The following is a 133769-nucleotide window of genomic DNA, read 5'->3' on the forward strand; positions in this document are numbered from 1 at the left end:
AGAAAAAAAGGTGGCTGATGTTTTTTGGTTAATTACTAACACTTATCTCCTGTTTTCTCTTTATTGCTTAAAAAATTAATGTTGAAAAAAATAATAAAGAAAGAAAGAAAAAAGAAAAAAAATTAATGTTGACTTAAATATTTTCACTGCCTCTCCTTTTAAAGGTTTTTCATCTCCTCACTGACTGTCTGGCGAGACGGAGCAGCAGTTTTAAATTTTTTTCTTTTTCATCCCCATTTAACAGACAAAGAAGCTGGGGACCCTGCAGAAGATGTGATTTGCAAAGACTACCCATCTTGTGAAAGGCAGGGTTTCAACTAAAGGCTATCATCTCTGGTTCGCAGGGTTGGGGTCTGAGTGGTGAGGGGCTGGGAGTTCTAGCAGACAGGACACCAGGGTGAGAGCCCTCCCCAGGGCGCCCCGGCGACTCCTTGGGCGCCCCCTCCTGGTGGTCGGAGTATGAGCAGGATATCTTCTCCAAAGGGGGCGGCCCTCTCAGGGCAGAAAGCTATGGACAGCACCTCTGATGCCAGAGAAAACCAGAGGCCTGCCAAGCTCAGCCTCTGCTTAGACGGCACCAGGCCAGAACAGAACTTGGCTTTCACTGAGCCATGAGCAAAGAGCCAAAGAAAACAGAGAGGGGACCCACAGCCCCTAGAAGCCAGCCCCCTGCCCCCAGCCCCTCTGCAGACAAGCTCTAGTGACTCACTCCTCCACAGGGAGCAGCCTGGGAGGAAACAGTCCAGGAGCGCATGGGAGAAACTCTATGGATGGACGTCAAGCAGGTCCTGGTCTCCAGGAAGGAAAAACACCACTGAAATCACCACAGTTGGCAACAGTGCTGCTCTCCAGGGTCCCGGGGTGTCTGGTGAGTGGCATACAGGAAGGAGAGGGAGAGAGTGGGGCCCAGCTCAGCCACACCCAGGAGCCAGCTTCCTGGCCATGGCTGGACAAAGGGTCTGCTGCGACAAGCCTGGGATCGTGGACCGCCAGCCACCACAGGGCCGGGCGTGATTAAGATGCTATGGAGAGAATCGTTTAGATTTTTAAGGACCATTATTTTGAACTTCTTACCAAAAGAAGAGTCCGAGGCCTGATTCTCCCCTGTATGAAATGCCATCTTTGCAGCAAATAACAACAACAAAAAAAGATAATGAATCAAACAAGGAAACAATGCGGATATTCAAACCCACGCTTTCTTATTGCTAGAACCCACCGAGCTTCAACCCCTGATGCTCAGAATGTTATCTAAACACATGCTTTTGCTTCTCGGTGTTGGCACAGTTAGGAAAGGAGAATGACCGTGCTGGCAGGCCAGGCTCCCTCGAAGCTCCCAGGTGGTCAGCGTCCGGCTTGAGAGAGGGGCGTCCAGGGATGGAGTTCTTGGGATGCAGGGCACTTGGCTCTGCTTTTACTGGGGCACCCGGGGACCTACTCTCTACAGTGTCCAGCACAGGTCCAGAAATTCACTCTTCACTTCCTTGGTCCATGCATTCATTCACCTGCCATCCTACAGGCATGTGCCAATGGCCCTCTTGCGCCTGATACAGAGTTGGGCTCCTGGGTGGATTCAGAGAGCAAAGAGATGGTCTCCGCATTGAGTAACTGCAACGTGATGCAAAACAGCTGCAGAGCTGTGCTGTGGGGACACACGCGCATCTCGAGCTCCTGGCCTCTGGCTCCTCTGCCGGGACACCTGCTACCTCACTTCCTTCGAGTCTCTGCTCACACTCCTCTGTCCCGGAGGTCTTCCCCATCACACACCATCACTCCCTGTCTCCTGACCCAGCCTTATCGTGGCACTTACTCCTCCTGACCGAGCATGTATTGATGGTCTTGCCCAGAGTGTCAGCTTCATCGAGGCAGAGACCTTGTTCTGCTCTCTTTCGAGTTCTCAGCTCCTATACAGGGCTTCTCACCGACACTGAGAAGTAAATGTTGTGAGAAGAAAGAGCAGGAGGGACGGACACTGCTGTGACTCACCAACCATGGCACATGTGAGAGGGCTTCCAGGTGGAGGTGTCCTAGGGCCGGGACTTACAGTAGGATTTGCCTGGGGTGGAAAAGAGAGGACCAGACAGCCAAGCAAAGGAAGTGGTACCTACAGGACTAAGGAAGTTGGAAGGAGGCGAGGCTGGGGGCAGGTGGGAATACGGCTGAAGGCTCTTGAGGCCAAAAAGGGGTCACGGCCTCGTCTCTGAGCTGTTGGGAATGATCCAGAGTGATTAAGCAGAGGACAAGAAAGGGATGGGTGTGCTGGGGTGGGGAGAGACGGAAGGAGGCCTGTTGGCCAGGAAGCACTTCATTTCGCAGTTTTCAGGTGGTGCCAGCAGGGAGGCAAGTTCTGGGGAGGGGACAGGGGTCCCCAAGTGCAGCCCAGGTGGGGCCTGGAGGGCTTCATGGAGGAGGTAAGCCCGGTACAGGGCTCTGGAGCCCACACCAGATGGTAGGGCGGCTGGAAGGGGGAAGAGAGCAGGGCAGGGCACCAGGCCAGCTCCCCACGGCTGACATGCCCACTCCTCCCACCTCTGCCTCCCCATGATCACCAGCATGTTCACCCCAAACAGTCAGCATGGACTGAGGCTAACTATTCAGCCAGGAAACGCCTGCGTGGACAAGGCCATGCCTCCCGACAGCCCCGGGCGGCCTTGAGTGTTCCCTACCCGCTCTCCTCGTCTGGTGCCAGCCCAAGGCCAGGGACTCGCCCCAGACACAACTCGGCCCTCACCCTGCTCTGGACCTTCTTAGCTCCACCCTGACCCTCCGCAACCCTGGCCCCCTCCCCATGACTGACCCTCCCCACCCTCAGAGGAGGCTTGCGGTTTCAGTCTCTCTGGGACCAGCAGGGCCTGAGCAAGAAGGGATGCAGGGCTGGGCCCCTCCTGCTTCTGCCCTTCAAAGGCCTCCCTTGGCTCCATCTCCCTCTCTGCCCTTCCTTCCACCTGCACACAGGGAAGGAGGGCAAGGGACACCCACACAGGGCCCCCTGGTGACCCACCAACAAGCCCACGCCCGGCCTTGAGGAGGGAGACGAAGTCCGAAAATTAGCACGTCCAGAGACGCCACCCACCTCGCTCGGGGCCGGGGGAGACACTTCATACTTACACAGCACTGCTCCTTATAGCTCCAAAGTCACTTTTTGGTGCAAAAACATAAAAAATGTATTATGTATGACTTGGTATCACATTTGATATATTTAGATAATTTTTCAGAAATGAAAACTAGCAAAACCTCTCTGGGAAAAGAAATTCCCATTCCCGCCCCCACCCCCAACCACCACCACCACCAAGTTTCCAGGTTATTTTTGGGCCTTCCTGGCTCTGCTCTGGGGAGGGGAGGAGTTGGAGACACCACCACCACCACCCCCCACAACCCGGGAGCCCACCCCTGGGAAAGAGGAGCGTGCAGCTAGCTCTTCCCGGGTGTGTGGCCCCACCAGGGATGTCAAATTGATTAACTTCATCATGGTAGTGAGCTCCCTAATGTTTTTCTTTGCAGTATCTCGGCTCTAAACGATCGTGACCCAAGGCAATTTACAGTTACTTCCATTTTTTTTAATGAAGTCTGATTTAATAGTCGGAATGGTTAATGGCCTCGTCTGTCACACATAATAAAACAGAGCCTAATTGTATTTTAAAAAGGCCCTTTTGGTATGAACAGAAGCAACAACTTGATTGCCTTGTGAGAGAGGGCTTTGCTGTGCGCTAAGATGGCTTCCCAAGGGCGCCACTTTCTCCCTGGGTCACCATTTCACCCTCCCCCACAGTTCTTTCTTCTAAAAAGGAATTCCTAATTCCCCAGCCAGTTAAAACCCTTGGCCATCCTGCCAGCTTCCTCAGGCTGCCCCATCCTCAGGCTTCCAGGGTTTTATACACCCCTGCATAATTACAGCCCTTCAGGCCCTCCCCTTAGAAGCAGATGGCCCAACACCCATTTTACAGCTGGGAAAACTGAGACTGGCTCGCCCTACTATCCCAGAGCCCCAGGGCAGTGAGTCAGGGCCTCTCTGGTCTGTCACCAGCTCCCACCACTGACCCTCCCCATTCAGACAGATAGCCCATGCCTGCTCCTCCCCCGTGACCGAACAAGGCCCCTCTGTGCAGGCCAGAGCCCTAGCCTCTCAGAGTCACCGTGCCCAGTGGGGAAACTGAGGCAGGGATGAGTGATTCACCCAAGAGCCCAAGGCTTATTCAAAGGGACCTGAGATCAAATTTTGGTCCTTGAGCAAATAACACGCTTGCCTCCTATAAAATAAGAAAGCTTGGGAAATCCTGCAGAAACCTGGCCGTGGCCACTCCACCACCCCTGGCCCCCAAGTCTCCTGGTCTTCTGTCCTCAGCAGCCTGCGTTCAGGGCCCTGCCTCCCTCAGCCTCAGCACTCCCTGAGCGAGCCAACGCCGGAGCCTTTGGCGAGGTTTACCAGTTGGCCCAGCAGGTGTCCCAGGGATGCCAGGCAGCTCAGCTGACACCATATTGAATGCACAGTAACCCTCCCCCTGGGAGTGAGGGATAGCTAAGACAGGACCGTGGACTTGGTGCTGTGAGCCATGTGACCGTGAATGTGAACTCCCTCTGTGAAACACAGTCACACCTGTCTCGCCCTCTCCTTGACAACCTCTGGCTCTGGGGCAGCTCCACAGCCCTGCCTTCAGTGGGCTCTTTGTTGAGGGCAGGTGGGGGGCCAGTTAGGCCCATAGCCACCCCTGTGGGCTGGGGAGAGGCCAGAGTCCCATAGATGAAGTGTCTGGCGAGGGGAGCGGCTTGAACCACTCAGAGTGTGCACCCTGCAGGCATGGGAAACAAGGCCTGTCTGGACACTCCTGCCCTCATCCTGGAGCTTCTTTCAAGTGCCCAAGGCTGAGCAGAGGCCAAGGATCAAAGAGCCTGTGGGCTCTTGTCTTGGGCTGGAGGCGGGATGGGTAACCTGGGAGATGTAACTGCCACTGCCCCTCTGAGCAGGGCGCGGGCTGGGGCCTGTCTGGCTTCTCTGAGAAGGGGAAGGAAGTTGTGGGAATGGGGACCCTTCTAGCCCCTCTCGGTAAAATATGGGGAGAGGTGGGCTTAGAGTCAAAGGACCAGGCTCCAGCCTGCCCAGCCTCCAAACTGTATGGTTTGGACCCTGCTCCTGTCTGGAATGGACAGGCGGTGATTGTCAGGACCTGAGGCTGTGGGCAGACCACGCAGGACCATCCTCACCCACCCACATGGAGAATCTGCGGAAAGCAGAAGTCCTCCCCTCCCAAAGGACAAAATGCAAAAGGAACCTGTGTTCTTATTCTCGCTGTCTCCCTCCTGTCAGCTTCAATCTGAAAAGGACAAAACAAAAGTCGGTACCTAGACTAGCCGTGGCAGAGGCTCTGCTAGAATGAAAAATGAAAATTAGCCCTCGCGGAGAGGAAGCTCAGGGCTCCCACTGTTGCCAAAGCTGCACCTGGGCACGGGGCACCTCCTCCTCAGGGATGTGAGGAGGGGCTCTGGCCACTCTCTCACAAATATCAGGGAGGAGCCTTGGGGTGAATCTAGCATCTCTCTTATCTCCCTTGTCATCCAGCTCAGGCTCCATTAAACACACCCTCAACATCCTGCCTTCCCTCTCTCAGGCCTCCCTAGCAAAACCCCAAGGCTGGTTAAACCGAGTCTGTCCTCCTTGGACCTGCACTCAGGTAAGATAATACAGTTGGAGAAAAGCAAGCTGTATCAGCCAGCATAGGTCGTTTGTTGATCAACTGCCAAGTCATGTCTGACTCTTGGCGATCCCATGGACTGCAGCACGCCAGGCTTCCCTGTCCCTCACCATTCCCAGAGCTTGCTCAAATTCATGTCCACTGAGTCAGTAATGCCATCCAACCATCTCATCCTCTGTTACCCCTTCTCCTCTTGCCCTCAGCGTAAGTTATGCCCCAATAACAACAACCCCAGGTCTCAGGGCCGACAGAGAGCAGCTTCACTGCAAGTCGATGTGGCTCTGATCGCTAGCAGGAGGTGACACCATCATTCCCATTCCATGCCCCCTGAAATTTGTTCGCAAGGACAACACTTTTCCTTTGTTCTCCTCCTACTTCACTGGTCATTTCCTGTTAATCCCTTGTCTGTGCTGGCTAAGTTGCTTCAGTAGTGTCCGACTCTTTGCAACCTTATGGACTGTACTCCACCAGACTCCTCTGCCTCTGGGATTCTCCAGGGGGGTGAAGAATACTGGAGTGGGTTGTCATGCCCTTCTCCAGGGGATCTTCTCGACCCAGGGAGCAAACCCATGTCTCTTACGTCTCCTGCATTGGCAGGCGGGTTCTTTACCCCTAACCGGAAGTTTAAGGTGATTTGAATCTCCTTACTAGGAGGTTTGCTGTGGGTGTCTTTAACTCATCTTTCCGACCCTTAAACTTTGGAGAATCCAAGGATTAATCCTCATACTCCCTTACTGCCCACACCCACTTCCTCAGTGGGCTCGTCAGGCACAAGCATTTAGCATCACCTTTGCCAATATCTCCTCCACTTACCTCTTTGCCCAGTCATCACCACTAAATTTCAGATTTGTACATCCAGCTGCCAAATCAACAGCTCCACTTGGACAAGTGAAAGACGTTCAAAACTAAACTCTTGATTTTAACCCCTGAACCTACTACTCCTGACCCCTGGTTTCCCATCCTAGTTATTGGCAACTCCATTCTTCAAGTCATTCAAGTCAAAAACCTCCAGGATGTTTTGACTCCACATCCAACTCATCAGCAAACTGTTCGCCCTGTCTTCAAAATACACACAGCATCTGAAATTTTCTCATCACTTCTACCACCCTGATTCAAAACAACCAACCTCTCTCTCCTGGACCGGTTACTGCAAGAGCCCTTTAACTGAGTTCTCTGCGCCTGGCCTTGCCCTTCTTCAGGATAGAGTGATTCTTTAAGTTAAATCAGGGCACTCCTCTTCTCAAAATCCTCCAAGGGCGTCCATTGCAGAGTGAAATCTGGTGTGCTCACCACAGCCTGTAAAGACCTATGTGACCCGGCCCATTGCAGCTACCTCCGTGTCGTCACCTCCCACCGTGCCTGTGTCCCCAGACTCACCAAGCAACTTCCACATCCCTTTGTACTGGCTCTTCCCTCCTCCTGGAATGTACTTCTCCTAGAGACCCACATGGCTTGCTTCCAGGGGTCTCTCCTTAAATGTGACTTTATTAGGGAGGTCTTCCCTTACCTTCTATACAAAATAGGATCCTCACAATTTCAGACACTTTATATTCCCCTGTCCAGCTTGATCGATTTTCATATTATTTGTCATCATGGCCCTTTTCTGTCTCTCTCCCCAAAATAGAATGTAAATACCAAAGAGAAGTGATTTTATTTGCTTTGTTCATTGGTGTAGCTCCAACCCCTACAGCAGTGCCCGGCATGAAGCAGGCACCCAATAAATATTGTTATTTGTTAAATGAATGAGTGTGTGAATGAATTAATGGGGGAGAGAGCAGAGTGCAGTGGCAGGAAGTCACTTACTCCCTTGCAACACAGGGCTATTTCAGGCGTCTATTTTGTGAGACATTGAGCTTCTTCACTATTTAGTCTAGTTTCAATTGAGTTTCTGTTCTTTTCAGCCAAGGATATCCTAGATGAATCACTGCCATTCAAGCCAATTGGCAGGGAGCAAGAGTGCACGGGCCCCAGCAGGAGACTGCTGCCAGCCATCCTTCTGCGGCAGCATGGGGTCAGGGAACTGCCCCTTCTAATACGCTTCCTGGGCCTCGCCCCTAGCTTCTCATCTGATGTGGTGGGACAGTGCCTTAGAACATGCCACCAAGCTGGCTGTGCACCACAAAACCTATAGCCACCCAGCACTCTGGGTCCCTGGGTAAGAAGCGTGCAGATAGGGGAAAGGTTATAGTAGAACTCTGGTACTTTTCCTTGCACACCTATGAACAGCCTCCTCAGCCCTTGCCCATGCTATTACAGGGACCAGGTCAGTGCCAGTCTCCCCTGGAGAAAGATGGAAGCACCAGGCTGCAGCAGGCCACTGCTGTGAGCCAAGAATGCTACGTGCTTCTTACCTAGAAAGGAGTCTGCCGCAGTGTGCTGGCTGTCTCCTAACACCTACCCCTCTTTTTTTATCTGTTGTTAAACTTCAACTCACCCTGATTAGGCTTCACCCCCATCGCTTCATCAATTAGCTCCTGTCACCATCACCAGTGACCTCCAGGATGCAAACCTGGGGATGACTTCTTGGTCCTTGTTCACCTTGACCTCTCAGCATCAGCAGTGCGCAATGGTCTGACCCTTCCTCAAAGCACTGCCCCCACTTGGTTTTCTTTTTCCTCTAGCTGTTCACCCTCCGTCTGGCTGTTGGCTCCTCCTCACTTTTCTGATCTCTTGATATAGGAGTATTGAGAAGTACTGCTGTCTCTTCATAACCACTTCCTTGAAGCTCTCATCCCATGACTTCGTATTAACTCACTGCTATGGATTGAATGCCAACCTAGATAGCATATTCAAAAGCAGAGACATTACTTTGCCGACTAAGGTCCGTCTAGTCAAGGCTATGGTTTTTCCTGCGGTCATGTATGGATGTGAGAGTTGGACTGTGAAGAACTGATGCTTTTGAACTGTGGGGTTGGAGAAGACTCTTGAGAGTCCCTTGGACTGCAAGGAGATCCAACCAGTCCATTCTGAAAGAGATCAACCCTGGGATTTCTTTGGAGGGAATGATGCTGAAGCTGAAACTCCAGTACTTTGGCCACCTCATGTGAAGAGCTGACTCATTGGAAAAGATTCTGATGCTGGGAGGGATTGGGGGCAGTAGGAGAAAGGGACGACCGAGGATGAGATGGCTGGATGGCATCATGGACTCGATGGACATGAATCTGAGTGAACTCCGGCAGATGGTGATGAACAGGGAGGCCTGGCGTGCTGCGATTCATGGGGTTGCAGAGTCGGACACGACTGAGTGACTGAACTGAACTGAACTGATGGATTGAATGTATGTGTTCTCCCCAAATTCACATGTTGAAACCCCCAATGTGATGGTATCTGGAGGCTGGGCCTTTGGGAGGTGATTAGGTGGAGCCCTCATGATGGGATTAGTGCCTTATAAGAGGATGAAGAGACCAGAGCCAGCTTTCACTCTGCCTTTTAAGGACAGGACAAGAAGGTGGCCATCTGCAGGCCAGGAAGAGAGCCCTCACTAGATCCTAACCCTGCTGGCACCTTGACCTTGGAGTTTCCAGCCTCTGGAACTGTGCCAAATAAATTTCCGTTGTTTAAACCACCCCCACTATGGCATTTTGTTATTGCAGCTCAAGCTGACTAAGACACTCATATATTTACCACTTCCAATCCTTTTCTACTGGTATCATTTCCCTTCAGCCTGAAGAGCTTCCTTGAACATCTTTTCTGGTATGGGTCTGCAGAAACAAATTCTCTAGGTTTTGTTTTTCTGAAAATGCCTTTATTTCACTTTCATTTGTTTTTGAGATATATTTTTGTACGATATAGAATTCCATGTTGACATATCTTTTATCTTTCAACGACACTTCAAAGATTTATTCATTGTCTTTTAACTTTTATTTTTTTGATGAGTCTGCCATCATTCTCACTGTTTTGCCCCTATGTGTAACATGTCTTTTTCCTCTTGCTGTTTTTAATACTTTTTTCGTTATCTTTGATATGTTGTTTTAACAGTTAAACTATGTGTAATTAATATTGGTTTTCTTTGTATCCATCTGGCTTAGGATTCACTGATATTTCTAGATCTGTGAGTTGCTGTTTTTGAGGAAACTTGGAAAGCTTTGGCTAATATTTCTTCAAATAAATATTTTTTCTGTTCCATTCTTTCTCTTTTCCTTCTAGAATTTCAGTTACATGCAGCCCACACTTTTTTATACAAGTCACTGAGGCTCTGTCCTTTTCTTCCCCCAGTAGCTTTTCTTCTGGGTGTTTTGTTTAGATGATGATTTGTCTTCAAGTTCACTGATAACAGTCTTTGGTTGTAACCAATCCTCTGAATTTTTTATTGCTTATATTGTACAATCCAGTTCTCTGGTTACAACGTAATTCTTTTTTAGTGTTTCCATATTTCTCCTGAAATTTCTTATCTCTTTACCAGTTAATTCATTACTCCTATTGACTCTTCAAAAGACTTATCAAATTTATTTTAGAGTTCCTGTCTGCTGATGGCAACATATCTGTTATCTGTGTCTGCTTCTGTTGACTGATTTCTCTTTGACTGTGGGCTACATCAGCCCTGGGATTTCTTTGGAAGGAATGATGCTAAAGCTGAAACTCCAGTACTTTGGCCACCTCATGCAAAGAGCTGACTCATTGGAAAAGACTCTGATGCTAGGAGGGATTGGGGGCAGGAGGAGAAGGGGACGACAGAGGATGAGATGGCTGGATGGCATCACGGACTCGATGGACGTGAGTCTGAGTGAACTCCGGGAGATGGTGATGGACAAGGAGGCCTGGCGTGCTGCCATTCATGGGGTCGGAAAGAGTTGGAGATGACTGAGCGACTGAACTGAACTGATCTGATGGGCTACATCTTCTTGTTTATTTGAATTTTTTGTAATTTTGGCCTATATATAGGCTATTGTAGGTGATTTTTTATAGACCCTAAATTCTGTTATCTTCCTCTGAAGAGTATTATGTGCTGTTCTAACTATTAAATAACTGATAGATCATCTTTATCCTGAGATGGCTTAATTTTAAGTTCTGTTATGGTGAGTCTCTTTCAGTTTTGCCCTTAATCGTAGAGTGAATCCCTTAGTCTTGGGGTATACCTTAACTACTGGAGTCTGGGCTCTCTGGAATTTCAAAGGGAACCCTGAGATCAAGCCCCTCTACATTTGGTGGGAAGCTGCAACCTCTGCTGAGTTCTATCAGTTTTCCAGTCATCGTTTTCCTCTGGGCATCTTGGAGTTTTGACCCCTGCATGCTTACCTAAGGAGTCAGGCAGGGATTTGAGAAGAGCTCGTACACAGATTATGGGACTCCCTGCTCTGTGACTTCTTTCCACCTCAATTGCCAGCTTCTCTAGAAACTTCAGCCCAGTATGACTGCTAATTGCTGCTTTAGTTCTTTTCACTATATAGTGCATGGGCCAGGGAGTACCCTCAGGAAAATAACCTGTATAAACATGGTTCTCATGAAGCATGATTCCCTTCTCTCAAGGGCTGAATCTCCTCTAGTATCTGTCTGTTTTAGGTCACTCTCCCATGCCCCCAGAGTTTATAATTATTGTCAGCAAAAGAGTTAGTCTGATGCAAGCTACTCTGTGGTTATCAGAGGCTGAAGCTTTATTCTTTTGGTTTTAGGCACTCCATCATCATACAACTCCTGAATTTATGGCTATAGGCTCAGTCTCTCCCTGGTATCCAGACTTGTATATCCAATATCTTCTGAATTGGCAAGTAGGCCTTTCGAACTATGCATAAGCAGAAGTAATCCTTTGATCATTTCCCCTGCAAGATTTCGCCCCTGCAGTCACCCCCATCTCAGTAAATGGTACCTCTGTCCTTCACGCAAGCTTGGAACACATCCTTGGCCCTCCTTTTCCCTTACATCTCACAGCTAATCCATCAGCAAAGCCTTACGCATATCCAGAATGAAGTAATACCTCTGATATTTGCATAAAAGTAAAATGATAGGAGTGTAATGAAACAAGATCAGCCATGAGGTGATAATTGTAGCAGCTGGGTGCAGGTAATGATTATTTGTTATCTTGTTCTCTCTGTTTTTATAAATATTTGAAAAGAATACACACAGACACAAAATCAAACCGCTTCTCACCACTTCCATTATTACCATCCTGTTCCAAGTCATCACCACTACCTGGATTATTGCACACGGTTTCTATTCCTTACCTCTGTACAGGGATACTACTCTCACCTCAAAATCTATTAACCCACTAATTGCTTTCCAGTGTATTCACTGAAGACCAGCTTAAAACCCTAAGACCTCAGGATAGTCAACAAGGCTCATTGTTATATCCATCTTCATCTTACTCAATTCTCTACCATTTGATCATAATTACTTTGTAGAATGTCCTCAATTTTGCTTTTTCTGAAACTTCATCATGATTTGATTCCGGTTATATATTTGGTAGGAAACCCACTCAAATCAACAATCACTTTTTAAAAATCTTTTTTTAAATTTTTAACGTTTTTGGCTGTGCTGGTTTTTGTTTTTTTTTTTTTTTCATTATGGCTAGCAGGCTTCTCTTGTTATAGTATTCAAGCTAGTTGCCCTGCAGCATGTGGGATCTTATTTCCCCATCCAGGGATCAAACCTGTGTCCCCTCCGTTGGAAGGCGAATTCTTAACCGCTAGACCATGAGGGAAGTCCCCACCAACCACTTTTAAAGAAGGCTTCCACCAAGCCTCTCCACTGTAAAGATACCATTTTCCTTCCTGTAACTGATAAATAATCTGTGCAAATATGCCAACCCCTGAGTAACTTTTGCTCAATGGTTTTAGTGCCCAGTGATGGTCCTTATGATTTAGTCATTACTCTGATGGTTATATAATGGTGATTTTCAGCATTTACTGACTGGTATTGTCTGTAAGTAAATGCTCTCCCCTCTCAGGGTGGGTACTTTCCTAGCTGCTGCCGTTAGCGCTGGCTTCCATGAAGTCTGAGGTGGTTAAGTTTTGGTCAGAAACTGAAACAATGTAAGAAAAGTGAACTAGCAACTCCAGGGATAAGAACACGGTCAGCAAAGGAACAGAGAGCACCTCCAGCGGGAGGTGCCCCATGCCTGGTGCACCTGAGAAAGAGTGAGAGGGTCTGCAAGACTAGAGCAGAGTGGATGGGAGGAGACAGGTGGGAGATAAAGTCAGAGCAGTAGCACGGCCAAAGCTTGAGCCCCACTGGGCCATGCTCCAGGAGATGGGATTCTAAGACCCAAGGAAAAACAGTGATCATCGGGAGCATAGGAGGGCCATAATCTGATTGACCTTTTTAGAAGATCAAGTCCTCTTACTATTTTTTTCACCTTTCAGATGGAAAAGGCTGAACAAGTTTGATTAATACATTGGGTTGATAAGGGCATGTGGCAAAAGAAATATTCTCATTCATAACCTGTGGTAGTACACACTGATAAAAATTTCATGGAAGGTAAGTGCAATAACTCAAAATTATAAATGGAATTTGATTCAGCAAGTCTACCACTGAGAATGTGTCCTACAGATATACTTGTGGGTGTATAAAATGACATAGGTTACTCATTGTAACATAGTACATAGTAGTAAAACACTGGCAACAATCTAAGAATCACCAGCGGCCATTAAATATGGTACAGTATTCATAAGAGTAGATGCAAAAACAGAAATGAGAGTGTACTTTGCTGCCTAACATGGAATATTTCCAAGCAAGTATAACTGACAAGATTAAGTTACAAAACATTTAAAATGTAAACTCTAGATGGTCATGAACTATATCTTGGAAGGATATAAAAGAAGCTGATAACGTTGATTACTTCTTAGGAAGAAGAAAGTAACTTTCACGTCCACCCTGTTAGGCTTCTTCAATTTTATACTTTATCAGTTCTGCTTCCTGTTCAACGAGAAGATAAAACTAAGAAGACCACTCCAGTTTCTATGTGGAGAAGCGCAGAAACTGATAGGCCAGCTGGGGCTGGGGGCCATGTGGTCCTTCACAGAGAACTGATGGTGCCTGAGCCCATCGGGTCATGGGTGAACTGGTGTGCCTTTCACAGCCATTAGAGCCCCTTCTTCCCTGGAAACTCCGGGTGATACTGTCTCTCAGAGACTGTTTCTGAAAAAAGGAATCATCCCAATAGAATCTCCTTGTTGGGCCCAGAGGAGAGAAGGGCCTTGCCCAGACCACAGAACTAGCTGGTGATGCGTCGATAGGAGATCTTAGGTCTTTTGAATCCCCACCCAGTGCTGACTCATTTCTAATTACTAGAGTCTTGAAACCAAAGCCCACTTGCCTCCTGTCCCACTTCCCAAGCCTCCGCCTTTTCCACACCCTCCCTGCGAACCCACAGGCATCACAGGTCCTATGGCTTCTGCAGTCTCTTCTCTCTCTAGCCTTCCTTCTTGCCGACTGCCCACCCCTGCCTTGGACCTCAGTTATCCTCCCCTCCTCCTCTCCAGGAGACCTTCCACTACACACACACACATGCACCTGCACACAGGGCTGAACTCTTTTAAAGACCACCACTGAAGTTTCTACACCCAAGAGACCTCCCAGGATGAGCCATCAGACCCCTGGCTTCTCTCCCATGCACCCACCAGCCTCCTCTTCCTCCCATCAGGCTCCAAACTGGCCCATCCTATATTCCCACCTCTTTGAGTCCTTTTGGCTAACCAATGTAAGTAATTTCAATTCTACCTTCCACTCGCAATAGAGCGTTTCTCCTATCAGTGCCCTGAGTCAGAGGCATAAGGGGCAGACGTTTCAGGGGGCTTGCATTCAGATCCACCAACCACAGAGCTAGGGCACGCCCTATCACACCCCCATGCCACTCCACCCCCCACCCCCCCCCCACATGTCAGAATGGGACCCAGGCCCCTAAACCCTGTGCCGGCTTTATATTCCTCATTCTACTCATTTAGTCTAACATTTAAAGTCAGAAGTCAATGGATTAATCCCACCCTGGTTTATAAATATCTGCCTGTGGACTAGAGACTCTGGGAGCCACTGAAGAGAATAACTAATTCTTCAGTTAGGGAATGACAGTCACTTGGCAGCAGACTGGGGTGTTTTTCCGGAATAGGCTTTCACCTAATTCCAAAGATATTAAACAGAAGGTCTCTCCATTCTTTTCCTGGAATGTGGTTGGGCTTGAGGGGTCTATGGCTTGGGTACAGTTTTGTACTCTGGAAGCCTTTCTGTACAGACCCTGTCTTGCTCATGCATGGTGACACTTTGGCCCTGTGACACCACATGCAACCATGAAGAAAATGGAGAAAACAGGCTTCAGCGTAAGCAAGTAAAAAGCAAGTAAAAGCCACAAACCTCAAGGTGGAAATAAGTTTCCCATGGGCTCAGAGGGACCCTGCCCTGGGCGCTAATGCCATCCTCCCTTGTCCGGTGTGTTTACACAGCACGGCCACAGTGATGTAACAAATGCTTTATTGACGATTCAACACACACACTGTGCCATTCCCTGATCTGTTTAATGTGCTGTCCCTCATTAGCAACGTGTGTTTCAGGGTGCTGTGCAAAATCACAACCAGCTCGGGGCACTAACGTGACATTTCCATCCAGCTGTCACCACGCAGCTGGGGTAAGTGGGCTCACACAGTCTGTCTCTCTGGCTTTCAGTGGGTCAGTATGTGACTACAGCATGTGCAGAAGAGGTCATCTCAAGGGGGCCCAATCAGGACAAGCAAATAAATGAATGAATTTATCTACATTTTAACCTTTACAGCCCCTCCCTAGCTTGCCAAGTGCTTTTGCAGTTTGTTACCCTTGGCGATCCTCTCCTGTCAGTTACAGCCTGGCAAGAGGACCTAAGATGCACACAGACAGGGCCCTGAAGACATGGAAGAGCGTCAGGGATCCCAAAGGGCTCCTCTTTTTATTTATTTGGCTGCACCAGGTCCTAGTTGTGGCATGAGGGATCTAGTTCCCTGACCAGTGATTGAACCCAAGCTCCCTGTATTGGGAGTCTTAGCCATTGGCTCATCAGAGAAGTCCCCCAAAGGGCTCTTTTGTCTGAAAAGACTAGGAACCATGAGGGTATGTGCTACACTCCCCTTCTACATCTGAGGGCACATCTCTATAGAGACATGAATTAGAAGACAGAGCCCGTGCCCTCATGGAGCCCTGGGGATATGACTGTAAAATACAGAAGTCTGCCTTTATCCATGGGGGATTCTTTCCAAGAGTCCTACTGGGTGCCTGAACAATGAATAGTGCCAAATCCTACATACAAACATACCCATGATGAAGTTTGATTTACGAATTAGGTACAGTAAGAGAGTTGCTAGCATCACTACTCTTGTACCTTGGGACCAATAACTAAAATAAGTGTTACTTGAACTGCTATATAGCCCTGCTTTTTGAAGCAATTCACCTAATAGCCTGGCTTAAAATTCAACATTCAAAAAAATCAGATCATGTCATCTGGTCCCATCACTTCCCTTTGGTCTCAAACAATGGAAAGTGACAGACTGTATTTTCTTGGGCTCCAAAATCCCTGCAGATGGTGACTGCTGCCATGGAACTGAAAGATGCTTGATCCTTGGGAGAAAAGCTATGACAAACCTAGATAGCCTATTAAAAAGCAGAGACATTATTTTACCAACAAAGGTCTATATAGTCAAAGCTATGGTTTTTCCAGTAGTCATGTACGTAAGTAAGAGCTGGACCATAAAGAAAGCTGAGCACTGAAGAATTGATGCTTTTGAGCTGTGGTGTTGGAGAAGACTCTTGAGAGTCCCTTGGACTGCAAGGTGAGCAGCAAACCAGTCCATCCCAAAGGAAATCAGTCCTGACTATTCATTGGCAGGACTGATGCTGAAGCTGAAGCTCCAATACTTTGGCCACCTGATGCGAAGAGCTGGCTCATTGGAAAAGACCCTGATGCTCGGACAGATAGAAGGCAGGAGGAGAAGAGAACGACAGGGGATGAGATGGTTGGATGGCATCACCGACTAGATGGACATAAGTTTGAGCAAGCTCCAGGAGTTGGTGATGGACAGGGAAGCCTGGTGTGCTGCAGTCCATGGGGTCACAAAGAATCAGACACGGCTGAGCGACTGAACTGAACATTAGACAAAGGAATGGTTTCATATCCCAGGTAGGATGGAGTAGAATGGTGTGAGATTTCATCAAGCTACTCAAAACATGCGCAATTTAAAACTTCTGAATTGCTTATTTCCAGATTTTCCATTTAATATTTTTGGACCACCGTTGATACGGTTAGCTGAAATCATAGTAAGTGAAACTGCACAAAAGGGAGGATGACTGTACCACAAGCATTCTTAAATCAGTGGGTCTATTATTTTCCAATGAGAGATGCCCTTCAAAGTCAAGAGGGGCACGGCAGTGTCAGGGCTTAGAGCTCAAGCTCTGCTCCTCAAGCCCTGAACTCAAATCCCACCCCACCACTCATCAGTCAAGGAGCCTGGGCAAGATCCCAACCTGTGTGGTTTTCAGTTTCCCCATCTGTGAAGTAAGGATGTTACCAGGAGTGTCGCAAGGATTCAGGGAGATAATGTACATAGAGCCTTTAGTGCAGTTCCTGACACACCAGCTGCACACCTAAGACAATACGCCTCTGTGAGCCTGGCTTTGCTGGAAATATTTCTGGACTCTAAGAATTTATATCAGGGCTTCCCTGATGGCTCAGTGGTGAAGAATCCACCTGCTCATGCAGGAGACATGGCCTTGACCTCTGGTCCAGGAGGATCCCACATGCTGAGGAGCAACAAAGCCCGTGGGCCATAACTGCTGAGTCTGTGCTCTAGGACCCACGTTCCACAACAAGAGGAGCCCCTGGGATGAGAATCCTGCCCGCCACAGCGAGAGTAAGGAAACTCCACTCGCTGCAACTAGAGAAAAGCCTGCTCGGCGACGAAAATACATAGATAAAACAAAGCTCTGACAAAAATAAATTAATTAATTAATTAACAAAAATAATTGATATTGGGGTAATTTACAAATGACGGAGAAAAGAAGGCCTATGGCTTTAGCTCTACTGCTGCCTTTATTGCTAACAACGAACAGCCCCTTACGTGGTCATCAACTGCGTCATTTGGGCTGTTTCCAACAATGAGCCCTCTCCTAGTCAAGTACTACTGAAGGTGTCACAGGCAGAGCTCAAGGGTGGATTCTCAGTCAAGCCTTCAGCAACAGCATCACAGGAGTCAGTCTGTCCTCTGGATCTTTGTCGTTGGTGGTGGCCAGCAGGGAGGGAGAAGCTCTGTGTTGCCATGGAAACAGGCAGTCTCTACACTGCAGGTCAGGCCTGCAGATCCTCTAGTCACCCCCACCCCCTTCCTTTTATTCAGTTCCCTAAAGCACGTGGTGGATGTCAGTGGGTGGTAAAGGGAAGTCAGTTATCCTGGCTAGAAGCAGGCAGGGTCAGGGGATAGGGGTAGGGGGACGACACCCTTCAGTCTGGAAACTGAACCAGGGAGGAGGTTCAAGAAACCCGCAGGGGGCGGTTAAAGTAGGCGAGTCAGTCTAGACACGTGCTGTCATGAAGAACAGCCCACCCCTCGCCCCGCTTCTCGGGGGCTAAAGAGGAGCCAGAACCAGAAAGACAATTAAGTACTCTTTTGACTGTGTGCCAGGTCTCCCAGACCTCCAGGTCCAGGTCAGAGCTCAAAAACAGGGCCGTGACTCCAGTCTTTTAAGAGCTTTGTTGGATGACATCCAAGGTTCAGCCTCGTCTGTCTGCAACTCTCTTTAAATCTTCTGAGGCTTCCTCACACACAGCACTCCCCCGCCCCCTCCTCACCTGATGACTAAGTAGTGAGGGAGAGGTCATGTGTTCCTACCACGTACCTGTTATTTGGGTGGAGAGTTCTTCTTCATTCTCAGCCCTGAAGAACAAGCTACCTACTTCCTTTCACTTCTTGGTCTGAGACATATTTGGATATGGAGTGCTGTGGACTTGCTACAGAAAACATTTTAAGAGGAGACTAGGTACAATTTTGGGGTTTTTTTTTAGGTATAATGTTTTTAATCAATTCTTTTTTTTATTGAAGGATAGTTGATTTACAGCGTTGTGTTAATTTCCACGGTACAGAAGAGTGACTCAGTTATACACATACATACATTCTTTGTCATTCTTTTCCATTATCATTTAACCCAGGATACTGAATATAATTCCCTGTGCTATACAGTAGGACCTTGGTGCTTATCCATTCTATATGTAATCATTTGCATCTACTAACCCCAAACTCTCAGTCCGCTCTCTCCCTACTCCTCCCCTTGGCAACCACAAGTCTGCTCTCTATGTCTGAGTCTAATGATTTAAATGCATGATAGATTTCTTCCCCATTTGCCAAAAGCCATCCTAAAGAGGGCTGATAAAAGTCTGCTAAATGCTGGTAATTATATAGTGGAAACACGTACCCTTGCAGACATGAAGTCAGAGGGCTCCTACCATCCTGGCTGCCTAGACCAGTTCATCAGAGCACAGTCACTGAGGAGCCCCTGCCAAATACCACAGCCAGATATTGCAGGGCCTTGGAATGGCTTCTCATCCTAGGAAGAAGTAACCTGATGCCGGAATTCGAGGAACCCAGCAAATTCCAAATTGTGCACATGTGAAAAGAAACGAAACGGCCACCATCAAGTCATTTCCCAGTTCTAGGCCCTCCTGGGTTTTCTCTTTGCCCACTCCTGCTCTCTACCACTCACCCCCTGCTCCTCCTTCCTCCACGCTCGCCATCCCCACTGCGCCTCTGCTCAGGCTTTATTCTCAAAGGCAGTGGGGCCCGCCCTCCCCTCCCCACCTTGGCCCTCCCTCAGCGCTCCTCCTAGGATCCCGAGGCATTTTGTGCCTCAGACTGCTTTTGATCTGATCCCACACTGCTTTATGATCGGAGCAGGCTACATCCACGACAGCATCTCAAGTTCTCCCAAACGGGTAGAGTGGTTCTGCAATATCCGCAGAAACCAGTGTTTCAAAAGACTGGTTGATCAAGTACCGCGTGTGATGTAGAAATGTAAATAGAAATAGCCCCAGGCATCCTCAGGCGCAACTAACTGGCTGAATCCTCCCTCTGGCACCACCTTCTCGATTCAGCATCCTCCTCCTTCCCTTCATTCGAGGGGTGCTGCTCCTGGTTTTCTCATGTCGAAACAACTTCTATGTTCTCCAAAGACATAATTATCGACCTGGAGGTTTTTCTGTGGGAGTGAGCACCACTGTCCCCTCAAGGTTTGGAGTGCCCTGGGACGTTCCTTAGGACCACACTGCAATATCTGCAGCTTCCACTGAGAGCAATCTAACTCCTATTCCCCAGCCCTGAATAGAAGGTAAGGACTAAGCCAGGTTCACTTGGTTTCCAGGGGAAGGATGAGAACCACAAGGCTCATGGCCCCTGTTGCTTTGTAAAAGGCTGCCCTGGAACCCAGAGACGCGCCTTAGCACCTGCAGGCACCATTCACTTCCATGAACTGGGTTGGACTGACCCTCAATCCCACCTCTCACCCTGCTCCTACCCCAAACTCACTCTCATTTCAGGGCTTGCCAGAACCTGGAGTCACCAAGAAGAAGATGAGAACAGCTGATCAAGAGGGAACCCCATGGAAGGCAAAAAACAAAAAACAAAAAACAAAAAAAAGTGGTGGAGGAAAGAAGCATACTAAGCATTTTGAGGAAAACAACTTAAAAATTAACAAGCTCTCAAGAAAGAAAGGCATCACGAGAGGATCAATCAGGAGAGTTTTTGTGAGCCCCTGTCAGTTGATCAAGAAACATTTATTGCATGCCCACTAGGCATAAAGGCACTGCTGGAAATGTTGACGCGGACACAATGATGTAAGATAGATCTTTTAAAAATGTTTGGGAAAAACTGATTTTAGCCTCTGACCTCAAGGAGCTTACAACCTAAGTGGTGCTGATCGAATCTAAACCATTCTTCCCAAAGGCCCTGGTCCTGTTAAACTGTCGAGGTTCCTTTCACGTGCAGCCATGTCACCCCATAGGCTCCCATGTGAGTTCTCGGGCATCTACATTCCCATGAGGTTCCAAGCGCTGCTGCCAGTTGTTGCCATGGTGGGAGGGAATTTTCAGTCACGGTGGTTAGGGAAGACTTCACACAGGAGAGCGAATTTAAACTGGGTCAAGAAGAGTGGATAAATTTGGAAGCGCAGAGAGAAGGCTGGAGAGCTTTCCAAGGCAGAAAGGAGCTCACGATTTAGCAAGGAAGTTAAGTGTACCTAGGCCTAATTATAACATGATAAATGCTCTCCTACCAGTAGTCACACATGACAAGGGGAATGCTTAGAAGGACAAGGAAGTTTGTCCTTTTAAGGACAAATGAATAAAGAGAGGCCCATGGTGGAGGAGAGATGTGAACTAGACTTTGAGGGATGACTAGTGTTATATCAGATTGAAAAGGGAAGGACATTCAAGATACTAGGACCAGAACAGGCAAACACGGAAGCCAGGAAGAGCAAGCCTGGGGTGAGAATGTCTATGTAGAGCCAACACTTTGCTGATATTAAAGAATCCATCTTCCTCCTACAGTCTTCCACTAAAGCTGGGCCTTGATGCTTAATAATGGCAGGACAGAAAAGGATATATACTAGATTAGTAGCAGCATAACTATGACATTTAGTCCTTTTTATTATTTTACTATTCTCCACCGTCTCTAGGATGAAGATAAGGAGTCTTGAATGTCAGGTTTTATTGAGAATGAAAAAGGAGATCTTAATTCCAAGAGTTCCATTCACATACCAAAAGCAAAGCTTGGACAACTGAACGCAGAGATTTCTCTAGAACAGAGATAGGGGGAACTTGGGATATGCAGTGAGGAGAGTCATTTCATTAGGGAGAAAGTGGAATGACTCCTAGGCAGGGACAGAGGAGTAGTCAGAAAGGAAGAGTAGGTTGTAAAGAAATAAGAATGTCCGGAACTTCATCTTCCTTCCTTTCAGAGTCAAAACTGGTGTATGTGTGGAGGACGCAGGGTGAGGATGGAGAGTGAGACAGAAATAGCATGATGGGTAAGAGGACTGCTTTCCTAGGCATAACCTGGTGAGCCACTCAGAGAAGTCCTTCTTATGACTCAGAGGCACATATGCAACACAGCACAGCTTGGAGGCACTAGCTCGGGACTGGCAGAGAGAACTGACCAGATAGTCTGATAATAGTCTGTTGGCTCCCCAAACTTGAGCAAGATGTTCAGGACATCCCAAAGTTCCAATCTCCTCCTTTCCCAAGAGTCAACCAGATGAATCATCCTAAAGCTGGAAAATGAAGGCTGCTGAACAATGAAGACCTTGAAACCAAAAGCAATGGCAGACTGCAGTTATCAGCAGGATATACCAACATGTGAACAAAAGCCACGGAGTCACTCACATGCACCAGCAGAGTCAGGAAGGGCAGCAGGATGGATCACCGGCAGCAAGCCTGCCCAAGGAGCTGAGCACACGCACTGGAGGGCCGCTTCCCCTGTCACCCAGAGGACTTCTACTCCCCCACCTGCTAAAGCCAACTCCAGGAGGAAAATTGGAAGATGCCTTGAAAAACGGAGCATTTATTCCGAAGAGGCAATTAGATGCTCGAGAATGAGAGAATGAGTTATCTTTGATTGGCAAGTGTAAGGTCATTTTCCACTTCCCACACCCTCCTAAATAAAGCTAGATGGGGCTCATGAGGAATTTTAAATTAATGATATGAAATAAGAAAGTGCAACTTTCTTTTGCACGGTCTGAGATAGTGTGTGGGAGGTGGGAAAAGAGCATAGCATGGACAGGGCAAGTCTGAAAGCCCACAGGGAACGCGCTCTAAAGCCGGGGTTTGCTCTCTGACCATCACTTCAGGCTTCCTAAAATGCAGCTCCCACGCTCCTTTCCAGACCTGCTAAGTCAAGATTCCTCAGGGAAGGCCAGGGAAGCTGCATTTTAAAAGCTCTCCTTGTGACTCCATTTGGGAAACTGGTCATTGAAACCCTGGTATTAATTCAAGAATTAGCCTTGGACAGGACACAGCTTCCTCCCAGTCAAAGGGAAAAGACCAGTGCAGCATCCAAGGGAAGTGAACAGAAAGGTGACTTCAGTAAGAGGGTAGGATGGACAGTCAAGGATGGCTGGTACAAACAAGTCTCAACACACGTGGCTGGGAACAGCGGGACAGTCCTAACAGGGTTGCAAGGACGTCTGTCTGCATTTCCTGTTGTCTTTTAGAGTGGGAGTTACTGAATATGTACAGGCTATAGGAGGGGCAAATGGTGATTGAGAATTGAAAATCTGAGAAGGAATGACTAGTTGGAAGCCCTCTAGAGAAGCCACACAGAACCACCTGGGCTCGGAGTCCATGGCTTAGTCTTGACAAAAGACAAGTATTCCTCTGCCATTGGACTGAGGGGAGGGGAAGGAACTGGTGGTGAAGAGAAGGAAAATTCGTGGAGTGTCACGTGGTACTAGCAGGGGGGACATCCAAGGGACAGTAAAGACACCTCTCAGCGCGGGGCCTCTCAGAACCTGGAGATAAGATCAACTTTCCTTGCAAATTTTAGCTCCTAGTCCATGTTTAGCAAAGACAAAAATACCAAAGGCTTTTTTCAGGGTGGGCTGTGGAAGTGGATTGGAATGGAAGGAAATTCTTTTTGTTTTTTCTAAACCATATCTATGTATTGTTCATAAGTTTTGATTTCTTTTCATGAAAAAAAAAATCCTTATATAAGCGTGTAGCTTTTTTTTAAAAAAAATACCAAAGCATATTGTGACAGTTTTGGATTGTATGTAAAGTATATACTTTTGGATAATACATTTTTAAGTTGGAAAATAAGACAGAACTTCACCTAATAACTGCCTAAATGATTTACCAAAACATGAACAAGAAAGTAACCACAAATGGCTTAATGTAATATTACTAATAGATTAGTGTGGCATGTTTAATATGTAAGTCCAAAACATTTTCTATGTTCATTATATCTGAACACAATACTAGTTGATCAACAAAATTCCTTGGTTCCACTGCACGCTTTTATTTCAGGATGCTTGCAACAGACATGACAAAGAAATGTTTGGTTCTAAATACACTAACCAAAGTAAACAGTCAAGGTGAGGCACATAAAAAAATCTTGCATGAAATGTCTAAAATCTGTCCAACAGCAAATTTTTGTGTTGCTCAAAGCAAGTTAAAAAAAATACATGTCAATTATGGCTTGCTTAATGCATTTTAGAGATTTTTCTTACAATCTGTAATAGCTTCCTCTAACTAAATGTGTTGCTGGAGATGCTTCAAACATTTCCTCTTAAAAAAACATATATCCAAAGTAAGGAGGAGAGGAAAAACATGACACCATGCAGTGGTTTTTTCTCTGGTTGGGTGATTTTTTTTTTTTTTTTACTGGTGTTTTTAATGTTTTACAAAAATAATGGGTATTTTATAAAGTTAAATAAAAGGAGTTCCATCTCTACGCTCCCAATAAAAGTCCACAAAATATTTTTGTGTATTTACATGAATGTGATCATCAATAGTAGTAGTGACCATTAAAGGGGGAGTGTGGGGAGCTCGTTCAAACTTACGCTCGAAGAGAAATACCCAGTCTTCTGAGATACCTGGTAAGGAAACACTGGGCACGCAAAGCTGAAGGCTAAAAAGTCAACTCCACTTTCAGGGGCTACCAAGCTGGGCCATATCACAGAGAAATGCTCCTCAACAGTAGAGATTGACTCTCCATACAACTGCAATATTTGTAATCAAGAGGACACAGATAATTGTGGTGTTTTTTTTTAAAATGTGTGTCAGTTACGACATACTGTGACCCGTCGTTCTTACTGGTGAAGCTTCCCTAAAGCATGCCAGGTCTCCAGAAAGGGTCAGTGTGAGGTACAAGAGGCCAACGGCTCCTTTGACCATAAGAAGTCCCAGAAAGGCTTTGAAGTGGCCTGAATCATGCAACATTCTGTCACGTGATGATGGCCAGGGACAACCGCAATTAAGAACCTAGAGTAGACAGGAAGTGCATGGCTTTGGTTTTAACTCACCTTCACGGTGTGTATCAGAAGAGGTGTCTACTGAATGCTGCATAGATTGAATACACTTGAGCTGAGCAGATCCCAGCGTGGGACCTTCACCTCCTACTTCTCACTGGCAAGTAAGTACAAAGCCTGGGCATGCTGCGTGGATGGCCTCCGGCCCCGATTAGCACCTCCTGGCACCTTCCGCCTCCACTATTTCACTGTGGCGCCTTTCCATGCTGAGCTGAGTCGGGGGCTCCCTTCTGGGGAAGTCGGCAGGGAGGCAGGAGACCGGAAAGTGGCTTGTGGGGCTGAGCTCCCCTGCCGTTCCCCCTCCTGCACCCTCAAGAAAACACGCCTGAGGCGGCTGCAGGAGGATGACACGCAGAGAAGGGCTGAGTCAAGTCCACCTCCCTAGTGAGCCAGGCAAACCTGGAACTACGCAGAGACGCCCCGTCTAAATCGCTGACCTAATTTGTACGCTGCGTGTTTATAATTGCATGCCACTGGGCTTTTATGGCTGTTGTGCATTACTTCTGCAGCAATGGAGAATTGCTCCCATGACTCGACATCTCTCGGTACGGGATCTCTCGCAGCTTTTCTGAAACAGGTTTGGTGGCAAAGACCTTCTTCCCCGCTACCACCTCCTCAGACTCCCTCGACTGTGGATTCAGTCCTCCAGCACTGGGCTCCTCTTCTGGGTGATCCTCCCAACTACCCTGAAGAGCAACTTCCTCATTTTGGAGGTCTGACGGAAAGGAGGAACTTGAAGCAAACTGATGAAATTATCTAGTCACCACAAATTGGCAGAATCAAGGCCCAAACCCAAGACCTCTGATTCTGAGTTCACTTGTATTTTCCATTACATCAGAAATGATAACCAAGGCTTACAACGAGCAGAATGTTATTCTGTCCAAAGTGATTCAAGACAGAAAAAGTTTGTTTAAAAAGGCAACTGCGTTTTATTTCATTATTCAAGATAACTGAAGTAGTTGACCATTACAGGGCTGTTTTCTTCAAGCATTCCACCCTTAGCACCTTGTTGCTTAAATGTCTTTTAAAACATTGCTATTCAGTTGAGAAACAGCCAGACAAGCAAGAGAGACTGAATTATATAAATCTCCATTCTCAGCTGTATCTTAGATTTTATCTTCAATACTCCTCTTCAGCCAATCACTAATTACGTAAATTGTAAATGTGAAGGTTAGTTGTTCCTTGGTGGCAATACCACCACCAGAGTGAAATACCAGTGAAAATATAAATTGAAAGAGTATATATGAAATATGTACCCATTTTAAAGGTGATCTTCTGAAAGATGTAATAACAAACCAGACTCTCAGACATCTCTCCCTTTTGTGATTTTGGCTCTTACAAAACTTAGAAACAAATCAATTAAATATTCTAAGATAAGGCAGTTTTCTAGGGTTACTTTAATTACAGAAGTTTATAAGGGTGTGCTGGAAATAGGGGGAAGCAGCACAGAGAATTAAGTAACATTTTGGTGAATGAAAGTCACAGCCGATATTATATAGCTATTACTGGAAATTTTACTTCAAATTTAGTTTAGCTTGACTTTACTAATATATTTGATTTTATACTTAGGTTAAATTTAAGCACCTAGATACTGGAATGATAAAAGACAAGAAAACAGCTGCTTAGTTAAAAAGTAGTTAAACTTTTAGAGGACATTTTGTCAGTGGTTGTTGCTTTAGAATTTAGAAATTGAATTTAACTTTGCATCGTGCTTCCTTTATACATATAACTTGGAGCAGAAAATTCCCCCTTTAACAACTTCAGAACAAAGCAAGAAACCACAGTGGTTTGCAGGCCACTAATTCTGTTACAGATGAAAGCATTCAATTATCTCTATAAAATTCAATTCCTTAGAAAATGTGTTTGTGATTGACTAAGTACATTTTTAAAATGTGGTAATACCACATGCTATTATTCACAATCTTGATTTAAAAGTTGGAATGAAGTAGCTTGTGGTTCTTGCGTAAAAGACTCTATTTTTTTCAATGTAAAAATATTTTCAATACATTATCTTACAGAAAAACCTGAATGAACTTTTGGGCCAACCCAATAAAAAGGCAACCTAGAATACTTTTGATTCCAGATGTTAAGCTGGGCATGTGAAAATTATTTTTTTCCACTGCAGCCCAAATATACTTCAAAAATGAAAAGTTTCAAAGTGAGTCATCGATTATATTAAAGTCTTATTTACATAGCATTTATATTTTAAATACTGTGATCAAATACTGCCAAGAAGAAATTAATATCACTTAAGAGTCAAGATCTCTCATGAAAAAAACCCTTAAACAAGATTTAAAATCAGAGTTAATTCTAAGCTCAAGATGGGTGGTCTCAATGGAATCGCTGTTGGGCAGTAGGTTAAGGCCTCTCTGCTGAGTACCACTTCTCACCATGAAAGTCTGCATAAAATATATACACAAAATTCTGCATAAAATCTCAGAGGGCTCTCTACAATCCTCTCCAGCTGTGAGCAAAATGTTAAATTCCACTTAACACACACATGTATATGTACGTGTCTAAGTTCCCCCTGCCCCAAACAAGCACTCCATCCTGGGCTGGGGCTATGGCTGGTGTTCTCACGCCCTCCAGCCAGCCAGCTCAGTAGCACAATCTCTATACAGATTGAGACCCAAGGTGTAGAGCTAGCTATGGCTTTTACCTCCTGGCTATCTAGGTTCTATTATTAGGTGTGGGCTTCGCAGTAGCACCTACCCAGCTTGTGGTTGTTAGCTTCCTGCTAACCACACACAGGAGCTCAGTAGCTGTCCAGCTTTCATGCACATTCAGATTCACAGGCTTGGTTCCAAGATCTCATTTTGACTGGCCCCAAAAGTCCTCTCCATCTCTTTGTGATACTGTCTCTTTCCTAATGGCAACCCACTCCAGTACTCTTGCCTGGAAAATCCCAGGGACAGAGAAGCCTGGTAGACTACAGTCCATGGGATCTCAGAGTTGGACATGACTGAGCAACTTCTCTTTCAAACTACTTTTTAAGCAACCTTATTAGGTATTAATAGGTGCAAAGGCAGCCAACAAAACAATTGAAGATTGTAAAAATCTATGGCAGATACGTATCCCAAACTCCATTTATTCTGAAACAATAAGCTTGGACTGGGACACAGTAATTTACTCTGTATTCTCTTGCACCTTCCCAAAGATCCTGTGGTCTTATCACAAAGTTGCTACCCATAAGTCTGATTCAATGTTCTTGCCCTCAGTTAATGTGGCTGACTTTAAGAATGCAAACTAGCATCTCAGGATCTATTCACTGCAGCAGCAAACAGCTTTTATGTATGCTGTTTTATTTTGGATTCCTACATTGGCAAACTTCTAATTTTTAGGTTGGGCTTATCTTGTATTTGGAGAAGGAAATGGCAGCCCAGTCCAGTATTCTTGCCTGGAAAATCCCATGGATCACGGAGCCTGGTAAGCTGCCATCCATGGGGTCGCAGAGTCGGACACGACTGAGCGACTTCACCTCACTCACTTCCACTGTCTTGTTATTACTCTGATGAAAAGGATGAGAGTGTGTTAAAAAGAAGCTAGACAACTGCATGGTACAAGTATATTCTTGAGCAGATGAATGTGGTCTTCACTCTAGTTCTTGGGCACACGTGGTGCCAAACAGGAGTGCACCGAAATACATTTGTTTGATATTAGTAGGCATGCTTCCCACACTGGGACTTTTGATCTATTTTGAAGCAAGTAGGATAAAAGCATTTGCCAAATGCGGAGAAAGCCCAAACATGCAAACAATACTTCTCTCCTACTCTTCGGCCCGCTGAATACGTGCAATTATGGACACAGGGGTTTGTCCTAAAAATCTCATGGTGCAGATAACCAGTATCGCTATCAGTAGGTTAACACGCAGGGATGTTCCCAGGGTGAAGTGACGACGGGAAAAGGATCTGTTCTAGTCATCTGTCAACTGAAGTCATGCTGAAAATCAATGGCTCCTTTTAGATTAATAGAGCTGTATGGTGCAGCAATTTAGGCAGGATTTAAGTAGGTTTCCTACCAATACAGAACTGTTAACAAAATCAAGCTAGTCTCTGGGCTGTTCGGTACCAAGTAGCATAGTGCATTTTAGCTTTTGAAGTCCTTTTTGATGCATCCTAAAGTAAGTGTCTTAAATGGTCTGAAGTAAACAGCCTGCTAACGACGATTCAGAAGTATTGATTCATCCCAGGAAGGCAAGGCACAGAGAGTCTGGTTGATATAAAAAGTTTGTTTCTCAATTATTTCATAAGAATGATACAATTCTGAGTATGTATTATGTATTATTTTTCAATGAAGTCTTTTAAAAATACCAATTGCTTTTTTTGCTAAGAGTACATTTTGAGAGTTACTGTGAATTTCGCCTATTCTCTTTCTCACTGAACAATCATGTGTATCAGATCGTTAGTTTGCCACAGGAAAGCTCTGAAATAAACTAAAATGCCTAATCAGCTAGCTCTGTGAGGTATGTGCTGTGTGCATGTATACCAAGCAGTGTATACCTGTCTGCCAGGGGAGTGGGATAAACTTTTCATGTAACACCAAACTTGAAAAATAAAAAAAGGCACTCAATAGCATAATTCCATTATGTGAAATACACACAACAAAACTTTTTGTTTCCATATAATTTAGAGTGTGGTCAGCAAAATATAATCCCCTCTTAAAAAATGAGTTTAAATTAAGATCAATAAAAACAATAAAAAAATTAGTCCCATAATAACATGGTTAACAACTCAAATGGCTTTTTTTTTTAATGCTAGGAAAAATGTTCACCTTTCAATGGTGACAGTACTGTTAACACAGGTAGAGAGCCAACAAGGTAAAAAGTGGAAGCACATACAGACACACACAAATATATAAAATTTGACCAGAAATCACAGGACATTTAAGCAATGTTTTCTTAAGTAGAACTACTTTTTTTTTTTTTGTACTTTAAATAGACTAAAGTATTTGGTGTGGGTGGAGGGAAGGAAATCAGTATTTCACAACTTTAACTTGAAAACCAGCTGAAATAAAGCCTCAGCTCATTGTTTAATTTTTTAAAAACGGCACCACATCATACTTCTGACAATCATAGGATTAAAGCTTACAAAGAACACATCTACTGTCTACATCACAGTGCACAGAGAGGAAGCAGTCTGCGGACTACCACAGGGAAACAAGAACAGAGTCTGCACCCTTCATATTGCATCACAAAATTAACGCCGTCTTGGAGGAACCTTGCCTCCCGTGGTCGGTGTCGTAGCTGGTAAGCACCTGAGGGCTAGGAGGCTATCAGAACTGAGGGTGCTGCTCAGTGTGGATCAGGACATCGGTTCCTTGATCTGCCATTGGCGGATGCATTTAGTAACCACAATATGACATTCACTGAGAATAAACATAATAATGCCACATTCTGGCTTCTTGAGCAGGACAGTCTGGGGAATGCAGTAGAAGGCTGTATCCTTCCTCGAGAGAAAAAATCCACGCTCCTCAGTTTTATCATGAGAATTTAAATTTCAGATATAATAATTTAACCCCATAAAGACATGATCTGTACTTACATATACACACAGGTTCTGAAGAACTTCACTGTCTAGATGCCTCTTCTGTTTCATTCAACCACCGGGTATCTTCCCTGGATTACTGTTAGTCTCACTACCAAGAGCACATTGGTGCCATCAGCTATTATTTGCCATAAATCTCACATTCCATCTACAATAATAAGTGATCAGAGGATACGTGCCGTATGGCAGTGGAACTTAATTGAAACTAGTATAATGTTTAAGGTGAGGTTAAGTCACAAGAACAGCCAGGGCTATCAGCTCCTCCTTGCTGTGTGGGCCTGGGCTTTCCTGGGTTTAGCTCTCACAAGTTTTGCATCCAAGGGTCCCAGGCATGAACCTCGGTCCCAGGCATGCCAGCGCAGGTTGCCACCCTAAAGAGCACTCCTCACTCCTCCCTTAGGATCAATAGAGGAAAGGTAAGAATCTTCAAGAGCATATAGGGCTACTTATGAGGGAATCAGCTCAAAAATCTTTTTAGGACACCTGTTAATTGCTAGTTCCTAGAAGTCCACAAATATCTTACTTTAAGAACAGGCTGATCAAATTTAAGCAAACTGGTGAGCATGAAACAGTTCATCCTTGAAGCCTGTTTTCACATAAATCCTCTATAGGTTCTTCAGGTTTTGTCCAGTTATATAGTATTTTACTGTATCTTTTTGAGATTTTTCAGAGCTAAATGAATAATCCAGTTTTATATCTTTTCATATTTTTTTTTTAATGTGAAAATACTCTTTGCCAACTATTTCCCACATTCGGGCTTCATATGTTAACAAGAAGACTGCCAACTGGAGCCATTTCCCTCAGATTATAAAGGCCCAGAATTATGTTACTTTTAACTGTGCTCTACCAGAAGGCCTGGCCTTGGGGAGAGACGGCAAAAAAAATATTCTCAGATATGCACATTTTTATTTTGCCTACAACGCTGTGATCTAGCTCAACAACTGCACAACTACTTTCATCTTAATCTTTATAGTTTTTCTTGTTTTGCTGCCTTGTATTACAGAAATGGTTAGTGTCACAGTTTCACTATCAGTAATAAAAAGATATAAATATTTATGCCTTAAAGGCCCAGGGTCAAAACAGCAAAAATGAAGCCTGAGGTAAAGCTGGTCTCAGAAATGACCATTCTGGGTTCTACATTTTGCCAAAAAAATAGGGTATTTTTTAAAAATGTAAAATCCATGCATGTTACCTACATGCTATGTATGAGATAATTCTTTCTCCTGATTTAATCTGTGTATACACTAGTTACATAAAACCGACAAATGACTACATTCTTAATGCAGGTACATACATTCATCAGGAAAGGACCCTAATCTTTTTCACCAACAATTTTTTTTGTTTGAACAATCCAAGAATGTGAATAAAGAAAGTGACATACAAGTTATCATCTTAGGAATTACTGAGAAAGGAAAATCTCTTTGGAAGAAAAAGACTTTAGGAAGACTCCTATGCTGAGAACCAACTTTATGCCACAGCGCTGTAAACGGCAGGACTTAATACAGAACCAGAAACACAGCAAGTTACCTAGAGACTAACACCGAAAAACAGCCAAAAGCTTTAAAGCCACAGGGAGAAAAAAAACAGTCAAGTGTGAAATGAAAAATATATAATAGTTAAGTATTTTTACAATTCTAAAACTTCACTTCTGTCCTTAAATCAATATATTATGAATTTCACGGTTCAATAAATAAGCATCTTTAATCAGAAGAGGAAGTAAAACCTTTCCCAGCAACCCCCCCCCACCCCCTCCAATCTTGCAAAAGAGCAGACTGGATATTCTGGAGAGAGTAAGAGGGTTTTTTGTTTTGTTTTTTAAAAAGAGGGTAGAAGAATATAATCAGGGGTGGGGGGAGAAAAATCTAAAAGTCCTTTGTGTGGAGTTAATGAATACTCACTTCCTTCATCAGCGGCATTATTCTTTCAAAGGGCCCTTACATCTCAACCAACGGTGAAAATCTGGGTCTATTGTGGATCTCATGGCAGCAAACCAACAGACACTGAGGTTAACGCAGGCTAATAATACACGCTGGTCAGATCCTCTGCAAATCAGAAATGACCCAGAGAATCTTGGAAAATTCATCTCTGTTGAGCACAGCTAAGAAAGTCATCTTTAGGCTATCCTTAATTACAGGAAAACTTGACTTGGTAGTGGTATTTCCCAGGTTATGTAAAGCAGCAGTCTTATGCCAGGGGGAAAGAGCAGGGGCAGGGGGCACACAACCTAACATTATTATTTAAAAAAATTTTATGTTATCTGGTCAGCGCCTTTCACAGAGACCACTCAAGAGCTTTTTCGTGATGTCAGTTTCAGTTCTGATTCTTAGTTGTCAAGCTGCCTAAAAAAGGCGTACTAACAGAACCACCAAATTAGGACCCTGGCAGAATAAAAAATTTACCCTGATGGTCTATCCATGAAAGGAAGATGTCTGCAAGCCAACTTAGGAATCTTTTACTGAGATCTAACAAATAAAATCATTGAATATTGTTAAAATGTGTGCAAACAACCCCTACTGTTAAGATTTTTATATGAGTGTATATGTATATATAAATCCATACATACACATTATATAATTTATTTCCTACGAAAAAGACTTAAGGCAGTTATGCTATATATAAAGTTAGCTATAATATCCAAGAGAAAACAGTTCCTACCGAAAAAATTATGTGAACACATCAGACAACTTATCATAAAAGCAATCATGAGACTATCTGTATCCAGTATAGCTCACATTTCCTGGTCGAGGCTCCCAACACAGGAATTCCACTCCCAAGATAAAATTTGTCCCTTGATCCCCACACACAAAAGGTAGTCTGAACAGACAAAATATTTATAAAAACCTTGAAATGGAAGATATTAAAAAGAACTCAACAGAATTCTGACAACCTCTGGACACCACACTATCGTTATTACTCTTGATTGTACTAAACACAACTCAATATGCTCCAAGATGGAAGCTGGGATGGTATTATGGGGAAATTACTGGCTGCAACTGCTGGAAAACTTCATAATCCTAAACACGATTTAAACAAAATGTGATGATTCATGCTATCTGATCGTCACACACATACACACACACGTTTAACTGGGCAGAATTTCTGAACCACTTATAAGTGACGTAACTAATCTGAACATCAACCTTCGCGGTGAAAAAAGTTAGGACCCTGGGTATGAACAGCACCATCCTTTTTGGTCTTTAGTAAACTTCAAAGGAGAGAAACACTCTGATGTATGCAGATAAAACATGGCTGGAAAGGAAGGGGGCAACCAGCAAAACCACTACGGATTCGTGCTGTCAAGAGAAGGAAGAAAGAAATTCAGCTGATGAATATAAAGGGCTCAGTAAAACAGAGTTCATGAAGGAAAGAAAATAGGCAGTTATTTGTTATGTCTAAACCTCAATGTGTTGCACCAGAGTGAGAGACAAGATCATGGGTTGCTTATGTCCACAGACTACTTAATTATCTAAAGAGATACTGGGGTAATGGTGGAGGGGCAGCAATCTGTGAATCAGAACCATTCAGCTATGAAAGTCAAGACTGTACATAAAGACAGATGTTAGGAACAGTGAGGATTGTCTTACGTTATATTACATCCCACCATCAACCAGATTAGGAAGGTGCTGATTATTGAACAAATGCTCAAAGTATTCAATTATTTTTTTAAAAAAGATGTTAAAGATATATCTGGACAGTGTTTGGAAGAGGTAGAGAAACCAACTGGGTACACATACTCTTTTGTTTGATTTGAACTAGAAAGAGACTAGACTGATTGTTTTTCACCTTCAAAATCTTAGTCTTGATGAAACTGACAATAAAGGCACAAATAAAGTGAAATTGAAATAATTTTAACAAAGAAGAAAATCTGGCAATGTCTAAAGAACAGATGAAGTAAGCAAAAACCTTAAATATGATTTAAGGTTTAAAAAAAACCTTAAGATATTAACAACTTGCAAGTATATACTCAGAATACAGAATAAGAATACAGAACAAGAATATTTAGGTTTCAAGAAAAATTAGGCAGGTTTTCTTCTGACAAAGTGACAGGTCCTGTGGGAGAAAGTAATCCCACAAGACTAAGAGTCAGTACCAAATCCCAGTCATCTTACCACTCAACATCTATCACACTGGCTGGGTAAAGAACAGGCATCAGTAAGTGTTCATTGAATGAAGGTATATCATAACGTGCAATTACACTTAGTTAGTATGGTGTAGTTCAAACCCAGTCAGGAAAGTCAACCTTTTTTTAAGCAGTGAAACTTTTAAAAAAAGAAATCTATGTAGAACTCCAATACAGAATAAAAATGAAGCTGCCACTGGCCAGCCAGGCCGAAGCCAGTGGGAATAAACTAGCCTCCAATTCCCTAAACCAGCCCTAAGATGTATGTAATCCAGTGTGAAAACCACCATTTATTTTGAAAATGTGATAGAAGGCATGATCCTTCAGTTCTCATGTTGTTAAACTGAGGACATTACCAGCACTGTGTAGAAGAAATTCTAAATGATGCTGCTAATTTAAATAAAAAAAAAATTCTACAAAGAGGAGATTGTATCACTTAGAAAAATGAAAACAAACCCTGTAAAGGAAAAAAAAGAATCAGCAAAAATCAGGCCACAGTGGACAAAATAAAAAGCAAAACCAGCACCTCATTAAAAAGCAAATTAAGACCATTGAACATATTCATACAAATGTAACCACCACCACCACCACCACCACCACCACCACCGACTCAACTGCTTGACTGGCCTACTACTGAATACAATAGGTGCTTCCAAAGAGCTGAGTCCCAGCTTCATACTGTGTGTAAGAATCCCACCATAACTGCAGAGATGTGACTCATTACTGAAACGCTACAGACGGTACTGCTTTGCTTAACCTATCAATGCAAGAGTACCAGCCAGGACTTTCTACCATTTTGAGTTGTTCTTTGACCCCAGACAAGGAGCAGTATTCCCTAACATCACACAACTTCTCAAGTACAAAGGACAGGGCCTCCACACTTTCAACACGTCTGACGGTGGTGATGCCTGGGACTTTTATACCATCCACAAGGCGGGCTGTACAAGTAGTAATCAGTGGGCAGCAGGACGCCTGGAAGCAAGCAGCCAGTTGCTACAGTCGTGAAAATTTGCCCAAGGCAGAATTAAAGAGAGGGTTGCTCCATTAAATGGCAGTGACCTGGTGCAAACTTTTTATAGTAAGGACTTGAGGAAGAGGAAATACTAACAAGAATGACACATGAAGCAGTCCATTACAAAATAAGGCCACCTTCAACTATTATAAAGTAGAACCAATCTGATCCTCAAGTTTGGATCTGTGAAGAGGTTTTTGTATAAAGCATAAACACCTAATAAATGATGAGTTTCCTTTAAAATATGCCTTTGCATTTGATGCCATTTTCTTTGCCAAGAATGCCTATTTTTCCCGGGCTCTCCACATGGCTTGCTCCTTTCTCACATGTTAGCTCAATCATCACTACTTTACACAAGCTTTCCCTCTGCTTTGCTCTATCACAGTACCCTGCTTATCTCCTTCATAGACAAACATGCTAATTAAGTGTTAGAGTAACTGCTATCTCGGCAAAGGCAAGGGCCATAGCTGTCTTGTTCACCTTTACCCAAAGGCTAAGAAAGTTCCTGGCACACGTAACAGGTGAACAATAAATATCTGAAGAACGAAAAATCACTCTACCACGTTCACATGAACATATACATGCATACACAAACACAGGAAAACGGGGAACATCCGACAGAAAACAATCAAATGCGGAAAGTACTGAAAACAACCCCTGTACATACAGGTGAATATGGTTATAAAACACAAGTACCAACCAAAGATAATCTGTCTTTAAAAATATGAAAACCTACTAGAAAGGGACCAGGAGTGGTTACTGGCTGTTTCTACTGAGATGCAAACAAGAAAAGTTTAAACTGGAATGAGTTAATAAACTAAGTAAAATAAGGATTATCTGCTGTAGAATGACTTCCAACAGAGCTTTTGACACCTCTGGTCACGCCTGTCCCTGCAGAGCATGAAGTATGGAGGCTTCACCACATATTCAGGATTAGTTAAGAACAGCTCAGACCACAGGTATCCATGAGATAAAAAACTTGCTAAACGGCTTCTCCCCCAAATTTTACAATTCAGAATTCACAATTATGTAAAATAACACAGATTCTATAAATTTAATACAACATACCTTAAAAGCAGATGGCCCCTATCTGCTGATCAGACCTCAGCACTGCTTTTCTAGGTATTCTGCAGAAGCAATTACATTTACAAAAGGTCCACTTCATAACACAATCTGGTAATTAAATCCAATGAAATTCAACTCAAAAGAGGTTTGCTACTGAAATATTTGAAAGTATCTTTTAAAAAGGGGGTTTATATTTTTAGACTGAATTTTCAGAAAGGATAAATATATTGAAATAACTGCAGTATATCCCTGAAAATAATTATACTGCCACCTGTGCACTTTTTATGAGGTGTAAAGATAAATCAAAAGACTGCCAGGTTATACAAGCCTCTTAGTAACTGTTGAAACTGAAATTTGGTGTAAGACAAAAGGGACTTACTCCATGTGAATTATCACTGTACCCAGAATTAACTGGTGCTGGCAGTATCAGTACAACCACTGATGGTGATGGATGTCATGCTACACTGTTTTGATGGAAAAGTAGAAATGGAGGAGAGGTTTAGAAAGATTTCCATAAAGTTTCCTTATAATGAGATTTAGCAGTAAGTAAACAAACACAGAAAGAATGAATATTTAAGACCCACTGAACACATTAAGGTCAAGGATTTCAAAAGTTAATCCACTTTTCTTCCCCCAAGAGTTTATTTTTGGTAAAAGGCAGAAAAATTAGTTTTTCTACAAGGGAAATCTGCTTCTAAATGATAATTTGAAAATCTTGATATATATTATATATTAAAAAAGACACACAAAAATAACAAAAAGTGGGAATAACAGATTAGGTACTGTAACTTTATAAAGGCTTGCCTAAATCAAGAAGCAGCACACACACACCTAATTTATGCAAACTAAAAATGTATATAAACAGCACAATACTGTGATACTGGATCATGATACATTACCTGTACACATAACTACTACTGTTATTAATAAACCTTTGGGACACTCAGTTTTATGCCCAACAAGACATCAGAAAGTCTTTAAAATCTTCTCTTCCTCCTTTACGGGAGAGTATTTCTAGACATTAATTTTCCCATCTAATATTCGAACATAGGAAACCAATTCCACAAGGTGCTTTAATTGATGAGACCTCAAGTGCTGTTTTCTCTTGAATTTTTGGATAGTAAACAGTCCACGGGGACCACACACAAATACTATGACAGAAGAGTTGGTACATTAAGTCTTTTGATGGGACTTGATTGGTGATGAAGCTTTATGACATGCTTGAGCAACGCACTGAAGGGGATCCCATCTGAGTTAATACTTTGTCCAACCACTGTAGAGGTCCATTCAGATGAAGTTCAATCCAGCAAGGAGTGCTTGTTACCGTCTGCCTTCTGTTTAAAAGAATGAAAGAAAATAATTACGAAATCAAAAGAATAACAGGGATATGGAAGAACTAAGATAAATCAATAGGTTGTATATACGAAAACCTAGATTCCTTTTTGAACGAGTATTAAGTTTGGACATCTATTATTTTGAAAACTGTTTAATCCTTAAAGTCTAACAAAGTACTTATAATGCTATAAATAATCACTGCCAGGGCAAGAGACATAAACCAGCACTGTCCCAAGCAAATCAGAATATATATAGTCACTTTACTTATTAATCATCCGAAGAATAGAAAATACTCAAATAGAAAATGAAGTCCAAATGGAACAGAGTTCAGACTTAAAGTATATCAATACAAAAATTCTGACCCAAGCTTACCACAGAACGTTCAAAGCTGGGGTTCAATGTCCCCTGACAAAACAACCAACCAACATCCCTTTTAGCAAAATCATGCAGGTTTTTAATAAGAAATACCTCTAGTACTTCAACTAAACAAGCTATCCTATAAAAATCACAAACTGTTCGAGAACGTCCTGTCACTTCCACATACAGATTTTAGTTCTTATTTATTATATACAGTAAGTCAGTAAGTCTGTCTGCTTCAACATGACAACCCTGCAAACATGAGGAAAGGCCACGATCAACTCTTCGCCTCCAAGCGACACATGCTCAGCATAACCCAGAACTACCACTGCATTTCAGAGGGTGTGGTTTTCCGCAGCAGGTGGTAGTGGTGCCCTGCGATTCCCTTCAGATTCTCAGTGTTCTCCAGCCCACTTCCAACTGTAGGTATCTGCATTTCTGTGCCTGCGAACCTCTGCTCTGTCCATATATGGAACAGACCAGAAGTGCCAGTGAATTAACATCTCCAAGAACAGACCTCAACCAATGACACAGGAATTGGCATTTAAATGCCCAGTTTCCTTTCCCTCCAAGTGGGGCAATTCTGAGTGTCCTTTACTCTTTCCCCAAAGTTTTCCTAAGAGAACAGCTCTAGTGGCCCACCCAGTAGAGGAGGAGGCTTAAGAACGGTGTGAGTCGTGTTCCCTCCCCTGCCTCTCTTCCTTACTCCCTCCTTCCTTGGCAGGGTTCCCTCCATTTCCTGGGTAAACTTCCAGCAGGCAGACCCTTGTCTCAGGGTCTGAGCCTCACATTATCTGTGCCCCTGCCTGATTATTCACTTCAGTTGTAACTCACTTGACTGAGACATGAATTCTTTATAAATCTGTATTCCCCCTTACTATGTTTCCTGATTTTTATGCTGGGAATCAAGCTGGCACTTAAAGAAACTGAAAAATAGTTTAGAAATCCAAACATCAAATTTATCTCCTCAGCACCTCTGTCATTAAGGATGAAAGGTTCCACAGTTCACAGATATATGAGTATCTAAGTTATTTTGATCTGTAAATGTTAAAGGAAACTTTATTATCCAAAGTAGATGTACCTGAACTCCACTATCCATGAATACATACTGTATATTACTGCTTCTTGTGTAGATTTTATATTATCTCTGGGTTAAAGAACAGCAGAGACCACAGTGAATGAAAGACAGTATCTCTTTCCACCAACCAACACTGGTCTTAACAGGAGACCCATAGATATACATGGAATTCTCCCTGACCTATATAACTCATGTTTAATGCCATTCCATTTCTGCCATGCTTCACATTATAATCTTTCGAAGGAGAAAAAAAAAAGTCTGACCTAATAAACTGGTATCAGACAGTACTATCTGAATCTAATTTTAATATCAACTCAATCCAAGTTCAAAGGAAAAAAGAAACTCAGCATTGTTTAAAGTTTCCAATCTCAAAGGGGAAATGATTAAAACAAAAGAGAGCTACAGCAAAGTCAAAAAATTGAATTCTTGCACTAACATAACTTGGACAAAACAGTGACAAGTCTCACTTTAGATACAAATATATAACACATTGTATATTTTTATAGAAGTAGTCAAACCAGTAGATCTCAAATCTCATCATCACAAAAGTCACACACCTCAAAATTTAAGACAGGGAATCAAGTTCAAATGAAATAAAAATTCTAAGAAGGGCACAAACTGCTTAATGAAACAGGAGTATTATTACTATACCATATGAGTATCTTCTTAAGCAGACATTCAGACTGTAAGTAATGTGAACTGGAAAAAGGTTAAGTATTTTATTTATAGTTTTATTCATTATTATGCTGATGAACTATTCCCTTTCTTTGATGTGGAATCCAATCAACTGTTTAATCTAGCAACAGCCTAGTTGATCTTACTCCCTGATGACAGATTGGTTCTGGTAAAACTCACTTATGTAACTGCTACTACCATCCTTAGAGAAGAGTCAAGGAGAGCTTTCCTCAGGTCCCGTCTCTACCACTGAGAACGTGTCCTTGGGCAAACTATTAAATCTCACCTAAGTCTATTTCCAAATAAATATTGAGTTTGGACCTTTTTTTTTTTTTTTAGACTTTACAAAGACTGCAACCTTATAAAGAAAGAATGAAAACAGCAACAGTAATTCTTAACCATGCTGAGAGGCATGAGATACTGCATTTAAAACACAGCACAGTGCCTGGTACCTAAATACCCCCTTCTATTACTGAATAACGTTCAACCTTTTAACCTTATATTGAAGTCATCTCAACTTCTTTGTCCAGTCCTATCCTTCTTTACTTTCTATACTCCAGTCAAACTGAACTGTATTCTACTGCCAGGATCATCACTTTCCACCCCTGTACACCTATGACTATTGAAATCCTAGACACCTTTTAGAACCCAGACTCTGGGCCATCTCTACCTCCCTTGGCCCCAGGAAAACAGCTCTCCTTCCATGAACTGATAACCCTTCCAATATGCCATTTACGGTATTTAACACTCTGCAGTCTGTTACAATGCCTGTCCATAATGTTCTATGTTCTACAGTGCCAGCACAGGAATTTGTACTAGTTTTGAATCTAGAGGCCTCCAATTTTCTTTTGTTATTTTACATAAAAATTTGCTCTCTATAAACTTCAATGAAAATACGGATAAACTTCAGCAGATTCAAGGAGTGGAAGAAAAAGAATTACACTAGAAATTTAAGAGTTGAATGTGTATTTCATACCGGTATTCTGCTCCCCACCCTTTCACAAAACTCATTCTTATGGTGCACATTCTAGTTAGCTGATACACGGCTTCAAAACCCTGATTAACGGACTGAGCCAGCAGAGCAGCAAATTCCTGGTTGTTGAAGATCTTCAGATTACAGCCTATGATCGAAAAAAAAAAATAGAAACATTATGTACAAAGAAGATAGTATCAGAGGATCATTTTGAAAGAGCTGCAGATGCTGGAGTGGTGGTGGTGGTGCAGTTGCTAAGTCGCGAAACCCCTTGGGCCCTAGCCAGCCAGGCTCTTCTGTCCATGGGATTTTGCAGGCCAGAATACTGGAGTGGGTTGCCATTCCCTTCTCCAACAGACATTTGAATATGAGCATGCAAATCATCTCCTGATTCTAAAATTTAATAGCAAAGAAAAACTCAGCAAGTTGACATGATAGGCTCATTCACATTGCTGCATCCATACCTGGTGGAATTTTACACACGGTTGCAGGGTGCCAGCCGTATCTCTGATTACAGTTGGGGCTCTGCACAAAGATTGCACTATCACTTAGGCACTCGGCAAAAACTTCCCCACCTATGTAATATAAGCGCACTCCTCTTCCTGAAACGAAACAGACATGGAATTAGTTTTACAACATTTACTACTTCAACATCATTTCTGAAGGATTCTTAGAGGAAAAAGTAAAATGGTATAAAGTATCTTGATGATCTCTCTCACAGCTATGCTTTTCTGAAATCTAACTTTGAAACATACTATTGTATATTTTTCCAAGTATTTTTTCAACAATGATTTTATTGATTCGTAAAGATAATACATGCTCATTAAAAGTGCTTAATGTAGAAAAGTGGATAAGCAAAATAGAGAATTCTAAACAAACCATATTTTTGAGTAAAGCAATTTAATTCATTTGAAGGAATTAACTAATGTTAGATTAATATGCCTTCATTATGATACACAGTTTTCCTTTTCAAAGAATCCACTATGCTTAAGAAAAAAATAAAATAAAAATTATCACCTGCCCCTTTGAAAACTATTTATTATTGTGGTAACCAGATCTCTATTTACAAAAGCAGAATGAGGTAAGAAAAAATTATATCGGGAGATTTTAAAATACCTCTTTCAGAATTTGACAAATCAAACATACATAAAATATAAGAAAGACAAAGATTAAAAAAATGAAAACTGTGAAAAGCAGAATTCTAAGACAGCACTTAACATTCTCGTCCCTGGTATGTTTATCTTCCCAATTATTCAGTCAAACACTAAGTAGTGCTTAAAGGAATTTTTCAGATGTACAGTTCTTAAATCAGCTGACCCCAAGAAACGAAGACTGTCTTCGGTGGGCCTGACTTAATCAGGTGACAAACCTTAAAGGGGCTGGGCTGGTCCTGGCGAGAGTGCCTCAAAGTGTGAGGGAGCAGAACTGAACAGAGTCGTCACTGCTGACTGAAGATGGAGCAGGGCATGCAGGTGGCCTCTAGTTGCTGAGAGTAGCCTCTAGGGGACAGTCTGTAGGAAATGAGGATCTCAGTGCTACAACTTCAAGGAAGTGGACCCTGTAGTAATCACCTGTGAGCTTGGAAGGGGACCTCAAGCTTCAGATGAGGTAGGGTGAAAAAGCAGGGTAAACCTACTTATTTAGAAGTAAATATGGTAAGGTTAACGTCCTGTTAAATTTCTATGCAGAGCCCTAATGAGAACATAGAAAAATCAGAACTATTTTAGTTAAAGAAGGGTGGATATTCAGAGGCCTTTGTCACCTACAAGACATCTGAGTACCTCAATGAGATTATATAAAATCTATACATCAAGCAATATTTGAGAAATTTCACAAGGAGCCAACTAACATCTCTGAAATCACTAGCACTTTGTAATATCACACTGACTCTTTAGTGATCAGCATTACTTCTCATAGGAGGTAATGGTTAATTAAATGAAAACAGAAGCACACTATTATTAAAAGAAGTTTCTTTAAGGTGATGAGAATTATGTTCGGTTATTTTGGTAGCACTCAAACTATTTTTTCCCTCATTGTCAAAAACCAAAACCAAACAAACAAAAAACCCCAATGACCCAAAATGTTGCTATTCATGTCTTAAATATATGCAAACTTACCATATTATGTGTTAAAACTAAAGATTCAAAAAAATTAATTCATTTGAAAATCAAAATAGTACACTTACTACATATTAACATGAACAAGTTTATAAAAAGTTATTTCCCAAGTAAGGAAAAAATTAGTTAGAAGAGTTTTATATCTTTGCAAACCTTAATGTCTGGCTTAAGACAGAAGAATTCTCATCAGAGTCTATGTTTAACTTCTTGCAAAATCGCAAGCCTTGTAAGCTCTGGAATACTTCACTGTCGAGTCACAAGAGAGTGAAAATGGCAAACGGCATCTTAGTACCATTACGAAAACAGCTTTCACCTCATAAACTCTCTGAGAGGGTACCTGGGACCACCACATTCTAAGATCCTCTGAATTATTTCTGAACAAGTTAATGGTGGTTTTTGTTTTAGATATCTTGCTTTAGATTAATAGTGTACAGATCTAATATATGAATTCACTGAAGCAGAGAAAAAACTAGGAGATGTAAACAAACTGAAAAAAATTCATGATTTGCTAAAATTACAACCCTAAAATCTGAACATGACAATTTTATGACTGGTAGAGGCTCAGCAAAGGCATTTTAACACATATTTACTGATGGACTTCCCAGTGTCGAGGGTGCCAAATAAAGAGGAACTGAAGAGAAAAGTTCGCAGAGACAGGAAGGATCACCAGGATCACTACTGAAGGAGGTGAAGCTGTGCAACGTGACTGCACTTAAGCTGACAGGGAGAAGGCAGGCTTTCTTGCACACAATCTCTTGATGTGGTAAACCACACAGTGCTCACGTTATGAGTAAATGGCATTGGTTTTTCACACAAGGAAAATAAACATACCTATATGTCTTCTTGTCATTTCTACCGTAGCATTTCTGTTTACGTTGGAGAGTAAACCTAGGCAGAACCTCTCAGAATTTGATGGATCTGTGAAGCCGTCTACGGTGAGTGAGGGCTGTGAGGCATGGAAGGTCTCTCCAACCCTCTGGTTTAATTCATAATATGCTATTGAACACCAAAATGCAGGCTCTGAGTAAGTAACTGGCTGCAAGTCTGGCAGAGGAGAAAAACAAACCCATAAAAGAAATGTTGTGTGAACAATTCAAGCCATATCAAGCCAAGAATAGACTGAATATCATTATCTTTACGTGTTCTATGCCAGCCTATACTGGCAATAGCCCAGGAAACAGACTTAACATCTACATCACGAACCCCAGATTCCAAAGATCACAGCAGATTTTCAATTTCTCAAATTTCCCCTATCTCCTTAAGTCATCCAAATCTTCAAACATCTTTTTTAGACTTTATGGTGCATTACTTGTTCTATTAGTAATTCTACCCCAATTGCACCACATGAAAAATAAGTCAATTTGCATTATACAATTAATTTTGGGTAGGATCAAGTAGAACAAAGCTAAAGCAAGGATTCATACATCAACAGCCAAGGATTAAAACACAAAACAAAACCTGTCATGACAGGATACAAAACATGACATTTGTCACTTTTAACATGAGATTCTCACTGAGTTACCCTAATTACAAAAAGAGAAAGCCTGCATATACACAAGGAACAAAAAGTAATACAACACAAAGGATGCAAGCGGAAACACAGTATAAAGCAAAAGAATCTACATATTTCATGGGAAAACAAGGACCATATATATTTCAGTGCTGTAATTTTGATTAAAATGCATAAGGAATACCACAGAAAAAAAACACGACAATTCTGCAGAATAAATTCCAATGTGTAGAAACTAAAGAGAAATTGTGAAACTGTATAAAATGAAGACCAAGGTGCATATACACACACAAACATACATATGCACATGTATCAACACGAATACACACACGTTAGCAATCACACATATGTATCTCCCATATCACTATTACAAAATATAATAGGAACTAAATATACCCATAAAGTCTAGCCATATAGGACATAAAATTCCTCATGAATAATGGATATGATTTCCATGAATAAAAATTAACTTATGTTCATTATGTGCCAGGAGAAAGGTGTTTTAGTAATATTGAGGCACATTATCAATATCATTTTTAAAAAAGCACTAATTTGAACAATCATCTGTTACTCACTGAGCTCTCTTTCTCCTATATACGGAAAATAATTACCAGAAAGGACATTTAAATAAAAAGGTGGAAGAGTATTTGTAAGTATTTGCAACTTACCCAAACTATGATTAACAGGGGAAAGAGTAGTAGGAGATAATTCTGCTGGAGATCCTGAAACAAAAGGATTCAATTTTAAAATAGCTTATGAAAGAAAGTATTTTCAAAACCTGTGACCAAATAATAAAATTTGTTGTATCTAGCTGTATTAATAATCATAAATAATAACACAGATAATTTGCCAAGAATTCAAATGCTTAAAGGGATGTTTAATTTCAGGAACTTCAATATATAAAAGAGAGAAAAAAGTCCTGGTTTCAAGTTACCCTCTTGAAAGGCATCCAATGTTGCCAGTTCTTGGTGTACCTTTCCAGAAATATTCTGCAAACCATACAAGCAAATATATTTCTGTGCCTCCTGCTTTTTATGTACAAATGGTAAACACAATTCTGAACTTTGCTTTTGTATTCAGTTCAGTTCAGTTCAGTAGCTCAGTCGTATCCGACTCTTTGCGACCCTATGAATCGCAGCATGCCAGGCCTCCCCTTACATTATGGTATATTATGATCCCATGTTGACAGGTGTTCAGGTTATTCTCAATCTTTTGCTTTTAAAAACCAAGATTCCAATGAGTTACTAATCTTGCACATTTTGCATAATCTGAATTGTATCTGAAGGATAGACCTAAAAGGGAAATTGCCAAATCAAAGGACTCTCCATCTGTAACTTGGATAAATTTTGCCAAAATTGTCATCTTCAAAGGTTGTATCGGTTTACACTCCCAGTCACAAAATAGTGAGGGGAGGCTCATGTGTTATTGCTGATAAATGAGAACAAGGTCTCAACAAGTAGTTTTAATTTGCATTTCCCTTATAAATGACACCCAGCAGCTTGATATTTGTTTATATTTTATTTCCTTCCTGTAAATAGTCTGTTCTTTTCTTTTGCTCAATTTTCTATTGATCACTTTTCTCACTGATTTACAGAAGGCTCTTTATGTTTTAGCAATATTAGTCCTTTCATGGTATGGGATGCAAATACTTATTCATCTGTCTTATTTTTCAGCCCAATTTTGATTAAACAGAATTTAAAAACTTCTATGTCACATGATTAATCAATCATTTGGCGGTATGTGACAGTTTGATAAAAGTGGTAATAGGGGAAATTCTTTTCTTACTCTTAACTTTAAAGAAATACTTCTAGTATATGCCCATTAAGTATGATGCTGGCTTTGAGGATGAGAGATAAATTCTAAATAAAATTCTTTATTTAGAAGTTTTATATAAATAATCATTCTTAAGCAGTAAAGATCTGCAGATTTATGTTATAAGCACGAATGTTATGCTGCCTCATAAAGTCAAGCTAGAAGCTTTACGTCTTTTCTGTGTTCTGTAACAGTTTACGTAGTACTGGAATAACATATGCTTCAGTAGTGGTAGAACTCCTGTGTGAGATCATTTACAGTTAATAGTTTTCTAGGGTTTATTCTAAGACATTACTCTATTTCTTCTACAAAAGAGAACTGTTAAGACAGCTCTACTCTCTGGAGTCAGTTTCGGTAAACTATATTTTCTCACAAAAAAGTATTTGTTTCTTCCAGTTTGAGGTAAACTGGTTAAATCTAATCAAGAAAATAAGGAAGGAAGGGGCACAAACACAAAAAGTTAAGAAAAAGGAGCACCACAGACAGAAGAAAGAGTGAGACGTCACTTCACTCAATTTCAGGCAAATTTTGAACCATGTTTGCCGTAAACTGTCGTTAAATAATCATGACTGTAGGATACACTTTGTTTTCTCATCATTATCCTCTACATATGTTGAGAATGTTACCCGAAAAAGCAAGACCTGCAGCTCCCCAGTTTTAAAATTATAGCAATGGCATAGATGTAGAGTAAGGCCAGAAGCCCCCTGGTGTGCCCCTCCCTCTCCACACCCCGACCATGAACGAAAACTCCAGGCAACATGGGAAAAACAGCAGCCCCCACGTAAGCAAACGAATCACAAAACAAAGAACAGGTGATGATTTCTGAGAAGCCAGAACAGCCTTCTATAACAAAGTTCTTGTGTTCTTTTTTTGTTCCTCAGTTTGAAAAATCTGTTGGCAAGTCATAACAGGTACAGCTATGAAAGGTCAAAATATATTTAGAACAATGAACTAAAACCCACTGCTGTTTCCTGAAGCTAAGATAAAATAAACAGAGCCACTATTAGAAATGGAGGAAACGGCCCAATTTTTCACATCTTTTAACTGCTTACTCTCTCTATTAAATACTTATTAGAAATGACCAGCAGAGTCATGATTTTTTAATTCTGACTGAGTCTAGTCGTATGTGATCAAAGTTAGAACTGAAGATTACAAAAAGTTGGTTATAATCACATACAAAATTTTTAGAAGTTAAATTAAGATAAAAATGTATTAGGTAGCAGAAGCTTTTAGAAACTAAAAAAAAAAAAAAGAGAGCCAGGTTAAATTATGATTAATCTGTTAGTTGTTCATATATACATGCTACTACTTAAGTCTGGGACTCGCAGTTAGGAGAAGCAATAACTGCACTATTTAAAGCTAGTTTCTATTACTTGAAGCTAAAACATCTAGAGAAATCCTTGTGCACACAAGTTTGCATATATTTATAGGATACATTTTTCAACAAGGAAATGCTGAGCAAAAGGAATGTGAGGTTAAATTTTTATAAGTACCAAAGTACCCTCCCAGGATGTTTAGTCCCACCAACAGTTTATGAGCATTTCTTCACTCTATGTCACTACCTTTTGACATATGACAATTTGAAAGATTTAAATGGGGCAACTCCTACATTTAAAATTTTTATTTATTTTTATTTTGTTATAAATAGTGCACTCATGTCCTTTACGTCCATTTATCTATTAAGCACTGTCTTTAACCTCTTGATTTGTGGTTTTAAATCTAGAAATCAATTATGAGACTTCTTATACATATTTCCCCCAAGTTTTTTGGTTTTATCTTTCAAAATCAAAAAAATTTTAATAATATTATTTTTTAGACCAGTTTTAGCTTTACAGTAAAATTGAGCATTAATAATATACAAGGCTTCCCATTTACCCACAAATGTACAACCTCCCCTGTCATCAGTGTCTCGCATCACAATGTACATTTACTACAACTGAGGAACCTACATAGACATTATCACTCAAAGTCCATAATTTATATTAGGGTTCATCTTTGGCTGCTGTACATTCTATAAATTTTGACAAATGTACAATGACATGTATTCACCATTATAGTAGTAGCATACTGAATACTTAAACTGCCCTAAAAATCTTTGTGTATTAATCCCTCCCTCCCCTTAAATCCCTAGCAATCACTGATCTTTTTACTGTTTCTATAGCTGTCTGTGTCTTTCCCAGAACGTCATACAGTTGGAATCATACAGGTATGTCCTTTAGTTCATTTGTAATATGCATTTAAGGTTCCATGTATTTTCATGCCTTTATTTGGCAGATTTCTTTTCAGCGCTGAGTAACATTGTCTGGATGTGCCATAGTTCATTTACTCATTCACTTACTGAAGGACACCTTAGTTGCTTCTAAATTTTGGCAATTAATGAATAAAGCCACTATAAATATCCAAGTGCTAGTTTCTGGGTGTACGTACCATAAGCTTTCAACTTTAGGTGACTACCGAGGGGCATGACTGCTGATTGTATGCTAAGTATGTGCAGCTTTGTAAGCAGCTGCCAATCTGTCTCCCAAAGTGGCCATACCATTCATTTTGCATTCCCATTAGCAATGAATCAGAGTTCCTACTGCTCCACTCCCTTGCCAGAATTCAGATTCTGGTCCTTCTAAAGGTATGGAGCGGTAACGTTCTAAAAGTCATTTACTTAAGTTTATCAATCCTCTCTTCTGTGGTTTTATATCTTGCATAATTCTTGCTCAGATTATTTTAAAACTTCAAGTTCTCTCCAAATGGGATTCATTTTGATATGACTTACATATTTAGTATCTATTTTATAACTTTTTGAGAAATATTAACATTAGTTTGAATTTCTTGAGCAAAATTAATGGCAAAGAAATGTATATTTTACTTTAAGTTTCAGTATACAAACTAACCATAAATTATTATCTTTCCAATAAAAAAATACTTATTCTTCCAAAAGGCATATATAGGAAGACAGAAAAGTTAAAGGCTTTAAAATAATTTCATTTTATCATCTTTAAATTCAAATTACAAAAAACAGTCCCAAAGAACTAAAATTATCTATGATTTTGTTTTTATACCAAAAAAGGCTTAAACCTATGCTTTAAGAAAACTCATTTACTGAATACAGAGACCAATCACATTCACAAACCTTTCAAAAAACTGATCATCATGCTGGTTTACTCCTTCCACCATATCCCTACCTGATCACCAACCAAGTCCTACCTCAGCAAATACTGCAAAAGCAGGCATTTTTCTCCATCTCTTCTGAAACAAGCCAGAGGAAGTCTAGTGCAATAGTATAGTAGTCAGGAACAGAATTTCTAGAATCTGAGATCCTAGGTGCAAATTCCTCTGTCTCTTTCTATCTATCCTTCTATGACATTCATTGTGGTACTGCTTTTTATGAATTAAAATACCTGCTTTTAATTTTTCATTATGAATATCCACTTGCTGAATAATTCAAAATGCTGCATCAGAAGTTTAATCTGTAAAACACTGTCGAACTTTAACATAGAACGGTAAAAATTTGAGATTAAGCAAAAATAAGATATAGGAACTATGTAAATCCAGTTTAAAAAATACATACTTCCTTCATGTTTCTTTATTATGTTCCATGTATTTCCAAGTTTTCTATAAGCATAAACTGTGTTCAAAATGAGAGAATACAGTTGCTCTTCTTTTGTTTCTATTAGTAACTTGTACAGGGTTACCCTTATGGAAAAACCCTTACTCCTACAATAAGTATCAGAAACACTTAAAAATTGTATTTTTACTAAAAGTGACCCCAAAACTACAGATTCATTTAAATTGTTAAGTCATTTACTGAAAGGGATGAGCTCTTCCTACATTAAGTAGGGAGTGGTAACCATTTTCATTGCTGGGAGTATCTGCCAAGTTAGCACACACAGGACTGTTTTTGCCAAAGGACAAACCAGCTAAAAATTTAATGGCCACACACAGGCAACTGGAATCTGAGAAGCTCAAGCACAGATACAGTCCTCTTCATTTGCCAATTCTAACTCCCATATCTGACTTGTTGAAGGCAGGTGAAAATTCCGAGTAAACCTCACCTTCTATCAGACTAGAAATGAGGGAAAGCGTTCACAGTCTATGAGGTTGGAATGCGGAAGTCCCATCTGGGTCCCTGATATATGCAATAAACATATGAAAACAAGCGAGATCTCTGAACCAATGAAAGCTTGGGTTCATCATTTATACACAACGTTGATGGATGCTTATGCTTATATGAGACACATTCTATAATAAGAGTCACTTCATCAGAAGGATGTAATTCGAAATGTGTACCATTTAATAAGAGACTCAAAATACATGAAGCAAAAACTGACAGGACTAAAACGAGAAAGAGATAAACCCAAAGTCACATTTAGAAACAAGTCAGAGTTAAGATTTAAGCAGTATCAGCAATGACCTCAACCAAAAATGACACCTAGAGTAACACTACAACTGCACAAAATTCTTTTCAGCTGTAAATGGAACTGTAAATCAAAGTAAGTATGCCACACTGCGGCATAAAATAATTCTTAGTAAATTTCGGAGGCCTGAGATCATACACAATATATATGAAACATAATGGAATTAAGTTAGAAATCAATAAACTGTCTAGAAAGCCCCTACACTTCTAAAAAATCATGGATCAAAGAAATCAAAAAGGAATTAGAAAATACTTAAATGATAACAACAAATAATAATGAAAAATAACATTAAAATTTGTGGTATGAAGCTAAAATAAGGGTTGGAAGGCAGTTTTCAGTTTTAAAAGCTTACATTAGAAAAGAATCAATGGGAAAAAAACAGAAAAGAATCAACGATCTAAATTTAAACCACAATGCTCTAAAAAGACCAAATTTAATGCAAAGTTAAGTAGAAGAAAATAACGAAGAATAGAAACAAATCAAGTAGTAAAAAGAGAAACACAATAGAAAAATTTAAGAAGCCCCAAACTGGATATTTAAAAATATTAACTTATAAAGCCCCTGCAAGACTTATCAAGAAGAAAAAAAATAAATTATCAGTATTATAAGTAAAATATGGTACATCAAGATTTGCATGATCTTACAGACATCAAGGGGATAACAAAACATTAGAAATGACTCTATAGCAATAAAATTTACCCCTCAGATGAAATGAACAATTATCTTTTAAGACACAAGCTACCAAACTTACATAAAAAACAGAAAATAGAGAATCTAAACAACTTTCAATTTAAAAAACCCTTCCCTTTAAGAGATGGTTTCTCTAGTAGGAGCTATCAGTAGTTAAGGAAGAAATAATAACAATCCTATGCAAAATTTTTCAGAAAATAGTAGAAAATCTCATCCAATTTCAAGTCCATTATTGATACTGAAGCTACAGAAAAACATTATATGAAAACTAAAGACCAAAATCTCTTATAAATATAGACTTGAAAATCCTTTAAAAGAATTATCAAATCAAACCCATAAAAATTTTTATTAAAGTACAATTTATTATAACCAAATAAGGTCAAAATTGGTTCGTTATCAGAAAAATCACTTCATGAAACTCACTTCAAAAAGGAATAAAACTGCATGATCCTCTCAGGAGATGCAGAAAAAGTATGGACAAAATTTCACGGCCATTCATTACAAACATTCAAAGCACCAGGAACAGAAAGAAACATCCTCAATCTGATACTCCATTAAAAATCCATAATTAACATCTCACTTATTTGGGAATTATTAAATGTATTCGCCCTATGATCAAGAACAATGTAAAAATATCCATTCTTAGTATTTTTATTCAACAGTTTACTGTAGGTCTTAGCCAGGACAGAAAAAGAAAAAAGCATAAAAATGAGAAAGCAAGAAGTAAAACTGTTTTCAGAAAATCTTAGGAATCTACAGAATACCAGATACGAAAAGTGACTTTAGCTAAGTTCAGGGAAAAAAATCAACAGACAATAATCAAATTTTACTCTATATTCTAGGAATAAACAATTGAAAAATAAAATTGAAAAATAAATTTATAATAACAGTAAAAGGTTAAAACAGTGAAGCATGCATCTCATAACAGCTATACACCTATGCTAAAAGCTATAAAACACTGCAGACATGGCACACCCAGTAAGACCATTACTCTAAAGTTCACAAAACTGACTCTCTTTTCCTGGCAAATTACTTTCCTATTTTGAGAAGATCCTAATCATGACAATGAACTGCTCCTGCTCTGAGATCTCACTTCCCTCAATTTACTTCTCATCTCCACGCAGTCAACTTTCTTCTCTTTCTTAATTATTGATTCATCTTTTTAATATTTTCTCTAAATACACTCATACAGTATTTACTATGAGTTAGGTACATCAGAATCTCAGGGACGGGGGAGCCTGGTGGGCTGCCGTCTATGGAGTCGCACAGAGTCGGACACGACTGAAGCCATTTAGCAGCAGCAGCAGCTACTGTTACAGCCCTATGTGAAGTGAAGTGGCTCAGTCGTGCCCAGCTCTTTGCGACCCCATGGACAGTAGCCTGCACCTAGCTTCTCCATCCATGGGATTTTCTAGGCAAGAGTACTGGAGAGGGTTGCCATTTCCTTCTCCAGGGAATCTTCCCGACCCAGGGATCAAACCCAGGTCTCCAGCATTGTAGACAGACGCTTTACCGTCTGAACCACCAGGGAAGTCCCACAGCCCTATGAGTTAGGTACTATACTACCCCTAGCTTACAGATAAGGAAACTGCATGCCATTATCAAGCTAGCATAGAGCAGAGGGACAATTCAAGTCCAGGTAGTCTAGTTCAGAGGCCAATCATGCTATCCAGCAGCCATGCATCTGGTTAGAGACGCTGTCTTCTGAGTAGAGCACGTGAACCTTATCTAGGGGTACACCAAATGACCAGGTTCCAAGAAGAGAAGGTTAGAACTAAACCAAACCTGTATTTTTTATGATGTTCATTCAGCCTGAGCCCTAAAGTCCACAGGGTTTAAAGAATGAAGGCTTGACCGGAGAAATTAAAAACATAAAGCAAAGCAAAAAATAACATGTACCTGCTCATACAGTTCTGTATTTTACTTTATTTGTCCACTGGCTTTTTTTTTTAATTTTTATTTATTTTGGCCCGGAGGCTTGCAGGATCTTAGTTCTCCCAACAGAGATTAAACCTGTGCTCTCTGAAGTGCAAGCACAGAGTCCTAACCACTGGACCACCAGGGAATGCCCCCTCTGGTTACCCTTTTAAAAACTATTAACTCCTTCTATCCCAGAAGGGTTTCAAAGATTAATTTAATCATGTCTTCCCTCAGGGAAAGTATGGACCAGAGTTTAAAGAGAGGTCAATTTTGTTCTAAATTGGGATCCTGCAGCAGTCAGAAAATTCTTGTCATTGCGCTAAGAGAATAGATAGCAGGTAGATTAGTATTAAAGCTACTTTTTTTTTTTTTTAGCATCTCAAATATTCACACTGTCACTGTCCTTACAGTAAATACTTTTAAATGTGTCATTTTGAAAAAGACAGTAACATTTCCTCCACTGAAACAGAATTAGAAATATCAGGTTATGTTCAAAGCTAGCCCCAAAACAATGAATTCATTTTGATTCAGCTTATTCTGCCCTCCCCCCCTGCTGGATTTTGATCCATTACCATAACTAGTGATTACTGTTGTTCAGTTGCTAAGTCATGTCCGACTCTTTGGGCTCCCATGGACTGCAGCATGCCAGGCTTCCCTGTCCTTCATTATCACCCAGAGTTTGCTCAAAGGCATGTCCATTGAGTCGGTGGTGACATCTAACCATCCCATCTGTCTGCCACCCCATTCTCCTTTTGCTGTCAATTTTTCTCAGCATTAGGGTCTTTTCCAATGAGTTGGCTCTTCCCATCAGGTGGCCAAAGTACTAGAGCTTCAGCAGCAGTCCTTCCAATGAATATTCAAGGTTGATAACATTTAGGACTGACTGGATTGATCTCCTTGCTGTTCAAGAGACTCTCAAGCGTCTTCTCCAGCACCACAGTTTGAAAGTGTCAGTTCTTTGGCTCAATCTTCTTTATGGTCCAACTCTCACATCTGTACATGACTACTAGAAAAACCATAGCTTTGACTATGCAGACCTTTGTCGCATAGTCACGTCTGTATGACTTGACTACAGATGTCTCTGCTATCTCTGTATACTCTGTCTACGTTTGTCACAGCTTTCCTTCCAAGGCAATCGTCTTTTAATCGCATGGCTGCAGTCACCGTCCACAGTGATTTTGGAGCCCAAGAAAATAAAGTCTGTTTCTATTATTTCCCCATCTATATGCCATGAAGTGATGGGACCACATGCCATGATCTGCGTTTTCTGAAAGCTGAGTTTTAACTGAGCTTTTTCACTCCCCCCTTTCACCTTTATCAAGAGGCCCTTCAGTTCTTCCTCACTTTCTGTCATTAGTGGTTTCATCTGCATATCTGAGGCTGTTGATATTCCTCCCAGCAATCTTGATTCCAGCCTCTGATTCATCCAGTCCGGCTTTTCACATGATGTATATAAGTTAAACAAAGAGTGACAATATACAGCCTTGACACAGTCCTTTCCCAATTTTGAACTGGTCCGTTTCTAACTGTTGCTTCTTGATCTGCATACAGGTTTCTCAGGAGACAGGTAAGGTGGTCTGATAAGAGATCACAGTTTGTTGTGATCCACACACTTCAAGGTTTTCTTACAGTCTTATAGTTAGGGACGTCCTTGGCATAGACCAGCTTGTTGGAGGGCGAGTCCTTGCCCAACTTGTGCTTGGATGTGGAGCAAAAGTTCATGAAGGCCTGGGCCACCACCAATAGGCAGTGGCTACTACCATCACAATGGCTATCCGTGAACCTGGTCTTGGTCAAACACAAAGTGTGTGTTCTTGATCACATTCATTGAGAAGCACAGGACAGCTGCGAGCAGGTGGGCACATAGCCGGGCATCAGCAGCCCTTGGGACATGGGGAGAGGGGCTGGCCTGCGGCCTCCCCATCCTCCCAGCTCTGGCCTACACGGTGACCATGGATTTCCATGCAGCTGGGGAGAGAGGTCCAGAGAGTCAGGCAGTGAGTGAGGCCTGTTCCTGCTGCACCCTCGCCCCACAGTCCCAAGATGAGGTGTGCATACTCAGAGGTGCTCTCTCGTGGGGTCACCCATGGGCATGGCCATGGTCCTCCAACCCTGAGCACTTGCTCAGGACTAGGTTGGCTCCAGGAGACGCAGCCCTGCAGACAGCTGATCTCTGACCCCAAACACCACCTGCACGATAGCCATCAGATGGGTTACAACAACCTCTAGCCACATGTCACTGTTTAAATCAAATAAAGATAAAAATTCAGGTTCTTGGCTGCACCAATTACGTCAAGTACTCCTAGCAGCATGTGGCCACGTGGACAGCACACACCTAGAACCTTCCACCATTCTAGAGAGGTCCCTGGACTGTGGCCCACCAGGCTCCTCTGTCAATGGGATTTTCCAGACAAGAAAACTAGTATGGGGTGCCATTTCCTTCTCTAAGGGATCTTCTAGACCCAGGGATGGAACTCAGGTCTCCCACGCTGCAGGTGGATTTATTACTGACTCAGCCACCAGGGATGTGCCTAACCAGTGATTATATTCATCTTATTGCTCCTCTCATGTTTCACCGATAGGATCCAACGGGCACAAATTGGAATCCTTATGGCCTTTTGCGCCTGGCTTCTTTCACCTAATATAATGCTTTCAAAGTTCACCCATGTTGTAGCATGCACCAGTATTTCATTCCTTTATGTGGTTGGATAATATTCCCAAGTATGGATATAACTCATTTAATTTATCCATTAACCAGCTGATAGACAATCTGGGTCATTTCTACTTTCAGACTACTATGAATAATGCTTACATTTATGTGCAAGTTTAGTTTGGAAATGCTTTCAATTTTCTCGAGTGAAACTGCTGGGTCTTATTGTTATTCTATATTAAACTCTGAAGAACAGCAAATCTTTCCAAGGTAACTGAACCATTTTACATTCCCACTAGCAATGTATGAAGACTCTTAACCTCTCCAATCTTCATCAAGACTTCTTATTCTTCTGATTATGGCGCTTCCCTGGTGGCTCAGTGGTAAAGAATCTGCCTGCAATGCAGGAGACCTGGGTTTGATCCCTGGGTCAGGAAGATTCCTTGGAGAAGGAAATGGCAACCCACTCCAGGATTCTTGTCTGGGAAATCTCATGGACACAGGAGCCTGGCAGCTACAGTCCATGGGTTCACAAAGAGTTGGACTTTTTTATTACAGCCATTCTAGAGGGTGTGAAGTGATATGCCATGATTTTATTTGCATTTTCCCTGATGACTAATGATGTCATCAGAGTATATTTTTATGGTATTCATGTCTAAGTGTCACAGAAGCAACTGTCCATCACAGGACAAAAAGGAACATGTCTGATTTAGGAATACAGTTCTGTGAGGTCCAGTGGCTAGGGCTCTGTGCTGAGGGTAGGGAATGAAGAACCCCATAAGTCATTCAGCCAAAATTAAAAAAGAAAAAGATTCGCAACATGCTATATCAAATGACCATCATCTACTTTTCTTTGTTATTTACTATTCTGAAAAGCTATAAAGTATGATTAGCTATAGCAGAAGCTTCTTTACTTGGAAATCAAAATAATGAAAGAATTTAAGCAACAGAATTATTATAAAGCCAATCACCCAAGCCCCTGCCATTTAGAAAACCACTTGCTGCTGCTACTGTTGCTGCTAAGTTGCTTCAGTCGTGTCCGACTCTGTGCGACTCCATGGACGGCAGCCCACCAGGCTCCCCCGTCCCTGGGATTCTCCAGGCAAGAACACTGGAGTCGGTTGCCATTTCCTTCTCCAATGCATGAAAGTGAAAAGTGAAAGGGAAGTCGCTCAGTCGTGTCCGACTCTTAGCGACCCCATGGACTGGAGCCCACCAGGCTCCTCCATCCATGGGATTTTCCAGGCAAGAGTACTGGAGTGGGGTGCCATTGCCTTCTCCGAGAAAACCACTTAGATTATCATAAATACAGAATGCCTTAGTATACTGTGTAGAAAAGCTATGCTGTAACTTGGCAGGTTGTGATATTAAGGTGTCCAATCCTTAAGATACAACCAGGATGGAATAGATCAAGATATACAATTACAGGGACATCACAGCTACTTCACTGGTAACCTACTAGTTATGATGGGTTATACACATTCTGTTATATAACAACTTCTCTATGTGTGTAACATTTATTACATGTCAAAATTTTTTCTTCATTGTGTTTAAAGTTGACAGCGAAGTATTAGAAATTGAAGTAGGTCGAGTACAATATACAAGGTACTTTATGTAAGCAATCTACTATAAATCAGTACTATTAAGTTGAAAGAGCACTAAAAAGCTGATCCCCATATCTTATTTCCAAGTTCCTCTGAAAACCTGTTATTCGGTTAATTAGTCTTTCATTACAAAGACATTTATTCATAAAGTCCCTAAAACTTTCAACAGAACCACAAAACACTTGAAAAATATCTGAGTGTTCCCTGATTTTTATTTAACTCTAATAAGAGAAAATCTTAACAATTATTCTACAGAGTAGTACGTGTTAATCTTTCACTGACAAAGAGGGTCACCCTCTCTCTGATTGCTCAAATATGATTAAATCAAAATAAAAGATTCCATTTTTTTTGATAGGTGTCCCAACTTTTCTAAATGTATGGGTTAGTAATAATTTTAGTGAATTTCAAACATGACAAAATTGTGTATTTAATTACTGAGTAACTTTGAAAGTATTTTTTACCTGTGTCCATGCTTTGGTTCAGCTGCTGATCGCTTGTTTCTCCATCTTCACTGATATATCCAGGAGGTGGCGTTTCTACAAAAGTTTGGAACAAATCAAGTACAGCTTCAATTTAATCTCAATGCCTTTTCTCCCAGCTACCATAGATAACCAACAAATCACTCCAAATAACATACAGTGTTACATAACATCACTATAAAAAATAGTATTGGATACTGAGGGCTTATGATTCAGGTTCTGACCCAAACCTTATAGGTGAATCCTTAAAACCCACTTGTATCACAACTGAGCTCTCTGTGCATATTGTCTTAGCTATTATTTACATAGCTGGCTCATTCTCATTTGTATATTTTCTGGGGCAAGAGCCAAGAATATAACTTCAAAGATGCCTCAGTTCTTAATCAGTATGTTTAAAAGAAATTAGTAATCAAAGAGAATTTTTTAACTAATGGCCATCATAAATGGTACTTAGACATACAACATAGGCACACAGGTTTCAGGATTACAAAGTAATAACAGGTTGACATACTACACTAGGTTCTATAGGGCAAAATATGGTAATATAGTTCAGGAATGGTCTAGCCTGAATTCTACCTAAAAAGTAGATTGCTTGAGTGGTTTCTAAACAGTAAATCCTGAATGCTTGAGGCAGAAAATTAAATTAAAATAAGACTGCTGCTACACAAAACTGAGGTCAATTACTTTCTGAAAATACGTAAGACTCTAATGTGTCATTTCCAAAATGGTTTATGAACAAAATATTTATATTCAGAAAGTACTTGAATATCTGAATACGCTTCATGTAAAATAAAAAATTTATACAATTTTACCAATCACAATTCCAAGCAGAAACAGAAGTTTAGGTGATGCAGGGTAAAGGTCTCCTTCATGAACTCTTGACAATCTCTCTTCAATAAGTTAATTTTAAGTTTCAACTTAAGTATCAAACTTTTCATTTTAAATGTCAGTGCCCCCCAATTTTTAATATGAGAATAAAATAAATTCCTTCATAGTAATACTCGAACAATGAAGAATATAAAAATAAGAATATATTCAGTTATGTGCTATTTTAAAAGTTAAATAAAATTAAAAAGAGCTAAGCTTTGCCAGTTTAACCACCAGGTCTCAAAGGTGTAAACAGGGAAAAATACTGAACTGGTAAATATGGTATTCTTTTTCATTTTTCTCCATAATTATTTATATATAAAGTAGTAGACAACAAAGGTATAATACTAGTGGTCTTGGAGGAAATGTTACAATTTCTTTCGCAGTGGAATAAAAAGTGAACACCAAGGCACTGTCCGGAAAAGCGGGTTAAGTATAATCTACACGTGATTTTCCACTTTGTAAAAGACCCAAATTTAAACAAAGATGATGGAAAATCAGCCCAAATATCTCCACAGGTAAAAGTCAAACATTTTGATTAACATCTTTCTACATAATCACTGGGTAGGTGTCTTACAAGAGCAAATGCTTACACCTCAGTTTCCTAAGGATTGCTGAATTATACTAACTTCTACATCAGATTTAAGGACTCCCTCAATCCAACACACTACTCACAAATGTAACTACTTCCAGTCAAATTCCTCTCCCTACAAAATGCCTTGTGTTCACCTTGCTTCCACTTGCCCTAGCCCCTATTTTCCACAACAAACTCTCTGCCCTGTACTAACTCCTCAAAATGTTTACGTTTCCTAATAAAAGCAGCTTTAAATCTTATTTTGGAATAAATAGTAATAAAATAAAAAAGCATTAAGATAGTCAGAAAACACTTTTTAACCTTAAAATTAGCTGTTTTTAAAAAGTCTTTACCTCCAATGAACAAGCATTATTTCCACGATGAGACACATTAAGACAATTTTTTCACTATAGCTGAAACTTGAAGTTCCTTACACATTTTCAGTGGTATAAATAAAACATAAAAGTGGAATAGATAAATACTACACACGGAGAAAAAAATTAAAACACCAAAAAATCCAATGTACAGCTAAATACTCATGCTTATACCTTTAGTTTGTACTGGACATATAATGTAATAGAGCAGAATTTGAGAATCATGTAGTTCATTTTAATTTTCAGCCTTACTGAGTCCCAGATGAAACAGAACTAAAATAGAAGTTTCCTCATTTTTCAGTACAACATACATGTTGCTATGTCTGCAGAACTAAAATTTTTAAAAAGCCAAACCATAACTTATTAATTTATTAAGAGATGAATGTTTATGAACAAAATTTGTATCTATCTCACAGTTTAGGAGACTCAGAAGGCAAAAATACCTGGGATATAATTACTCTGTGGCTCAATTCCTGCTGGGAAGTTAGTGTTTTCTGGAATGGAGTGGGTATAGTCATCCAGGGGGGGCAGTTCTGTTAGGATCTCAGTGTGCCGGGGCACCAACACCGGGGGCAAAACTGAAAGAGGGAGAAATCCAAGTTAATGGCAGAGCAGATGAGGGCGGACCCTTTTATTAAAAGCTTCCACACACAAAAGGATCAGCCTGATTAATTTCTGAAGTTTAGGATCGACTTATTTGGTATTATTCGGCTACTGAGAAACTGACAAACCTGATTATGATTTTAATTTACCACGAAGTCCGCAATCTAAATCTCCAAGTTCTGACTTATCTCGTACTTCTGGGGAAAGAGTGATCCTGATCGTATTACATGACCACAGAAGTTCATAAATCCTCACTGGAAAGGTTGCAAAAAGATTTGTGAAATCAAGCTTTTCCCCCCTAAATATAGCAGCATTCTAGTAAATTTCAAGTACTAAGTAAACTAAGTCCTGCTCTGAGATTTACTAACTGCTTAGTTACAAATGGTATCATTAAAATACATCAAAAAACCAAAGAGCGAAATGACTTAAAACAGTTAATGCAGCAGACAGGTAATGAGACTTATTCAGTTCTAAGCAGACTGTGTGTCTATAGGATTAGAATTTCCTAGATATGTACTTTGATGTGAAATGTTATTCCAAGAAACTAACATATCTTTCCCTCTAAGATACATTTTTCCATAACATATAATCAACATTTTTTTTAGTATTTTTAATTATTGCCAAAAAATATACTGAATTCAAGGCAACTTCAATGAGAGTTTTATGCTCCCCTGGTAGCTCAGATGGTAAAGAATCCACCTGCAATGTGGGGGACCTGGGTCTGATCCCTGGGTCAGGAAGAAAAGGGAATGACAACCCACTCCAATATTCTTGCCTGGAGAATGCCACCGACAGAGAAGCTTGGTGAGCTACAGTCCATGGGAAAGCGAAGAGTCGGACACAGCTGAGCAACTAACACTTTCACTTTTCACTATTAGAGTTTTATAGTAAAGTTTCCTGGGTCAATTAGGTGTAAGAGTACCTAATATACTTAAATTCAAGCATTTAACTAAAACGAGGGGAAAAACTAATTTTCCTACCTGGTGTCTCAACTCTCTGGTAGTGGTAAGGGTTTACACATACTTCATCCTTTTTAAGATTAAAAGCATATTCGCAGTTTTCAATTGCTTTGAGTTCATGATGACTGTGAAGATCAGGCCAGCGCCATAATCGGCAATATATTACATGAGGCAGTCCTTTTCGATGGGACACCTGAAGACGACCATCTAGAGACCTGTTGGGAAGCAAGGGGAGAAGAAAGATGGGAACTTTAAAAAAAATAAACATACTCAATTGGGCTAAACTAGTACATTAAGAGCATAAAAAAAGGAATGACAGACATTTAGTTAGTTTTAGTGAGTACAAGGAAGGAAAACGTACTATCTAATGGATCTGATATAAAGGTAAGCAGCAGCACTAGGGTATTTTTCTTATAAACATGCTACACAAATGACTCAATCGTCAATCAATGAACAGGTAGCCGCTTGGAGGAAAAATGTTTTGTTTTGTTTTTTTAAAGTCTCATATAGCTACACTTGAAAAATGTTATCAACTTCTATCTTTAGTGACTCAAACTCTTACTCAGGGAGGCTTAGGGCATTACTTCTGTAGGTGACTGAACTATCGAAAAAAGGAACTAGTGTGAAGAATGACAAATACCAACAATGATGTAAAAGTAACTTACTAAAACTAACGTGACTCATTACCCAGTTGTGACTGTTTTGAGTACTGAGGTATATTTTCTATAGCTCACACATAAATGCAGATGGTGATGAAAATGATGAGATGAAATGGACAAATACCAATATGCTCAAAAAGAGAATAAGGTGATTAAAAAAAAATAACCAAAACGAGTCAGCCTACCATTAATTGTGACATAAGGGGTTCAGTAAATAACCATGTACTTATTAGTATAAAGATGAGATTTAGATGACAGCAAGAAATTTAGCAAAAACTGGTTATGTATCTACTGAAAAATTAGGCCAACAACAGATTATAATCTACCCTCACACTAAAAAGAGAATATAGTTATTGAAGCTCCTATTCTTTAGGGGATGCAGTAATTTAAAGAAGATTCAAAACTAGAATTTCATTGATCAACACGTCAGCGGAAACATTTAATATATTTTTAGTAGTGGCAAGCAGTTATTTTAAATGCCATGCCTTATTTTACATTAAGGAAACATCCTAGGCAAAATTATACTAAGCAACCCACTTTAGGTCTTCCAAAACACCCTCCCTCCCACAAGATCTCTAGGATTCCATAGAGGGCAGAATATTCACCTGGTTTGTTCAGAGAAGCTGTAAAGGCCTGTTGTATCCCACTGATCTATCGTATTTGGTGTACTCAGTCCCCAAATTTCAGAGCAAGTGCTGTGCATAAATTGAAAAACAAAAAATTGATGTGAACATGGAAGCATGGTTATTCAAATTACCATGATGTAAAACATGGAAAATGTACAGAATACTTCCTTCACCCAGAAAATATACACTGCTTCACTTTTACACGGGCATTTAGTGCTGATTTCTATATTTTCTATATGAAGGAAGCCAATAAAATGGAACATGTGACTCCAGATAAGTCATGATTATGTTTTTAAAATGTGAACACCAATGCTCTCTAGCTTAATGAAATCATACCTGTGCCTTTTCCAATATCCTCTGCTCACAACAGAGGCTCCTGTGCCATTAAGTCTTACTAACAGTGCTTCATTTCATAATCCAGTTTAAAGAAAAATCTAAAAATGGATGTCAACTGGTATTTTTAACATAGATAAAATTTCAATTAAAACAGACATATATCCAGTTAAAATTTCAAGCTTATTTAAGATACATACATATTCAGTTTCACTGAAAATTATTATTGCTCTTATTACTACAAAGGACAAGGAAATGGATTTTGAAGCCATCCTAGCATAGCACACTACCTGAAAATTTTTAAGAAATTGCTACAAGGATTAAAGATATGTGAAAGTACAAAATTTGTAAAAGACACTATGACTATGACAAAGTTGCTGTATCTAGTTTTTTTTAACCTGAAAGACATACACCAGAAAGATTTTTTTGAAAAATCTGATTTGAAATTTCAAAAATCAAAATTTTTCTTCCACATTTCTTTCAAGAACAAGGACAGCCCAGATAAAAGTCTGCCTATTTTCCCTGCCACCACTTCATCTGTGTGAGAAGAGGCGAAAGAAGAGCTTAATAAACAGTCTGGAATCGAACTACTGACTGCCAAAGGGATCTCAGGTAGCAAGTCATACTTTTTTAAAAAACGAGAGTCAAAAAACAATTTCTGAAACTCCATTCCAACTTCTTACCTGTTACAAAATCATCAAAACTTAAAAGGAAGAGAAAGAAACAACTCAAAACAACTTTTGAGCATCCTTTGCTAAGGAGCTCACTCAGCATTTCAAAGGTCACTGTGAAAAGCGCTGCCTTCCTGAGGCTGGGCAACTCGTCCAGTCCGGTGGGGCTGCTCAGGGCCTCCTGCAGGGTTACTGAGCTGCACTCGGGGTGGCTTTGCAAAATGCATTTTCAGACACTTTGGAGCAGCTTGTTGAGACATTTTTACAGATTCTCTTGGATTTTTTAGGCTTCACAAGTCTAACTTCCACTTCTCAGACTACAAAAGTCAGAAAAGGCCAAACTGGAGGCTAATTCAGACCTTTTCTTTTCTCCCAAAGGTGCACTGCCTAAAAAACCATGACACAAATGGTTCTTTTATATAAGATACTTATCAAGTATCTACTGGAAACATATAGCACCAAGTGGTTTAAAACACAATGAAACCAACCCAATTCTGGAGTTTCATGAATCTGAATTCAAACCTCCGAAGGAACAGTATACATCTTCCTCTTCTCTCTTTAAAAACAGTTGAAGGAAAATGACTGAGAAGAGTACATAATGTGGCTATTCTGCTCTTGAGGCTAAAATAAATATTTCATTCAAGAAACTCTGGGGCTGACATGAGAAGCAGAAATGTAACAGGGCATGAAGAGCTTAAGTTGTGCTTTATTCAAGCCCTGAAATTTATCAGAGAACAATGAACAGTAGCTGTTAAACGCATGCAATCAATCTAGAGGCAGACAGAACTGCATCCCAACTCTTAACTCAGCTACTTTTCCACTGCCATCCCAGGGTATTTAAGCCTCAGTTCTACTGACCATTGCAATCTCTCTCATGCAAATTGGAAGGTTTATTTAAAAATAATAAATTTGCTTCTATCAAGTAAAATTTTTCCTCATTTATATATGAAAATTTAATTTATATCAAAATATACAAAATACTAGGATAAATGTAATTATAAATGTGTCAAAACTATAAAAATAAACGTTTTAATTATTACTAAAGAACAAAAAAATCAACCAAAGAGAAAAACATACCTCTTCCTAAATAGGAAGCTAACATCATAGCAATATCAGTTCTGCCAAATTTCTATATTTGATGGACTCAACAAAAATTAAAAAAACAATTTTAAGACTCAAAATTGCCCAAAATGTAACATATCAAAAAAAATTACAAGAATGACCAAGAAAATGCCCATGAAGAAGCAACTGGCTCTACTAGTTCCTGAAACACATTATAATCTTCAACAGTGGAAACTGTATGAAATTAATAAAGGAATACACTAACACAACAGAACAGAGGTTCTGCCAGTAGAGCAGCCTCAATCAGGCAAACCTTCCTGTGGATAAAAATGGCAGCCTTTAAACAAAATATAATAAAATTGACTACTGGAAAACAAAACCAATTATTTGATAACAGTGGAGAGACACAAAAAATAGACACAAACTGAAGGAAAGTCAACCTCTATAAGGGGCCACTACACCAGGTGAGAGATGCATTTGCGTGGCTCTGCATCTAAAGGCACCCCACAGTGGAAGCCACCCAGGGGAACTAGACCTGAAGCAAAAAACAGCGCTTTTAACGACCTGCAGGATCAGAGGGTGGATCTGGGGCTACCGGAAAGGCTGGAAAAAGAAGAGGGAAATCCCATAATGAAGGAAAGAAGCCACAAAGGGGGAAGGAAAAAAAAACAAAACACATCAAACCAGCAGTGTGAATTCTGGCCAGACCCTAAACTGTCCCTGTGGGAGAGGCTCTGGAGGACTGTTCAAAACCAGCACTTGAAAGTCTGAAAGAACTAAGCTCAGATTTCAGCTACTCCTTTCCTCAGAAGCAGTTTGCACTTTAAGGTCACCCAAAACTATTTGTAAGAACAAAAATCAACACTTTTCAGAGAAAGATAAGAGAATTTAGTCTCTATGATATTTGTCCCAAATATCCAATACAAAAATCACAAAATACTAAGCATGTGAAGAAATAAGAAACTGTTACCCTCTGGTTAAAAGAAAAAAGAGCCGTTAGAAACAGACCACTAAGATGAACTAACAGACAAGAATCTTGAAGTAACCACTATGAGCACATTCATGGACTTAATGAACCAATAGGGATCTCAGGGAAATTATAAAAACAAACGAAAACTCTAGAACTGAAAACTACAAAATCAGAAATTAAAAATTAACCTGATGGTGGGAGAAGACAGAACAGTCAGTGAATTTAAAGATGAATCAACAGACGTTATCTAATTAAAATGAAACAAAAGACTGAATAACAAAATAAAAGTCTCAGTAGCATGTGCAGTCCCCAAAAGAGGACAATTAAGAACAGACAAAAATATTTGCAATAATAATAGCTGAAACTCTTCAACTTCAGTGAAAAACTAAACTTATACTTCCCAGAAACTCAGTGAATAATAAGCAGTTTAAAAATAACACCCATGAAACAACCAAAAACACACTAGGGCATATCACTGTCAAACTGCTAAAAACAAACACTGAAAAGAAAATCTTTAAGCTGGTGAGAACTATGAAACTTTCCACAAAGGACTCCATCCAAACCTCTGCAGCAGAAGACTTGACCAAACTAACATGGCTTCTAGAAACCTAAGGCCTCGTCGTGTGACACAGACCCTTTGGAGTTCCGGTCTGGAAATGCTCAAGACTGCCAAAAGAATTTACCATTTGTCCCAGCCAATACTGATACATAGGTTTCTGACCTCCTTTTCCTGAGGAGCATCTACTTAAAAAAGCCTACAATTGTAAATCCTTCCTGTCTCTTTGAAATGTATATATGACTCCTACAACTCAGGAGGGGAGGACCTGAAAACCATTCCTTTGAAATGTAACTGATCATCAGGAAAAAAGGGCGTCTGTCTGCCTCCCAGTCTGCCCTCTAAGGAAAGGCAGAACCCTGACTTCTGATAAATGCTTTTGGCCAAACACAGATGGCCTAAATCAGTGACACGGACCAAACCTCTAGCCCACTTGCTGTATATAATTGTTCACTTCTCTGACTATGTTGCAGACCCCACCCTTGACCCCCATGCTACTCGTTATTCCAGTCACCTCTGTGCAAGTTGGAATTGGGCTCACATCTTGCCACTCTGATGGCAATAGTTACTGAATAAAATTTGCTTTTTATCACCTTTAACCAACGACACGTAGCTTTTAACTTTGACAGCTGCCTAACCACAACAATTCAGACGTGGAGAGGCATAATAACAATTTCTCATTAGAAACAATGGAAGCCTGCAGGTTAATGGAATAGCAGCTTTAAAGAGCACCAAGGGAAAAAAACCCTCAACCTAAAATCCATAATCAACAAAATTCAGGATAAAGAGAAATGACAACAGATGTTAAATCAAATCACGGGGGAAATTTTTAAAAAACTAGAAAGTATAGGTATGTAAGCAAATGTAAAAAATAGTATTAATTTCAGCTCTTCATTTCTACAGCAAGATTATGACCAACAACAGAAAAAAGACCTGTAACTAAAGGTATGTGGGTGTAATTTAAATGACAAGGGCAGCAGAGGAAACAAGAGGCTTTTTAGAATCACTACACTATTGCAAAGCTAAAAATACATACTATCACTGGGAAAGGAACCCCCTCCTCAAACAGCCAAGAGATATAATTAAAGTGCATATAGAAAACTATTAATAAAACAAAATACTAAAAATTATGTCCAAAGAAAGAAAAAACAAATGACAGATAATAACTGAAAACAAAGTAAAGTGTAAAGAGTAAAACAAAGAGTAGGCCCAACCCTATCAGTGTTAACATTATACATAAATACACCATATATTCCAATTAAGAAAGACTTGTCAGAATGAATACAGTATGCAAAATGTCTACCAAAAAGGGTATACTTTAAATATAATATATAGATGGGCTGAAAATACACGAGTGGAAATATAGTTCATATAAGCAGTGAGTTTAATAAAGCATAGTACCAGAAATAGTAAGACTCATGTCTAAAAATATTACCAGAGATAAACAGACATATTTCATTGAGAGGGCCAATTCATCAGAAGACCTGTATGCATTTCAAAATACATGAAGTTAAAAACTGACATATCTAAAGAAAGAAATGAACAAATCAGTCATCAGAGTTATCTCACTAACTCTTAGGACAGTCAGACTATAAAAAAAAAAAATCTATATACCATAATAAGAGCTGTACAATACTATCAACCACTATCTAACTGACATTTATAGAATCTGCTTCAAGTATACATAGAATATTTAACAAAGAGAGCAAAACAGTGCCTGACAATCAGCGGGTGGCTGGGTAAGTGCCTGGTTGTTTAGACGAGGTTAGAAAATTGCCTAAATTTTTCTAGAAATGCTAATTTCTTCCCAGAAATGGCTTTCAATTTACATCACTATAAAAAACCAGACCAAACTTAGGACAATTTTCTCTTTCCTTCTAGTCTTTATGTATGCGGACATGTAGTTCAAGACCTCCCAAGAGGACTCCCTCAGTTTCCATCATCATGTATTTTGAAAAGAATGGCATGTAATGACAAGTCATCCACAGACCCTATGGTATGTTGTTGTTGAGTCACTAAGTCGTGTCCGACTCTTTTGTGACCCCATGGACTGCAGCCTGTCAGGCTTCTCCGTCCATGGGATTTTCCAGGCAAGAATACTGGAGTGGATTGCCATGCCCTCCTCCAGGAAATCTTCCCAACCCAGGGGAACTCTTGTCTCTGAAGTCTCCTGCATTGGCAAGTGGGTTCTCTACTGCTGGAGCCACATGGGAAGCCCGAGGCAAAAGATCTTCAAAGGCAAAATATCTGGAAAAAGAAGAATTACTGATACAACATGGATCAATCTCAGAAATATCTGACTCAGAGAAGCTGAACATGAAAGCCTAGATTCTGAATGATTCGATAAATTCGAGAAAAATCCCAACAGCAGTTGCCTCTGGAGAGAAAGAGAACGAAGAACTTCCTGAGTGACTGAATGAAACCTTCTTTATCTTGATATACTGTAGTGATGGACAGGGAGGCCTGACGTGCTGCAGTCCACGGGGTCGCAAAGAGTTGGACATGACTGAGCAAGCGAACTGACTGACTCTATGTGCATCTGTCAAATCAAAACCTACTGAACATGGTGATTTGCGCACTTTATGATCTGAAAATTTTATGGAAAAATACAAGTGGGGGGGATTCAAACACTGAAATAATAAAAATGGAAAGTAGCAACAAAAAAATTATATATTAATTTAGTATATAATAAAGTTCCCTATTAATTGACAAAGAAAGAGCTAGCAAATAAAATATTAAGTTGAAAAAGTGTACAGTATTTTTAAGCTACTCTGTGTAAAAAAAAAGGACAGTAAAAATATCTTCCAGTATCTGCGCAAGTGTATAGGAAAGATACACACACACACACAGTGAACCAGAGTTACTTGAGGTGGGGAGAGGGAGGGGAAGAGAAAAATTTTCAATGTTTGTTCATTCTGTTTTTACATATGCATGCGTATATATGTGTACACATAAAATACATACAGATTTTAAAACTATGCCAATGTATTGCCTTTTACCAAAATTAAACAAATCAAACAAAAGAATACTGCCACAGAATTAAACGTTAAGTCAAGCTGTCTTGACATTTCTATTAAAAGATATGCTTCTAACCTTAGATAACTAAGAATAAGAAGTACAGATTGTTATTTTCTATTCTGTGCCATTTCAGCTCACTTAGGGCATCAGTATAGGAGATAACAAATGCCAGTCTGAGGCCTGTTTATTCTAGCAAAATGTCCTCTCTATCTAACATGAGCCTTTGATACCCATTTTCTTCCACATGCATTTATATCAATGGCCTGCACCTAGCCCCCTTTTAACTTGACTACTAATTCTTTAGGTATGCCTAGCAAAACAGGTCAATTTTTAAGACCTAGAAGTCTAGGGGATTTAAATCAGGCAGTTTTAATTACTTCCTCCTCTTTAAAGAGTCTTTCAACCCAAAGTTTTTATTTATGAACAAAATTAACCCCATAAGACCTTGAGCTTCCAAAGGTCTTTGTATACCTACCACACAGCAAGCAAGGTAGCTGGTGACTAAATTAGTATTTTTATAGCATAAAGACTGAATCAGAATGTTCCTGGGCACATTAAATCATAATACTTTAAACAACAGTGAGGAAAATGGCTCTCTCAGGTTTTCAGTTTGTTAACAAGGAGTGGCAAGTTATAACTGCAAATATGGACAGTTCCTAAAAGATATTAAAAGAAGTAAATGCAGGAAAAATGTCAGAAAAACAGCACTGATTACAACTACTTTATAAAACTTTTGTACGTTCTCTATTTCAATAAATCCAAAATGCAATATTATCTTATACTAAATAAGAAAACACTTCTAATTTTATTTATATGATGTGTCCCAAAGTGAAGAAATGTACATCTGGAAACCAGTGAAATAAGTAATAACAATTACTTTTGTAAGTCAGCCAGGCCATATGCCAGGCATAATTGAGACTTTAAATATATTATGGACCTCATAAGAACCTGCAAGCTACTTACTATCTCACTTTAAATTTAAGGTAACTGAGCCTCAGAGGAACAGTAAAACAATCTCCTAACAAGCGGCAGGGCCAAGATTCCAGCCCACTCTTGTCCAACACTTTCCACTTCACCAAGAGCTTTCTGAGTTTGTTTTCACAGCACCTCTGTCAGCATTTCATGACTGAAAACTGGGGATCCCTGGGCACCTCAAATATAGTACTGTCAGGAGTCTGCAATAATTTTTTAAGTTGTATTTTCATCCCGAGTAAACTGTAACAGAAGCCTTCTAGATGCATGTTCAGGATAACCTGGTAAACACAACTTCTAGACGCGTGCTCGTGATAACCTGGTAAACAGCAGTCTCACTCTGCGGCATCATCTCAGTGCCTCAGTTTGGATCAGGGTTTGACAATCACCTCAGCACCAAAGGTAAGCAGAGAGACTGACTTAACGTGTGAGTGACGAGACCACACCAAAAAGGCCAAATGGTATTAGGATGTGCTAAATAAACTATGCTTCCTAGTACTCTTAGAGAAAAGAGGTACAGAATTTAGCAATACAGGGCAGATGATAATATGCTGACCTTAAAAGAACCTTAGTCATTCAGCACCACAATCACAATGGAAACAAAAAATCAATATTAACGAATCATTAACTTGATGCTAGAATTTTCTCAGTTACAGACTTCAGTATAAATCAGCCTTCTGATAATCATAAACCTTCACTAAATTATGTTTCTACACATTTAAACAACATTAAGAAGTCCACAAGAAGTGTCTACATATCACTTGAAAGTGAAACATACATCAACGCTTCACTGCTACAAGGAAGAGAAAGATGGGTCTGAAAACATTAAACGGATAAAAATACTCGATAGGAGAAATTCATATGTTCCAAAGAAGGTATTATACTTTATTAATTACAAAATAAACTGTAGTAATAGCACTGTCCCATATACATTAGCTCAACATTTCCTAAATTTGACTGACTTTCAGTTCAGTTCAGTTCAGTTCAGTGACTTTAGGACAGTCTAAATACTCAAAAGTTTAAAAAATTTTGCATGCTAATTGGTTAAAAACAAAAACTGGTCTCAGATAAATTCAGCCTGGTCAAAATTTTACACAGTTCACCAGTGCAATTCGCATACAATAATATGCTGAAATAAGATATAACAGCCCAAGCCTAAGTCATTTACAAAGCTGTCCTCGCACAGATTCGATCAGATGAGCAAGCATGTCCATATCAGAATCTCATGCAAAGTCCTGCAGACCTTGTACTAGAGATTTCTTCACAACAAACCTCATTATGTTTGACTAATTATTTTTCATGACTTTCTTGCCTAAAGAGTTTATTTCTTCTACAAATCAAAAGGAGTAAGGATCTAGACAGTCATGAGGAAACCCATATATACAACGCTGAACACTGAGTAAAATTAACAGAATGGCATCGACAAAAGAAACTTTTCTGGAGGCTCCAGTTCGATTACTGATGTACTTATGAGATACGAGGGGTTTCCCAGGTGGCACAGTGGTAAAGAATCCACCTCACAACGCAGGAGACACAGCAGACGCTGGTTCGATCCCTGGCTTGGGAAGATTCCCCCAGAGCAGGAAATCGCAACCCACTCCAGTATTCTTGCTTGGAAAATTTCACGGACAGAGAAACTAGTGGGCTAGTCCACAGGGTCACAAAGGGTCTGATCTGACTCTCAGCATGCATGTAGATACATGAACTTGTATGAAATAATTTGCATCGACCCATCTAAAACTATTTCTACTTACAACAAAGGAGTCCTTCCATTCTGTATGTGACTAGCAAGGCTAAAAGTTGTTATCAGCTCTGGAATCAAGAGCTGATAACTGTAGTAAAAAAATAAATTCTGGTCTCTATAATTCTGCATACTGTATGTGTCTATATACTTTACTTTATCACCATTATACAGCTGAGGCGTGGGAACAGAAAACAGGAAAATGCCTACCTCCAGATAGTTTTTAACCTTCCCTCCATCACCAAGAAAGGAGCTTTAGGAACAACCTTGTTCTTAACAATTAGCAAAGGATACAAAGGAACAATTAAGAAATTTTCATTGGCTACAGAAAACTTAAGGAAAAACTGCCAACATTTATTTTAAGCATTTGCTATGTACCTGGCACTATTCCTCATATGTATTACATAATTTATACTCATACCAACCCTATAAAGTGAATTAACATGAACAGTTTTCATATAAAAAAATGAATGTGAGCAATTAAAATATCTCAAAAGGTCACAAAGCTACTGAGGTAACAGCCAGGATTTGTATCTACTTCTGGATGGCTTAAGACCTAAATTTTTCAAGGTGTACCTTTGCAGAATGATGGTTCAAAATCTGTAGTTTTAAGCTTTTATATGAATACGTATTAACCCTATTTTCTCGTGTTCTGTATCCTTGACATGCTGGCATCTGGAGCTTTGATTTCAGAGAAACTACCCCCCTCCCACGTCTAGAGACAGCAAGGGACTCCTTGAGAGCTCATCTTTCAAACACAAACCAACAGATTCAGAGCTCACACCTCTATTATTAATCAAACTCTGACACACCAAGCTAACGTTCTTCCTGCCCTAAATCAACCTAGGGGTGTGTACTAGACATCTCGGAACCACCTCTATAGCCCAGAGACTGACCAAAATTACTAAAACTACCTAACCCTAAATGTAACTCAGCATGTCCGTCCCGCACTGTCATTCCTTCCCTGGAAAACTGCAATGAAAGCTCGGAGCCACGCTGTCCTTGCCCCAGGATCTATTTAATCCATCTTATTTTTGATGCATTCAAAATTAAGTTGTAGGTACTTTTAATCTAGACACTGAAAGCATACGTATATAGTTAACTAGAGTTCACTGTTCACTTTCTCAAAGGTAACATTTACACAGAGCCAAACAGATCTTAATGGCACCATTGTGTTAAGTTTAAATTTTATCAAATATATAAATTGGGTAACTCTGTATCCTGACAAGAAGTCCCCTCCTACCCCTTTCTCAGTCAATCCCTGTCATCCCCTCCCACCCCCAAAGGCAATCTTTTTCCCCCTGTGACGGTGGCTGTGCAGTGGTATTTCATAGTGGTTTCACAATGTGCGTTTTCCCAATGACTAACAATACCACACACTTTCTATTTGCTCAGCGGGTCCTTTCCATATCTTCTTTTGTGATGCATCCAAATCCTTTGTCCATCTTTAAAATAGGCAATTTCCTTCTCACTGCCGAATTAAATACTTTATAAAGTGCGGATACAATCCTCGTTAGAAACACGTTCTGCAAATATTTTCTTCCACTCGACTTGTTTATTCATTTAATGGTTTTTGATGAAATGCTTTTTAATATTGATGGAAGTTTAACTGAATGTCCTCTTATTGCTTTCCATATCCTTTAAGGAAAAAAAAAACCACACACCTTGTCCAGGTCACAAACAGCTTAGAAACGGAGAGAAACGCAAAGGAGAAAGGGAAAGATACACCAACTGAATCAGAGCTCCAGAGAACAGCAAGGAGAGATAAGAAAGCCTTCTTATGTGAAAAATGCAAAGAAACAGAGGAAAACAATAGAATGGGAAGGACTATAGAGATCTCTTCAAGAAAACTGGAGGTATCAAGGAAACACTTCATGCAAGGATAGATACAATCAAGGACAGAAATGGTAAGCACATAACAAAAGCAGAAGATAGTAAAAAGAGGTGCCAAGAATACACAGAACTATACAAAAAAGGTCTTAAGGACCTCGATAACCACGATGATGTGGTCACTCACTAGAGCCAGACAACCTGGAGTATGAAGTCACTGGGTTTTAGGAAGCATTACTAGAAACAAAGCTAGTGGAGGTGAGAGAATTCCAGCTGAGCTATTTCAAATCCTAAAAGATGATGCTGTTAAAAAGCTGCATTCAGTACGTAAGCAAATTTGGAAAACTCAGCAGTGGCCACAGGACTAGAAAAGGTCAGCTTTCATTTCAATCCCAAAGAAGGGCAATGCTAAACATTGTTCAAACTACTATACGATTGTGCTCATTTCACATGCTAGCACAGTAATGCTCAAAATTCTTCAGGTTAGGCTTCAACAGTACGTTAACTGAGAACTTCCATGATGCACAAGCTTAGAAAACGCAGAAGAACTAAACTACCAATATCCACTGGATCACAGAAAAAGCAAGGGAATTCCAGAAAATTATCTACTTCTGCTTCACTGACTTAGCCAAAAACCTTTGTGTGGATCACAAGAAAGTGGAAAATTCTTAAAGAGATGGGAATACCAGACCACCTTACCTGTCTCCTGAGAAACCTATATCCAAGTCAAGAAGCAACAGCTAGAACTGGACATGGAACAACTGGTTCAAAACTGAGAAAGGAGTTTGTCAGTGTTGTATATTGTCACTCTGCTTATTTAACTTATGCAGAGTACACCATGCAAAATGCTGGGCTGGATGAATCACAAGCTGGAATCAAGATTGTGGGGAGAGAAATATCAACAACCTCAGATACACAGATGATAACCATTCTATTGGCAGAAAGTGAAGAGGAACTAAAGAGCCTCTTGATGAAGGTGCAAGAACAGAGTGAAAAAGTGGGCTTAAAACTCAACATTCAAAATACTAAGATCATGGCATCCGGTCCCATCACTTCATGGCAAATAGATGGGGAGAAAGTGGAAACAGTGACATTTTATTTTCTTGGGCTCCAAAATCACTGCTGATGGTGACTGCCTGCAGCAATGAAATTTAAAAGATGCTTGCTCCTTGGAAGGAAAGCTGTCCAACTCTTGTGACCCTACAGACTGCAGCCCACCAAGCTCCTCAGTCCATGGGATTCTCCAGGCAAGAATACCGGAGTGGGCTGCCATTTCCTCCTCCAGGGGATCTTCCTGGCCCAGGAACTGAACCAACCTTTCTTATGTCTCTTGTACTGGCAGGCGGGTTCTTTACCACCAGAAAGGTTCTGAGAAGCCCTAGACAAACCTAGACAGTGTATTAAGAAACAGAGACATCATTTTGCTGACAAAGGTCCAGACAGTCAAAGCTACGGTTTTTCCAGCAGTCATGCACAGATGTGAGAATTAGATCATAAAGAAGGTTGACAGCCGAAAAATTGATGCTTTTGAACTGTGGTGCTGGAGAAGACTCTTCAGAGTTCGGTGGATGGCAAGGAGATCAAACCAGTCAATCCTAAAGGAAATCAACCCTGAATAATCATTGCAAGGACTGTTACTGAGGCTGACTTGGCCACTTGATGGGAAGAGCCGACTCACTAGAAAAGACCCTGATGCTGGGAAAGATTGAAGGCAGGAGGAGAAGGGGGGATGACAGAGGACGAGATGGCTGGATGGCATCATTGACACAGTGGACATGAGTTTGAGCAAGCTCCAGGTGATAGTGAAGGACAGGGAAGGCTGTGTGCTGCATTCCAAGAGGTCACAAAGAGTCAGACATGACTTAACAACTGAACAAACATAATTTAATTTCTTCACAACAACAAGGTCACAAATGTATTTTCCCAATAAGCTTGATAGTTTTAGCTTTTAGATGAGAACTCTGATTCATTTACAATTAATTTTTTTGAATGGTATAAGGTGGGACCAAGGTTCCTTCATCCACATGGACAGTCCAATTCTCCCAATATTATTTGCTGAAAAACTTTCCTGTCTCTATTGGATTGCTTTGGCAAACCTGTCAAAAATCAAATAACCATTTGTTGGTTGTTCAGTTGCTAAGCCCTGACTGACTCCTGGCAACCCCACTGACTGCAACACGCTAGGCCCCTCTGTCCTCCACTTTCTCCTGGAGTTTGCTCAAATTCATGTCCATTGAGTCAGTGATGCTCTAATCATCTCGTTCTCTGCTGCCCCCTTCTCCTTTTGCCTTCAATCTTCCTGAGCATCAGGGTCTGGCTCTTCCCATCAGGTGGCCCCAATAACCAAGAACCCACATCTCTTACAGTTTTACAGAACCATCTATTTTAACGTTCTCTATTTTATCCTATTTATCTGTTTTTATGACAGAATCACAATGTATTATTATTGTAGCTTCACACAAAGTCAGATAATTTAAGTCCTCAAACACTGTTGATCTTTTTCAAAATTGCTTTGGATATTCTAGGTCCTATGTATTTCCATGTAAATTTTAGGCTAAGTGTATATATTCTATGAAAAACAAATACATATATTTTTAGGGTTTGATGGAGATTGATTTGATTCAAATTAAACTGAAAGAGAACTTAATACTACTGAGTGCTTCAATAGACAAATATATGTCAGTTTACTGCATGATAGTTAAACAGGAAGGTTGTCTCAGAGGTGTCTCCATCAGTTTCCTCCTGAGAAAAGGTCCCATTTTCTTTGTTTCTCAGAGGTTGAGTAACTTAAAAGACTATATGTTGGACACTGAACATTACATGATGGAGATGCTAGATTCCTCCAAGTGTTAACTGGTTTTGTTTTGGCATGTAATTAACTTGTTTGTACTCAAACTGCAAACTCTTAAGTCTTCAAGCAATTTCAATCAGTTTTTACCTTCAGCCATACTGCACTACCCTACCCCACACATGTGAGTTTAAGGATGAGCCTAGTGATTTCGGCAGAGTTTTTTAAAGGAAAACTTGGGGCTTCCCTTCAGTGGCTCTCTCCATATTAGAATTCTGTCATTCATCAGCAACTCTGGTTGTCCTCAATCCCGATCTCTGGTTTTTCAGGCCAGAAAAGGTGAAATTCATATTGAAATTGTAGCTACTCTATCCATTCTGCATGGATAAAAGCAATAAAAACAGAAAATTTGCCTGTCACTTCCATCCAAGGGTCAAATCTCCTTCAAAATGTCTAGTCTGTTTACTCTGTAGTGCCTTATTTTTCTTTTTATTCTGAGCAGAGTTGATAAGGTTTATCTGAGGGAGTGCGAGTCTGATAAAAAGAATTATTTATGTGAGAAGAATTCTCTATTTATTTAGTCCTTAATCTTTAAGATTTTGAAATTTTAATATACAGATCTTGTCTTTAAAAAAATATTCTTAGATATTTTAATTGTATTGATGCTATTTATAGAATTGTTTTAATATTAATTCCACTTGTTTGCTGTTAATGTATTGAGTATTTAAAGAAAATACAACTCATCTTGTAAAATGCAGCCTTGCTAAATTTACTCATTTGCTTTAGTGACTGTTTTTGTAGATCCCTTGTTTCTTACATAATCACATCATCTACAAATATAAGCGATTTGACCCATTCTTTGAGCTCTTTATGTCTCTTACATCTCATTTCCCTGGCCCACTGCACTGCCTAGGTCCTCAACTATTGATAAAATAATGAACTGAAGAAGACATAAGAATGGATATCCTTGCGCTCTTAGAGAAAACATGTTATTTTGTAAGTATAATCTTAAGCTGTCAGTTTTTCAAATGTGTTTTATCAGACTGAGGAAATGTCTTTACATTTCTCATTAGCTGGGAGTGTTTGTCATGAAAGGATGATGAATTTTTATCAAATGCTTCTAACCAAGTACAGTGATCACACTGCTTTCCCCCTTTGTTATTGCTCTGAATTACACCGATTAATTTTTGAATATTATAAACTACCCTCTTACTGTTGAGCTAAATCTCACTCAGTTATGATGTGCTCTTTGTATATTGCTGGAAGATACGTGTTAATTTTTTATACCTTTGCTAATGACTAATATTAATCTGTAAATTTTCTCCTTTTTGTGCCATCTTTGCCAGGTTTTGCTATTGGGGTTACAATGACCTCATAAAATAACTGTTTTTCTGAGTTTCTATGAAATTGATGTTATTTCTTGCACAAATGTTTTAAATTTACCAGTAAAACCATCTGGACCTGGACTTTTCTTTGTAAGAGACATTTTGATTATGAGTTCAGTTTCTTTTTCATTGATATAGGGCTATCCAAATTTTCCACTTCTTGCTGCACCAGCCATAGTAACATGTTCTTAAATTTGACCATCACAAATTACTGGCATAAAGTTGTTAAAAATATATTCATAGTATGCTTCTAATGTCTGTAGGATCTAGCATAATATTATCTCTATCATTTCATACATAGCTAGTTCACGGCTATGGGCTCTTTCACTCTTATGTCCATCGGTATCATAGGAGAATTTATCAATTCTACTGATCTTCCTAAAGAATCAGCTTTCGGATTTATTATCTCTATTGTCTCTTTTCTAATCACTGATTTCCTGCTATTTTTATCTTCCTTCTACTTACTATTTTCTTTGAACTTTTCTCATTTCCTAGGTGACATCTTAGATAACTTTTCTAATATAATTATCTAAAGCTATAAATTTCCCTGTTCAGTTCAGTTCAGTTCAGTCGCTCAGTTGTGTCCGACTCTTTGCAACCCCATGAATCACAGCACGCCAGGCCTCCCTGTCCATCACCATCGCCCGGAGTTCACTCAGACTCATGTCCATCGAGTCCATGATGCCATCCAGCCATCTCATCATGGGTCGTCCCCTTCTCCTCCTGCCCCCAATCTCTCCCAGCATCAGAGTCTTTTCCAATGAGTCAACTCTTCGCATGAGGTGGCCAAAGTACGGGAGTTTCAGCTTTAGCATCATTCCTTCCAAAGACATCCCAGGGTTGATCTCCTTCAGAATGGACTGGTTGGATCTCCTTGCAGTCCAAGGGACTCTCAAGAGTCTTCTCCAACACCACAGGTCAAAAGCATCAATTCTTCAACGCTCAGCCTTCTTCACAGTCCAACTTTCACATCCATACATGACCACTGGAAAAACCATAGCCTTGACTAGACGGACCTTAGTCGGCAAAGTAATGTCTCTGCTTTTGAACATGCTATCTAGTTTGGTCGTAACTTTTCTTCCAAGGAGTAAGCATCTTTTAATTTCATGGCTGCAGTCACCATCTGCAGTGATTTTGGAGCCCAAAAAAAACCAAGTCTGACACTGTTTCTACGGTTTCCCCATCTATTTCCCATGAAGTGATGGGACCAAACGCCATGATCTTCGTTTTCTGAATGTTGCGCTTTAAGCCAACTTTTTCACTCTCCTCTTTCACTTTCATCAAGAGGCTTTTTAGTTCCTCTTCACTTTCTGCCATAAGGGTGGTGTCATCTGCATATCTGAGGTGATTGAGATTTCTCCCGGCAATCTTGATTCCAGCTTGTGTTTCTTCCAGTCCAGCATAAGCAGGGTGACAATATACAGCCTTGATGTACTCTTTTTCCTATTTGGAACCAGTCTGTTGTTCCATGTCCAGTTCTAACTATTGCTTCCTTACCTGCATACAGATTTCTCAAGAGGCAGGTCAGGTGGTCTGGTATTCCCATTTCTTTCAGAATTGTCCACAGTTTATTGTGATCCACACAGTCAAAGGCTTTGGCATAGACAAGAAAGCAGAAGCAGATGTTTTTCTGGAACTCTCTTGCTTTTTCCATGATCCAGCAGATGTTGGTAATTCGATCTCTGGTTCCTCCGCCTTTGCTAAAACCAGCTTGAACATCTGGAAGTTCATGGTTCACGTATTGCTGAAGCCTGGCTTGGAGAATTTTGAGCATTATTTTACTAGCATGTGAGATGAGTGCAATTGTGCGGTAGTTTGAGCATTCTTTGGCATTGCCTTTCTTTGGGATTGGAATGAAAACTGACCTTTTCCAGTCCTGTGGCCACTGCTGAGTTTTCCAAATTTGCTGGCATATTGAGTGCAGCACTTTCACAGCATCATCTTTCGGGATTTGAAATAGCTCAACTGGAATTCCATCACCTCCACTAGCTTTGTTCGTAGCGATGCTTTCTAAGGCCCACTTGACTTCACATTCCAAGATGTCTGACTCTAGGTGAGTGATCACATCATGATGATTATCTGGGTCGTGAAGATCTTTTTTGTACAGTTCTTCTGGGTATTCTTGCCACCTCTTCTTAATATCTTCTGCTTCTGTTAGGTCCAGACCATTTCTGTCCTTTATTGAGCCCATCTTTGCATGAAATGTTCCCTTGGTATCTCTGATTTTCTTGAAGAGATCTCTAGTCTTTCGCATTCTGTTCTTTTCCTCTATTTCTTTGCAATGATCACTGAAGAAAGCTTTCTTATCTTCTTGCTATTCTTTGGAACTCTGCATTGTTTTATCTACATCCCACTTATTTTACATAGTGTAATCTGATTATCCTTTAGTTTTGATACATATTCTAATTTTGCTCACAGTTTTCTTCTAAATAACCCATGGGTCAAAGAATTATGATAATTTCCATTTTTAATACGTCTTATTGATTTCTAATTTTATTCTGTTCTTGGCAGAGAACATACTCTGTTGACTTTTAATCTTTTAAAATTTACTGAACCCTGCAAATAGTCTTTCCTGGTGAGGGTACCATGAGTACTTGAAAAGACTTACTACACCGATTTAGATCTACTTTTCTATAAATATCAAAACAGTAACGTAATTTAGATCTTCCATGTCTTTCCTCACTTTTTTGGTCTTATTTAACTGTCTATAGCCACAAATCTGTGATTCTGATACATTAATTCTATCAAGTTTTACTCATATATTTTTAAAGTTTTATTAACTAGATACATGTTTATTGCTATGGCTTCTCGGAGATGTCATTTTATCATCTTCTGGCCCCACTGCTTCTACAGAAGGTCACATGTCCTTCACATTTTTATTTCCTGGTATGTAACACATCTCACTGTTCACTGGCTGCTTCCACGATTTTCTCTTTCATGGGTTTGACTGTGATGCACTTGGTGTAGTTTACGTTCATTTACCCCTATTGAGTTTAATGAGGAATCTGACTCTACTTTGATGTGCAGAGTTTCAAGTTCCCCCATGTCTTCAACCCTCTGCCTCAAATGTGAGCAAACTGCTAAGGAAATCCTTGTGGCTGGTGGGAATTTTAAACCAAGAAAGTTTGGGTACACACAGGAACACAAGAATTATCAATCCAGCCCCACGACTCCCATTACTTCTTTCTCAAGTAATTTTTGGACCAGTCTGGAAGCCTGTCCTGCTTTTCCCGAAAGCTTTATCATATGAGCAATAATCTTTTTCATTCCCTTTTAATATACGTTTGGCTTCATCAGTCTCACATCAAAATCAAGTTTGGGGAGGGATTCATCCCATGTACAGTTCACACAGATCAAGCACTTACTATACATCGGGCACAGCACTAACTTGTTACATATACTAGATCACTTAATCTCCCAACAACCCACAAATAAGGCAGTTAACCCACTTGACAAATGAGATCATCAAAGCACAGAGATAAAGTGACATGTCTAAGGTTGTACAGCTAGCAAGGGGTAGGGACAGAGGCTGCATTCTTAATTACCCACTCTATTCTGCCTCTTACATAGTTCAATAAAAATAAAAATATGGCAAGATAAAATTAAACCAATAACTTTGGTATAGCATTTTAGATAAGTAAAGCATTACAGAATGTACTTAACTATAAAACTAGAGCAGTCACTATAAGAGTTAATTTCTCAGGAAAAAAACATTCTTTGGACAATGAAATTAGTCGAGTCACTCCTAAATTAAAACAGGAGGAGACAACAGAATTTCCAGAGTCCAGTAAGATAAAAGGGATACTTTTATTCTTCTTGGTTTGAAACAGCTGTTCTTAGAAGCAGAAGAAAGGACCAAGAAATGACTGAAAAAGTTACTGACCTTTCTCTTTAAATGTTATGTTGAAAATACTACTTTGATATCTTGCTAGGTGCTTCTACTGCCTTTGAAAAATAGCAAAATATCCCCCACATAAATAAAATAGTCCCTCTCATTGAAAAGATTTAAATATCAATTCTAAAAATAGTTGCTCAAAATATTTCAAGTTCTTCCAAAAAAACAGAAAATTTTACTTAAAAAAAAAAAAAAAAAAGCCAGCACCAAAGTAGGCTCAAGGACATTTATTTTAGTAATAGAGCTGATGGATTTTTAAAATTTATTTTAATACATATTCTGTTTTTAACAATTAAAAAAAATAGTATCCTAAAAAACAAGAAATCCTAACAAAATATAACTACGTGGTCATTTCAATCTATTAAATGCATACAAATTAAAACAAGAATTGCACAACAGAATAGAGTTCTGTAAAAAACTCAACTTATTAATCACACATTTTTATGACGCTGTATTTGGCTGTAAAGAAATGATTTTTTAATTTGACAATTTTAATATTAGCATCCTAGAAGATAAAAATTAACTCACATTTGTATACCACTTTGAAGCTGACAGTGGGATTTTACATGTAGAGGTTAAAATGTTTTACATAATGCAAATTATATAAGCAATCACATAAAAATTATGGGAAAATTACTGTAAGTTAATTACTTTTCACTATAAATTTCTCTTCACTATCTAACTCTGAACTTTTACATCATCCTTAACAAAAATACAGCCTCCCTTAACTTCTTCCCCCCACTAGCCTAGCAAACTTAGGGTAAACCAAGTTACAGAAAAATTATATCCTCTTAATACATAAAAAGCCATAAACATAAGCAAGGTTCATAAAAAAGTCTGGGATGAGGGAGATAATCAAGAATTTTACATATTTTAGTTCTAATTTAAGCATTATTCATGATAAGTTTCATACGAGTCTCAAGACAACCAATTCACATTGTTTATAATAACCCAAAAGCAAAGCTAAAATAATACTGGATTTTGAGAACAGAGATTGAACAGTTCAAGGGGGGGAAAAAATGTGATGGTAATAAAAGAAGACTCTATTGTAATAAAATAGTTCCTGGCGAAAAAGCATCATTGGATAATTTAACAGGTATACAGATTTTTCGTTAAAAAAAAAATTTGTTAAAAAGCTATGCAATTCATGTAGACATATGTAACATTCCTCCATTCTCCCCATTCAGCTTGCTTGTCCCCAGTGTCACTAAATGTGGGTTCCCTAGTTTTCAAGAGGAGAATATAGACAGTTTTTTGAAAAGCTTTTCAGTATTCCCATATCATTACCCTCAAGCAGGCTCCTTTTCAAACTGTTTTCCTCATTTCTGCATAAAATCTCAAAAAGATCACATGGCTGTTCTAGTACACAATATATATAAATATATAAAGTATACATATAGTATATAAATAAATATATATATATAATTAACAAAAATCTCTTTGAAAAAATTTATTTTACTACTCTGATCTAAATCGAAACTTTTATTCTCTCATTCAATTTTGCTAACTTCAACTCTTCCAGAATGAGGAGGGAAGAGCCCTATAAGGTCAGAAGCCCAAATGCTACCTTCTTCCTGCAGTTAGTTCCTACTCCAAGAGTTTCTCTGGCTGTCTGGCTTGGGTCACTTTGACTCTCCAAGTTGAGCCTCTTGATCTTTTCAAGGTAGGTCAACTTCAGCTACCTTAGAAAAGTCCACCTGTCCCGTGGGAAACTTCCACTGATACAAAGCAGCTCAACTGGTCTCTTACTTTTATTTTTAGGCTTTTTCAGGTGACAATCAAGTACCAGTCTATTTATCTCCCATACCTCAATTCAAACTGAGGAGGTCCCTGACACCCCTCAATCTGGATAAAAGAAGAAGGGAAATGCCAGAGCAAAAACCTACTCTCTCCAAGTTTTCATATGGGATCTCCCTCACGAACTCTTTATCATGGCGAGGAGGTCAGTGATAGGTTAAACCTAACAATACTTGTCTCAGCTAATCTTTCCTGCAATTCCTGCATAAATGGTATAGCACCTCAATTCTGACTGTAGGTTACGTGTAACCAGGTCTCAGATTTGGGGGTCTCTGAATATATATAAGAAGTCTCACTTTAACTAGCTGTTACAATTTTACTTCCAGGTAAGATATAAGCAGGTCATACACAGCAAGCTAATGTTCCCTGTTGCAAAAACTCGAGGGAAAAAGGTAACAAAAAAAAATTTATTCAAAGACAACAGTGAGCACAGCGAGCAATTAAAGCAATGAGATCCAAACGAACAAAGACTGAGAGAAGAGAAGACATCTATTCTGGTGAATAGAAAACTGTCTGTGCCATTTCCTCCCCTGGAGTCACTTGTACATTCCAGGTACAAGCTGAGCACCAGGTTCAGTCTGGGAAAAGAAACTCTAATGAAGAAAATAAACATGGTCAAACTTGTGACAATCGCAAGATTCTCCTCCCTCAAAGATGTCTGCCTTATTTTAAAAATGCAACCATCAGGATCAAGCACCAAACTCAAATTATGGAAGAAGAGTTGATATGAATCTCCCACAATGCTAACGATGGAAATAAATAAATAAAAGGCATGTGCCAGCGCAGACTAAAACAAATTAAAATGGCAACCAAGCCTCAGCCCAGATCAGCCACTGAGATGAAAGTGATCAGCCTGTCTACCTAAGAAAAAGTTAATTACTCTTTGGGGAAGGCATCATCTGTAGCATCTAAAAACACGGCTACAATTTTTTAGATGTGTATTATTTTAGCTAGGTTGATTCTAGGCTGTTAAGTGAATTCTTCAAAGCAAAATACATTATGTGAATGGGACAAGAAAAGTGAGGATGATGTTTACTGTAATGAGTGTTAAATTTAAATAGATAATAATAAATCTGGGAATAGTTCTATAATTTTATAAAGGAGCCTAGGTTCTAGGGTAGGTATGTTTTCTCTGATAAGGTAAATGATAAAAATGCCCCATGGAAGAATGTATTATATACACAAAAGGACTTTGAATACCAGGATCCTAACTACCTCAGAAAAAATCAAAATGTAAATGTAGGCATCAGATAAAGGTTAAGGGTCTTAACAACATGTCTTTCAAACTGTGTTTCACAGGAGCCTAATGAAGTGTTCACCAAAAGTGCTTTCACAACTTATACACAGATCGTAACAGCAAATGACAAGTTGGATGCTGAGGCTGATAAGTCTCAAAGTTCTAGTTTGCATTTATACATTGTTTCACTGTTTTGACTAATTGATTTTATAAATAGTTATATTAAATCATGATAGTTATCTGGTAAAAGCATTTACTAAGCAAAGATAGACAATTATAATTCAATATGAGTTCTAGGAGAAAACCTGGAAGGAAAATGAAGACATGGAATACCTGGGAACATTTCAAATAAATCATATTCATGACTATAGTGCTTTACAGCTTATAAACCAATGGTTATAGTATTTCAAAAGACCCCAAAAGAGTACTGTGAAAGAACTCAAGATAGTACTGACCCCTTTCACAGATGAAGAAACAGTAAAAAATACAGTTACATGCCTCAGGATTCTCATTCATCAGTACTGAAGAAAGCTTACAAGTCATCAAACTTCAAATTCAGAGTTCTTTCTGTCACAGTACTCCATATATATTATCTCACACACACACTGATGTATGAGGGAGGAACAATCATTCTTAGTTTCTTCTGAAATAAAAAAGCACTAATTTAAGGAGAACCGAAGGATACTATACTTCAGTTTCTAAAGACTTTTCTTTAATTCTTTCTGGGTTATCCAGAGAAGCAAAAGAGTAGGAATATGAAAATAAAAATAAAAGCTGACAATCTGCATAAAGTTTACTTCAATTACTCTGATGTTTTAAAAATCTGGAAGATGGAAAACAAAATCCAAATGTCTGTGACGGTATTAATAAGATACTCAGTATCCTGGAAGGATATATAAGATAACAGTAATACAACTGGGTGAGGATACGGGTGATGACGGGAGGCAGAGGGAGGAATTTTCCCACTGTATAATCTATGTTTGAATTTGGAATCATGTACAACACATACTACTTTATCTTTTTAAGGAACATTCTTTTTAAAGGAAAAAATATAAACACATGTATTAGAATGTTAAGAAAATGAAAATATTGTTTCCCTGTAACAGGAAAGTTGACTTCAAGGGTTTTAAAAAATATGTAAGAATAGTCTACGTATTGCCAAAAAGTTCTTTTTAAACATTTAATTGTGCTGACTCAAAAGTAAAACATACCTTCATAGATAAATATTAGGGAAATATTATAGGACATTTCTCTTTTTAGGTAATCCATAAGTAATCACTATTAACAATTTGGCATTACTTCTAAAGTTTCAAGATTAAACATTAACATTTTTATGCTTTACCAACTTCAGAAAATTCCTATTCCTAATTTGTTAACATGAGCACTGGATTTTATAAAAAGCCCTTTCTAGATCCATTAAGATCAGAGCTTTCATAAATATGAATATGCAGTGCCTCATATTAATGGACCTCCAACAGGTCAATCATACTAGCATTCCTGCAGTAAACCTTACCTACTCATGATTTGGTGGTTTTGTTTTTATAATTTGAGCTTTTCTATTTATAATTTTTGCATCTATTTTTACGAGTAAAATTGGTATAAACTTTACTTTGCTATTCAATTTTACTTTACCATTCAATTCTGGTATAAAATGAGTTATGTAAGTTTCCTTTATTGTTAAGGAAACTATGGCTTATGATTGGATTTACCTAATTCTTTGCTATTAAAAACAATGCTGAAATGAACACCAGAAATCTTTGACCATATTCCTGACTGTTTCTTTAGGATGAACCATCAAAATGTCATAAACGGTCAAACACAAAGTATCACCTTAGGAAAGTCCTTATAATTTATGTTTTAAAAAAAAAAAATTCTGTATTCCTGCTTATTTACGTACAACGACCATTATCAAATTAGCATTCAGACCTCACAGTCTCTTGTTTTTAACTTTACAAGCTCTCCATCTCCACTGCTGTTTGGATTTTGTTTTTCTGTAGATAATATGCACTGAAAGCCAATTTTTCTTCTTTTGACGGATTCGTTACCTAAACATCAACTGCCATTCTGATTTCTGACTGAGTTGTCTCGAGATGGAAAAGCTTCATGAACCTTTATCCATACTATTCAGCTCACTGTAGCTTAGTAGGTTAAGTTTTACCCATGAATCACTTGGTCACCACATACAACAGTAGGAAAGGAAGCAGGGACACATACGTGCAGCTACAGCTCTCCCTTTCTTCAGAGACAAAGCGACGAAGGCAGAGCTAATTATACGAGGTGGGTGGGAGGGACACAGCGACAGGTCTATGTTCCTACCCACAGTTCACTCTAACAGCAGCAGATGGAGGTGGAGGGCAAGAAACGGTGGACAGTCAATGAGACACTGACCATTTAAGAATATTTGCCATTTTAAAAATTAAGTAATTTATGCTTCAAGTTCATCAATACATGATGAAAACATCCAGGCATCAATACCTAAAGGTATTTTATTAACAACTCACTTGCAATTTAAGCTAACAGACTTACAGTAAACCCATTTTGCATTACATCTTAAATAATTTTGCTTAAGCTGTGGTTTGGGTCCCTCCACAATGGGCCCTTTCTGCACCCACTCTCCCTGTTTTACAGCTGACACCATGACGAGCTGACCAAATGTTTAAGGATATTTAGTAGTTAAGAAATGACTAATAATCTGATACAATTCTCAACTATTAACAAAAAAGCAAACTTCAAAAAATATATGGTTCCAAACAGCACAAGAAACAAATTTTTTGATAGATAACAGCCAATATTAAATCTACATTTCTTGCAATATTAAAAAAAAAACAAACCCACCAAATTAGACAAGCAAGTTTCTAAGCTTCATGGAACTTTTATTAAAGAGTGAAAAACAAGATACTGGAAACGCAACACTTCACTTTCATTGATCGGGTAAAAGTGTTAGGGAAAAAAAATCTTTAAAGAAAAAGAATGTAAAAAAAAAAAATCTCTAAAACTAGTGTGTAAAATGAAAAATGGACAAGAAGGAAAAGAAATCTGACTAAGGGGACTTCCATAGTTTAAATACAAAGTCTATACATTTCAATCAAGAGGCTGCTACCTACTGAATCTCCTTAAGAGGCAGGACTGCACGACTCTCCTTGCAGCTCCGCTCCGTCAACACTTCACTGCACTGGCAGCAGAGCCTTAAATGAAGCGGTGCAGAACCACGGCCCCATGTCTTCCTGGACCGGACCACACTGCTCCCTTGGATGAGGAGGAAACATACTATCCAGTCTCCCACCTCCACTCTTGACAGTCTCACAGCCCTTTTCCTCACTTCTTTGCCTGAGACTCTCTGATGTCTCCCCCCTGACCCATGCAGCGCTTCCTCACTACCACGCAGCCTCTGAGGCGGGCCGTCCCCCATCTCCTCCCCTACACTCGCAGGACCCCGGTCAGCGGCCCTTCCCACCGCCACACTACAGCACCACTCTGGGTGAATCAAGCTTCTCCTAACTAAATTCCTCCTTGACATCCATCCAACTCGGCCACCAATCTTTCTTCAGGAGGAAAATTTTCACAAGCTGCAGAATAGGGAAGGCTTCCCACTTTGGACACAACTCCCTGAGCATACATCTTTCAGAATGCCTACTGTATGTTATAAAACTATCTTTCTTATTTTTTCAAGTTAACCTCCCTTACTAGGAAGTAAGCAACTCAACAGCAAAGACTATATGTTGATATTAACAACTGTTTACTGAACTGAAATGCCAGGCATCTATAAACATTTCTAAAATGAAAGAATAAACCAGGAAAAGTGACTCTTACTTAAGAAATACATGAAACAAGCAAGGTAAAAGAAATGGATAATTAATCTACCAAACAAGGCAGGAAACATTCTGTTAGTATTTGCAAGTAGATAGGCTGGTGTTACTAGGCTCTATTATCAACAAGCATCCACAGTGGATTTCCCAAAACTCATTAGAAACATGTCAAGTAGAATGGTTTCACATGCCATATGCTAGCCTATGTGTATGACACTGCAAACAATCATTTTAGAAAATGCAATAAACTGACACTCCCTCAAACTCTATAATGTGCACAATTATAGCAGTACAAATTAAAACCACTTGCTACTTTATTTTAAAAAACACTGCTTCTGAGAGTGGCACTACTCTGAAAATGATTAAACGTACACTAATAAAACTTCAACCTCGTAGGTAACACATCCTTCTAATACAAGAGGCAGGTCTTCAAGACAGGTTCTGACCAACCATGACACACAGGAAGCTGTCTTACATATGGTTCTTTGTTAGAAGTAATGTTGTAACTCAAATAAAAACGATACAGAATTCATCACAATGTGAGCTGTCTCTGTTAACTCCTTACTTGAAGTTTTGACCAGAGGAGGAGAAAACGGTCAGCCACTACTGCGCTAGTGATAGAAAATCTTTGACTCTTTATTCAAATTCGATCACAGAAACTACAAAAGTATACAATGAAGCATTTAGGCAATGAAGGTAAACAAAGGCAGTGAAGATAAAAATACAGTCTAAGTATTTTATTTTGCTTTATTAAACTTTCTCACTGTTCAAGAAAATGATTTATAAAATAAGTCTTAATGAGTCAAACAAAATTAATGTGATAGGTTAAGAACAGCTATCTTATTTTAATAATCACTACTGATTTGAAAGTAAAAAAATTTCAGTAACGTTCCCTTAGATTCCTTTAAGCAACTTTCAACAGTAAGGCCCTCAAATTTCTTATCTAACAACACTTACCTTGGTATGGTAACACATTTAGTATTACAATTCTGAGTGGTGATGGCTTTCTCAAGCTCATCTAATCGTCCTGTTTTCTTCAGCTTCTTCACCAAACTTTTAACTGCTTTCTCACACCACTTTTCTTCCTGTCCATTCTGCTCTCCTCCACCAGCTCCTCCAGATCCACCAGCTGACTTCTTCCATCCCAACAGTCTCTTCACAACTGGTGGAGTGAATGGCAAGATGGACGACATGTTCTTACCAAAAGCGGTGGTCCACTCTAAGAAAATATCCTCCTTAATCTAACCTAGAAGAGACACCGAAAGAATAGTTTAGAGGCTAACTTTACGATCAACCACTAGTTTCAGCACAATACCAAAAGGCAATTACAAGATGAAAGAGAAATTCAAATTATTATTTTCACAAGAGATGTTCAAAAGTTATCTTTTTCACCCTTGAAAATATCTTTACTAATTTAAATGAACTGTGAAAAAAACAAATTCTTCTAAAGACAAGACAATGTTACAAGTGGATAAATATAATACTTTTGCAAGTAAAATCTCGTAGCTTTATCAACACTGGACAAGTTTCTCATTACCCATACTACTTTATTTTTAATTTTAATAGGATCAATAAAATATTTTACCAAAAGAAGTTTTCCTCACCTTTTGGCATTTCAATCTGTTCTCAAAACTCGTTAACAAAAGATACTTTTTAATTTACAAGCCCAACAACCCCAAAGTTTTAAACTTTCATAGCTAATTATCATAAAGGAAAATCTAAAGTTATAACAAAGGAAAAGGCATCAAGTGTGAAGTAAACAAGAAGGAAGAAATAAAAGTAAAAAGAGTCTGTGAAGAAAAGACTTGGTTCATTTTTACTATCCCCCGAGAAGACTTTTAATTAAGCTTCTTTTAAAAAAATGTTCGTTTTTATCTAAGTAACAACACATAGAGGGAATAAAGTCAAATACAGCTCCTCCTCTTACACCAAGGTACAAATTCCTTAAAATCTTTTAAATTTATTTTTGCTATTTATACCTCAGTAATGATAGCCCTTGAAATATCAGGTTTAGATATACTAATCGACTTTTCTACAAGAAAATCAGGATTTACACCACAGCCACTTGCTTTCTTCCAACTTTAAAAATAACTATCTCCCAACTGTAGTTTTGTACCTGATGACATCAGTAGTAAACTACTGTATCATCATGTGCTCCTTTCTGTACAACTCTCTTCCCTACAGCTAACCGTGTTAGTTTTTCATTTACCCAGTTTTCTAAGCAGCTACTGCAAATTCTTCCCACACTCTCCACAAGCCTTTCAATTACAGTTTAATGTCAATGGCTTTAATCTCAAAGAAAGAGATAAGATAATTTGCCACTTGAGGACAGAACTGCAGAGTTCAGATTTGAGAAGAATGGAAAATATTTCAAAATCTAGCTCTGAGAATTCAGTAGAAAATCCAACTACAGCAAAGTGAAATAACAAACTTTATCAGGTATTTGCTAGGTTATATACCAGAAAGTATTCCATAAAGGAGTTCCACTTCTAATTAGGATGTAAAAGATCACAACAGATCATTACTTTCACCTTACCAATCAAAACAAGACAGGAAAGATATAAAATCATGGTTTTTCTGAACCCATCAGGAAGTTTAAGATGCAAAGTAACCTGAGTGGAACTAAATTTCAAAAAGTGTTGAGTCTTCATAGAAAAAGGAACCCAAAGATGGTCTCTTTCCTGGTAGAGCAGCTATGGAGGAATAATCCCACCACAGTGAGAATAAGCAGAAATCAACCTAAATTTTAACACATTTCAACACTAACATTTAAGCAGACAAGATATATTAGAATTCCAAGGATTCCACAGAACAAGTCTGCACTACTCAACCACTCAATCCCACAGACCTGCGCCAAGTGTTGGCCAAAGTGTGCCAAAGGGTAGAGGACAAGGCTGGAAAGCTGAGATAACCCAAGAAGCTAAAGGTCTTCTTCAAATGCCTTGCAAAGGAGAGTTAAGAGAAAGTTATCCAAGAGATTCCAGACACTTGAGCTGCCTAGGCTGAGGTGGGACAGGAGAGCTGAGACAAGAACTTCTACAGAGATACTCTGTAAACTGAACTACCAAGGCTAGGGTAGGAAAGGATTGCTGAGAGAAAGCACTGGAAGATACAAGAGCCTGAGGGCAGCACTCCAGAATCACAAAAACCCAGAGAAAAACAGAGAAATCACCCGCAGTTCAGAAAGCTGATGGCTCAGATACAAAGTACAGGGAAAGAACTAAAATTACAATAAGACAACAAATCTTGCAGAATGTGAAGTCTTAACCCTACTCTTAAAACACTTGAGCTAATCAAGCTGAAGTTGCAAACAAGCCGAGAACTAGGTCAACTACACACACATCTTATCACTTAGCCTTGCAAGAAATGAAGGGCCGTTGCACTGATTTTACACAAACATTCAGCATTCACTCAAAAATTACAAGACAGAGAGAGGAGCAAACCACAGTCAGAAGAGGATAGTATTCATATAATCAGATCAGAGGGTCTAGATTTGGAGATTACCAGACATACTTTTAACTATGATGAAAACTGATGGAAGAGATAGACAGCATGAATAACCAAACAGAGATTTTCATCACAGACACTGAAGCTATAAATAAAGATCACAGGGAAATGTGAGAAATGAAAAATACAATATCAGAAATTAAAGATCTCTTTAGACGGATTTAGAAACAGACAAAAATAAGCAGTGAATTTGAAGACAGGCCAAATTAAAGTGCTCAGATTTAAACACGAAGAGAAAAAAAAAAGTGTGGAAAAAAATCCCAGAACATCCAACATCAAATGTGAACTTGGGTTTGAGTGGAGTATAACTGGGGTCCCAGGAGATAAATGGGGCAGAAAAAGCATAAGAAGAGATAATGGTCAAGAATACTGCCAAATTGATATCAGACATCAACCCACAGATGCAAAGGAAACAGCTAACAGTCAATCTGCTGAATATTTCAACCTACTGAATATTAAAGATAAAAGTAAAGATAACAGAGAGCTCCTTCCCATTAAGCGGCCATCTCACATGAAACAAAGCCTTCAGCCAGGACAGTAGATGCAGGAAAGCCTCCCACTTCCCAGGCCCAAGGGAAGAGCCCTGCCTCAGAGGGAGGAGCAGAACCCGATCTGGGAGGGTGGGGGTAGCAAAACCTACTTGCGCACCTGCCACATGACAAGCTGCTCATGTGTAGCATCCCTACGGTCTACTCCTAGAGGAAGGCAGGAAATAGCTCCACCAGCAGCAGCAGACAAACGTGCCCTGATGCTGAAGAATGAGCACAAAGAAAAGCTATCTGAAAACGCTTCCTAAGACCTACCTGACTTCACACTCAGCATGCCTGGCTCCAGATGAGTGACCACATCGTCGTGGTTATCCAGGTCATTAAGACTTTTAAAATATAGTATTTCTGTGTATCCTCGCCACCTCTTCTGCTTCTGCTAGGTCCTTACAATTTCTACCCTTTATCCTGCCCATCCCTGCATGAAATGTTCCCTTGATATCTCCAATTTTCTTTGAGAGATTTCTAGTGCTTCCCATTCTATTGGTTTCCTGTACTTCTTCGCATTGTTCACTTAAGAAGGCTTCCTTATCTCTCCTTACTACTCTCTGGAACTCTGCATTCAGTTAGTATCTTTCCCTTTCTCCCTTGCCTTTTGCTTCTCTTCTTTCCTAAGCTATTTAGAAAGCCTCCTCAGACATCACTTCATGGCAAATAGATGGGAAAACAATGGAAACAGTGACAGACTTCATTTTCTTGGGCTCCAAAATCACTGCAGATGGTGACTGTAGCCATGAAATTAAGACACTTGCTCCTTGGAAGAAAAGCTACAACAAACCTAGACAACGTAGTAAAAAGCAGAAATCACTTTGCCGACAAAGGTCTAGATAGTCAAAGTTATGGTTTTTCCAGCAGTCATGTATGGGTGTGAGAGTAGGACCATAAAGGCTGCTGAACGCCAAAGAATGATGCTTTTGAACTGTGGTGTTGGAGAAGACTCTCAAGAGTTATTTGGACAGCAAGGAGATCAAACAAGTCAATCATAAAGGAAATCAACCCTGAATATTCACTGAAGGACTGATGTTGAAGATGAAGCTCCAATACTTTGGGCCGGCTGATGCGAACAGTCAACTCATTAGAAAAGACCCTGATGCTGGGAAAGACTGAAGGCAAGAAGAGAAGGGGACAACAGAGGATGAGATGGTTGGATGGCATCACCAACTCAATGGACATAAGTCTGAGCAAGCTCTGGGAGATGGTGAAGAACAGGGAAGGCAGGCGTGCCGCAGTCCATGGGGTTGTAGAGAGTCCGACACGACTGAACAACCAAACAACAACTTCAGACAACCGCTCTGCCTGCTTGCAGTTCTTTTCCTTTGAAATGGTTTTGGTCACCACTTCCTGTACAATGTTACCAATCTCTGTAACACTGTAGTTCTTCAGATCTAATCCCTTATATCTATTTGTCACCTCCACTGTATAACTGTAAGGGATTTGATGAAGTTCATACCCAAATGATGCTGTGGTCACCCACCTAGAGCCAGACATTCTGGAGGCTGAAATCATTGGGCCTTTAGGAAGCATTACTACAAACAAAGCTAGTGGAAGTGATGGAATTCCAGCTGAGCTATTTAAAATCTTAAAAGATGATATGCTGTTAGAGTGCTGCACTTGATATGTCAGCAAATTTGGAAAACTCAGCAGTGGCCACAGGACTGGAAAAGGTCAGTTTTCATTCCAATCCCAAAGAAGAGCAATACCAAACAGCGTTCAAACTACCATACAACTGTGCTCATTTCACATGCTAGCATGGTTATGCTCAAAATCCTTCAAAGCTAGGCTTCAACAGTATGTGAACCAAGAAGTTCCAGATGTACAAGCTGGATTTAGAAAACACAGAGAAGCCAGAGATCAAATTGCCAACATACACTGGATCATAGAGAAATCAAGGAAATTTCAGGAAAACATCTACTTCTGCTTCACTGACACTAAAGCCTTTGATTGTGTGGATCACAACAAACTGTGGAAAATTCTTAAAGAGATGGGAATACCAAACCACCTTACCTGTCTCCTGAGAAACCTAAATACACGTCAAAAAGCAACGGTTAGAACTGGACAAGGAACAACAGACTGGTTCAAAATTCGAAAAGGAGTTTGACAAGGCTATCTATTGCCACCCTGCTTATTTAAGTTCTATATAGAGTATATAATGTGAAATGCTGGGCTGGATGAATCACAAGCTGGAATCAAGACTGCTGGGAGAAATACCAACAACCTCAGAGAGTGGATGACACCACTCTAATGGCGTGAAGTGAGGAGGAACTAAAGAGCCTCTTGATGAAGGTGAAAGAAGAGAGTGAAAAAGCTGGCTTAAAACTCAACATGCAGACAACTACGATCATGGGAACCGGTACAATCACTTCATGGCGAATAAATGGGGAAAAGTAGAAACAGTGGCAATTTTTCCAAGGGGCAAAACTGGTTTACTGCTGCTAAGTCGCCTCAGTCGTGTCCGACTTTGTGCGACCCCATGAACGGCAGCCCACCAGGCTCCCCCGTCCCTGGGATTCTCCTGGCAAGAACACTGGAGTGGGTTGCCATTTCCTTCTCCAATGCATGAAAGTGAAAAGTGAAAGTGAAGCGCTCAGTCGTGTCTGACTCTTCGCGACCCCATGGACTGCCGCCCACCAGGCTCCTCCGTCCATGGGACTTTCCAGGCAAGAGTATTGGAGTGGGGTGCATGTTTACCAGTTTAAAAGAAAAAAAAAAAAAATCAAGCACCTCATTTACAGTATACAAGAAAAATCCTTATGATTCTCTTAACTGATGCAGGAAAAGAGAAGCACACGACAATGCTAATTTAACATCTATTGTTGTTTAGTCACTACGCCGTGTGTGACCCTTTCGTGAACCCATGGACTATAGCCCACCAAGCTGCTCTATCCATGGGATTTCCCAGGAGAGAATACTGGAGTGGGTTGCCATTTCCTTCCCAGCAATCTTCCTGATTCAGGGATCGAACCTGAATCTCCCGCATTGGCGGGCCAGTTCTTTACCACTGAGCCACCATGGAAGCAATTTAGTATCTATCCACGATCAAAAACTCTTAAAGAGAATTAGAAACAGAGACGAGCAAGAAGTTCTTCATTCTGGAAAAGGATAACTGAAAAACTACAGTTGGCAACATATCTAATGATGAAACAACATTAAGTCTCTTTCCCTTATGACTGAGGATAAGACAAGGATGCCCACAGCCACCATTCTATTCAATAACGCACTGGACGTTCCAGCCGCTGCAATAAGGCAAGAAAGAAGTAAAACACATAAAGACTGGAAAGAAAGAAGTATATTCTCTGGTGATATGGTGGTTTCTATCGGCAACTGCATAAAAATCTATAAGAACACAGGTAAAATTAGCAAGTGAGCCAGTAAGGTTTTATGATAGAAGGTCAACATATAAAACTAACTGTATCTCTACATACAAGCAAAGAACAAATGGAAAAGGAAATTTAAAGAAATACAATACATAACTGCAACAACAAAAAACCTGTAGGTCCATCTAAATAAAGATACTCAGGACCTTTCTACTAAGAAATGCAAAATATTGCTAAGGTAAATGAGAGAAGACTGAAATGAATCGAGACCATGTTTATAAACAGGAAGACAATATTATTTAAATGTCTATCCTCCCCAGTTTGACATAAATGCAGGCCCTGTTGAAATTTCAGCAGGATTTTTTTTTAAGAAATCAATATGCTGATGCTAAAATTCCCATGGAAACAGGAGATCTAGAACAGTAAAACCAATCTTGAAAAATGAATGATTTTGGAGGACTTATAACACCTTATTTCAAGACTTAGTAATCAAGATCATAGAGTAGGCATAGGAAAAATAAACAGAGTGAAATACAAGAGTTCAGAAATAGACACACACATATACAGTCAACTCATTTGCTACCAAGTAAAGTGAAAGCCACTCAATTGTGTCTGACTCTTTGCAACCCCATGGACTATACTATACTGGAATTCTCCAGGCCAGAATACTGAAGCAGGTAGCCTTTCTCTCCTCCAGGAGATCTTCCCAACCCAGGGATTGAACCCAGGTCTTCAGCATTGCAGGCAGATTCTTCACCAGCTGAGTCACAAGGGAACCCCAGTAGTGGAGTGGGCAGCCAATCCCTTCTCCAGCAGTTCTTTCTGACCCAGGAATCGAACCAGGGTGTCCTGAATTGTAGGTGAGTTCTTTACCAATTGAGCTATCAGGGAAGCCCTTGCTACCAAGATTTCCAAGGCACCAAGTCAATCTATTTTCAACATTTTTTCAACAACATGGAAAACAGTAAGCCTCAATCACGATCTTATACCATCCTCAATGGGAAAGGAAAATCTTATCTCCAGAGGGAAACAAAAAATACTTTTATGTCCTTAAGATATAAAGAGCACTAACCATAAAAGAACTATAACACAAACCTCATCAAAACTTAAAATGTTTGCTTACCTAAAGACACCTTTAAAAAACGAGTAAGTCACAGATTAGAGAAAAAATATGGTATAAATATATATGGCAAAGGACTACTATTCAGAATATATAAAGAACTGAAAGTCAAAGAAAAACGTGAACTCTGTTTTTAAAAAAATAGGCAAAAGACAAATTACAGATATTTCATGAAGAGGATACAGGAGTGCAATAAGCACATTAGGAGATGCTTAATATCAACATTCTTCAGAAAAATACAAGTTAAAACCGCAATGCATTTCACATCTAAAATGGTTTTAAAATATTCTGACACCACCAAATGCTGGTGAAGACATAGAATCTACTAGTTTGCTATTGCTGCTATAACACATTATCACAAACTCAGTGCCTTAGAACAATACAGAGCTACCGACATGAGTCTCAATAAATTAAAGAAAGTCAAAGTAGCGTCAGGATCGGTTCCTTCCGAAGACTCTAAGAGGAGACTTTGCTTCCCTCCCCTCAGCTCCTGCAGGCCTCCTGCATACCTTGGCTTTACCCCCTTCCTCCATCTTCGAAGCATATCACTTCCATCTCTGCCCCCACTGTCACACTGCCTCTGCTTTCTGTAACCAAACGTCCTTCTACCCTCCTGTTAGGACACCTGTGATTACATTTAGGGTTCATCCAGGTACTTCCCCAAAACCTCCACATCTCAAGATCCTGAACCACACCTGGCAAGTCCCTTTTGCCATATCAAGTAATATTCACTGGTTCTGGGGATTAGAACATGGGTGTCTTTGGGGACCATTACTCGGCCTGACATGTGTACCAGAATGCTCACACCCTACTGATATGAGTGTAAAATGGTTCTGCACCTTTGGAAGACTGGCAAGCTCCTACAAAGTTCAACATATTTCACTCCTAGACATATGTTCAAGAAAAATGAAAACTTAGGTTCACAAAAAGAAACTTGTACAAGAATGTTCACAGCAGCCATATTCACAATGGCCCAAAACTGGAAATGGCCCAAATACCAAGAAAACAGGGGAAAAAAAATTTAAATTGCCGTATATTCGCACAATGGAATATTGCTCAGCAACAAAAATGAGTGAACTATGTATATACTTCACAACACAGATGAATCTCAAAACGATCATGTTAGGGAAAAATGATAAAGTTATTACTTAAGAACAAAATATACAAAATATACACTGATTCCACTTATGACTTCTAATAAGTAGGGAAACTAATGTAGCGACAAAAGTCAAAATAACTGTCTCAGGAAAAGGTAGGAACACACAGAGGAATGCTTGGCCAGAGGCACAAATACCTTTCTGGCGTGATAAAATTGTTTTCTATCTTTTTTTGAGTAGTAATTCCATGTGAGTACACAATTACCAAAACTCACAGACTGAAAATTTAAGGTTTGGGCATTTGTCATGTGTAAATTACAACTCAAAAAAATTAAAAAGCACCTAAACAAATACACTAAGAAGTTCCAAATAAGCAAAATTAAAAAGGCTTCTTAACTTAAAAAGTTACCAAACCTTCAATATGCCAACTCATACTGGAAGTTTCAGAAGGGAGACGGTGGCAGCTGACCAACAATGTATGTAAGCCTGCACGTGTCTGCCCACAACCCGGAGGTGAGCCTCTACAAGCACTTCTAGGTGTACGTTGGGGAACAGGGACAGGTGTGGTGGGGGGCGGGGTTGTTATCTAAGAACAAAAACTGAGAGCCCAAATGACATCCAATCACAGACTTAACTGGGGCAGTGGTGGCAAGGCTGCTGTACAACGAGAATACGCTTACTATTCAATAAGCAAGTGTAACTCTCAAAAAAGGACTCTGAATTCTTGAAAGGTCATTCTCAAAAATGATCTTCCAGCTAAAGATACTGAGGCCTTGGTATAGTTTGCTAGAAAATAATGGTCACAACCTAATTATCAATAATTACAATCATATTCATTCCCCTCAAAAGGAAAAAACAACAGGTCCCCAACCTAATTCAGGAGACTGTCCCAAGCGTCCCAAATTTCATAGATTTACTTGGCCATAGTAACTTTTTTATAGGGACATCTCTGGAATTCCACATAGCAACACTGTCCTGACATCCTTGATAGCCCAACTGTGATTTAGATGCCAAAAATTTGAAAGGAGTCAAAAAATAAGATTATGTGACTTCCTTTAAAGTTTTCCCACTGTGAGGGAAGTAAAGAACAATGAGAATTGCACAGCAGATAGCACATTAAGCTGTCTAGAGTGACAGATGCTGTAAAAATGCACACAAATAAACATACATAAAAATGCTATATATTATAGTATACTAAATATTAGAATTGAAAATACTATAGTATATAAAACTACAACCTGACAAAATAAAGCAGACACATAAAACTTCACCAAACACACGTAGATGTTTACAAACCAAAGCAGACATTTGCAACTAACAGGCAGCAAAAAGTGTATCTGGCTACGTTTTCAACTCTGCTGAGCTCCTACTGTGTGTCCCAAAGCACGCTCTAGTGGAGCCAGCTGCATGAGCCTCAATACCATGTGACAGTCCTATCCGAGCGCTGAGAACACGCTTATTAATTCAACCTCTGGAAGGGAGACATATCACAAAAGCAACAACAAAGCAGAAGTGTGACGAGAGAGAGAGAAAACGAACAGCAGGCAGAAAGTTCAGTATGTTTGAGAGACAGGAAACATTTTAGGAGTTTCAAAAAAAGAAAAATAAATGCAGGTATTGCTGGAACACAGAGTACAAGGAAGCAACAGGGTAGGAGAGAGGGAAAAGCGAGGCTGGTCCAATTTAAAACACTGAAGACAGAAGTTACCGCTAATATTAAGAGCATTACTTCAGTGATTGCACAAACAATTCACATGTGTTACTGGCAAAGGAGGATTTGAAGATAATGGTCACTAACCAGTGTAAGCTAAGCAGCACGGCATGGTGCATTAATCACTATTCAGAACACAGAGACAGAAGCCAATCTGGAAACAGGTTACAGGGTCAGTATTAATACACGGCCTTCCTCGTGTTCATCACATGACCAGGGGCAACAGAAAACACAGCAGAGGCCCAGCAGAGGGTAGTCAGTGGAGGACAGTGCACACCCAGGCAAGGCCGAGCACGCAGCCCTGCGGAGAAGGCTCGTGTTCAGAGGACTCTCCAGGCGCCGGACAAGCGCCACACCCATTTTATCCTTAGAACTTCCTAAGTTATAGGAAAGAGCCCTGTTCCTTGCGAAAAACTGCCCAAACAAGCAAATACAACAAGATGCTATCTAAAAGTGCCTATACCTTTAGTTCAATTAATTCAGCCATGAGAATTGCAGCTAGGAAAATGAATAAAAATCAAACATTTATATTACCAGCAAAATGAAAGGGATTCCCAGTGTCAGGAAGAACCTGAGTAAAACAGGGTCTCTGTTTCATTTTTGTTAGGAAAAATGTTTATTGTGAGTTAGGATGTATTCTTAGGGATTTGAAAACTTTCTATAAAGTCTTTTATAAAAACTTTTTTCTTCATGGAAATGAAACATGGAAAGTTTAAACCTATTCTGGGTCATCTGAGTGACCTCATGACCTAGTACGGCCATGATTTCAGTGTCCCATGTCTTAGAAAGAGCAGTTATGATCACTTCGGAACTACGTGATCACTTAAAGTTACCAGTCTTAACTTGTCATGTCTTAGTAATCATGGCTGGTTAACTCCTGGCTAATTATCTCTGGAGAATTTTTCAATCATGCAATAAAATAATTTTTGCAGTAATGCTAATTAGTTGGGCATTTTAAATAGCTAAGTTATCATATATTTGGCCAAAAGTTTTGAAATGTAAACAGACTGAGTTTAGGTTTTTATAAGGTATCGATTTCTGCATGTTCCAACTTGAGGACAAAATAGAGTAAGAAAACAAGAAAATTAATTTATGATCAAGTTATCAAAATATGAATGAATCTTTTACATCATACAGATTTTCTTCACTAGTGTGGTAGCAAGCTCTGTACTCAAGTCAGAAATGTTTTTCTCAACATCTGCAAAAATTGAAAAGTTCAGATACTAACCCTGCTCCTAATTCCAGCTGTGGTAAACACAGTGCAAATTTCAACAGAATAGGAAAGCTTCACTTCACAGCCAAAGATGAAAGCTTATCAAATGATATTTTAGTAAAATTGGGATTTCAAGATTACTCACTGGAAAGTTTCAGTTAAGAGGTCTGATTATCCCGAACTAGCAAATAAAGCCCTCAAGTTATTAATAACTGTAAAACAGTTCTGCAAATGGCATTCCTTACATTTCTTCAATTTGCTATTCTTTGTATACTTTTTATTCTGATAAAAAACCCTATCAACTGAATGTGTATTACAAAAAAAACCCCTCCAAATCCTAGAATTTTTTTTTTCATTTCCTTACATTGTCTTTTAGCATACAAATTTATACTTAAATCAAAATATCTTATGATACAATTTTGTTAATTTCTAAAGAGATCTCTTTCTGCATGCAAATGTAGTAGCAAACATTTACTAAGTGCTTACTCAATGACACAACACATTAGTCTTAACAGGTAGCATTAACTCATTTAATTCTCTTAAGAATTCAGTGGGGTGGGTACTGTTATTTACAAATGAGGAATCTGAGACACAAACAGATACCTTGATTTTTTTAAAGATATTGCTCCTTCTAGATATTCATATAGTTTACATTTGTTTTTCACATTTAGGTTTTAACTTATCAGGAATTTCCATTTAAGGGGTGAGAGGGCAATCTCAGTATCTCCTTTAAGGATGCCTATCTTACCAGCGTGTGTGTGCACGCTCAGTCTCTCAGTTGTGTCCAACTCTTCTCGACCCCATGGACTTAAGTTAGCCCGCCAGGCTCCTCTGTCCAAGCAATTTCCCAGGTAAGAATACTGGAGTGGGTTGTCATTTCCTCCTCCAGGGGATCTTACTGACCCAGGGATGGAAACTGGATCTCCTGTACTGCAGGCGGATTCATGACCACTGAGCCACCTGGGAAGCCCATTTTATTAGCACCACTTATTAGTTTATCTTTTCTTTACTAATTCAAAATGCCACTCCTGTCACATACCAAAGCCCTGTAAATAAATGTCTCACTGGGGACTTCATATTCAGCCCCCTGGCGTGCTTATTCATACCTACGCTACTGCTACTGCTTTCAGGCAAGTTGCGATATTTGAGAAGCGAGTCCTCCCTGACTCTTTTTTTAATTTGGATGTTACTTCTAATCTGATGGACTTCCCTGGTGGCTCAGTGGTGAAGAACCAGCCTGCCAATGAAGGCGGCTCGGGTTCGATCCCTGGGTTGGGAAGATCTCCTGGAGAAGAAAAAGCTCCCCGCTGCAGTATTCTTCCTGGGAAATCCCCTGGACAGAGGAGGCCGGTGGGCTACACCCACAAGGCTGCAAGAATTGGATGCACCTTAGTGACTGCGCTTCTCCAGTGGCTCAGCTGGTAAAGAATCTGCTTGTAATGTGGGAAACCTGGGTTTGATCCCTGCGTTCGGAGGATCCCCTTCAGGAGGGAACAGCTACCCACTCCAGTATTCTGGCCTGGGGAATTCCACGGATGGTATATAGTTCATGAGGTCACAAAGAGCCGGACACGACTGAGCGACTTTTAATTTCACTTTAATGACTAACAATGACTTTTCATTTGATGTCCAATTCCACCAAAACCCTATAGAACTTTGGAAGTGCAATGAATTTGTATTAATTTATGACACTATGTATTACTTATGAAAAGGAGATATTTCCACTTATTTTGGACTTAATACCCATCAGTAAGTTGTCTAATTTTCTGCATAAAGGTGTTACACATCTCATTAAATTTATTTTTTCCTCCATTTATCTTGAATTTTATTGTGGCTAGAGTTTTTTTTTCAATAAGTATTTCAGTCATACAAAAATATATATTGAAATACCCTTGGATCTCCCATCCAGCTCTGTCAACTCTTAGCATTTTGTAGTATATGATTAGATATAAGACATGACAGATGGATTCAGCTAAAGTCCCCTATGAACACCTTTATTATCCCACTGTCCTTCCTCTTGCTTCTCAAGAGATAGCCATGATTCTGACTTTCCCCAATGGTCATTAAGAGGTTTTGATACACGTGGTATCCGTAACAATAAAGTTTTGCACAATTCTATAAATTTGTGTCAAACTTTGACACTGCTCATGTTGCTGCATTTCTTTCATGCCGATAGATACATAAATAATCTTCAACTCTAGGGCATTCATTTTAGCTGTCATACAGCATTCCACTGTATGACTCCAACACAGTTCCGTGTCTAGTCTCCTTCTAAAGAGGAGGTTGTTTCCAATTATCCATTCTTACAAGCTCCCATCAGTAGTCTGGCATATAACTTCTCATTCATAAGGAGAACTCTTTAAGGACAGAAACTTCTGAACTTTCTGATCAAAAAAGAAACCCCACAGCGAGAAAAACGATTTTTCACTGCAGTGCCCCCCACACACACACACTTAAAACAGGCATTTTATTATATGTTATCCTCTGCCATCTCTCTAAATTGAGGGTTGTGAACTACTGATGACTATGAAATCAACTTAGTTGATCCCGAGCAGTAGCTTTTTCAAAAAAACAGAAAAGAAAAAAATAAAAACAGAATACAGTAGAAAACAGATCACACTCAATTTCAAAAATTTTAATTCAGCCTGTGTCTCATATAATATCAATATATTTCCCACCATGGAAACATATGGAAAACAAGGCCTTAGGACATATACCAACAAGTAGAAATGCTGCCCGGCAGGACATGCACATATACATCTTTACCAAGTACTAACAACATGATTACACTAATTGTCATTCCCACCAGGGAAAAATGAGTCCCTATTTCATCCACTATCATCAACACATTATTTGGTCCCTCAAACTTTCATCAAAAGCATGAGTGCAACAGAGAGGAGGGCTGTCAACACTTAGCATTTCCCCAATTACAAAAAAATTTGAGAATATTTTCATGTTTACTGGTTTTTCAGGATCCTGCTCCTTTGAATCATTTGTTCACATTCACCATCTTTTACTTGTCCCTGCGCTTAGTCACTCAGTCGAGTCCAACCCTTTGCAACTCCATGGACTGTAGCTCACCAGGCTCCTCTGTTCATGGAATTCTCTAGGCAAGAATTCTGGAGTGGGTTGTCATTTCCTTCTCCAGGGGAACTTCCTAACCCAGGAATTGAATCAGGGTCTCCTGCATTGCAAGCGGATTCTTTACCAGCTGAGCTACCTGGGAACTCTTCATATAATCATCTTTTGTTAATTACACAAGCCACATATATCTTCACCTAGCAAGTGACTTTTAATGGCCTTTTTAAAATGAAGTATTTCACTTTAAAGTGCTCAAATTTATCAGTATTTTAAGTTATGTATACACTTATACCTTCTTGGATCTTTCCATATGCTGTCACCTTTTAAAAGTCAAATTGCAAAGTTTTGCCGTTCTATTTGGCTGCAATCTATTTTGGTGTGTGATGCAGGGCAGGTATCTTCTCCCCAACAGAAATAATCAAGTACACCAGTACCATATACTGAATCACTTCCCTAGTGATTACAAACGCTACTGTGTTTCTAGGCTTTTTTTCCCTTTCCTTCCATTAGTCTATATCTGAAACAAATACCATCATGTCTTAACCATTAAAGCTACAGAATTATGTCTTGGTATCGGACAAAACGAATTCTCTTTCACCTTTCTGCGATTTTACTTGGAATGACACTGAACTTATAAATAAGTAGAGGAAAATTGATATTTATGATACTGTATCTTCTATTCATAAACACAAGTATATTTTCTTATAATTGAATATTATATGGGTCTTTTAATTTTCTCCATTAAGGTCCCACATATGTTTTTATTTTTTCCTAGGTATTTTGTAGTTTGTGTTGCCATTTTAAAGGGTGTCTTTTTTAAATTCAGATTTTGCTTGTTGCTGGCATTGGTTTTTGAGCCTTGAACGACAACATTAGAGATGCTGAGCCTCCACGCATTTGAAAATTCACATGTCACTTTACAGTTAGCCCTCTATATCACAGTTCTACATTTGAAGATTCAATCGTGAATGGGGTAGTTACATAGTTACTGGGGGGAAAAAAAACAAACACAGAAGTGGACAGGCACGGTTCAAGTGTCAACTGTATTAACTTAAAAAAAATCAACTTTATTGAGGCAATGCTTACATACAATAAAATGCACAAGATGTTAAATATATAATTCAGTGAGTCCTGATAAATACATACCTCCATATAACCACCATCCCTGTCAAGATACAGAATATTTTCACTGTCTCAGAAAGTTTCCTTGGATCCCTTCTGAGTCAATATACCCTTCATATTCCTGATTTATATCAAAGCAATTTTCATCTGTTACAGAAATTCACAAAGTTGTAATCATGCCACAGGTACACTTCTTTTAACAAAGACCATTTACTCAAATTATCAAGTTCCCTTATATTCCTAATTTTCTAAGAAGTTTTGTTAAGAATAAGTACTGAATTTTATCATCTGCTTTCCTTCACCCATTGAGATTATCGTAGAGCTTTCTCCTCTTTTGATGTGTTAATGTGATGAATTTCATTTACAGGTTTTCTAATGTTTAATCATTTTTACGTTTTGAGACAAACCCTAATTAATCACAGTGGCTTTTTTGTTATGAGCAAATACTAACATATCTAAAATTTCATTGCTGTGCTTATTATTGAGGTATAGCCTGTATGTTTCCCTTCTGATACTACATCTGTCCTGACGGCTCGTGGTACTAGATTACAGTAGCCCAGCAAAATGATTTTTTCTCATATATTCATTCACTGCATCTCTTCTCCTATCAGGACTCAGACCACGTAACATTTTACATGACACTGGAATTACCAGTTCTTCCTAGGTTTTGTAGAACTTGCCCATCTGGGATTTTCATTGGGGGTTTGGATTTTTTGAAATTTTTATTTAATTTCATTTCTTTGTATTTTCTAACTATGAATTAAGATTTTAAAATTATAATCAGGTTTCCTATCCTTAAGCCACTTTTGGTAATTTATTTTGCTAGAGATTTCCATTCAACCTGTTTTCCAATCTAAAGGCAAAAAGCTGTTCACATGTCTCAGTTTTGAAATCACAGTTTGTCTGCAGTCCTATCCCTGTTTCATTTCTAATGTATTTGTGCTCTTTTTCTCCTCTATCAATCTCGGCTAACTTAGTCTTTTCAATTTAGCACCTTAGGTTTCAGTTCAGTTCAATCGCTCAGTCGTGTCCGACTCTTCGCAACCCCATGAATCACAGCACGCCAGGCCTCCCTGTCCATCACCAACTCCCGCAGTTCACTCAGACTCACGTCCATCGAGTCTGTGATGCCATCCAGCCATCTCATCCTCTGTCGTCCCCTTCTCCTCCTGTCTCTAATCCCTCCCAGCATCAGAGTCTTTTCCAATGAGTCAACTCTTCGCATGAGGTGGCCAAAGTACGGGAGTTTCAGCTTTAGCATCATTCCTTCCAAAGAAATCCCAGGGTTGATCTCCTTTAGAACGGACTGGTTGGATCTCCTTGCAGTCCAAGGGACTCTCAAGAGTCTTCTCCAACACCACAGTTCAAAAGCATCAATTCTTCGGCACTCAGGTTTCTTCGTAGTCCAACTCTCACATCCATACATGACCACTGCAAAAACCATAGCCTTGACTAGATGGACCCTTGTTGACAAAGTAATGGCTCTGCTTTCCAATATGTTATCTAGGGTGGTCATAACTTTTCTTCCAAGGAGTAAACATCTTTTAATTTCATGGCTGCAATCACCATCTGCAGTGATTTTGGAGCCCCAAAAAATAAAGTCTGACACTGTTCACACTGTTTTCCCATCTATTTGCCATGAAGTGATGGGACCAGATGCCATGATTTTCGTTTTCTGAATGTTGAGCTTTAAGTCAACTTTTTCACCCTCCTCTTTCACTTTCATCAAGAGGCTTTTTAGTTCCTCTTCACTTTCTGCCATAAGGGTGGTGTCACCTGCATATCTGAGGTGATTGAGATTTCTCCCGGCAATCGGACTGCAGCTTCTGCTTCTTCCAGCCCAGCGTTTCTCATGATGTACTCTGCATATAAGTTAAATAAGCAGGGTGACAACAGACAGCCTTGACATACTCCTTTTCCTATTTGGAACCAGTCTGTTGTTCCATGTCCAGCTCTAACTCTCGCTTCCTGACCTGTATATAGGTTTCTCAAGAGGCAGGTCAGGTGCTCTAGGATTCCCATCTCTTCCAGAATTTTCCAGTTTATTGTGATCCACACAGTCAAAGGCTTTGGCACAGTCAAGAAAGCAGAAATAGATGTTTTTCTGGAACTCTCTTGCTTTTTCCATGATCCAGTGGATGTTGGCAATTTGATCTCTGGTTCCTCTGCCTTTTCTAAAACCAGCTTGAACATCTGGAAGTTCACAGTTCATGTATTACTGAAGCCTGGCTTGGAGAATTTTGAGCATTACTTTCCTAGCATGTGAGATGAGTGCAATTGTGCGGTAGTTTGAGCATTCTTTGGCATTGCCTTTCTTTGGGATTGGAATGAAAACTGACCTTTTCCAGTCCTGTGGCCACTGCTGAGTTTTCCAAATTTGCTGGCATATTGAGTGCAGCACTTTTACAGCATCATCTTTCGGGATTTGAAATAGCTCAACTGGAATTCCATCACCTCCACTAGCTTTGTTCGTAGCGATGCTTTCTAAGGCCACTTGACTTCACATTCCAGGATGTCTAGCTCTAGGTGAGTGATCACACCATCGTGATTATCTTGGTCGTGAAGGTCTTTTTTGACAGTTCTTCTGGGTATTCTTGCCACCTCTTCTTAATATCTTCTGCTTCTGTTAGGTCCAGACCATTTCTGTCCTTTATCGAGCCCATCTTTGCATGAAATGTTCCCTTGGTGTCTCTAATTTTCTTGAAGAGATCTCTAGTCTTTCCCATTCTGTTCTTTTCCTCTATTTCTTTGCATTGATCGCTGAGGAAGGCTTTCTTATCTCTTCTTGCTATTCTTTGGAACTCTGCATTCAGATGCTTGTATCTTTCCTTGTCTCCTTTGCTTTTCGCCTCTCTTCTTTTCACAGCTATTTGTAAGGCCTCCCCAGACAGCCATTTTGCTTTTTTGCATTTCTTTTCCATGGGGATGGTCTTGATCCTTGTCTCCTGTACAATGTCACAAACCTCCGTCCATAATTCATCAGGCACTCTATCTATCAGATCTAAGCCCTTAAATCTATTTCTCACTTCCACTGTATAATCATAAAGGTTTGGTCATTTCAATTATATTTTTCCCCCATTAATATTCCTCAATTTTATCTCCTTCCTTTTTCTAACTCATTACATTGTATAGTTAATGCATTTATTTTTCTTTACTAAACATTCTTAATTCTTCAGTAAACATTTAAAGTTCTAAATTTCCCAGGTAGGCAAATGAGCTTTTGTTGTAACCCAGTTTTGATAAGCAGCATTTTCATCATCCTTAACACTTCTCAATTTTATGATTCATCCTTAAACTGAGAAATGTTTTCCAGCACACCACTATGGATTTGGGAGCTGGCGCTATCCTGCGATGTTTCTAACTTGACCATACCAGGGTCCCAAACATGACTTGCAGGGTACAAATTCCTAGGAATTTGTCAACATTTGCTTTGAGACTTGATACATAACCAAGTTTTATAAAATTCCACAGGTATCAGAAAAGAATATATTGTCTGTAACTACTGCACGCTTGCTAACTGCACATTTCCAATCCTGTATAACCTTATTTTTTATCTATCTTTTCTTAAATTATTCGGATGTATATTAGAATCTCCTAGTACGATTATTACACATTTGTTTATTTATCCTTGTAATTCTGCCAATGTTACTGTATAGATCGCTACAGACTGTCCCTAGCATACCCACCTTGCCCTGCACCCAAATTCTTATATACTGTGAAGTTGCTCAGCCGTGTCCAACTCTTTGTGACCCCATGGACTGTAGCCTACCAGGCTCCTCCATTCATGGGATTTTCCAGGCAAGAATACTGGAATGGGTTGCCATTTCCTTCTCCAGGAGATCTTCCCAACCAAGGGATTGAACCTAGGTCTCCCGCATTGTAAGCAGCCGCTTTTACCGTCTAAGCCACCAGGGAAGCCATCAAATTCTAGGATGATGTAGTTTTAAAGTAAAGAAATGAAAAAAGTTGTGCTAGGCATAATCCCCATTCGGGCTGCTGTAATGGCATTCTGTAGACTGGGTGCCTTATTAAACAGTGGAAATCTATTTCTTACAATTCTGGAGGCTGGGAATTTCAAGTTCAAGGTGCCATCAGATTTGGTGTATGGTATGGGCTCACTTCCTACTTCATAGACAGCTGTCTTTTTGCTGTAACCTCATACAGCAGAAGGGGGCAAGGGAATTCCCTGGGGTCTCTCTTAAAAGGGCATTAATCCCATTAAGGAGGGCTCCACTCTCATGATCTAATCACTTCCCAAAGGCCCCATCCCCAGATAACATCACACTGGGAATTAGATTTCCAGATAACGCCTAGCACAACTTTTTGCATTTCTTTACTTTAAAACTACGTCATCTTAGTTTTAAGTGTATCTACTAATAAGCATTTAATTAAACTTTTTTCTGTTTCCATTCTCCTTTAACTAGTAAGCTTAATGTGAACTTATGTACTGGTTTATGGAGATATTGAAGCTAACTTTCTATCATCTTATTTTGTTTTCTAATTCCTAAGGAGTTTCTTCGATTCTTTTTTCCCCTTTCCTGGCTTCTGCTTGAATGATCACATATTCATCATTTCAACCCCTTCATCCCCACTGATTTGGAGTTACACATTCTATTTCAATTCTTTCAGGAGGCACTCCTTAAATTTTTCATGGAAAACTTTAATCAGTGGCTGTAGGTGAAGACAGCAAACAAAAACCAAAATAAAATACAAACGAAGGAATTTCAAAAAAAAAGACAATCTCATGAGGATAGGTGAAGAGTAAGAAGAAAAGCAAAATTTTGAGAACTGGAAAATGGATGGATGAGTAATAACTGTGAACAGATTTCAGAAACTACTACTAACTCTAAGCTACCTGTAGAGAACCATTCTATTTACAGAGCAGAATTCTCCAAAGGTTAAGTTATGGACACCACCAGGCATAGCAGGAGCTGAGGACCAGGACAGGGTAAGGAGATAAAAGAGACAGGATTGAGTGAGAGCTATCTGAGAAGCAATCACCTACTCCCCCGCTCCCCCACTGGGTAACTGCCCCTTTCCCTCTGCAGAAGACTAAACCTTTATTCTTGGCAGGGAGGAAATCAGTCTACCTGGACTGGAGAACAGTCTGGTCCTGTTAGGAGAAGAGATGGAGTAAATGAACACAAGGCATGCTAAATGCAGACACTCCCCAGCCCTTTCCTTCACTGAGTTCTGGTTCCCAAAAATACTAGAAGCCAGACCTTTACCCATTTAGTCAGAACAAGACTCCTCTCTGGGGTACCTGACCAACCTAGGAGGAAAAACATACAGACACTGAAATCAAGACTTTACCAACAAACAGTCCACCCAGATTATTCTTCAATGAAACTGAAAGGAGACTACCCATATGCATAGTTTCCAATCAGCTTTTCAGACCCCTACTTTCTTAATTAAGGATTACTTGGATTATTTGAGGGAAAATGAAGCAAAAACAGAAAAATGCAGCTTTAAGTTTATATAGAGAAAGAAAACACTATCAAAATCACCACTACACCCAGAGAAATGAGAGACTATAGTAACCCTGACCAAGAGTAGCATGTTTTACAGAGGAAACAAGCTTCACAAAGGGAACCATTCAAACAGTAACAGAGAGCTCTTGGACTGCTCAATGTTCAAACATCAGAGATGACAACGGAAGGAGAGGGAATTATCAAAGCAATCAAGAAGTATCCCCTGAACTGAAAGATGGGAGCTTCCTGATTGAAAAGGTCCATTAAGACCCCAGGCCAATGGATCAAACATGCCCACATAAAAGCTGGTGGCTGTAAAACTTCTGAATGCTGAGGACACAAACAAAGAGCCAAAAGTTCCCAGATATAAATTTTTTTAAAGGTCATATAGAAAAGAATCAGATTGGATTTGATTTTCGGAACAGTAAAACTAAGTGAGGCCAACAGAGCGATGCTCTCGTAATTCTGAAACAATTATTTTCAACCAAGAATTCTATTGGCCAGGACTGAATAAGGGTATTTTCAGACATACAATATCTCCAAATATTTTCCATATACATTCTCTCTCAAGGAAAGTCCTGAAGGAAAGGATATGTTTTGTAAAAAGAAGGGAAAGCAAAAGAATAACAAATCTAGCAAAGGAGAAAGGCTAAGGAACCCCAGGAGCACCGAGGGGCATCCCAGAACAACTGCTACACACCAGTGTTAGCAACCAGTGCAGAGTGGAATGGGTTCAAACAACATGCAGCAAGAATGATACCAGGCTTCTCTCCAAAGTGGACCAACATTGTAAAAGTTAATGGGAGCATGACTGCCACTGATGAGACCCACTAAATGTTCAGAGTGAATGTGACAATAAATAACCACCGGGTCTGTTTTAACTAACATCCAGATTTCTGATCCCATAGATTAGAATGCAAAGGAAAAAAACCCGCCTGTTAAGAGGAACTCTCATACGTTCAGACGTTTACATACATATGGAATTTTAGACCCAGTGCCACTCAACAAAAACAGGATGCAAACCACACATGTATTTGTAAACTTTCTATTAGCTACATTTTTTTTAAAAGTAAAAATAGTTGAAAGTAATCATAGTTAAAAGTAATCCGCCAACAGTCAGACTCGACTGAGCGACTGAACTGAACTGAATCATTTTAATAATGCAATCAGTTCAGTCCAGTCACTCAGTCGTGTCCGACTCTTTGCGACCCCATGGACTGCAGCATGTACTAATTCATCCTACCATATCCAAAAAGGGTTTTCCCAGGCGGTTCAGTGGTAAAGAACCCGCCTGCCAATGCCAGAAACAGAGAGACAAGGGTTCGATCCCTGGGTTGGGGAGATCCCTTGTAGTAGGAAATGGCAACCCACTGCAATAAGTTTGCCTGGAGAAGTCCATGGACAGGGGGCCAGGTGGGCTGCAATCCATGGGGTCACAAACAGTTGGACACGACTCAGCATACACACAAACATCTAAAATATTATCTCAGTGTGTAATCAGTATTGAAGATGAAAATACTTTATTTACAGTATTTTTTTTTTTTACTTAAGTATTATAAATCTAGTGTGTTTTATACATGCAGTCCATCTCAGTCTGGACTAGCTACATTTCAGGTGTTCAAGGACCACATACAGCTCGTGGCTATCTACTGAACAGAGCAGCTCTAGAAGGATACGGAACTGGATAGTAGGAGGTAAGAGATCTGAGGGAGAGTTACTTTTCATCATTTACTATTTTATTCCTTTTGAATCTGGCATCATGTGCTCTTATTATTCAAAAAAATGAATAAAGTACATTTCCTAAAATATATTATAAATGTAGATATCCTCTGACCTACTTATAGAAATCTCTTCTATGGATGTATATAATGATGCAGAAACAGTTATTTGTTGCAGCACTATTTTTAACACAAGACTGGAAATAAACATCCATCAACAGAGGACTGATTAAATACATTATAGACACACATACAAAAAAATACTGTGCAGCCAAAAGAAAGCTAAGAAGTATTTATTATATACTGACAAGGAATAACCTACAGGATGCATTATTAAGCAAAATACAGGACCACTTTTTGTACTAAAAGGTAACGAATGCACAAAGTTGCTCATATATGCAACTTTCAGAACAATGCGTAACACTTTCAGAACAATACAAGAAAACCTCATAATGCTACTTGCCTTTAGAAAGGCAACTGAGTAAGGCATAGCAAGAGACTTTGCAGTGTGTATCTTTTGAATTTCAAGTTTGAATACAATAATGTATTACCTACTTAAAAAGCCCACTATTCAAAAAAAACCCCAAAACCCACTATTCTACATCTAACTAGTGTCTGCTTTTTATTTACCATGCTTGGCATTCATGGGATACAAAGACTAGTGTTTTTCCAGTTTTTCCATAGAGAAGTTTGAAGCTTGTTTTTCTCAGAGCCCACAGAAGTTTCAATGATACTGGAACAGATGTGTATATATATGTGTGCATTTTAGTGTACAGTTTCCAGAATTTTATCTCCTTTTCCCAAATGGCCACAGAAGCCCAGCCCCAGCTACTGGATTATTTATCTAATAAATTCCCCAAGGCTTTTCCTTGATGTTAACTGATTTTCTAAGCTTCTGATACCTGGAGACTTTTTTCTCCCTTGCTGCCCTCTCTAGATTAGCTATATATATACATAGCTGATAAAACAAAAAATGTTCTGCATTTTATTCCATATTTGAAGGAAAAGGAAAGGGCCTAATCTATGTCTCTTTGTATGGTTTTAAGAAATCTAGATAATACACAGTCAATGATGGCAAACACTGAAGCAGTATGATAATGGATAAAGACTGCTAACCTTGGCAGTTCAGAATTCAGTGATGACTTGTTTAAGAACAGCAGGAAGGCGATATGGAAATAGGTGACAAAAACCCACAAAATTCAAGTCTCGAACAAAGAAAGTCATTCGGTGCTGAAAGTGACCGTGGATGCCAAACATCTTCAAACGGCAAATATGAGATATTCCCCCAATACCTATACATTTATTTCAGAAGAAAATCAAGTTAGACATTTCAACATAAAACACGTGAAATGTGATGGTGCTGCCTCAAAAAGAACACCTAAGTTCCCTCCTGAAATAATAAAGTTCCTGCTGAAATAATAAAAAATCACTATGAGGTTTCTGGCAATCCACATTCAAACATGTATCACACAAGATAGGGAAAAAAGCAAGATGTATTAATGACCTGGATTTTTACAACTGTTTTAGTTAAAGAAACCAGGACAATAGAAAGCATTAATGAACACACACACATAAAAGCCAGTTTAAAAAAAAAACATTTCTCAATTCTCACTGTAACTGTCTTATTCCCAAAGTCGTACACTAGTAAGGAAAGGCACTGCCAACTGGAAACCCAAGTTGGCCCCATGGAAAGCAATGGGTAATATGCCTTTTAAACAAAAGCAAAGAGAAACATCCATGTGTTCAATTTCATGGACTGTTAAAACCTAATGTCAGAGCTTGAATTTAACCCTAAAAAGCAGGTCATTAGTTGAGAGAAAGTCCACATTAAAGGAGGACTGCTGAGCAGAGTCTATCTGTTCCTCAGTTCAGCTACTTTCCTTTCACTTTTAACAAGTTGTGTGGAATCCACAGGCCTATATTCAGCTTATAAACATAAAATTACATACTCGTTTATCATCCCTGGATTGTAAAAAAGGATGCAATTATTGAGACTACACAAGCTCAGACTCAAATCAGCACAAATATTCAGTTCTCCAACTTCTCCTCAAATTCCCAGAGTCTGTATTGACCTTCTGCTGAAGCAACAACTTATGCTCACATCAACTGGGTTCAAGTCCTGAGTGTAAAAGTCCAACTAAAACAAAGACTAGAGAATGCCCAACAGAACTTTCTTTAAAATTAACTAAAATTAAATTCAGTATTCATTTCCTCAGTTACAGTAGCCATATTTCAAGTGCTAAATAGTCACATGTAGCTGGTGTCTACTATATTGAATGGTGTGGGTCTACGCCAAAGATCCTTCTCTACAATCTATTATTCCTCTAGAGCTTCAAAGGCTTCCGGGGGTGGGTTGGGGGGGCGCGGTAAAAGAATGACAGGAAAACTGCACAGGCAGGACTTCAGTAACTGCCACTTGGCTTACATTCTGAGATTCTGCACAATGTTGCTGTTGCTGTTGCTGGCAGGAGCCTTCCTTCTGGCTGCTGCTGGGTGCACATAGGTCCGTGTGAGGTTTAAAAAGTGGTTTAGAGCAAAAACGACCAAGGCACAAACCTCAGGCCAAAGCAGGACCCTGCTGATACTTAAAACATTACACAAAAAGTTTAACTGGTCAGCTCACCTGAACTACAGCCTAACCACCTGTTTATAAAGTAAAAACATGGTCTAAACAAGGAAGATTTGCATTCACTGCCATAGATAGAGCAACTCTATAGTCAACAAAAAAGTTTCCATAGCTCATTCAAATCAAGGGAGAAAGCCCATGTGCCCAGCTTCCACTGCACAATTTATCAGGAGTTCATTCTGTGAACTTTGAACACCAGATTCACCACCTCACATTTTGTAATGAAGGGTGTGATTAAACTGGAGCATTTCTTTAATATTTACAAATCCTTAACCATTATCTCTTTATAGAATTTTTGGAAAAAGCTGAAGCAACATATGCAAATGTACTTTATCTTAAACAGGCAAACTAAGATCACAGATTTAGTACACTATGTCCTCAGATGGAGTTTTTGAATTGAAAGACTCAAGGTAATAAATGTGATGAACTTGCAGCGGCTCCTCCCAGTATTCTTCCTTACTAGCTGAATACTTTAAACCTGAAGCTAGACCTACCCCTCAGAGAGAAGGTGGGAAAGGGCACACTAGATTGTTTAAGGAAATGCAGCTTTTCAGATGCAAACTGGACATGGGTACTGAACAGACCAAAACTAAAGTCTGCACTCACATTCCGTTGTTCCAAAGTGATCCCAAGATTTTGAAAAAATTCCAGAACTATCTGGAAGAGTTAGTGACAATTTCATAGCAAACTTTTAATGAGAATGAATCACTTTAGGATTTGTTTTCTTAAAAGCACAAACCTAAAGACACATCTAAATGAGCAGGTATCTGTTCTCTATCAGTGTGGCTCACTTATAATCCAAAAGCAATCCGTACACTCTAGAATGTACGGCAAGTGTGTAAGCCACAATCATATTAACTACCTTAATACTTCTGGCTAACTAGCCAAACCAGAGGCAGGGTCCAAACCCACCTGACTTGGCAAAGTTACATTCTTCCTATATGAACCTACTGAAATTGAAACTCAGAGCTATCCTTGAGATATCTACCTATAATCAGTATTGAAGTATGTCCTAATTGAACAGATCACAATTATACTCATCTGGAGAAATGATCAAAATTAAATCAGAGATAAGCAATAAGCCTCAAACTGCATTTTTAAACAAAAAGGGCTGGATTACTTTTGTACTACTAGTTTTTTTTAAAGTCCTTCCCGCCCCCCCCAAATAGCTAAGGCTATAATTACAAGGTCACCAATTAATATTAATATTTGATGGAGTAGATGGTTTAGAAAGTACAACCTGGAGATAGAAAGGAGGAAGATCCAAAAAAGTTATCAAGGCTAATATTGAACAGAAGTCATAAGAGGCATGAAGCCCTCAACAGACAAACCAGCCAACTGTCCACACTAGTTCTAGAAATCACTAGCATACTTACTTTATCTTAAAACCCAAGTGAACAACTGTACATGACATCCCCGCAGACTGACAAACAGAATGACTTCCTCTGAAGAACAGGCGTGGGCGCTATACCATTCAGATCACCTTTCTTTACTACTGGCCTCGCATGAAGGATTTTTTAGTCTGGAATCAAGGCTCCCAGAATGGCAAAACTAAAGAGCAGCTTGGTCACAGTAGGTACTGTGGATCTTTCATGAAATACATCATTAGAATCACGTTCTACTCCTTTAAGAACATGTGTTAATCATCCTGAATGACGATCTAAAGTATATTATGTCTATTACCACGCTCTTTAAATAGATTTTCCCAAATATGATTTAAGCTAATTGATGAACATTCATTACTATGCTTTCAGGTCTGGTCCTGCACTGAATGGTTCCAGACCTGCTAGCTAGGCTCTGAGTATTTGCTTCTGTGTCTTGTAGATTATCTCCATTATCCTCACCAAGCTGCTATCTGTTTTATCTTACAATGGACAGTAGGCTAACAGTTCCCCATCCTCCTAGTCCACTCCCCATTAGACTGGCCTCAACCTCCCACATTACCCACAATCTATTTGTCTCTAATCTTCTGCGGATTAGAAGTATGAGAACTTTGCTTGTTAGAAACATACGAAATAAATGCCAACAGGATCTAATTAAGGGTAGCGATGACTCTCCCGTGACTAGGGCTGTAACGTATGGACTCGGGACAACCTGGCTACCCTTGGCCTTCCTGCTTAGTGTCTGTTTCTCATATGCATGTTATCATAGGTCAAGGAGAAGAGGGTAGGAGAGTCGTCTGAACTAGAAAGAAAACAAGTGAAAACTACAACCAGAAGAGAACAAGAGATATCTGAGAAGACCCTTATATCTTCTCAGGCACTGTTTTAGATACCTTCATACCCTCATCACAGTCATTTACTCTTTCTAATAACCTTAAGAAGTAGGTACTATCAGCTCCATTTTCAGTCAGAAAACCAAGGCTCAGGAGTTAAAGTAATTTGTCCATAAAACCGAGAAACTGACTCTGTAAGCCTTGGTCTCTCTGACTCCGAAACCCAGGGCCTTTCCACTACACAAGATTGCAGCCCAACGCTTGGTCTTGGTTAGCTAAGTTTTTATACTTTATTTCTGGCTCTTTCATTGGAGCCTGACCAGTTCAGGGTTGCTTTCTTTCCCTAACCATCTTCTACAAAGTGAAGCAAAAGTCGCTCAATTGTGTCCGACTCTGTGACCCCACATGGAATTCTCCAGGTCAGAACGCTGGAGTGGGAAGCCTTTCCTTCTCCAGGAAATCTTCCCGACCCAGGAATCAAACTGAGGTCTCCAGCATTGTAGGTGGATTCTTTACCAACTGTGCTATCAGGGAAGATATAAATGGCAACGAATAATCAAACCAAGGCCAAATTAGGCTAGCTCTTCAAGTGTTCACCAGCTCAGCAACAAATACTAATTTCTGAAAGACTGGTCATACCTTCAATTTGTAGAGATTGTGTAAAACTGGTGACAAGTTCCCTCTTTCCAAAAAAACTACATGATCTGTTCCCAGAGACGATGAGCGTGAACATGTGACCCCTTCCCCAGTGCTGTGCTCTATGCTCAAAAGAAAGCGGTGCAAGCACACTTCAGGAAGTGGCTCAGTCCTGTATTACAATCTCCCTCAATTTGTATCAATACGTTAACATGATTTTCTAAACACTGGAGGACAGGGCAAGGAGAAATGAAGACTTCCCACTTCTCGAATTCCATTAAGGAACAGCGTATACTTGTTCCCTGTTACTTTATTGCCTAGTTCAGGGCTTGACACACAGCAAAACATCATTTTACTGTTTAATAAATGAGTAAATGTTACCTGTTCAATAAATACAAGTTACTTGTTGAATAAATGCATAACCTTGCCTGGACTGGTTTTGAAATCTTTTTAGTTCACATTTTCTTGACATACCTTTGTGATACTTAGTGGAAAACATCTACAGATAAAAATGGCTCCTCTACTCCCATCAAAAGACATGCCCCTCTCCAGCCTCTAAAAATGACTCTTGTCCCAAGAATATGAATAAGGCTCCATCTGCCAGACTGCACTAAATACAGATTTTATATGCATTACAGAAACACCTGTATAAAAAAGCTGCTACAAAAAAACGAGGCCTCAGAAGTCCTAAAGTACAAAGCCAAACAAGAATAAGCAGTGCTTTCGGACCTTTAAAAAAGCCACAGTTGAAAATATCTGCAAAATAACTTCTTTGCAGGTCTTTGATCAGGTTATGCAGCTGAACTATTCTGTCACTCAGATTTTCCCTCAATGTGAAGTAACAAGATTTCAGCAACACGTTTGAGGTATTTACAGTATGCAAATGAAAAGGGGACCTTCTGCCATCTTGAAGTAGAAACAACCTTTGTTCTTACTAAAGAGAATTTCTGCTGAAATATACCAAACTATCCCCAAATTCCTACTTAAGAGTTAAAGCACATACCAAGCCTGACAAGCCACAAACAACAGGAAATTACTCTGCACAGTTTCTTGCAAACTATTATTTCATGAACCTTACAGATGTGTGTGTAGAGATTTGACCATTTATGACTAGATACAGCTAAGTTACAACTTTAAAAAGCCAAACTTTGCTGAACACTTAGAATGTGAAATCACTAGAAGGTATAGCTACAAAGTATAAAAACCAAGTTCTAACAGCACTTTCATACTAAAAAAAAAAAGCCCAGAATGGATGTTTCCGAACACCTTACATTAATTAAAATAGACCAATGAACTACTTCAAACTCAACTTTAACATTAAGGGTTTAAGTGGGCACTCATCTTAGAAATGCCAATAGATTTGAACTGTTCTTATTTACTACAACAACTAATTTTACAGCAGAAAAAAAACTTAAGAAACTTTAAAAATAAAATCAGTGTTGGTCTCTGACTTTGATATAAATGTTTGCTAAATGAACTTTTGGTGGAGAAAATTCTATCAATATCTTGTACGGTACTTTTTTTTAAGGCAAACGAAAAAAACATCTTCAAACTATGACACATTTATGAAGCCCACTTTACATTATTTCTTTCATCTCTAGAATATTTGCTTCATTTACTTGTTCACAACTTCCCAAATTTAACTATTTACCTTACACACCCCCTAACGCTAACTTTTTTAAGGGATCAAAACTAGAACAGCTAATGTATTATCAAAATAATAGAAGTGTATTATCTATTTGTCTCAAGGAAAGCACCCTTACAATCAGTGGTGAAGGTTCAATTCATATGAAACCAGAAGAAAAGATGGAATTTTTGAAAAGATGCAATTACTCCAAGCAAGTTCGCGAGATCATTTATTTATTCACAACAAATTTAGCTGTGTCGTGCTAAAACACCACAGTTTAGGATACCCCAAACTGTAACAAACATGACAAGACTGATGGAAAAATGCTACCTCATTTTCGTTTTACCTGGAAACGTCTCTTTTTAAATAAAGGGTTAGTTGACAACAAACCGGCAGTATTTAGCTTTTTCAAGGGTCAAGAGGAAGGAATAACAAAACCAACCTAACTACTGTTTTTTTCTTTTGTTCAGGATCAAAAGGAAACCATTAACCACGAAAGGATTAAGTAAGTAGAAGACAAAAGTACTCAATCCAAGGGCAGTATTCCCCAGGAGAGAAGAAAACAATTAAAGCTGCAGGATTTGAAAACCAAGTTTGAAATACGTTGAAATCAATTAGCTTGCTCTCTAAAGGCGTGTGATTAAAAAAAAAAAAAAAAACTAATAGGCTCCGCTCACAAGAGCAACTTTCACAAGCTAGTGGAGAAGTTATGTGGACGGAGTACCAGCCGTGTGCGTGTTTGTGTGAGAGCACACGCTCGCGATTCTGAACCCCGAGACCAGAATGGTTAACAAAGGTTACAGCACCAGGGAAGTGGTGGGGGGGGGGGAAGTGGAAGCAAAGTCTCGCATGCTCCTAACTCGGGCTTCCCAACAAGTCCCCGAAACCAGAGCCTCGTCCCTGCGGGGTTTGAAAATCACCACCACAAACTACCGAGGGTGACCGCCACGGAGGAGGAGGGGACGGGCCGGGCCACACAGCCGGCCCCCGCCCCGGGCCGCGCGCGCGGGCGGGCGGGCGGGTGGCTCCCAGCGCCGACCCCGTCCCCCCGGCCGCCCCGCCCCGCACTCCCGCACCCCGCGAGCGGCCAGGCGCCTCGCCACACCCCGGCCCCTCGGCCCAGCCAGGTGACGCGGCCGGCCCGCCTCACCGACCCTGAGCCCCACAGAGACACACCCCGGCCCCGAGGCCCCGCCGGGCGCCGCGGCGTTACCTGGACCGAGGCTCCGGGTCCCGCCCCGTCAAGAGCCCGGGGGGGTCCGGGACCTTTGTTCCTTCCTCTTCCGAAAGGGATGGAGGGGCCGGGAGGGGAGAGGGGAATGGGCCGACTGGAGGCGGAACTGAAAACACTCTGGCGGCCGCCCCGCCCCCCCAGCCGGAGCCCGGCCGGCGGCCCCGGCGCGCGGGGAGGGGACGGGAGAGGGGGCGGCGCGGGCCCGGCCGCCGCCCGCGGGGAGGAGGGGATGGGGACGCGCGTCCCGCCGCCGCCTCCGCCGCCCCTCCTCCCCTCGGGCGCGCGCGCCCGCCCGCCTCGCACCCACCCGGGCGGCCCCCGACGGCCGAGCCGTCCTCCCCCGCCGCGCCCGCCGGCCCCACCTCCGCTTCCGCCCTGCGCCCTTCGCCGCCGGCCGCAGCGGCGCGGCGCACCCACCTCCGGGCGGCTCGCTCGGCGCTCGCTGGCTGGTGGCTGGGAGCTGCTCCTCCGCCGCCGCCGCCGCCGCCGCCGCCGCCGCCGCGGCCGCGCGGTAGCCCCGCCTCCCACCCCGGGCCGCGAGCCCCGCCGATTCGCCGGCGCAGCCCCGGGGGGCTGGCACCCTGCCGCCCGTTGATTGGCGCCCCCGGACGCCCGTTAGGGGCGCGAGGTACGCTGGCCGAGCGCGCGGCCTTGGGGGCGCGCACGGAAGACCCGGACAGCGAAGAAAGAGAAGGGGTTAGGCCCGAGCGCCCGTGTTAGTGCCAGGGCGCGAGCTGTGGGCTCTGAGAGGCGCGGGCCGCTACCTCTCCCCACCTCCTTTCCCTCCGGCCTCCCCGCCCTCCCGGCCGGACCGGCGGCGCACGCAGCCAATCAGCGCGCTGGCTGCTCGGGGTGTGAGCCGCGCGTCGGGGACCTCGAATCGGAAGGGAGACGTCGCTCGCTGATTGGTCCCGCCTCCCCCGTAGAGCGTGAGGCGAGGCGCGGCCGGGCGGGCGGCGGAGGACTTAGGCGGGGTGGGATGCCCGCGGTTTCGGTTGGCTTCTTCTCTGGCGCGCTCGCACGGGAAACTCTGGGAAAGGGAGTGGGGGGCGGGGAGGGGAGGCGCGTAACCTGCCGTGAGGGCGACCACCTTTCCGTCCTGATCGCGGCTGGTCCTCCGTCCCCGTCTCTGGCCGGCACCACTGGGTGGGGCCTGTCGGAGGCCGCCGCCCGGCCCACCTTCTCTGTAGTCAAGCCGGGAGTGGAGGCGTGCTTATCCTCGGGGTGGGAGGCCCCGACGGTGGGCGAGCTAAGGGGCCAAAGAGGGGTGTGCCAAAGCCTGCATCCCGGACCCACGCGTGGGGCGCCCTGTGCGAATGAGTGGGCGCGGCCCTCGTGGTGGTAAACGGGGGCGGGGTCCGAGATGTAAATAAGCCCAGGGCCGAGCTCTTTGCTTGGGCTGTAGGGTCTGGTGGGGAGGCGGGGGGCGGGGTCACAGGTATTTTTGTTGAACGGAAACTTGGTCCTGTCTTCGTGAAAAAATGGTGCTCATCATGCGTGTTCTGAATGCTCCTTGTGAAGCCTAGAACACAAGTGCCTGGCACGATATCCCTCAATTGCTGAGTTATTTGCCCCGTTCTTCATTTCTGCACTGCTCAGGCGCTGTTCTTAGACCCCATCCTCGCACGTCTGCACTGCAAAGCCTCTAAGCTGCTAGAAACTTTGGTCGCCTTTTCCTTGCAGACCCCGAGCCTCTGCCTGGAATCTTGAACCCAGCCAATCATATTAAGCGATTATCAAGCATGTACGATGTTAGGCAGAGAACACCGTAGAACTTCAAGTTAAGAAATTCGGGTCTCGCATAGGTCGTTGGTGGCAGAGATTAGACCTGTAACATGGTTTTCTTGGTTCTTGTCTGGCACTCACATGTACACTACTTCGTGAACTTAACACAGGACTCGAGGCAGAGCAGCACTGGCAATACAGATCAGCAAGCAGGAAGTACCAGATGACCATTTCAAATAGTAAGGCTTTCTGAAATACATTCTTTCTTTTCAGAAATAAAGGCTTCTCTTAGGAGGATACCTAGTGCTGAACCTGGAGAGAGATTTGGTCATCCTCTGAGTGTTACAGATTTTCCAAATATCCTTTTTTTAAAAAATCTCCATTTCTACTATCTCTCTCCTCGAACATGGAAGTACTTTTCTCATCAAGTTTGTGATGAAGAGCATGAATCCTGGAGTTGGGCAAATTGTAGTTTTGAATGCAGCTGTGCTTCAAATCTGTGACCTTTGGCAAGTAAAATTCTGCAATAATAGCTGCTTAACTATAGTTGTGTGAGGGAGGTGGGAGGGGGGTTCAGGATGGGGAACACCCATGGGGTACACCCATGGCTGATTCATGTCAATGTATGACAAAAACCACTACAATATTGTAATTAGCCTCCAATTTAAATAAATATAATTGTGTGACGATTAAAGAAAGTAGTAAATATGAAAGTGAATAGCACATGGTTTTGAAGTTCGAAGAAAACCAATAATCGTTATCATTTCTTCCCTTCTGTTGCCTGCAGGCACATAGGTCAAGATGAACCCACTCAGCAGAAATCTTACCTTCAAAAGTTTACCTCCAGGATGGCATCTCCTTTTGTAAATTTAGAGGCAGTTATACTCACCTCTTTTCTAAAAACAGCTTGTGAAGGAGAGCTAGGAAGCCAATTGGTGGAGCTGTTCCACCTCTTAAGACTTCCCTTTCCACTTCCCAGAGCCACCAAGGAGGATGTTCTAGGGCAAAGGCTTATTTGATGTAGAAGCAGGAAGGCTGTTTAAGGTTTGTGGTCCTTCTTCCTACTAACAGACCGCCAGTTTTTGTATGAAATAGCCTATAAAAATCTACCTGCGTCACACAAGTATTTTCTCCTATGTGACCAGGGTGTGCACTTGGGTGTCCATGTGAGTGAGGACAAGTGGAAGCAGATCTGACTGGAATTCCAGAAGAATCTGCTCCCAGTGTGAGAGGTAGGTACTTTGAGAGGCACATTAATTCAATGGATAATATACTTGAGGTCTAAGACCATCTCTCCAAAGTGTCAGACTTTGGATCCCTAACTCTTCCATTTAGGAAGCCTTCCAGGATTTGTATGATCAGGGAAAGGGGAGGAGGGGCAATCTGGCTACCAATGCAGTCCCAAAAGGCTTAGGAAAGGAGCATGCCTTCTGCCCCTCAGCTAGAAATGCATCTGAGCCGAAGTGGATCAAGATAGAAACTGAAGGCAGCTGGGAACGGGGATCGCCATGGCAGCAATCAACTTAGAAATTCGTTAGGATACCTCAAGATCTATCAGTAGGCCCCAATTATATAAGTTATATTTAAAATCTTATGTTTATACAAATAGACACCTTGTTTAACACTTTATTAGGCATGATACTAAAAAATCAAAATAAAGAATCTATTTAAAAGTAGTAAAATGTTTCAGAAAGGCACATAAGGAAAATGGTAACAGCGTTTGCTTCTAGAAGGAGCACCTTGACGTCATGAGTGGAAAACTTTTATTCTTTTGTAGCTTGAGTTTTAATAATATATATGTGTGTGTATAATCTCCACGTATTTATTTTTCAAAGGCTAGAACTCACATTCCTCTCCTTTCTGCTAAATCTGTTAAACTCTTCCTTGTTACTCCAGCCCAAAAGATATCACTCACGTATGAATTTTCTCTCATGGTTAGAAAGATTTACATACCATGACTTTGCTTTGATTAATGTCTTGATCTATTAGTTTAGTCTTGAGTAGTTTTTTAACTTCTCATGTGTGTGTTTTGTCTCGCCATTTAGATTGTGAATTCCTGAAGGACAAGGACAGTAAGCATCTTGTTCTCAGTTGTTTCCCCACAATCTGAGATAAAATACCACATAATTGAAGAAATATGAAATAACAGCATTTGTATAGCAGAAAAAGGCTGTATGTGTGTCAGAGGTCTCCATGCCTTCTACACAGCTTTGCCCCTTCCAGTTTGTATTTGCCCTCAATAAAACCTTTGAGTATCTTGTGAACATCCAATTTCTATATTTGCTTATCCTCATGGAAGGAAGTTGTGGTATTACATCTCAAAGATTCAGTTATTTGTAACTGAAAGGATACTGATTAATGAGATGACCTAAGCAAAAGTTGTAAAGAACAAATGTGTGGGGTTATTTTTGCTGTAAATGAAGAAACCCAATACCAACTGAATTTTTATCTCAACACAATGAAATTTCATGTTTTAAATAAAGTTATGTTGAAGATGTGTACACCTGCCTCTACAAACACACATTCACATGCTAATTTTTACTAAAAATAAAAAATATGTAATATCTGATAGGAAATGCTGGAGAATAAAGCATATACAAGAAAAAAGAATGTCAGCAAGTATTTATCAGATATCTCTTATATGCTTATCATAAAAGCATCGGTTCTTCATGGCAGAGAATTCTCATTCCATGGCAAAAATCACTCAAGAAAGTAAAACATACAAGTGGTTTTTTCACTTAAAGAAAATGAGATTGGAAGAGAAATGGCTGTGGTTGAAAGAGATACATTTGGAGAAAAGTTATATTTATCATCATTATCCAGGCATCTGATAATATTTCTATCTGTACATTTGAAAGCATAAAGAATCACTAGATAATTTATCGTGAGATAGCTAATCCAATGATTGTTCAAATATTACTTGGAAAATTACAATTCCAGTGAAATGAGCATTCCCATAAAGGACTTTAAATGTTATCTGAGATCTCTGTATTTGAAATAAACTAAACAGGGGCCACTGTCTAAATCCTAGAAGGACAATGGACAAATTATTTAAAGTTCTATTGTGAGAGGGATAATTTGGTAGTCAGATATCAACAATAGGGCCTTATGCCTTGATTATAATTGTCTGTGTGTGACAATATTGACTGAGCCAGGCTGCTGCTAGGCAGGATAAGTGTATGAAGGTATAATACACTTAGAAAATTTCAAGCTTATTAGCATAATTGTTCTGATGAAGACTGAAGAGCTTACTTAACTGACTGGAGTAGACAATAGATGCATAATCAGTGTCCTAATGATTGAATTAATGAGCCCCCATTGTTTGTCCTTCGGCTATGAAAAAGACATTTTGCTAAAAGAGTCTGACAATTGTGTTAGCTGATGAGCGGCCAGAATGTAATTAATGATGGAAGAGAGCTGATTACTATTGGGTCCTAAGGACTTCAACGGTGGATTTCAAGGGGTGAATTACGTAGCTACGGAGAAGTTTCCTATCAGCTCCCCCTTATGGAACCTGATCAAAGCTCTTATTTGCAGCTAAGGAAACTGAAGCCCGGGCTTTTCCAAAGTCCTGTGACCCGTTCAGGGGCTATACATACAGTGCCTCTGCTGCTCGGGCGCTGCCTGCCGACTCTGACCTACCCCTGGTCTACGCCCTCCCCTATGCCTTTGCTACCCTCTTCAGTCTCGCTTTTACCTTCCGTGCACATGTCCTAACCAAACTTCACAGTGAAAATAGGGCAGGTTTCTCCTCCACACCTGAACTCCAACACTAGGCAAATTGTCTGTCTCCAAATCTATTCCCCAGACATTTCCTATGGAAAACCTGCTCTTCCATCTGTGGAAAAAGCTAGTTATTCTCTGTTCTAGATTAGAATCAACCCTTCTACACATACACACACTCACACACACACACACACACACACCAGTGACACTCATATCACCTTTAAACTTTTTTTTTTCAGAACTCTTATCATTATCTGGAATTATATCTATTTATTTCTTTACTGATTTATCATTTGTCACTTCTCCCTGCTGAATGTAAGCTCTGTAAGAGCAGGAAACTTTGCTTTATTCACCAGAGTATCCCCTACTCAAGCATGCCTATTTCGTTCACCATATTGTCCCTAATTCAAGCATACCTGGAGGTACTCAATACATATATTTGAATGGATGGATAATGTTCCCTCAAACTCAAAGCATGTGAACAGTGAACTCATTATCTTCTGTTTTCCTCTCTGGGTGTGTTCTATCCCAGTTCCCTAGAAAGCAGAGCCTGAATCAAGGATGCTGACACTTTCTTTAGGAGATATTATCCCAGGTCAGGGACAGGGAAAAGGCAAGAAAGAATGGAGAGCAACGTATAGCAATGCATGACTGTGCTGAACACTGCTTCATAGCAAGCCTTGACAAGCTCAACCACTTGGCCAGACGAACAACATGGAGCACTCATGCCTTGGAATATCTGAGGAAGGAAGGAATTTTATCTTGCCTCTAGTCGCCCACTGGTTGCAGCTTGCCCCACAGGGGGCTAACTTTCCCATACATCCCAGGTGTGTGATCTATATCCTTTGATAGCCACTCAGAAAGCAGGTCCCTGCCCTGGAGGCCAGAAGTGGTAGGAAAAAACTTGGTATGTGGCTGGTCTGCCTTAGGCTGTCAAATCATGAGGGACTTAACTAAGTCACTCATGGTAGCAGCTAGGACAGAGCAAGAGGCCCAGAAAATCTGAGATGTCACATGAATGGGGCCTGCTGTAGAGCAGTTGTTACCACAACAGGCATAAGAGCAGGTCGGCTTCCTTCACTGCATTATAGCAGCAGCCACCCACAATAAGAGAGAAATATTTGTTGAAGGAATGCGTGTGTAAATGGCATCGCCATCTCTGACTAATGTAAGCCAGAACCTTGGAATTGTCTGTGATCTTTTTCTTCTTGCCTATATATCTAATTGACACAAATTCCTCTATCTCCTTAATACAGCTCCGATCCAATACCTCTTGTCCAAGGTCACTGCCTTGATTCAGACCTTCAGCATCTTTCATTGAAATTCTTGCTGTAGAAGACCTTAACCGGTCTTCACATCTTTAGTCTTCCTCTCCAATTCAGTCTCCTTCCTGCTGCCAGAAATTTTTTTTATGGCGTATTTTCTGAATGCAAATCTGATCTACTATCCTGATTAAATTGATAGTTGTTGTTTTTTTTTTTTAAGATAGAATCAAGTCTCTTTCAGTTCAGTTCAGTCGCTCAGACGTGTCCTACTCTTTGCGACCCCATGAATCGCAGCACGCCAGGCCTCCCTGTCCATCACCAACTCCCGGAGTTCACTCAGATTCACGTCCATCAAGTCAGTGATGCCATCCAGCCATCTTATCCTCTGTCGTCCCCTTCTCCTCCTGCCCTCAATCCCTCCCAGCATCAGAGTCTTTTCCAATGAGTCAACTCTTCGCATGAGGTGGCCAAAGTACTGGAGTTTCAGCTTTAGCATCATTCCTTCCAAAGAAATCCCAAGGCTGATCTCCTTCAGAATGGACTGGTTGGATCTCCTTGCAGTCCAAGGGACTTTCAAGAGTCTTCTCCAACACCACAGTTCAAAAGCATCAATTCTTTGGTGCTCAGCCTTCTTCACAGTCCAACTCTCACATCCATACATGACCACAGGAAAAACCATAGCCTTGACTAGACGGACCTTAGTCGGCAAAGTAATGTCTCTGCTTTTGAATATGCTATCTAGGTTGGTCATAACTTTTCTTCCAAGAAGTGAGCGTCTTTTAATTTCATGGCTGCAGTCACCATCTGCAGTGATTTTGGAGCCCCAAAAAATAAAGTCTGACACTGTTTCCACTGTTTCCCCATCTATTTCCCATGAAGTGATGGGACTGGATGCCATGATCTTTAGCATAACCCAAAAGATCCTTCATGATCTGTCCTAGGCTACTCTCTTTAGCTTTACACCTCAGCCCTCCCCACCCTGCCCTTGTAGCCCAGCCAGGCGGAATTCCTGGTGTTTTTCCCCACACCATACTCTTCCACGCCTCGGGGCCTACATTGTGCCCTTTGTTCTGCCTGCAATGCTTTTGTGCCTGATGAACCTCTTGTTGTTTAGTCACTAGTCACTAAGTTGTGTCTGACTCTTTGCAACCCCATGGACTGTGGCCCGCCAGGCTCCTTTCTCCGTGGGATTTCCAGGCAAGAGTACTGGAGTGGGTTGTTATTTCCTTCTGCAGGGTGTCTACCGGACCCAGGGATCGAACCCACATCTCCTGCACTGGCAGGTGGATTCTTGACCACTCAGTCACCTGGGAGCCCTGATGAACCTCTACTCGTACTTCAAAACACTGTTTCCATGTAACCCCAGTTCATCCGTTGATGATCCCTCCACCCACCCACTCATCCATCCAGGGTTCATTGTAAACAGGTTTCTTAGTTGCAAGCAGCAGAAGCTGGTATTTGCTGAATTAAGAGAAAGGGAGTTCATGGAAGGATACTGAGTGACTGACAATTGCTGGGAAGTCTCCAGAAACAGTCTCAGACAGTAAGCAAGAACAAGGAAGTCTGGGCAGCAGCTGGGATCACAACCAGTACCATGGTACAATGCTTCAAAGGAGGTGACCACCACCATTCAAAATAGGATACTGCAGCTTATACTTGCGGTTCCACAGCACTGGACACAGGTACCATCCATCACTGGCACTATCAGCACTCTTGGTCCTGAAGGCAGATGTCACTGCAGTGCCTGTTATTGCCACCAGAATGGATTCTCTACCAAACCTACTTTGTATTACTTGGGCTCTCTCTTTGAAGTCTGTGGCAGACCCATTAGGTTTACTAAGCTTAACGCATATTCCTTGCTCTAATTGAAGGCAGCTCTGGGAATGTAAAGAGGTGACGTTTTTGGACATCTGTGTTGTAAATGGGATCTGCTTCTCTCCAGTAATCTTTAGATTACCCTCCCAAAAAGGAAAGAGGATCAGATTTTGGGAAACCCCAAATGACAAATGTTCTCAAATTCTGTCAACATATAAATTGACATCTGCCTGTATTAGGTTCTCTTGGAGGGATACTGGGATACAAAATTGACTGAGGTGATTACACCCACTGGACTGTATGGTCAAAATGAAAATAACAAGTGTTAGCAAGGATATAAAGAAATCAATGGGAGGAATGTAAAATGGTGGGCTTTGGAAAACTCTGGCAATTCCTCAAAAGATCATACAGAGTAACCATGTGCTTAGTCTCTCAGTCGTGTCCAACTCTTTGAGACCCCATGGACTGTAGCCCACCAGGCTCCTCTGCCCATGGGGATTCTCCAGGGAAGAACACTTTAGTGGCTTGCCACGCCCTCCTCCAAGAATCTTCCCATCCCAGGGACTGGACTCAGGTCTGCTGCACTGCAGGTGGGCTCTTTACCATCTGAGCCACCCAACAGTTCTACTCTTAGGTATATATCCAAGAGAAATGGCAACATATGCTCACTTAAAAACACACACACATGTTCGTAGCAGCATATTTCAGTTCATAGTTCAGTCGCTCAGTTGTGTCCGACTCTTTGCTACCCCATGAATTGCAGCATGCCAGGCCTCCCTGTCCATCACCAACTCCCGGAGTTCACTCAGACTCACGTCCATCGAGTCAGTGATGCCATCCAGCCATCTCATCCTCTGTTGTCCCCTTCTCCTCCTACCCCCAATCCCTCCCAGCATCAGAGTCTTTTCCAATGAGTCAACTCTTCGCATGAGGTAGCCAAAGTACTGGAGTTTCAGCTTTAGCATCTTTCCTTCCAAAGAAATCCCAGGGCTGATCTCCTTCAGAATGGACTGGTTGGATCTCCTTGCAGTCCAAGGGACCCTCAAGGGTCTTCTCCAACACCACAGTTCAAAAGCATCAATTCTTTGGTGCTCAGCTTTCTTCACAGCATATTTATAAGTGCCAAAAAGTGGAAACAAACACTCATCAGCTGATGAGTGGATAAAGTGTGGAGTATCCATACAATGTAATATTATTTGGTGGTGAAAACGAATGAAGTCTGAAGCACGCTACCACATGGATGAACCTTGAAAACACTGTGCTAAGAGAAAGAAGATAGTCACAGAGGACTACATACTGTATGATTCCATTTATATGAAACAGCCAGCATAGGCAATTCTATAAGGATAGAAAATAGATTTGTGGTTGGCTAGGTCCAAGAGCAAAGAGGGATGAGATAGGGAGTAACTGCTAGAGTTACATTTTTATCCCCAGCTAGAGTTTCTTGCTGGGGATAAACATGTTCTAAAATAGATTGTGGTATTGATTGTACAAATCTGTGAATATACTAAAAATTATGGAATTGTATAGTCTTAACTGGGCTTCCCAGGTGGCACTAGTGGTAAAGAACCCACCTGCCAATGCAGGAGATTTAACAGCCATGGGTTTGATCCCTGGGTCGGGAAGATTCCCCTGAAGGAGGGCATGGCAGCCCACTCCAGTATTCTTGCCTGGAGAATCCCAAGGGCAGAGGAACCTGGTGGGCTACAGTAAATCGGGTCGCAGAGTCAAATACAACTGAAAGGACTTAGCACGCATGCATACTTTAAGTTGGTGCAGGTGTGGTCTGTGGCTATTTTTTTTTTAATGAATAAGATAGAAAGCTCTCTCCTCAAGGAGCTGACATGCTTGTGGGACAGCAAACAAGCAGGTAACATACGACTTAAGCTAAATGGTCAGCCTCTTCCTCATTCCTACCTCTTCTTTCTTTATTCCTCAAAAGGGAATAGATCCCTCCCCCTCCCCTTCACAACACTTATTATACTTTTTAAAATCATCTTTCTCTGAAAAATAAGATCCTTGAGGTAGGGTGTGTGCTTTTGAACTATGAGTCAACAGAACTAGACACAGTGCCTGGCATGCAGTAGGCTTATAATAATTGTCTGTTCACTGGCGAATAAATGACAGAGCCAGGACTAGAAGGTGGGTGTCCTGAGTCCCAGGTCAGCACTCCTTCCAGTCACAACAGTGTCTGAAATGAAGACTCCTCAAATTGGACAGCTAGCCGAGAGAGGTCTACACAGAAGCAATGGTGCTTTTACAAGGTGTCAGTCTCCAGGTACATGTTTACATTTTACGCTTGAAGCGTAATTGTGCTGTTTCCTCCCTCATTCCGCATGTCCTTTGAATAATCTTTCTACTCACCTCATTTACAGCTTTCTCCCTAGAGTTCATCACACTATAGCAGCTTGGCTGGCATCTTTAGCATCTTGTAATCCTGAATACTCAGCAGTGAGTGGGGCTCCCTGGACTATGCACGCAGGAGTTCAAAAGCCCAGATTTTGTTTTTTTAATTATTATTTACTTATTTTCAGCTGCAGTGGATCTTCATTGCTGCCAGTGGGCTTTCTCAAGTTGCAGTGCTCAGGCTTCTCATTGTGGAGCACAGGCTCCAAAGTTGTGGCACACAGGCTTAATTGCCCCATGGCATGTGAGATCTTCCTGGACCAGGAATCGAACCCGTGTCCCCTGCATTGGCAGGCTGATTCCTAACCACTGGACCACCAGGGAAGCCCTGAGGCCCAGATTTTAGAGATTTGGTTTTTCACTTATCAAGAAGCACCAAGTAGAACTCTTACAAGTAAGGATTATCTTTAAAAATTATTTGTTTCACAGCCTAGTGAGATACAATTTTGCAATGAATGTTCTCTACTTCTTTTCAAAAACAGCTTTTTTTCGGAGATATAATTCACATACTATGCAACTTGCCCATTTAAACTATACAGTTCAATGGTTTTTAGTATGTTCACAGAGCTATGCAGTGATCATCACAACAAAAGTTTAGAACATTTTGTCACCCCCCAAAAATCAACCTCATACCATTGCATTCACTTCCCTTTCTGTTCGCCTTGCCCCAGCCCTAGCCAACCACTAATCTAGTTTTTTGCTTTTGTAAATTTGCCTATTATGGATGTCTCATGTAAACGGACTGTCTTCTTTCACTTAGTACAATGTTTTCAAAGTCCATCCATGTGGTAGCACGTCTCAGAACTTCATTCCTTTTCACAGCCAGATGATATTCCGTTGTATGTGTACATCACACTTGTTTATTCGTTCAGAAGTTGATGAGCATTTGAATTGTTTCTGCATCTGAGCTTTCATGAATAATGCTGCTTTGAGCATTCTCATACGATTTTTATACTACTGCGTAGATCCTAACTTTATTCTCAAATTTCCTCTCCCTTTCTGATCAGCTCTAAATATGCTGCCCATCAATTTACAAGATTCTGCCAGGCTTTTTATAAAGAATCATTCATGGATATTGAAAGCTTGGCAAACATACAGCCTTGCTGCTTTTGGAGTTGGCTGCCAATATATAAAGTATTTCATTGAAACAATTATCTCTCAAATGACGTTTTGTGACTTCTGTTTGGAGATGCCAAGAAGCCAAGTTTTCCTTTCATTCAACAGAGCTGTGTGTTCCTGGAGAATCTCCCCTGTATTAAGGACTGTGCACTTTGCTGGGAAGAGAAGGGACAGGGCACAGTCCTTGCCCTACAAGCCTTTATTCTGTTAGAGGAGGCAGCTTGCTGGGTTTGGTCAGGGTAGGCTTCCCAGAAGAAGAAGCAACTATAGCCAAGATGGTAGCACCAGAAGTTAACCAGACAAAGAGTCAAGACAGCAAAGGAAAGCAGGTGTGCAGAGGGCCAGATGTGAGAGGAACATGTCTGGATGGAAAGGAGGAAGGAAAAGAGAGAGAGAGGGCATGAGGAGGTGGGGAAAGAGATGAAACTGGACAAGAATACCAAGTGAAGAGAAGATCACTGCCTGAAGGGTGAACAATTTAGCAGAAATGAGCAGTCACAGAATGGTTGACTCATAAAACAAACAAACAAACAGACATGAGAACTTGTTGGAAAACATACACTATGAAAAAGAAATCACAATTTGTTATTTTTCAATCCTCTTATTAGGAGCAAATATATATCCTTTTAATCAAAAGGTTCAAATTTGGTATCAACTTGTAATACTAGTAATGTTTTAAACCACTGTATTTGATCATTTAATAAATATGAACTTAGACCCTCCTATATAGAATAGATTACTCACTTCTCTGAGGCTATAAAATGTT

General features: G+C 40.4%; 1 protein-coding gene and 2 long non-coding RNA genes across 5 annotated transcripts; 2 read left to right on the forward strand and 1 right to left on the reverse strand.

The window, feature by feature from the left end:
* Positions 24113-37188, forward strand: LOC108633793. The gene is made up of 2 exons (XR_001917164.1): positions 24113-24742; positions 25148-37188. It is a non-coding gene; the product is annotated as an uncharacterized LOC108633793 (long non-coding RNA).
* Positions 36988-121574, reverse strand: SMAD2 (SMAD family member 2). 3 transcript variants are annotated; one of them, XM_018039538.1, is made up of 11 exons: positions 121365-121574; positions 89668-89956; positions 62629-62718; positions 61386-61579; positions 60246-60380; positions 57970-58044; positions 45092-45145; positions 43745-43957; positions 41261-41398; positions 40800-40944; positions 36997-37712 (listed from the first exon to the last, which is right to left on the reverse strand). In XM_018039538.1, the coding sequence occupies exons 2-11, from the start codon at positions 89901-89903 to the stop codon at positions 37589-37591; spliced, it is 1404 nt and encodes a 467-aa protein (XP_017895027.1). In that variant the 5' UTR covers positions 89904-89956; positions 121365-121574; the 3' UTR covers positions 36997-37588. The 3 variants fall into 3 exon arrangements, with proteins under 3 accessions (XP_017895029.1, XP_017895027.1, XP_017895028.1); XM_018039539.1 differs by lacking the exon at positions 121365-121574 and adding an exon at positions 120927-121116 and having other exon boundaries at positions 36999-37712; XM_018039540.1 differs by lacking the exon at positions 62629-62718 and having other exon boundaries at positions 36988-37712.
* On the forward strand, positions 123438-124936 carry LOC102188912. Its single transcript, XR_311059.3, has 3 exons — positions 123438-123716; positions 123818-123904; positions 124718-124936. It is a non-coding gene; the product is annotated as an uncharacterized LOC102188912 (long non-coding RNA).

Source organism: Capra hircus, chromosome 24, assembly GCF_001704415.2.
Source record: "Capra hircus breed San Clemente chromosome 24, ASM170441v1, whole genome shotgun sequence".
NCBI lineage: Eukaryota > Metazoa > Chordata > Mammalia > Artiodactyla > Bovidae > Capra > Capra hircus.

Excerpts from the sequence above, each read along its gene's own strand:
- SMAD2 (XM_018039538.1), bottom strand. The coding sequence starts at position 89,903 with ATGTCGTCCATCTTGCCATTCACTCCACCAGTTGTGAAGAGACTGTTG. Across the intron at positions 58,045-60,245 it reads ACAGAGTAATTATATCCCAG|AAACGCCACCTCCTGGATAT; the intron begins GTATTTTTGCCT and ends AAACTTTTGTAG. Across the intron at positions 43,958-45,091 it reads CCCTGTTAATCATAGTTTGG|ACTTGCAGCCAGTTACTTAC; the intron begins GTAAGTTGCAAA and ends CTCCTCTGCCAG.